Source organism: Semicossyphus pulcher, unplaced genomic scaffold (assembly GCF_022749685.1).
Source record: "Semicossyphus pulcher isolate SPU_LCO1_2020_fin unplaced genomic scaffold, fSemPul1.0.p SCAF_11, whole genome shotgun sequence".
Taxonomy (NCBI): domain Eukaryota; kingdom Metazoa; phylum Chordata; class Actinopteri; order Labriformes; family Labridae; genus Semicossyphus; species Semicossyphus pulcher.
The window spans coordinates 10,848,233-10,992,411 of NW_027211615.1; the positions used below are offsets into that span (position 1 = coordinate 10,848,233).

At 42.6% G+C, this 144,179-nt stretch overlaps 5 protein-coding genes across 6 annotated transcripts in view; 4 read left to right on the forward strand and 1 right to left on the reverse strand.

Moving 5' to 3' along the window:
• Nucleotides 1-217: 217 nt before the first annotated feature.
• On the forward strand, nucleotides 218-7,085 carry nr2e1 (nuclear receptor subfamily 2, group E, member 1). The gene is made up of 9 exons (XM_069657311.1): nucleotides 218-300; nucleotides 2,789-2,934; nucleotides 3,720-3,807; nucleotides 4,188-4,423; nucleotides 4,896-5,042; nucleotides 5,324-5,420; nucleotides 5,535-5,684; nucleotides 5,815-5,920; nucleotides 6,176-7,085. Exons 1-9 carry the CDS (start codon nucleotides 243-245, stop codon nucleotides 6,336-6,338), a joined length of 1,191 nt encoding a protein of 396 aa, XP_069513412.1. The 5' UTR covers nucleotides 218-242; the 3' UTR covers nucleotides 6,339-7,085.
• A 977-nt stretch (nucleotides 7,086-8,062) lies between these two features.
• On the reverse strand, nucleotides 8,063-22,672 carry snx3 (sorting nexin 3). The gene is made up of 4 exons (XM_069655741.1): nucleotides 22,498-22,672; nucleotides 12,084-12,179; nucleotides 11,631-11,755; nucleotides 8,063-8,987 (listed from the first exon to the last, which is right to left on the reverse strand). The coding sequence occupies exons 1-4, from the start codon at nucleotides 22,657-22,659 to the stop codon at nucleotides 8,882-8,884; spliced, it is 489 nt and encodes a 162-aa protein (XP_069511842.1). The 5' UTR covers nucleotides 22,660-22,672; the 3' UTR covers nucleotides 8,063-8,881.
• Nucleotides 22,673-24,005: 1,333 nt separating this feature from the next.
• On the forward strand, nucleotides 24,006-58,763 carry afg1lb (AFG1 like ATPase b). Its single transcript, XM_069657163.1, has 12 exons — nucleotides 24,006-24,178; nucleotides 27,492-27,552; nucleotides 27,958-28,059; nucleotides 28,316-28,443; nucleotides 32,602-32,701; nucleotides 37,008-37,066; nucleotides 52,071-52,153; nucleotides 52,869-52,939; nucleotides 54,729-54,829; nucleotides 55,493-55,633; nucleotides 56,980-57,087; nucleotides 57,552-58,763. The coding sequence occupies exons 1-12, from the start codon at nucleotides 24,083-24,085 to the stop codon at nucleotides 57,690-57,692; spliced, it is 1,191 nt and encodes a 396-aa protein (XP_069513264.1). The 5' UTR covers nucleotides 24,006-24,082; the 3' UTR covers nucleotides 57,693-58,763.
• A 3,418-nt stretch (nucleotides 58,764-62,181) lies between these two features.
• foxo3b (forkhead box O3b) lies at nucleotides 62,182-111,134 on the forward strand. Of its 2 annotated transcripts, none has more exons than XM_069685598.1 (4): nucleotides 62,182-62,340; nucleotides 62,680-63,388; nucleotides 105,581-107,054; nucleotides 107,792-111,134. In XM_069685598.1, exons 2-3 carry the CDS (start codon nucleotides 62,831-62,833, stop codon nucleotides 107,024-107,026), a joined length of 2,004 nt encoding a protein of 667 aa, XP_069541699.1. In that variant the 5' UTR covers nucleotides 62,182-62,340; nucleotides 62,680-62,830; the 3' UTR covers nucleotides 107,027-107,054; nucleotides 107,792-111,134. The 2 variants fall into 2 exon arrangements, with proteins under 2 accessions (XP_069541699.1, XP_069541700.1); XM_069685599.1 differs by having other exon boundaries at nucleotides 62,797-63,388.
• A 21,329-nt stretch (nucleotides 111,135-132,463) lies between these two features.
• armc2 (armadillo repeat containing 2) overlaps nucleotides 132,464-144,179 on the forward strand; it is a 19,116-nt gene continuing 7,400 nt past the window's right edge. The window contains exons 1-11 of the mRNA XM_069657200.1: nucleotides 132,464-132,672; nucleotides 132,776-132,848; nucleotides 133,121-133,286; nucleotides 133,807-133,933; nucleotides 137,244-137,311; nucleotides 137,934-138,041; nucleotides 139,005-139,189; nucleotides 139,306-139,408; nucleotides 139,750-139,964; nucleotides 141,251-141,396; nucleotides 143,492-143,591. Coding sequence (XP_069513301.1) covers nucleotides 132,464-132,672; nucleotides 132,776-132,848; nucleotides 133,121-133,286; nucleotides 133,807-133,933; nucleotides 137,244-137,311; nucleotides 137,934-138,041; nucleotides 139,005-139,189; nucleotides 139,306-139,408; nucleotides 139,750-139,964; nucleotides 141,251-141,396; nucleotides 143,492-143,591 — 1,500 coding nt within the window. The remainder of the gene's footprint in view (nucleotides 132,673-132,775; nucleotides 132,849-133,120; nucleotides 133,287-133,806; nucleotides 133,934-137,243; nucleotides 137,312-137,933; nucleotides 138,042-139,004; nucleotides 139,190-139,305; nucleotides 139,409-139,749; nucleotides 139,965-141,250; nucleotides 141,397-143,491; nucleotides 143,592-144,179) is intronic.

Consider the following 144,179-nt stretch of genomic DNA (forward strand, 5'->3'; position numbering starts at 1 on the left):
TGAAGACCGCCTGATACAATGTTCAATCATATGTCTTAATCTGGACTCGTCGATCAGGAATCTGTCAACTTTGGCAACTCAGGACTTTGACTCGCCGATCCTCTCGCTGCTCGCGAAGACTTTCAGGAAAGTGCTGCTTTTTCGCCGATTTATGCTTCTGTAAGCGAGAAAAGAAGAGAGAGAGAGAGAGAGAGAGGGCTTTTTTTCTCTTGAACTTTCTAAAAAGACCGAGAGTTTCCACGATGAGCAAACCCGCAGGCTCAACAAGTGGCTGTCTGGATATTCTGAACGTCAAATCAAGTAAGTGTGGCTCCTCTCTTTCCTCACGCGCCCTGCAGCTCGGTGCGCTAGAATACGTTTAGAGGCCTCGGTTACCAACTAGGTTATATTCACGACTTCATGTTTCTCATGTCATCATAGATTCACGACAAGAATTAAGCCCGTTTATTCCTCGTGGTTTGACTGAAATGTGAGCAGTGCTCCGTGGGGAGTAGCTGTCGTCCGGGTGCGTAAACTTGTGTCCAGGACTGATCGGTAGAGCGTCCTCGGCCTGATCGGAACGACTTTCTGCTAAAATCTATTTTTTGTCACATTGAGAGGTGGAGAAATTATTCTCTGTATTCATGCTCTTGCTTCCTAGTCGATGCCACTTGTTGCCTCTGATTTCACCACCAGCAAAAGAGTATAAATGTATAAACAGCGTGACCGATAAACGATAATAAGATTCTTATTTTGCTGTCCTGCGCTTTTACGCAAATTAATAAACAGCTCTAATCTTTGTGTGTCTGCATGCGCGCGTTTCTGTAGCACTATTAATATATTATATTTATAGATTTTTTTACTCTGAATGTATTCAGTGATTTAAAATTAAAGAGTTGCGTATTTTTCTTGTGCTATAGAAGAAAATCTCGTGGTTAGTTTTGGATCAAATATGTGTTTATTTTTCTTAACCTCTTAATTAGGCCTCACAGTGAATTCAAATTAAATCTGATTATAATAAAGGCCTAATGTGGGCCACTGTTCAGTGTCCAAACACAGGAGCATTTCTGCTAAAGTCACATTCGCCTGTGTGTAGATATGTGTCACACTGCTGTTTCTGTGTTTAATTCTAAAGTACCTAAATGTGTTCATATTGCTGCAGATGACAAATTAATTTAATTATAAACGATTTAAAAAAAGCACAGTAACATATTTAAAGTCCTGACAGCAGCTCCAGTCCCACATTATGGGTGGTCAGAGAATAATTTCCTGCTCTCTGTAAAACTTAATTTCACTTCTTTTAGCAGCTCTTCGCCCTGATGGTGATTACGTTAATGGAAGATGCCATATATCTCCAAGCAATTAGCGCACACAATGGGGACGAATTGGACCCCCACAGCGGGAAGTTAAATACATTTCCCCCCTTTCACAACAAAATTGTTGCATCATTTTATTTAATTGAAACTCGGAAGTGTGCAATTTAGTGTTTTTATTCTGAGGGTGGAAATTTGAGTTGCGTTCAAATATAAATTAAGGGCGGTTAAAACTTTTACTCTAAACGCGCGCAAATGAACTTGACTTGCTTTGATTTATTAAATGTCTGTTAATAAATAAGAGACTTAAATGAGTGAAGACATTATTTTAAGTATTAGTAAAAAAAAATGTAGAGTGTACATGTATAAAGAATTAACAATCAGGGTAAAATGTAGACCCCAGCAGCGGGTTGTTTTTTAAATTTCAGCAGGCCAACTGTTGCTGAAACTCTCAGCAGACACAAAAGCTGCATAAAAAGTGAGTCCTTCTCCATCCCGTGGTAATTACACGGCTGTGCCCAACAGTTAAAAAGCGAACACGGCCTTCTGATTCTTCATAATCTGCCAATTGAAGCCCTATAACTCTCTCCTGCAGTCATTGTTTTTGCTGCGCGCTGGTTATTCCCATGCTACCCTTTTTGACGGGTCACTGGCGAATCAATGAGCAGGTGGCAAAACGTCAGTGTAATTACATAGCCGGCGTTTCCCTCCAGAATAAAAAAAGACTCCCTCATATGCATACAAATATACTTCTATAGATTCACATACAGAATCTTCAGAGGGAAAAAAAATCATTTTTTTTCATCTTCACCGGGGTGCATTTACATGCACTTCATTTGAGTTGGAGAAACGAGTTGGTGCGCATTATTCTCATGGTGCAGTGTCACTCCCTAATCCCGGGGCCTATAGACCTGCGGGATAAAGCAGCTGTCGAGTCCCATTATGAAGGGGAGTTGGCAGCTTGTCGAGATCCAGGCAGTCAGACGAGGTTCAATGGGGGAAAATCATTAAGTTAACACTTTCCCCTAATGTCTCCATTGTGCGCCCCCGGGCTATTGTCTTAGAGAGCTCAGATATGACGCTTCCCACCGGACTTTATTCTGGAAATGTGCGCCGTGAATTCCCATGGTGGGACGAGGCGCGAGGGCGCTGTCCAGTGTGTGTGTGTGTGTGTGTGTGTGTGTGTGTGTGTGTGTGTGTGTGTGTGTTGTAGGTTTGGCGGACAAAAACAAGTGATTTGTAGGACGGTTTGTTGGTGTAAAACGCCTTAAACGATTTCATTTTTGGCTTTAACTGTACGCCCACAGTGACACTTTATACTCAATCCACTGGATTAGAGAACTGAACTGCAAAAAAAAGTCAGTAAAGCAACGGGTTTCTTAGGTTTTGAATCAACTTCTGGATTTATTAATGCGATTTAACCAGATCTTCACAGATTTGTTTCTATTTAATTCATATCTAAATCATCATGTGAACTAAATGTGGCCCTTTCTCAGGTCGGATACTGGACATCCCATGTAAAGTGTGCGGGGATCGCAGCTCGGGGAAACACTACGGTGTTTACGCCTGTGACGGCTGCTCGGGATTCTTCAAGAGGAGCATCCGCAGGAACAGAACCTACGTGTGTAAATCTGGCTCTCAGGTGAGGCCTTCTCGCGATTTCTTTTATAATCTTCATTTGCGACATGTGCTCAGTTTTATCTTCATTTTCACACAGGGGCCTGAACAGACTGTGGCAAAGGTGCACTGTCTATAAGTTAATATGTTTTTTGTCTGGGTCGTTTTTGCATTATTTTGTGGATAATCAAACAAGTTGTAGATTCAAAGACATGTAACCAGAGGCTAATCATCCCACAGTGGTTTAGGCCAATTTTCTGTCAAGCTCACCCCATAATACCTCACCAGAAATCTACAGTTAGGCCTTCTGCGCATGCCCCAAGGGATATTTGTGTTGTAATTGTCACTACAAAGAGGAATTAAGTGAAACAACGTCGCGGGTTGTCATTGAAAACCTATTTCCAGCTTTACGCACGGATGCGCATTTTACGCACAGATTGCCTCTCTCTCCTGGCGCTGCGTTAAGTCTCCCTTGATGAGCCTAATTGTGTCATGCCTCTACCATTAAGCATTGGGCTAAACACCGCGCTGCTGTAATAAACCAGGTGTAATCCAATCTAATGTGATCACTCGGAGCGAGGATTTAGGCGGCAGAGGGCGGGATGGAGTACTTATGCTCCGGGATGAGGCCGCGCTGGAGCTGCAGGGGAGCAGGTCGATAACTGCGCGATAATAGCGCGAGCTTTCACCTGGAGATTGGCCTCCCAGGAAGATAATGACAGGAAGCATTTTATTGTGAAAGCTGAGAGATATTCAGGCTGTAACTCACTCTGTGTGTGTGTGTGTGCGTGTGTGTGCGTGTGTGTGCAGGGTGGCTGTCCCGTGGACAAAACTCACAGAAACCAGTGCAGAGCGTGCCGTTTGAAGAAGTGTCTGGAAGTGAACATGAATAAAGACGGTAAATGGGTTTAATTGAATTATCACTTCGGCCACAGACACGCTATGTGGTGGTGTTTGGGTTCGAGGTGAGAGACTAGGAGGGAATAGAGTGTTAGGGTCGTTAATGGAGGCTGAAAAGAAGCAACAGGTTAATAATTACCTGGTTTTTATTTTGTATTATTCATATTTTATAATCTGTTGGAGCATGTGTAGATTATGTCTTATTACAGCTAATTATTTAATATTATACACAAACAAAATTGGACGTTTTAATCCTTAATTTTAGGGACATTTCTCACCTAAATAAAAAACAGAACATAACGTCTCTGGGGGGGAAATCATTAAACGAATATGACAAATTAACTCCTTCATTCCTTCACTCTCTGTCCCGTTTCACAGCCGTCCAGCACGAGAGGGGCCCCCGCACGTCCACCATCCGCAAACAGGTCGCCCTATATTTCCGGGGCCACAAAGAGGTGAACGGATCGTCGACCCATTTCCCGGGATCCTCTCTGCCCGGCCCTCCCTTCTTCACCACGGTCACGCAACTGGAGCCTCACAACCTGGAGATGAGCGCAGTAGCGACCACGCCGGAGAGGCAGGCCATCGTGGGTCTGGCTCAGCCCACACCGAAGGTATGTTGGACATTATTTTAATACGATTTTTTTTTTACATCAGGATTTAATGGAGTTCTTTAAGAGGTTTTTTTCTGCATGACTGATCGATATACTGCGATTTATTTTAAGCTTTTCAGACCATTTAAAGCATCTGATGTCCTTCTTAAAATTAAGAATTATTAACACATATGTTATTGAATATTTAGGGTATTCTGTGGACATTTGTATTGTTGCCTTCCCAAAAGTAATTATGGGATTACAGCTTTTTTTTCGCAAGGGTGAGAAGTTGAAATTCTTGTCCTGATTTAGCAGCCTGTGAGCCTCAAATCCTCCTATTAGATTTCTCACTGTAATCCTCCACAAGCAACACTAATAATTATAAAAACCAGGTGCTGGGGCTTGGAATTTGACCTTTTTTGTTCACGGTTCTCTGCGCCGCGTTTCATTCTAATAAGACAAACTGATCCATGATGCGCTTCTCCTCTTCTAGTATCCACATGAAGTCAGCGGCACCCCGATGTACCTCTACGAGGTGGCGACGGAGTCTGTGTGCGAGTCTGCGGCGCGCCTCCTTTTCATGAGCATCAAGTGGGCCAAAAGTGTCCCTGCATTCTCCACCCTGCCTTTATCCGACCAGGTACACTTTGGATTGAAGGGCTGAGGGAGACGCTGAGGGGTCTAGATATAATTCTGCAGGATACTGACCGTTTTTACTTGAAATAATTTCAGTTTAAAAGATGTGTTGTAATAAGCTGGGTCTTTCACAAGCTTCTCTATGCGCAATATGGATAAAAAAAATATCCATCCTGTTTTACGCACGAGTTACTATTGAATAGGTGGCAAATAAAGGCTTAACTACAGTTAATAATTGCTTCTTTGTAGTTCACAGTCTAACACTGAAACTCTCCCTCCTTGCAGCTGATTCTGTTGGAGGACGCATGGAGGGAATTGTTTGTTCTGGGCATTGCGCAGTGGGCCATTCCTGTGGACTCCACCACTCTCCTCGCTGTTTCTGGTATGCGCGAGACACGAGAGCTTTAGGGCCACTCACAGGCCTCACGAGCCGCAGACGTAAATGCTTTTGGAGTGTTAACCTATATAAAGACATTTTCCTTATATCTGGTTACAGGAATGAACACAGAAAACACAGAGTCTCAGCGGATGAATAAGATCATGTCTGAGATTCAAGCACTTCAGGAGGTGGTCACCAGATTCAGACAGATGCGCCTCGATGCCACAGAATTCGCCTGTTTGAAATGCATCGTGACATTCAAAGCAGGTCAGTAAACGCATCTCACATTGTATTTAACACTATACTCGAAACTGAACCTAACCGATTTTTTTTAACCGGAAATAGTTTTATTCTATGACTGTAATTGAATATTTGAATTCCTGCCTCTGTCTTACAGTTCCCACGCATGGCAGCACTGAGATTAGAAGTTTCCGCAACGCCAGCGCCATCGCAGCCCTACAGGACGAAGCGCAGCTCACTCTCAACAGTTACATACACACCAGGTAACATCCAACTCAATCAGTCAATCAGCCACATGCTAACGCATGTTTAACGCCCATTACTCAATGTTTATTATAAGTTAATGACGCAATAAGCCACTGCATCTCCTGTAATTGTGCTTACGTGCAACAGCTGAACCTCATTCTTAATTAGCAGCGATTTGTCACAGGTGTGCGTTAATTAGCTAGCCCGCGTCACACGGTCTACACACAGAGGGATGTAAAGGGATGTTTCTGACCCTCAGTCGTGTCTTTCAGGTACCCGACTCAGCCCTGCCGCTTCGGGAAGCTTCTCCTGCTCCTCCCGGCACTCCGCTCCGTCGGCCCGTCCACCATAGAGGAGGTGTTCTTCAAGAAGACCATCGGGAACGTGCCCATCACCAGGCTGCTCTCCGACATGTACAAGTCCAGCGATATATGAGCTCGCGCCGCCTGTCCAGATGCAGGCAAAAGACTTGAGCTGAAGGTTCCAGAGACACTCAGCAGAGGGCAGACTGTCAATCATAGCAGATGTGACCGTGGCCTTAAAGGCTCATATGAAACAAAGACTGCAACTCAGCCAGAATTCACCGAGTAGCCTGTTAACAGTCAGTGTAGTTGAGGATTAGCTTGTAACTTTCATTATAGAATGACTGAAGCTAAAAAAACTGCCATGTTTGTTCCGGGCACCGTCTTTAAATCTCGCCTAAAGACTCTGGAGAGCGCGTGCCAAGTACGACAAAGACATTTTATATATCAAGAAGTTTTTCGAGTCTCTGAGACCAATGAGCTTGACGACCAATCCAGTCTTTTATTGCTATGTTCAATCCCTATGGAGGAAACCAAATAAAGATGACGCATGCGTAATGAGGACGTGAATCGCTGTCCCCCGGATCTGGTGCTGAAACCAAACGCACGAAGAAGAAGAAGAAGAAATGCCAACTCTGAAGAATCAAGAAGAGAAGGACTTCTTTTTACGCTGGCTTTGCCTCCTGACTGTAAAACTACATTCATCTGGAGACGGTGTTTGTATTTATTGTCCTGTTTGTGTTGGTGTGTCCTGTTTGAGGAGCAGCATTCAAAATGTTTAGGTCGACTTTGTGAAGTTAGACACTAACACTGGATACAATTATATTCAGCACTTGGAAATGTTCTTTTGTGGCCTGTGATGTTTTTATTCTGTTGTAAATATTTGAAGTTATGACTATTTAGAGTTGTAACAAAGAGAATAAAAAGACACTGAATTAAACTGTTTTCAGATATTAGAGATTTAAAACTACCAGCTGCAGTTTGGAAACTTGTTTATACTCTACATGGTGAGGAAAGGGGTGATTTACTTTATAATAAGGGTACAAAACACATGCAGTGTTTTGTTGCCCAACACTGAGAAAGGATTGTGATCAATTTATCATTTGAAATGTGTTTATTTGCCACCAAAATAGCAGGAATCCAGTTAACATGCTTTAAAACAAGGCAATGCAGATCCATGATTGATCTCTGAAAGTGGTGCAGCACTTGGTTTCACTGACAGGAATATGAAGCTGATTTTTAATCAAACCGGAAGTGAGATGTGACGTGGCTGCGTGGCCCAACAGACCTAACTCATCTGACATTACAAGCTTTGAATAAATGACCATCGCGTTACAAAATAATGTGACAACTCTGAGTGTAAATAAGACGCATTAAGTGTTGCAGATACCTGTTTGACACGTGTCAAGTGAAGTCATGTTGTGATGCTTTTTGAATCTACTAAAAGTTAAATGCACGGGTCCAAAAACACCTTTTATTATTTGTTGAAGTTAATTTGGTGGCATTTAAATAAATGTATTTTGGATAAGCATTCATTGATGATCCACAAAGTGATACTCGATCAATATGAGAGCATAATTAATGCCTTAAATGAGGGACACATTAGTTTTGCACCCTTATTTAAAAGCACTTACCTGCAGAAAAAGCTCACTAAATAATAAATACAAACTCAGGACAGTCTTAATAAGCTCTCTGATTAGAGGTTTAAATCTTTTGTACCATGGATGATAGATAATGTATTTATTCAGCGTATCATAGCTGTAATGTTTGCGACAGCTTGCAGGGCGCAGTTCACTATCCACTGGGGAGTGTGAGACAGGTCAGCAGTCCAAATGAACAAATGTGATTATGCGTGGAGACATTTCACCTATTTTATTGGAAAATCTTCAAAATAAACAAAAATGGCACAGCAGTATACAAATCTCAAAATGCATATAGCCAGTAGAAATACTGCAGTTCCCTCTGTGTAAATTACGTCTTTCTTGCTAGAAAATCATCGTGATAACTGGGCAGGTGCTGGTTGATATACACACACACACGTGCTTCCTTTTCAAGACAGGATCAACTAAGTGTGATTCGAAAGTCAAGGCCCATCAAATACGTGTGTGTGTGTGTGTGTGTGTGTGTGTGTGTGTGTGTGTGTGTGCGCGTGTGTGTGAAGTTGCTAGTAATGGTGAGCAACATGCCAGTATTGGGATATATATATATATATATATATATATATGTTTATATATAAATGAGGGGAAATGCTTTGTGTCTTTACAAGAGCTTTGCTTACATAGAACACTCGTTCAATGTTACTATATAAATGAATATATTCAAGACATATAGCTAAATGATAAATACACAATATATCCATGTTAGTGGCATTTCCAGACATAAAGAGAAATTACTATAAATTACTTTCAACCACACTGATGTGTCGCACATTCTTGACTCCAATTAGAAGGTGAAAACAAACACCGATCAAGACCACTAATTCAACTAAAAGAGGCAGTGAACAATATTATTTTGGCGGGCGCAGGGAGAGGAAGTTGTCATTGAAATGTTTTTTTTTTTGTCTGAGAGAAACCTGGAGCAGTGAAGAGAGCTTTGGGTTGTCGGGGGCCGAGCTGGGCTGAGCAGGGCCGAGCCGGGCCGGGCCAAGCGGAGCCATCTTTTTTTATTTTTTATTTCTCAGGCTTGTCTGATTTTGGACGGGGTGTAGGCCTTATCCAATGACTCGTCCTGTAGAAACATGTGCAGGCATCGTTCGTTCTGAGCTAGAGGGTGACCCGCCACTCTGAAACACACAAGAGCAGAAGACACGTTTCAGACGTGGGTAACTTTTCACAGACACGATGACAGAGAGAGAAAACAGAGGTTAAATGTTCTTTTGGACACACGGACTGACAGACTGATGTTAAGGTAAGAAATCTGGTGTTAATATGTACAAACTTCCACCTGTAAGTAAGTAAGTAAGTAGTTGTTGACGCCTAAAATGGAAAGCAGTAAACAGAAGTGACATTCTACACTCATTTATCACATAAGTCTGTCAATCATCAATAATCCTTCAATGTTTTAATCCTTTATGACACCATGATAAACCTTAATATGCTACTCCAGTGCAGGTTCTGTATGAATGCCCAGTTTCATCCTGTCTTATAAAGCGAAAAACAAAAACAAGCCAATATACTCATATGTATTCAATAAGCCCCCAAGAGTGTATAGACCGAGTGTTCTATAATAACAGGAAGTGATATGATAGCTGTGTCTATCAAACCATAATGAAACTGCCAGTTCATGTTTTTTAATACTTATCTTTATTTTTTGAGGACTTCCTGGAGCCGTTTCATCCACAATTGATTTCCTCCTTTCCAGCATTGTGTGAGAATCGTGTGCGTAATCAACACACCTCAAAATAATGCGTTAGCATATCCTGTTAGCATGAGGCTTTAAAGCCTGGGCTACGATCCGCACGGGGACTTTGGTTGCATGTCACCTGTGCCCCTTCACTTCCTGTCATCTTACTACTGTCTCTGTGATTTACAGCTGTATTAGTATGGATGCTGGATTCTTTTAAGTACAGTTTTTTTTTTGTCAATTTTCCAGTTTGAGGACACTACACACTGAAAAAAGTGCTTAGAGATAGTGTACAGTGTGGGTTTGGGATGCAGCCATAGAAGGCAAATGTGGAGGGAAAGAGAGGCAGCTAAACAAAGTGCACAGAGACAAAATAATGTTTAATTAATACGCCATAACTAATTAAGGTGACAGATATAATCAGCATGATGGTCTGAGTGGTTGTGTTACTGACCATACACAGTGACCAGCAGTAGATTTCACATACAGCGATGACTCTCAACTATTTACATCAGCCGCTTTAATCACTGTGCATTTAATGTAACTTTTCCCCTCATTGGTTTATGCCTGTGTAGGCTATGTGTGTTTGATGTACTACTTGATAGCAGTGGAAATAGTTATTTATATTCTCTCTCCATCCAGCCTTAATGACTAAAGAGTATCGATTAGAACTTGTGGAGAGGAAAGAGCCAACAGCACAACCAAAAAGACACAAAAGATTTCTGTAGGAGCTTCAACCACCATTAAAATAGTAAATGTGACATGTCTCTCTTCCCTCTTAGACAGCACATCTCCATATCTAAACATGGAGCAGGTAGGAAAAGTTATGGAATGATATAACACACAAATTTATACTTTAAAACAGCTGTATGTAAACTACATCTCTAAAATGTTTGGGAGTTTGATTTCGTCTGTTTCAGTCACTTTGACATCAGACTTCCTGATTGTCCACTCAAATGACGCAAATGGGTTTAACGAGAAAAGGCCAGCGCACCTGAGACCCTACAAACATCTCCCCCTCTTTTTTAAGTGGTTCATTTCTCAGACCAGATCAACAAGAGACATCTTAACCTGTAACAGGAAATATGTTGGACAAATTAAGCCACGCTGGGGGAGGAAATCACTCTAACATTCAAGCTTGCCCCACAGGTAACCGGGTTGAAATAGGCTTGTGAAACGTTGACATTGAACACAATGTGCAGCAGAAGCATGTTAACATCTCAAGGCCTTCTTTTATCCGGTTTTAAGTCCTTCTGCTTTAAGTAAAGCATGAATTATGTTTAACTAAGCTTGTTATCTCCTCCCCCTCCTCCTCCTCCTCCTCACCTGTTTCACAGCAACAATCATGTTTACCAAACTAAAAGATGTCCCCTTCACAATGCTCTCAATCACAGATAAACAATGCTGCCAGCCACACGGGCCAGTATTAAGTCTGAACAATGATGCGATCAATTGCAGCGTTTCATTCGCAGGAAGCAAAGTAGGGGGGATCTTAATTACCAACACATTCTCATCTTTCTCAAGAAAAGCACAGTTATGGATTTTTAATTTCCTCAACTGTCTTTGCGCACTTAATATTCCAACAGGAAACATTGACGCATTTGCACATGAAACAAAGATAATGGCCAAGTCTGCAATCAAAGCAAATGATTACAATCACACTGTAACTTTTATTGTTCGGCAGCTGAGAACGGGGACACGCTGGATCAAAAATAAGCAGAGGTGCACACAGCATCGCACGGAACCACGCGCTGTAATTTGAGCCGCAATTATCATAAATTACACGTCAACAATAAAACAAATGTGGGAAAAATTAAGTTGTGGGGGTGCGCACTTGAGTCCTCTTTGCTTGTTCTTGTTCTTTGCGTGGTGATTATAAAAGAGAAGAAGAAGAAGAGTGAGGAAAAAGAACTGCCTGTGTGCGGGTTCAGTTTGTTAACATGGAGAGAAGTGAGAAAGTTGAATCCACGTATCGCACAAATTGTTGAGGCAGAGGCTGCAAATAGCTGCGACGATAAAGAAAAAAAGTGTAGAACAAATTGCTTTAACCTCTTGGAAAAGTAGAAGATGTGGAGAAGCTTACTTATTGAGAAACTGCTCCAGACCCTGCCTCCGCTCCTCGATGAAAGAGTCATCAAATATCCCGTCATCCCCTCGAAACGGAAGCTGCCGGATAAGAGCTTTTCCTGGGAGAGGAGGGACGACCACCTGAGATAAAATATTATTAATTAGGATTTCAGTGCTCGGTGTTCCCGGAGAAAAAACACAGCTCACATACCTTTGATTTTGTAGCGTTTACGTTCAAGTCAAAACATTTCTATTTGCCATTTCTGAGACCAAAACCAGAGAGTGTGTGCTCCTCATTAACAGCAGGACAAAGAGCTCATCTGCACAAACACACTGCAAAGGTTCAAAAGATCTTTCAACAACTTTCTCCCCACATACAAAAACATTGCAGATGTGCTTAATGCTGTGTGCTGATTTGATACGCCAAGCACTCAAGAGCCTTTGTGTGGAGTTCACCTCAATGGCTCACCTTGCTCTCCCTCTCCAGCTCCGCTCTGAGCCACTCAAAGTCGCTGTACCGCCTCCGTACACAGGACTCCTTCAGCTTGAAGATGGGTAGGTTGGTCTGTGGAGACACACACGCACACAAACATAAAGTAGTTACAGGTGTCACTTTTAAGGGTTGCCTTGATTTACTGAGGAATTTTCCTTAAAGCCTTGCAGCTGGATGCAGCTGTGCCCGACAGAAGAGCAATTCTTCATAAATGACGGATATTGTCTTTATTCATGTGAACCAACATTTAACAACTGTTTAATCCTGCTCATTTGTGTATATATGACGGCGACTAATTATCATATTCATTACTGTTTACTGAAGCTGACATTTTTTCTATTCAATGTTTTATCTCTAAAAATAAAGACATGTACAGAAAAATGCTCATCACAGATTCCATGAGGCCAAACTGACCTCTGTAAATTGCTAAGACGTGAAACATCTTCAACAACATCAACCAGTCCAGTTGCCTTTCGGATTAAGCTTTAAAGAAAGATTGTTTTGGGTGATTTATAAGGTTAGTTTCCCCTGAGACCTCCCTGATAATAATGCCTCAGTATCGTTGCCATGGTTATCTCTGGGTTAAAACCCCTTCACCTAGATTTACAATTCTGTTTACACGGTTTGTATGCAACTTCTGCCATTGGGGGGTCTCTTTATCAAAACAATATTAAATGAGTTCAATGATAGCGTGAAGTAGCGTGGCCTCATGGGAGTTGTTGTCCTCGTTGTTAAACCGACACCGACATGACCACAGACAAGGTAATGTATTAAAGATGCAAGTCATATTAATTCACGTTTTGCCATTCTATATTAAGTCAAACGCAGAGCAAGCTAACGTGAACAGTTTCCAGACTTCTTTCCTGACTCTCCAATGTATTATCAGTGCTTCCCTTGTTTTACCTTAAAGTAATAATCTCGAAGATTTTCATTTAAATAAATATCTGTTAAGTCTCTATCTATCGCCTAATGAGGTAACACAATGGTGATTGAGCCTACGGCCCATTGATGAAAGCCTTCGTATTTGTAGTGTTCTGGACTGGGTGTCTGTGGTGACATTTGTGGAAAAGAATCACAAGCAGCGCCCAGTTAGTGATGCGTTTTAGATCAGCCAGCAGTGGTTGGTCTGCCAGAGAGGGTAGGCGGAGCTAAGCGGCTGCTTTCCGCTCTCTGCAGGTGTTGCGAGTAAACAGTAATCTACTATGGCTGAACAAACAAAGAAAAGATGGATGACTACAGATACAACTTCAACAATAAGTGAAAATCCAAAGAAAAAGAAACAAATTTGACGCTCAGATGAAGGCAAACAGTCTAAAAGGAAAGCGACCGTCAGCGAGGAAAATCAAGAGTTACAACCGGAGCCAACTGTGGATGGTTCAATTGGGAAGTGTCCTCCCACAATTATTGTATATAGCCAGTAGGGGGCGCCCAAGAGAACGAAACTGAAATCTTTGAGATTGTCAATTTAAGTGTGAATAAAATGATTTGATTTCTCTCGGTTTCAATATTGTTGGATACTGTTAACACAAGCTCAGTAAAACATAGCTCTGGACTGTTTCACATTATGAAATTAAAAAAGGCCAAAACCGTTTTTTAGAAGCGCCAATATAGACTTTAATCAGACTAGTAAAAGCCTATCAGGGGTTTACTTCCTGTGGGAATGGTAAATACCATAAAATTATGGACAACTGTGCCAACCGCATGAAAAAAGACAGTGAATATTTTAATTGCGTTGGTTTTGAGCATAGCCTTGCGTTCTCTACTCTGACTTTAATAAAAGGAAAAAAGGAAGAGAAAGAACAAAAAAAACAAAGACTCCTTCAATTTGAACCGAACTGAATAGAAACATTGAAACTGGCCTCCAGGCGAAAAAAGAAAAGTTCACCTGTGTTTTGCTCACCAAGGTCTAATCACACTCAGAATGTTTTGCCATTTTTTTTCGTGTGTTCGTCGAGCCTATACGGATGCACGGATGTGTGCGTTGTATTAAGTTGCTGTTGACGAGCTCTTGAAAGTGAATTTCATATTAAAAAAGGGGACATGTTTCGACATTGACGGAGAACATTGAGCAAACAGCACATTACAGCACAATGCCAAACCTCTTCACCGGTCCTGACAGCACATGGCCATCTGATGACAATGTACAAACAAGGAGGGAGTGAATGAGCATTTCATTGGCGGGCAACATTCACAGAAGGTCAGAATTCATGGAAGGAGGAATCACAAGAGCAAAGCAATTGAGCAAGTAGGCGCAGCATGAATGCGGTGAGAGCGGCAGACTGATCGATGAGCAGACGACTGTGACTGAGCGCGGCAGAAGGGATGCAGAGTTAACTAGAAGGCTGAGTAAATGGCTGAACAAAGGAGGAGGAGGAGGGGGTGTGCGTGGTCATAAAGGAAGAGCAGACAAAGTGGAGAGGTTGGGAGCTTCATCTGGTCTGTGCAGGACTAATTGAGGAGGAGGGAGAGCAGGAGTGGCCTTTTTGCTCTCATGGTCTCTCCCTTTCAGTCTTTTCCCTCTTTATTTCCCCCTTGCTCTGCGATAATAAGTCAGATTTTCTGCCCTTGAGACTCCTCTTGTGGTGTTTCAATGGGGAAAACGCAGGCGCTCGTTTTCGTCCCTCTCCGCTCTGCCTTGTCGTCTCGTCTCAAAATTAGGGATGCTGCACAGATTAGGTGGAAAAAAGATAAACTTGTTAATAAAAATAATTGAAAGATAATTAATATGACTGTGGTGTCACATCTGACTGTAAAGATCACGATCTATGTCCGGATATACACCTTCCTAACACTACAGCGGTCTAATTTAAAAGTCCTGTACCTCCTTTATAATGTTATGAGAGCTTCAGTTATTGTTGAACCAGATTTAGACTGGCGTGGATTTAACAGCGTGATCATTTGGAAGGCGTTTCCAGCATTTTGTCCACCCCATTAGATAAATAAGGGGAAGGCTAAATAACAAAAACATCCGTCTCTCTCTCTCTCTCTCTCTCTCTGCGTGATGCAACAGTTCAACGGCACCAACAAGTCCATCATAAAAACAAACAATAAAGCCTTCATGAGGGTTTACTGCAGGACTGTGTTAAACTTCAGTAAGCTGTACCTTTTAAACGGTCATCTGAGCGTATGTTTTTTTTATACATTTTCTGTTTTATATTATAGGTTCCCTCTCAAATAGATAAAACAAGCTTTAAAACAGGATCAGGGACACATAAGTCATTCTAAAGCTTGTTTAATATTTGCATGATCTGAACCGAACATCGCCGCTTTATAAGCAAACAGAGCGACTGTTTAAAGTTCACAGGAACAGATAGTGCTGAACGGGGGGGGGATTCAAACACAAACACAGCAGGGGTACATAAATGATTGCTAGCTCGTAGATCCTGTGGGTCATGGTGGAGGGAGCTAAAGATTTAAAACAAGCATTTCATCAGATGCTAAATTAGTTTATGCTCTCAAGTTATTTCCAGGATGAGACAAAGTCTGAAATACCTTTAAGACAGTGACTGGTGTGCACGTGACAATATGTGCACACATATGTGATCGCAAAACTGTTTTGATTTGATGGTAACTTTAAAAGATTGTCTGCTGGAGAAAATATGTCCATAACTGCTTCGACAGGCCTGGAGATAGAAGGAAAAACTTTAATGTGATACTTAACTACATGAGTTTGTAAGATAGTACACTGTAAGTTTCAGAAGCCCTTTCTACATTAGGGTTCTGCCATGGTGCAGTAAGGAAGCTCCGTCAGGAAGCCGCCTTTGCCATTGGACCAAGCAACGTCGGCACAAAGCCGCTCCAGTGTGTGTTTTTACTGGGGGTGGGAATCGCAGGGTAACTCACGATACGATACGCAACCCACGATAACGATTATATCACGATACGGCGATTCTGCGATGATTGATATCTTGCAAGACAATCAAATAATGATACATCACGATATCTGATTAACTCTAGAATAAAAAAGGCCCCTATAAAAGTAAAATGCAGGATTCATGTATTTATACACTGCAACTGGGTGTCTGTTTCACAGATTGTGACACAAACTGAGATAAACAATGATGCACTGACTCAAATTGGCAGGGAGATCTGTTTAGAAAAAATTCAAATATTGATATTTGGCGCCAGCGATACAATAATTGTATCACACCAGTCGGGATGACGATATATTGCGATAGATTTTTTTACACAGCATTCTGGAGGCAAAATGTGCATTGTGGTGCAAACAAACAGCGAGTGCTTCACAAACACGCACATGTCTCTGTTTACACTGACGCTGTAACGACCTCCGATGCCGGCTCAGAGGCGGAACAACTTCGACCCGCCATTCCGCCTCCGTGCGTTTTACATAGAAGACGAGGCGTAACAATCCCAACTTGGCCTGGCAGTGTAAAAGGGGCGGGTTAAAGAGAGAGGTGTGTGTCAGAAAGAATCTTTCAGTAATTTAAAAAAACTGAAAAGAGGGCGCATAGTTTGATAATATCTGTGTTTACAGTTATTTTCTTCTCTTGGGTTTCGGGCAATAACTGATGTGTCATACCACTAAACACACTGTTAGATATTAAGGCCATATCTTCAGTGTTAGCTGTAAAAACTAAAGCTGTTTCACTTTCACTCCCTGAAACAAGTTTTGTCGTATCCACTTCTTTCTGCAACAGGTGGGGTGCATACATAGAAACAGAACGCAGGCAGAAAGCAGACGTTGCTGTTGACATGTTAAAAGATAATTAAGATTACTTTAGCTCCTTATAATAAGGTGATATTACCAGTGATTTAAAACTTAAGGCTGTTGGAAATACACATTTTCTTATTTTTGTTATAATCAAACAGGTGCCTGTAAACTCCCCGTCACTCCCTCTGTCCCTCTTCGTGTGTTTGTGCGACTCACCAGCCCTAAAAATCGTCCCTTTCCTCCCCATTTCAAGTTCTCTCCAGGTGAAGTTGTCAGTGAGCCCCTCTCTCCTCCTCCTTCCCAGGTCACAGGAGAAGTGGATTATCTTAGCTTTATCACCCCGGCGCTCGGGCATTAACTCCACTCTCCCCTCGCCGCGGTCCGTCCCCGCTGCGTCATGTTACCTCACAGCATGGAGCGCCGCAAAGTTAATCCCCACCACAACAGATCACAGTTACAGGTAATCTGCCACCGCCGTGACTCTAATCCCATCATGTGCGCACGGAAAACACTTAACCACGCGCAGGCTCGCACTGACGTACACGGAGTACGCTCGCACAGGTGTTAAGTACAGAGATTTGACCAGTCAGCAGTTAACAATGTAAATATAATACGAGGCTGTTTGTACACACACAGTCGAACACTCAACACAATGAAGCTAGCAGAGAGGGTGTAAGGAAAGAAAGTCACCTGGCCTTTCAATCCCCTCGCCCTCTCAAAGCCTGTGATTAAGAGATCGGCCTCTCGGGACAAGGGGAGGGACGAAAGCGACAGAACTGAAAAATGAGAGGTCTCACTCACAAATACACACAGAGAAAAAGAGGCGGTGCGTGAGAGCCCTGCGAGTCAAAGATCAGGTTTCCCCGGCCTCTGTTCTCCTTTTCACGGCTGGTTAGAGGTTAGGGCCGCGGGTGTCTCAACTTACTGGCCCCTGCAGTGATTGGGACATGGGACCGGCCCACACCCAGAAACTTCTTAGCATTTCAGTAATTGTTTAAAAAATAAAAAAAAAGAGGGCACACTTTGCCTCTCTCTCTTTCCAAACAATGAGAAGGAAATAGTAGAAAGGTGAAAGAAACGACAAAAGATGACAGTTAAATAAAGCAGAATCAACACACAAATAAGGAATGAACTGTATAAAAAGCAGCTTAAAGAGAGAAACTGCCGTATATTTAAAAGACGGAGCAGAAAGCTACAGGTAGTAGCTTCTTCAAAGTAGACCTCCTAGCTTCACTTTCCATTATGAGTGTGCAGGGCGCAATCTACGCTCCATAGGAAGAGCATGTGATTCATAATGTGTGGGACACAATACCTTAGGCTCATTGAAAACGGGTTGAAAAGAGGCAGTACCCTTAAAAACAGTGCGAAAGAGAAAAAAAGGGAGAGAGGGGACAAAGATCACTCGTCTGCGGAGAGAATAGTTCAAGGCCACCATGCATTAGCTTTTAGCAGGATGGATTAAGTCAAGTTTGAGAGTGCGCATCCTAAACCTCCCCCATGCCCCCTTCTTCCCCCTCCCGCGTGCTCTCCTTTCAGAATAATAGCATAAAAAATAGCAACATAATACCATCTCATTGCATCATATTCCAAAATGGGGGTGAAAAAAGGCTGGGAACAAAAGCGTCGGGGCTATAGGTCTTTTGCTCTCGCCTCTCCATGTACTCTCACACTGGTTCTCTCGCTCGCCGGCCCCTGCGGCCTGACAGCCTACCCTCTCTCCGACTCGCCTAGCTGGCAAAAAGCTGCTTTGTTGCCATAGTATCAACTCCCACTTTTGATACTGTCATTTCAAGTAGGATATGGTAGCCTTGATACAATATGTTCCCTATTTCCATTAAAATAGTTGTCGAAGAGGATGCTGTAGACTTTGGATTACACTTGACTGTGCCTGACAAGCGCCCCCCCCCTACTCCCCACACACACACACACACACACACACACACACACCATCTCTCCCCATTTTATTAATGACCAAAGGCCCCCGCCCCGATGCCCAAATGGAAAAGAGAAAGAAAGAGAGAGGGAGAAGCTCTGGGAGTAGAGAAGAGGAGGGGTAGAAGACCGAGTGAGAGTGAGCGACAGAGCTATAAGAGGCCTTTTATGTACTCCTATCCATAAACAAAGTGAGATCCCAAAGTTCGCTCCCCTCAATGTGCTCTCTGGATGAGATGGGAACCAACTAAAGACAAGAAATTTTGATAATACCCAACATCCCCTCCTCCCCCCCTCACCGCACACACAGATACAGCAGAACCCCCTGTTTGCTGAGGGTCCAAACAAACACACTGTGCTGCTGGAGGGGGTCCTCTCAAAGCAGCAACAACAGGAAAAAGCATTAAGGTGATATGACAGTACTCTCTGTCCATTAGGAACATGAAAAACAAGTGCAGGGGCAAAAAAAAAAGGAAAAATATCAAACTTCCTGTGGTCTATAAGCCATTCGAGGGGCGACACTTAAAGACGAAGGGATTCAGATGAGGCATTGTCTCATCACGACCCTGGACATTACAAGTCTGCTCAGGCAAAGTGAGATATCCGCCTCCTTTCAAAGTTTGAACGTAGCTTCCTCCTCCTGTAAAGACCTGGCTGAAAGAAGCGGATTGATCCCATTGATTTTCAACACAAAATGCAGGCCCGGTTGTCAACAAGTGACTGCGTAACCTGCCTCACAGCCACCGCAACCTTCTCCAACCACAATCCCATCTTTGTACCCATTTGTTTGGCCACTGAGATCATGAACATTCAGACGCTTCCAATGAGTCATTTAAACCGAGTCAAGCTATTTTGACGATCTCATGCCCTCGCTCTGGTGTTTGCACTATACAGGAAAGCATATATAGTTCACACAGGGACTTCATTAACCCCACGATGAACTAGGCGACTGACTGCACACAGCTGGGAGTGAGATGGGATAAGTGGCAATGGGGTGAAGGCTGTTGAGGGGGTGGCTTTCTGCCCTCCCATGGGTGGGGGGTAAGGATGGGGAATAAACGTTCCAGCTCCCCCACACCCTGGCCTGTTTCATTCTTCTCTTCTCTCAATGAGGGGATTAGGCAGACTCTCTCAGTGCGGCCACAAGGACTCTCTCCATTTCAGACGGATAGCGGGACAGCGATGAGAACAGGAGACAAGGGAACGAGCCATAAACACAAACTGTAAAGCATAATTAGAGCGCATTAAAGTACTTCTAAATATTATCAGTAAGATGGAGAGAAAAAGAGCAAAGCGTAGGTTATGCATTCCAGGCTGAGGCATTGTAGCTAACGCTCTTAGCATGCTGGAGACGGAGGAAAATGCCTCTAAAGAAAGCTGAAGAAAGGAGAAAGGAGAGAAGCAAAGCAAAGTTGACACCACGTTTGTTGAGAAGTGAGGGATGCGCCACTTATTCTGTGGTCTTATGCAAAGCAGGGTCACACGGGGCTATGAGGTGCACAATAATGCTGATTACACGCATATGCTAATTATTACACGCTAATCAAGTACAGTAGCCTTAGATTCAACGCTAATGCCTGGAGACGGCTTTTCTTCCCTCAGCCCGTTTCTTTAACGTAAAGGGAAACTATAAATACTACAGGGCTGCTCAACAATCTAACTGCTCCAGGCCACTAACTACAGGGGTGTCAGTCAACTGAGATGACAATTTAAAGATAAGAGATGAGGCAATTAGATGAGCTCAGTGACTGCCTGACAATTTCAGGCTCTCAAAACAGCCTGCACATTTAATACGCATACAAGACAGTAGAGGAATGGCTCAATCTGGGAGAATTGTATGTGGTGACAAAACATGATGGAAATTTAAACATGCAAATTTCTTTGGAAAAACTCTCACAACTTTTAAATTGCAAAAGTATAAAGACAAATACTTTCTTTAAAACAGCTGTATAACATGGTCTTCAACGCAGAGTTTGTTGGGTTGTCATTGACTGCAGATGTTATAAACACTTCTATGATTTCCCATCTATGCCGGCCAAGTTTGAATATTTTAGTCTCTTTTAAACTGAATGGTATGTCTTGGCTCGGTTAGGCTTGCTCAAAACTGTTCTGTCTTAGTTTTCCATTTGCAATAGTTGTGGACAGTATCGGGTACCTGGTTCTGTATTTTTATGTCACATCCATTGAGGTTCCAAGCATACTGAGCTGATACGAAAAGGTGAAGTCAACACACCACAGACCACTGATGCGTCAGAGATGAGCGTCATTAAAAGCATCACTTGCGCCACAAATCCTGCTTCAATTCCTTACATTTTCTCACATTTGAGATGATGTCACAAGCTAATCGAGGACTAAAAGCAAGTCGGGTTAAGACGTACCACGCGGTAAAAAATGGGCAATACTGTTTTATGACACCTGAGGAAAATCTATCTACAGCTGATACTGTTGGAGACTCCAGAACAAGTCTTTACAAATGACACTCATTTTACTAGCTGTACTTTGAAGTAGAGCACTTCTACTAGGGTTACTCATAATTATTTTTAAGCTGATTCAGCCTTTAATTTGAAGTTGTGTGTTCCTATGACAGTGAAAAAACACAGAGCACAGGATGTGCGTTTTGCAATAGCTAGGACTTTCTAACCGTCACTCTCTTCACAGATTGCTCAATAATGCCAAATAACTGGACAGCGTTAGCAAATAGTTTCACATGACAAGCATTTAGATAACAATCGTATGTTATTTTACACAACATTTTAGACCAAATATCAACTGTTTTACCAATGGATGACAGAATCTTCACTAAAAAGAAAAGCAATTGTTCTCCTCTTCAAGTTTGTCAGTGGAATAGGAGGAAGGAAATGGGTCAGTAGTTGGAGGGGGGTCTGGAGTGGACAAGGCAGCATGCTGCATCCTGTCTACACTTCCAGAGAAGCTGTCTTGCTGAGTTATGTTCCCCTTTGCCTCCATACTGGAGTATACTTCTTTGAATGGCTGTTGATGAGTAACCAGTCAAGGCAGAATAGTTAGTAACTAAAGCATTCTTAGTTTGATGTGTATATGTAAGAAGAGCGCTGAGCAACTGGTCATGCAGGCCTAGCATCATGTCAGGATGGTCATTGTCATTTAGTGTTACCAATGCTGTTATCTATTATTTGCAGCCAAAAAATGGGGTGTGGCTGGATTTAAACTCTTAAGTGTTCAGAAAGGCTTTAACGTAAGGATGTTAAATGGTTGTTTAGCTAACCATAGAGCTATTATGCCAACTTTTGGTAGACGAGGCTGAGAACTAGAAAAACAGTCTATCACATCACAGAGGGGAAAACACTTGGGGCTAATGTAAACAAATTGAGCGCTAACAGTTAACGGTTTCCACTAAAGCAAACATTGCCTCTAAGTTTCACTGCGGTTGTTATTATTTTGTCAAAATCTATCAATGATTTATTAACCAACGTATAGTAAAAACACTCAACAAAAACATCGGCAACTTGTAAACTCGTTAGTTTAATGCTAGATAGCTCACCAGGGTTAGCTTGTTTTGACGAGCGTTAACACTATTAGCCTAGTAGCTAGCGTCCGCAAACCTGTTTCTCAAATAATGTCTTTGCCTTCTTAGAAGGCCATTCAAAGATTAAAATATCAACTCATTGATGGTATGCGCTTCTTTTTGATTATGGCAATCCTGATGTCAAGGAGAGATAACTTTCTGTGACTACAGGAAAGACGTTTCTCAGCCTATGTAGCTAGCTTAAAAGCTAACGTCATTAGCATCAGTTACTGCAGGCTCACCTTCAGTCTGACTTCATACGTGGTATATCTGCCCCTGCCAACCCCAGTGGTCTCAGGGTTGCTCACATCAATCTCTAGAAAATTACTTGGAGGTCCATAAGCGTCATTTAGGTTCTGAGGCTTAGAGAAGAGCCTTCTCGTGTCAGCTATGGTATCAGCCATGTCTCTCCTGTCCTTCTAGCAGCTGTGATAGTGTGAAGTTAGCCAGAATACAAACATGAACGTTCCTTTGTTGACCTTCAAAATAATTTATTTGGTCAATCTTGTGTCCACGATACAAAAAAAGCGTTGAAAAGGACACAAAAAAGGGAAGTGTTTATATTAAACAATTAGATGAAGTTCTATTTTTTCTTTTTAATGGGACACTATCCTTTACACAACAAAAAAAGTCATCTTGTAACTTTTATTTTGAAGGCAAATTAAAACTACTTCCGGTAATGCTCTGTCTAGCACAATCGCTAGCTTGAGAGGTCAGCGCGCGGCACTTCCGATCAGCTGAGGTTCAGCTGACGCTGCTCGGCCACCTGCTGCTACGTTTGTTTACAACCGGTCCCCGGGCACAGTTTCCGTAGTCGAGTGTTTAGATGATGTCGGTGATATTCTTCTCATTAGTATTATTGGGATACACCGGAGCAATTGCACATCAAAATACAAAGTGATATCTGCTAAAATGAGGAACCACACCTGATCCTACCGACAATGTTCTATAAATGCACAGGATTAAATGCTCACAATAGGATTAAATATTAGAAAAAAATACTTTCCTTAAATGCCAAGCGGAAATTTTCATTTTAATAATATACACTGATCATATATAATCTTGTAAACAACAGAAACCTTTAATGTCCTTAAATTTACAGCAATGTGTGCATTGGATGGAAGATAAAATGTAATGAAATAATGAAGACATTTGTCGTATTTGCTTAAATCTATACAGGACCACCTTCAGTTAAAGCCTTTCCAGGCTTGTGTCATGCGGTTTATTGTGTGTGAATTGAATCTCAATAAAGTTTTCGCATTTTGAACATCATGGCGGCGCACACGGTACCTGCAGCTGTCAGATGCTCAATAAAATATTTACGAAACAACTCTGTTCTGATATCGAATAAAACATGCCGTCTGTCAGTCACTGGCTGTAGAAAAGGTAAGGTTCTTTCTGTCATTTTGTGACCAATGGTTCTCAGATTTTGCGAGATTAAGTGCATTAAAAACTGTCCTCATAGCTAAAACTTGTTTGGTAACTTGAGTGGCTTCACTCACAACCTCAGGTATACACTTGACTTTAGCACCTTCTTTTGCGAACCATAATATAATGAGTATATATTGTGTACGCATTGGGTTACGTTAAACACACTTCTCTTGTGCTGTAATGACACAAGGTTACACTACTTGGAGGACATGCAGTTCATCTTCATCATCCTGCTCCCCTGAGTCTCCAGCAGCAGATGCTAATGTCTCCAGCAAAACTATTGAACACTACGATCGCCTTGTTCAGAGTGGCTCTTTGAGGAAAGATGCTCAGCAGAGGGATGTGTTCAAGCAGCTGGCCCGGCTGCAGCATACTCTGAAAAACTACACGAACAGCATGTACCTGAACCAGCCTCCACCGAGGATAAACTCCAAAGATGACAACGAACTACAACTTCAAAAAGAAAACAAAGATGGTGGATCTTCTGTGAAGGTAAAGAAGCAATTATTCTGGAGTTTCACAGCATAATAATGCATGGTCTGATGATCTGTTCCTCAACACTACATAATATATATCATGCAGTAACACTGATACATGATCGCCACTTAAATACAATTACCATTGCTTTTTCCCCAAGGTTCTTGAGATCCCTGTATGATTCTTACTCATTTGAAGTTACTATATCAAAATATATAGCTACAATGTTTTATGTAGCTATTTTAAGAATTGCAGAGATTTATGATTATCCTCATCATTAAGTTTATTCCATAATGAATGATTGCAGTAGCATTTTTAACACCACAAAAGCATAAATTAACTAATTTCCTGATGTTTTCCGTTTGTTAAGCCAAATTGCATCACCATTAAGTAGAAGGATGAGACATGGATGAAAACTTGAACTCTATACTTCAGATCTTTTAAGGCAAATTTATCACGAAACATAACCATAGTTGGCTCAATAAGCTCTGACTGCTTTTACTCATCAGTCCATGTAAGAGATGGAGTATTTACCAGGCTTATGTAATTAAGATGATGGCTCTAAAAACAATCCAAACTCTTGGGTTACATCAGTGGGTGGAGTTTGGCTAATCTTCAAGGAGATGCATCTGTTGACATATGCCTTTATTTGCTGTTAATGTCCTGTTGATGATTTTATAGCCGCTACTGAACCTGTATGTCAACAGATCCATCTCTAAGCAAACTCAATTAAATGTTTTATATTCTCAAGCTCAACATTCAGTTCAAGAATTAAACTTCTTGCTGAATATGAGTGCAGAATTCTAAGTCATGTTCCAGTTCACTACTCTACACTAAATAAACACTCAACAGTGAATAGTCAGTTGAGATTTTGGACACTTCTAAATGATCGTTTGTGCACAAAAACTGACTGCTATAGTTTTGCAGTGTTTGGATTTGAAACAGAAGTATTGGCCCTGCTGCAGAGGCTAAAAATATTCATACATTTAAGAGAATTCTGACACTAAAAATATGTTGTAAAGTACAAAATAATGCATAAAAATAGCGCCTGATTGTTTACCGTTTACACGGCAGCATGGCTTTGTTTACCGCCTCTCACAGTGCGGCATCTGGACCCTCATTCTGCTATAAATCTCCATTGACATCCAACATATGGAGGGACTTTGGAGTCCACTGCACTGTACTCCAGTTGTATCTCTCCTGGTGGCCATTAGGCCTCAGGTCAAAGGGAGGGTAGGGGTCTGGGAAGCGTATTGTGCATGTGAGTTTTGGAACGGCGTAATGTAGGGGGCTGTTGTTGTTTTTAGGTCAGGGGAGCTGACTGTCTACTATTTGGTGGTGGGAGTTTTTTTGTGCATGTTGGCTGGCACAGACACACAGAGTTAGGCAGAGATTTTGGAAGGCAGCAGGGCAGACCTCCCGCTGGGCTCGTCCCGGCACCCCTCTCACTCTCTCACCGTCCCCATGCAGTAATGAGGGGATCCCCATTGTCTGCTCCATTCTTGTCCTTTTTGCTTTTGATTCGGGACTCTGACAAATACTTTGGTGTTAGGCTATCAACACCACCGCCCCCCCCCTCCTCTCCTTTTTGCACCTTATTTCTTGCTCTGTCTCTCACACACACATACACACTGACTGGAGTACTTATGCAATTATTCTGATTTGAATCAGGTCATACCACTGTCCTTTCGGTGTCTGTTCTCTCTGTGAAAGTGCCGCCATTGTCCTCGCTAACTGACCAAGTCTGTGAGGAGAGTACACTTGACTTAATATTGACCCAATGTGGCGTGGTTTTGCGGATGGTCGGCTAACAATGGGCCATTGTTTAGCTGGAGCCATCCTCTTCAAGTCAGACCTGATCCGAGTCCTCCTGTACATTGTACGTCTCGATTAGGACAGTTGCACCAGATAGATCTAACTTAGCGTCTCACAATCACTCCATTAACCTTGCTCGTGCGAGACACGACACCTTTAGCTGTAGATAAACATGTCCAAAAACAGGGTTAAAGTGACCCTGTCCTGCATGTGAACTTTCCACTCATGTGCCAGTCTACATCCTCCAACCGGGAGGGGAGACGAGGCCACAGAGCCCAGCGAGACAGAGCGGCTGAGGGACGCCCTTGTGCTTCTCCACTCTGCCGTGGCAGAATGGCTTCCAGCCACCACTGACAATTACCCCGCCGTGCCAGAGGGCAGCCTGGGAAGTCAGGGAGAAGTCACACACTGTTATGCCAGAGCAGACAGGAAAGGCTTGTTGCTCTTCCAGTGTTTCACTCCAGCTCAGGATGGGACGGGACGGGCGGGGATGGAGGGATGAAGGGGGAGGAGAGGGAGGGAGAGGATGAGTAACAAGTTTGTTTTTTCATTTAGTTTTCAATTGGCCATTGTGTGCGTTTAGCAGAGTCAAGTGCTCCTTCTGCGGTGGACACCAAGTGCAGGGGACACGGAGTACGGGCTGCATTAAATCGCTGCTAAATTGAATTTTAAGAGGACAAACTGTTTTCTATTTAGTGCTGAGTTCATTCCAAAGCCATTTGGCATTGCCTGGTTACAGAGATGGACCATCCTGAAAAACACTGCTGTTAAACCCTCCATAAAAACATCCTTAAAATTACGTCGTGTTTACAAAGATGCGCCCAGTTATCGTTCACATCTCATGATTAAACTGATGACATGTGCGTTTTCATGCTTCGGGCCCTCCTTTGAGATATTTGGCTTTACTCGATATTTCTCAGCCCGGTCACACAGAAGACTTTTTTTTTTGAAGCAAGGACCTTTTGATGATAGGAGGCAGGCAGCACAATGACTTCCAGCAGCACCTCAATGAAACAGTACCGTATCACAATTAGCAGCGCTAAACAGGCTGCACAGACAAGTCCACTCCATCTCGTATGGAGCCTCATCCAGTCCTCTCCGTTTTGTCTGACAAATCCCCCCATTGTTCCTCTGATGATGCTTTTCTTTCGTGGGAACCCCGGCTTGTCTTGTTGATTAGATCCCCTTTGTCTTCCTCCCCTGCAGCGGGCCAGTCTGGAGAATGTGAAACCTCACACTGTAGTGGTGGCTTAATGCCTCAGCATACTGTGTTTATTAAACCATGATTCAGTCTTATATGGTAATGAATATAACGGAGTTTATATAGGTCACCAGTTATGTTGTTTTGTTATTGTAATAAGGAATTAATCTATGCATTAATTCAAATAACCCTGTTGATTGATAGGTAACTGTTGTGCTTTGCTGTTTATTATGACAAGCAGCTGTTTAAAGGTTTATTATGAAACAAACATAAAACAGTCACTTCCTCAATTTTCCCTCTTTTCCTATGAAGGAGGAACCTGCTCCACCTCCACCACCTCCACCCAGAGGCTTCTACATCTATGGGGATGTTGGTAAGTTTACATGTATAAAACATATCACTATTGCCTTCTTTATGGGGCTAAATCTCTATGACAGTGTTTCCCAAAGTGAGGGTCACGGGCCCTTTAAGTTACCACAGGTGGGCCATGAGAAGGTTTTATTTTTCAATTTTACATTGAACTTTTTGCACTTATTTTGTTGCTTAAATTTTTTTTGCACTTATTGCCCTTGGCCATTTTTTTACATATATTTTTTTTGTTAATGAAATAAAGATATGCCGAGAAATACTTAGTTTTAGGTGTTGATCAGAGTTTGCTTGAAGCAAGGAATATTCTTCAATTCAGCATTCTAACTAGGGAATGGCTGCTCCCCAAGTTGTCTGAGATCAGCACAGAAGTAAGAATCATTGTCCGTCTGTAATCTCCTCTCCCTCTCAGGCACAGGGAAGACCATGCTCATGGACATGTTTTACTCCCGTGTAGAAAACACTCGTAAAAAGAGAGTCCACTTCAACGGCTTCATGTTGGACATCCACAAAAGTTAGTATCGTCCTCCCACTCCGCAGCACAAACTGCTGAAGGTTGGTTCTCCTGACTTTTCTGGAAGTTTCCTGACTCCTCGTGCGCAGGAGATCCTATATTTATCTCTGTGTTTGTCCTGCAGCGCTGCTGCTAATTGTCTAGCATTATGCAAACAGGTGAAATTACAGCTTTCCTCAGTTTTTTTGTCGCTGGGTTTGGGGCTGTGATGCAGGTGTGCTTTAGGATGTGTCTGACGTTTGTGTTCTGCTTAAAGGGATCCATCGCAGGAAACAAAGCCTGCCAAAACGAAGGCTCGGGAAAATGTTCACCTATGACCCCATATCGCCGGTTGCCATGGAGATCAGCAGTGAAACCTGCCTGCTGTGTTTTGACGAGTTTCAGGTGAGCAAGTGTGTTACAGACTCTGTGTGTGTGTATGTGTGTATTTTAACAGCTTGAAACATTATCTACAAGCAGTTAACTAGACATAAAGAATTCTAAATGCTGTGTTTTGATGCTCCATAGATACAACAACTGCAGATATGTGCTGACAGTGGCAGCCTGCACCGACACTTGTGCTAAATAATGGGTTAAAGTGATAAATATGCCGCTACTCCAGCTCTATACAATATTGGCATGCTGATGCTTAGGTATGAGGATTAAATCAATACGGATAAAGTCCTTAAAATATGCGTCTTTCAGTGCTTCATGAGTACATAGTGTAAATAATGTCAGTGTACATTTTACAGTGTAGGTTTTTTAAAGGAAAAGCACGTCTGTTAGGGTAAAAAATACTAAATCTCCAGCTGCTGTAAAAAAAAAACAGTCAATCTACTAATAATGTCATGTTTCTGTTTCAGTACAAGCTTAAATCATCAGTTGTGAAAAAAATACATTTCTTTTCTATAATTTTCATTTCAATTTTAATTTTTAGCAAACAGTAACTCATAAGTTATGGTGCTTTTAATTTGAAAGGTCAAAAAAATAGTTTTTTTGGTCTTTGGCTTCAGCTGCTTTATGGTTTACCCCGCTTTCTTGTTAGTGGGAGAAAAGATGTTACATATTCTGAGTTATTCTGAGTGTTAGATCTGTGATCACTATTAGTGTTCAATCACACTTGATGCCTTTCCTCTCTGAACAACTGGATGCTTCTGATCCTGATTTCCTCACTAAAACAGGACTGGGGACACCTAGTGGCCGTTTTGAATATTGCAGAATTGTAAAATAACTTCCAGTCGCAGTGATGAAGTATCTCTCCTTTAGTATGTTAAAGAAGGAGTAGTATAGTAATAGTTAACACATATTATACGTATTATTACACGTGTTAAGGTTTCAGAGTTTACTGTCATTACCTTTAAAACTACAGTTGAGTCAGTGATCTGTTCTTGTTGCTGGTTTATGCACACAAACAGTTTGCTCATAAGCAAGCCATGCATAGTTTTTGTTCACTATATTTACACAACTAAAAGGCACCTTCAGCCATTAGTGCTGCCGAACGTCTCATTATTTTACCCTTTGGTGTCAAAGGAGCGAGCCACTTCTGCAGCTCTGTGTAAGGCAGTCAGTCATTCAGTGCAGCAGAGAAAGACGTTCATCATCAGCCAGCCAAACACATCTGTGAGCAGCACAATGATACCCCTCTTACTGATATCATTACAGTTAATGCCAGCAGGTCAAAGGTCACAGAAGGTGCGCTTGCTCTCTCTAATCACTCTCTATGCATCTGCGAGGATCAAGAGCTGCTCCTTTCATCCGCTCCGTCTTTCACGTTGGAAACTGCCACGCTGTTTGTGCGTTCTCATTGATTTGTTTTGTTTGCCGTCGCCCGCTTTGCTGTTTTCGCTTGTCGACTGTTGCTACCGGTGAATGGAGGGGAAACAAGCAGACATGTGCGCGTTGTTTGTGATGCATAAACAAGAGGTTGCGAAGGTTGGGGGAGTTGGGTGTGTGTGTGTGTGTGTGTGTGTGTGTGTGTGAGGAGGGGGTCTATACCAATCAGCATCCTCCTCCACTCAGCCATGCAAATGAGGCTCTGGGTATCAGTCGCACTCTCCTGCTTCCTTAAGTGAGTGGAGCTAGAAAGCGACTGGCGGCGGCGGCGGGTCAGATGGATCTTATCCTCTTAAATGCTAATGACATTTCTCCATTCTCTTCATTAGCGCCGTGCCATTATCAGTAATTTGTAGCCCCCCTCCCTCCTTTTACGCCCCCCCCCCACGGCTCCCTTAATGAATACTCGCCATTGAGAGGTCCGAGATGGAAAGATGGGGAAGAGAGCGAGGAAGGAAGACGAAGAAGAGTGAGAAGAAAACGCTCGAGCGTCATTGTCTCAGCGCCTCAGTCACCGTGCGGCCTCTGAAATTGCTCATAGGTTGTGTACATAAAGAGGTGTAACATCAAAAGAGGTTTAATTTGGCACCCGTGGGCCTCGCCGCAAACTGACAGCCGCTTGAGTAATTGGATGCTCATTTAAATATCGGCATTGGCCGACGGAGATTGCGCCATTATTTTTGTGTTCCACAAGTGCTACATCAGTCCCCTCCACCTTTCTCATTCTGTGGGTACCCATTCTCTCTCCCTTTACCCCTTTCTCATTCAGCAATCAATATTGCCCCTCATACTATGCCCGTGTTGAGGGCACATGAATAAACAAATCCAGGTTGTATAAAAGGTCATTTTTAAATGATTCTTTTGAAATGAAAATAAAAAATCCTGCGGTCGGAGGAAATGGGGGCCCCTTCAGAGAGACACAGAGCCTTGGCTTTCTGTTGATTCTCATTACGCACACACACAATCACTCACACACACACACACACTAATTTGATGCCCCTAGCCACCTCTCCTTAGCGAAATCAAGGCTTTAACACAAATGTTAATCAAGTATTGGCAAGGGCAGTGGGGCTAATATGCAAAAGCAGAAGACTCTCCAGAGTATGAAAGGAGGCATATGCTGTGGGTATGGCCATCACAAGTGCCTGTTATATACAGCAAAGGAGGTAAGAGGAGAGGGCGGGACAGAAGAAAGCCTCCTTCTTAGACTGGTTTCATTCCTAAATGTGACACGTTACTGTCTTTAAGATGAGAGCAGAATGATACCAAATGTATCCCGAAATGTTCTTTAAAGTAATCATCTCGAAGATTTCATTTAAAGAAATGTCTGTTAAGTCACTATCTATCAACGAATGACGCAACACAAAGGTGATTGAGCCTATGGCCCACTGATGAAAGCCTTTGCATTTGCAGTGTTCTGGACTGGCTGTCAGTGGCGACTTTCACAGAAAAAATCACAAGCGGCGCCCAGTTAGTGACGCGTTTTCCATCGCCCAGCAATGGTTGGTCTGCCAGAGAGGGTAGGCGGAGCTAAGCGGCTGTTTTTCCGCTCTCTGCAAGTGTTGCGAGTAAACAGTAATCTACTACGGCTGAACAAACAAAGAAAAGATCGATGACTACAGATACAACTTCAAAAATAAGTGAAAATCCAAAGAAAAAGAAACAAATTCGACGCTCAGATGAAGCAAACAGTCTAAAGAGGACAGCGACCGTCAGCAATGAAAATCAAGAGTTACAACCGGAGCCGACCGTGGACGTCACACATGCAACACTGTCTGGATATCTGGGAAGTGTGCTCTCGCAATTACCGTTTATCGCCATAGGTGGTGACCAAGAGAACGAAACTGAGATCTTCGATATTACCACTTTAAATATACTTGTTGCACTTACATACTTGCTGAACTAGAAATAGTTCATCAACAGCAAAAATTCACATTTGCAACATCACAGCTTTAAGCAACATTGGAAGCCTCAAAAAAATAATCTTTCTTTCACAGCAAACCCGTCTCGGATCAGTTAGTCACCGTGTTTAATCAGACGTGTTCCATACATGCTGCTTTGTCCCTGTCAGCAGAGGTGAAAGAGGGAGAGATGAGAGACTAAGAACAAAAGCGAGCGCGCTGAAATAGAAAGGTCAGAGCACTTCATCGCTAGCTTCAGTGTTGTCATCGACCTTTGTTTCTGTCGAAATGATGGAGATGAAAAAGGCAGCGGGCAGTTGAATTGGATTTATGTATTGTAACCTCTTAGCCTTGCGTTTGGATCATACAACACACATTTGCACACCTTTACGAGCCTTTTTGTGGCCGTTGTGACCCCGGTCTGCATCCACATTGCTGTGTTTTTTTATTATTCTTTTCTTCCTCTTGTTGTCTCGCCTGCGTTCAGTCATCCTCGCGGCGGCTCTGTTGATTAGCTCGGGCCCGCTGCCTTGCTTCAGCTACTTGTCCTCAGCAGAAAGCCGCTTCGTGACCATTTGCAGTCAGTTCAAGTGCTGTAGGTGCGTGCGTGTGTGCATGTGGATGATGTGTGAATGGCCATGACCAGACACAAAGGATTGAATGAGCACACCTGAATGACACTAATCAACATGGAGTGTTGATGGCATGGTTTGACCTCGGACGCACACACATACACATACACATACACACACATGTAGGGTGGTGAGAGAAGGTAAATTATACAGGACCTGAATGTTTCTCTTCTTCTTCTGTGGTTCTGTTCTGTCAGGTGACCGACGTTGCTGATGCCATGATCCTGAAGCAGCTGTTTGAGACGCTGTTCAAGACCGGAGTGGTGGTGGTGGCCACCTCCAACAGACCCCCTGATGGTACGACGAACACTTAACATTTACCTATTGCATTGTTTTTTACGTGTTGCTTCTAATATCGATCATTGTTTCTAGACACACAGTTCAGTAAATGGATTAGTGTTTAGTGACAGTTTAAGGCCACCTGAGTAACAGTGGTCGTTTCTCCTTTTCCTGGTGTCTGGCATTTTCCACTACGCCCTAAGCCTGTTACAGATTACACATCCGTTATTCTTATATCTTGTTCAAAACAGTTTATTAACATTGTTTATTTATCTATTTGGCTTTTTGCCTTCACAGGAAATGTGGGGAGTAGACAGTGGGGCATGACATGCACCAAATGATCAGCAGACAGGGAGTTGCGTTCGAGGACTGTCGCCTCTGTACATGGGGTACCAACTGATTTTAACACACTTTTTAACTCGACTGGAAACAACAGCATAAACATATGTAGGGGGCGCTGGTTTAGCTCAGTCGGTAGAGCAGGCGCCCCATTTACAGAGGCCACAGTCCTCGAACGCAGCGTTTGCAGGTTCGACTTGTCCCTTTACTGCCTGTCATCCCCACTCTCTCCTCCAATATGTCCCGTCTACTTTCAGCTGTCCTCTCAACAAAGGTGAAAATATGTAATATAAAGAGCGTCTTTAAAACATTCTTTCTACCACAACACGATTAATGCAGGAACTTTTAATACTTTTACTTAATTGTGCATCATTTGGATTAGTTACATCTCCACATATATCCAAATACAGGACTTACAAACACATATAACAAGGACATATAAAAACACTACTTCAACACATGTCGCTTAGAAAAGAGAACTTTTTCCAACATTAACTCTACTTTAATGATAACTTTAAAGCTCTCTTTAGCCATGATTTCACATCATAATTAATACATTTTTTTTTTTTTACCTTTGTACAAAAGAGAATACCAGAACTGATTTCAGTGTTGGGCTGCACGATGGTGCAGTGGTTAGCGCTGTTGCCGCACAGCTAGAAGGTTCCTAGTTTAAGTCCCAGTTCAGACGTAGGGGGCGTTTCTGTGTGGAGTTTGCATGTTCTCCCCGTGCATGTTTGGGTTCCCTCTGGGTACAACCGCTTCCTCCCACGGACATGCTCGATAGGTTCATTGTTAACTCTGAAATTGCCCGTAGGTGTGAATGTGGGCTTGAAAGTCTCTATGTGTCAGCCCTGTGATTGACTGGCGATCGGTCCATGGTTTACCCCGCCTCTTGCCCAATGACAGCTGGGATTGGCTCCAGCCCCTCCGTGACCCTGAACCGGATAAGAGGTGTAGATAATGAATGGATGGACTTAATGGCTCCCCAAAATAGCGTATTATTTTCACCAAATACTTTTGAATATCTAACCTTAATCCTGTGGGTATCAGAAGTTTCTCCACATTAGTTAATTATATGACTTATAAATCATAGCAATTATGTAGGTGTTAGGGGAATTTACCATGTTATGTTGTTTGTGAAGGGGTTTGCAGCACACTTAATTCTGCTGAATGTTTTAGCCGAAGCTTCCAGTGGTCTGCACCTGGCTTTGAGTGCATGATCAAAATGTGTAACCAGTAACTGCAGAGAATTTGTTGCTTTAACTTCTTATTGCAAGAATTCGAGGAAGGCTAGCTTTTAAAGAATGTTCAGTTCAAAAGGAAAGAGAAGGCAAAAGGCTAACAGTAAAATGCTGTCAAACAAGGCCTTACCCCTGAAGCTCTATTAAACTATTCAGCTAACAGAAGACCATCAGCCTGCAGATAATATTCCTGGAACATTAGTGTTTGCTTCTCCTCCTCTTCAACCTGCATGTTTCTTAGTGTCTTTACATAAATCTACATTATTCAATTAATGCTTCATCTGAAAGTGCTCGGCTTCAGCAACAATCAATTGAGCTTTACAAGACCACACCTTAACAGCAATTAACTCAGCTCTCAGTGGCATGATACAGGCTTTACTCAGGCTTTGATGTTGCATTTACTGCCAGCGGAGCAGGGTTGTAAAAAGAATGAGCAGGACGGTGATCAGGTTGGAGATAAATGCATGATGCGGTCTGACATCTTTATCTCTTGGAGAAGATGTTGATGTCTCAAAGTGTGGAGTGGGTACGAAGTGGATGGCAGCAAGATGGCTCTCTTAGACAAAAACGCACGTCTCTGATATTTACTAGCAATTAAGAACAAAGCGTCAAACCGTGCAAACTTAAGAGAGCGCCTACTTGGTATTAATTACATGCTTAATGGAACACTGAAAGCCATAAGAGACAACTGGACATGAAAGGCATACATTTTCCATCTTTATTGATGTGGAGATGCTGGTAACAAAAAGCCCTAGATGTGCTCTGAGGAGGGATTTAGAGAGAGGTTTTTCTGCTAGAACGGCTAAAGTAGCGTTTTGTTGTTTTTTAAACACTGATGGAGTGTAATGAGTTTGAGGAGGGCTAGGGGGGCGTCTTATTTTGAAGTGGAACACCCTCAGTGCGCCAGATCTTAAATGCAGTTTACATTAATGGACTAAAGCCTGTGTTAGCTTGTTTTTTTAACTCAATTAAATAAGTCCCAGTTTGTTTGACAGCAGCATCAGTCGGATCTGCCTGTAGAAATTAATAGTAAACTGTCATGGGAAATAGTATAGCTAATAAGGACAAAAAGATGGCTCCTGGTCCGATTTAGCACACGTCTAAACATACATGACACCCCATGCTGTCTTACAGGAATAGTGTTACATTTATTTGTGAGAAAGTGAGCACATCAATACCACTAATCTGTATCTGAACACTAAATGTGAAGCTGCCATTAGCAGCCGGTTAGCTTAGCCTAACATAAAGACTGGAAAGAGGAAAACCGCTAGCTTTGTCCACTAAAGCTCGCATATTAGCATGTTACATCTTGTTAGTTTAATCCGTACAAACCTGAGTGTAAAAAACAAGACAATGTGGTTTTATTGGAGGTTACAGAAGAACCTTTACCAGAAATAATCTGGACACAACCTTGCAAAACCAAAACAAGTTGTGTTTTAGCCTAGCTTAACACAAAGACTGGTAAGAGGGAAACAGCTAGCTTTGTCCACTAAAGCTAACTTATTAGCATGTTATATCTTGTTAGTTTAATCCATACAAACCTGAGTGTTAAAAGGACACAATGTGGTTTTCTAGAAGGTTACAGAAGAACTTGTACCAGATATTATCCGGACACTACCCCTTGTAAAACCAAAACATGTCGTACTAGCTTAGCTTAACACAAAAACTGGTAAGAGGGAAATTGCTAGCTTGGCACACGGGTAGCAACTCCACCCATAGATACTCGTGAATCTAACTTATTAGCATGTTTTCTCTTGTCTGTACAAACCTGAGAGTAAGTGACACAATGTGGTTTTATAGAAGGTTACAGGAGAAGCTGTATTTCAGCCTAGCTTAACATAAAGACTGGTAAGAGGGAATCCGCTAGCTTGGCACACAGGTAACAAATCCACCTCTTATATCTTATATCTTCTTCTATCTAAAAATGACACAATGTGGTTTAACAGTTTTTTCCGGATGTCACTGCTTCCGGGCATGTCCGGACACAACCCCAGAAAAACAACAACATGTTGATTTTACGCTTCAACTTTTTTATGGATAAGACACACATGATGAGTTTCTATAGGGACTGGTAGGCTTTTTAACCTTTGGACAGATCCAGGCCAGCTATTTGTAAGTTTTGCTAAGCTAAGCTAACTGGCCCTTGTTTCCTGCTTTATCTTCACTGTCCAGACAAAAGAAAAGTGTCTGTTTCTGTCTTAAAGAGTCATGTCTGATATACAGCAAAGTCCATTACTGTATAGGAGTTTAAAGTGTTATTTGCGTGTCAGGTGCTACTGTAGTTAGCTTGAGCCCAAACATCAACAACGACTACTTGTTTGCGTTCGCAGCTGGAGAGAGCTTAAGCCTCTATGTGTGTCTGTGCGTGTGTGTCTTTGTCTATGTTTGTGTGTCGTCCCTATCTGTTTTATCTGTCTATCACGGATGCTACTTCAGATGTAATTTGTTCCAGCCGAGCTAATTGAAACCTCTATTCAGCGAGCTGCTGTGGACATTGTCCGCGCTGAAAAGGCGACAGTCCTTTCTCTCGCCACCATTGTTTGGGAATGTAATGAATTTTATGTTGCTGCCGCTGCCGGTAGAGAAATCCATTTTTCTCTCCTGGTCCCGGTCCTTTTGTCGTGCCTCCCCACCCATCCTTCAGTTCATCAATAGCCACTTTATCTGCCAATCTGCGGCGGGGGAATGACATTATTAGGAGGCTAAACAGCACCTCTAATACAGGCCCTCCCCTCCTCTTTCAGATCTGTACAAAAACGGACTTCAGAGGGACACCTTCCTACCTTTCATCGACGTGCTGAAGGTAGAGACAAAGTCATCCCTCTCTCTTGTCTTGTTAATTTATTCATTTGTTTTTCGCACACACACATAAACACACATACACACATTTGCATGCGCGCCTCTGTCCCTCTGTGTGTGTCTTTTTTTTGCGAGTTGCTCTTTAGTGGTTTGATGTTCTGTGCTTCCTGGATGCCTCACGCAGTGTCACAAAGCTGTCTTTGATCATACCAGGGCACGCTGAAAGACTCACAGAGAGAGCGAGAGAAAGGTAGAGGGAGAGATGGAAAGAGCGCGAGCGAGCACAGGTAATGTGAATGAGAGACGGGCGGACGAGCTGAGTGACTGACCCGGACTGCTTGCATTTCAAAAGTAAAAGGGAGGAGGCGAGGGAGCGAGGAGACTAGAGGAGAGGAGAGGAGCGATGTGGTGGTTAGCATTTCCAGTGAAAAATCTACTTTGCAATTTAAGCAGGTAGCATCATTATCCTGCCTGCATCCCAGATGATCACTGATGTGTTTGGAGTGAGCATGATCATAAATAATTGCATCATAATTTGTTGTCATGCATTTTGCAACAGAGGAGGGCAGCATTCTTGCATCTTTTATTGGTATTTAGTCTCAGTAGTAAAGCCAAGCAGTAACTAGCTGCAGTGTAACGGAGCACAAACTCACTTTTCATTCTTCTTTATTTGCTTAATGCTCAGAGATGATAAAAACCAACCAACAGAAACGAGTTTAATTTTCCACCCAGAACCACTCACTTTGTACTCCTAAACATATAAACCCACACACAGTCAATATACGTGGATATGAAATACAGTAACCAATAGGTGATATCTAATCATGTTTCTGCTACTTGTAGTAATAATAATAATAATGTAGATGATATGTGACAATTATTTTTCGACCTGGCAGCATCTCGTTGCACTTTGGACATAACTTTATCTTGAAATCACAACTTCCCAAAAGCACGAGTGATTCCCAAATGTTAACAGGATTCACTCATTGGAGCGCATGGAAAGAGACTACTTTGGTTTTACTATGCGACATATTTATAGTTTTATTACATAGAGACATAATAATGTTTTCAGGAAAGCTGATCTCAGTTATACTCAAAGCAAATAATCATGTTGCAGATAAAGACTCCTTTGTGGCTGAAATTCAATCTCCTGTGAGGAGTTTTTTGCTGGTTATGAAACAGACTGAAATTAATTCTGATGTCTCTATATGACCTACAAAAGCAAACCAGACCATCAGCGGCAACATTGATTATTTCTATATAGTTATTTATAAGGCCTGAAACTGCTGGGGGGGGGGTAGGTGTCAGATGAAGCGATTAACTGCACGCTGCCTTTGTTTAGGTTTTTCAGGGCAAAAATGTAAAGTGAGTGATACATATGACTGTTAAAGAAAGCAGGATGAGATTTTTTGTTAAAAACCACCACTTAAGCATGTAGAGGACAAAATCAGCAGAGATAAGAGGTACGGCTTTGTCCACAGGGGGCGCCAAAATCAACACACACTGAAAATTCCTCACAGGGGCTTTAATGAAGGAAGCCTCTTTTAAATCAGCCTTTATGATGGACAATAAAGCAGTATAATACATAATGATTAGATCCACAGCAGCATATCTTGATATATTGGCATTGGTTTTCCAAAAATAAATGAACACTTTTATATATTGGTACTTTCAATGCACTATATCGGTTAATATGTTCAAAAAGAAAGTATAAAATTCCCACTTGATTGTTGGCAGTAATTAGTGTGTAAATTGCCCTTCCCTCACATCAGATCTGAGCAGACATCTGTGAAGGATAAGGTCAAGTATGATATATTTCATCTATAAAACCATTCTGCCACTGTACATATCTTTGTCATAGCACTTTGTGACCCAGATTTAAGTTTAGGTTCTGTGGCTAATATGCGCTTATTTCACTATTCCAAACTTCACCACGGGTAAGGCACTAGATATGAAAATGTGTATGTTATTGCAAGATCATTATGACCTAATTACACAAACCTGTTACCTGTTACATCACAAACCTCTATATGAGTACCATTACGTACGAAATAATCAAAATATAGCAGGAGATCTCTACACAGGTGCATTAGAAGAGCTTTGTGGTTTCTGTAAACTGGCCACAGCAAGTCTCAGGGTCATCAGAGCAGCACTGTATCTTCAAACACACAGACACAGAGCCAAGCGCACACACACGCACCCACACACACACACACACAAATGTAACCGCACTACAACTGGGGAGGCCTTGGAGTCACCCTGCTCCCCACCCACTCTCCCAGCAGCACCCTTGCCCTCTCTAATCCACCCTCATCAGGGTCCTGAATGCCTGTTGTCCCTCTCTGCCCCGCACTGCCTCCGCTCTTTCAGGGTCCCATGTTCCCCTTTGTGAGGCCATCTGGTTTTCGGGGTCGGGGGTTTTTTGGGGGTGCTCGGCCCTCTCTCTGTAGCGGCCCTTCTCTGTAAAGTTAAAGTGTGTTTTAGCGGGGTCACGCTGCTAACTAGCTGACCCTTAATAGATTGAATTAATGCTGGCAGGGAGCAGCGGCGCGGGTCCTCCTCCCTGATGCAGATCGCTCCTGCATGTGCGTGCCTGAGTGTGTTTCCATAGCGAGTGAGGGTGTGAATAAGGGCGTTAAAAAGTAAGAAGTAGCCCCTGACCTCCCCTCCCTATCACCTGAGCCGGAGTGGAAGAGGTTAATCCTCCGCCTCTGTCCGCCTGGGTTGACGTCTTTATTCAACGATTGACTTCTGATTAGTTGGGACCCCCTTTTTCCTCAGCACCCCTTCCCCCAAAAACCATCTAGTCTCCTAATCTTAGAGGTTTTGTGCACTGATTTTCAACCTTACCTCTATCTATCCAAGTTTGGATATAGTCTAAAAAACACCCGCAGTCATTGCAGATTTTCCTCACCCCTGCGCCTTCTTGTGACGTAGATGGAGGTCAAGAAAAACTACAGCATATTTAGGTATTCATTGCCTGAATCTGCTTCCACTTGTGTTGCAAACTAGCTGCAAAGCTACGCTACAAATGGCAAAAATGGCACCCCAAAATATGAGAACCAAAAATGTTGTATACATATTAAAGCAGGCCAATTCAGTCACTCAGTTTGACTCTTCTTAAATCCCTAATTTCTTTTCCAAACAACAGACGGAACCAATGAATGGGAATATTAGCCTTAGAATGTAGGCAGGTCCTTATATTCCTTTACACTTATTTCTTGTCTTTGTTTCAGTTTATGCAGTTATTTGCTCATTTATGGCTGCATCAATCTCTGAACCCATCGGCTATCATCTGACGACGATATAGCCTCTCGGAGTAACGGCGAACATTTGGGGCATTCTGGTTTAGCCAGCGGTTAGCGATAAACAACTTTCAGCCAAGACTTCCTTTTCCGATTGCTGCATTGTTCACGGTCCAGTTAGCAACTTGAGAAGCAACCGTGTGAAAATGTGAAAAAGCTAAGTGAAATTCTTCCGCAAAATAAACTGCGTCATTTCTTGGTTACATCCCCCGTTCATCTGTTTGTGGTGAGTCTCAGTTTCACTGTAAATAGTAAGTTACACAGAGGCTGCACTCTGGCTAGCTACCTTGGTATGAACCTGAAAAATTATACGTTTTTCTTGTGATTTACTTTAATTAATGGGTCTTAAGTTTGCCGAAATCACAACATCATGATGCAAATTCTTAAAGAGTAAAAATGAAGCTTTGTCAGGTCTGTCCTCAAGAGGAGAAGAAAGGTACTTTTAAAATGCTCGTTTGTTGAACGGTGGTCGGATCGATCATTTCTGATGCATTCGAGGAAGTCGGGAAATGTAAGCACTGAATGGTATTGGCGACAGCGTCAAGGGAATATGTCTCAATTTAAAATGTTTGATTTAGAATGGATTGTTAGCTGAACTTACATGCAGATATCTGTTTATATATACAATTTTAACAAGACAAATTGGGGTAGTCAAAGGGCCGCATTCAGTCCACTGTCTGCCAGTTAAATATGTCTGCTTTACACTGTTTTGACTGACTCATATATTTAGCAGTATTTATTCAAGCCAGTGTATACAGCTGAAGAAATGCAGCCAAGTAAGGCCAAGTCTGATCCAGTTAATACATCCTCCTTCAATGGACTACATTCCCCATCAACACTGGACATCCTGATGAATTCCCTTTTTAAATAAGAAAAATCGAGCACAAAATTTGAGGCAGACATCTTTCCAGACACAAAAAGCACAGAAAGACCTAAAAGTCCCTGACTGCTTTTAAATATTCACTTTGTTTACTATGTTCATTCACACAGTCATTTGTAGTTTCTTGTCCTTTTTAGCGTCTCTTTGGGCTCCATCAGGGACTCTATTCAGTTGTTCAGGCTCCTTTTTCTTTGTAGCCATGGCAAAGCTCAGAGTTCTGTAAAATACAGGGTTTAAGGGCTTTTTTTAATGGACACTGCCAGTATTGTAACTAAGATTCTCTTTCTCCCTCACAAACCGTCCTCCCTCTCCACTCCACTTTTCATCGCCCATCCTCTCTCTCCCTCTCCATCCGCGCTCTTTATTCTATTACCATCCTGTTCTGCTCGCTGGCTTTACTCACCCAAGGTCAGGTCTCTGTATTTTGGTAGCAGAATAGTGACTTTATTTTCCCTGCGCTTGTTCGATTGCAGTTGCGCACAATGCTGCCGAGGGGGGGAAACATGACAACAACCCTGAGGCAACTTTGAGTATCTGTGGGTTTCAAGCTGTTAACCCTTCTTTTGATCCGCTCTCCGTCTCTCTTTTTGTGTGTGTCATTGTTAATAATTTGCTTTCCGCTGTGCAGTTGGTGATGAGAAGAAAAGAAATAAAAACAGGATGATGGAGGAGGAAAAAATGAGAAATGAGCGGGATGCGGTCCTCCAGCTGAGACCTTGGTGAGAAGGACAGACAGGCGGTTCAAATCAAATGGATGTTGATGTTTGATGACCGTCAATATTCTTCCCAAATTTAACGGCAGGGCAGCGGCGCTCGCAGTGAGCCTCAGGGACTCTTTCATATCAGTGTCTCGCTCGGAACAATTAAAAAAGCGCAAATCGATTCTGCTCCTTTTGAGTTCTGCCTCTGTATTTATCGCCTAATTCATAATTGATCCGCTCACCTTGGCTTGTTATTTCTCGCTGTCTAACTGATGTTTCCCACTTTTTTATTATCAGCGTGTGCACGTGTCAGACGTGTTTGATCAGGCATGCATGCATGAAGGCGCACAGGTGCATTTTACTGTACTGAATGTATTCATTTGTAAAGCCACCTGCAAACTGAAGGCAACACCTGATTCACCTCGCTAACATTTAGATATGAAGCTTTTTCTCTATGATTGTCGTTCAGCTGATCAGCCCACTCCTCTCGTGATGTTCTGGCCAGTTTTCACATTTGTAACACGGCTGGTTATTGGACGCTATGAATTAAAATAGATTCTCATGTAGTCTTCATGAAGACATGAGAGGATACTGACTTGTTTACCTGAGCACAGTCACGCATGCTGATGCTGTGGCTGTTCACATAAGACAAGGCAACTCCATGTGGAAAAAATCTAAGTGCTTCACATAAACCATCAAGCTTAACATGAAACAGTCAAGCAAAATGGGAGTCTAATAATAATGTAGATCTTGAATGTTTCTGGTCCTTGATGTATTTACCTGTTTCGGGCTTTCAGCAAATCTGGATTGGGTCTGATACAAAGTAATATCAGGGTGATGTCGATACACTTCATTATTATAACCAGCTAATGTATCGTGTTTTATGGGGACACATTTTGAATGTCAGTAAGTGGTTTGCCAGAAATGCGGCACTCTTTTTTTCCTATCCACCATTAGTTACTTAAATACACAAGACATTTTCTTATGTTCAAAAAAAGAGGGGGGTGAATTCAGTGAACTAACAGGAGATAACTGCTCACATTTACTCAACAATAGCAGCAGAGAAGTTGAGATAAGCCCTAAACATGATCTAATTAAAGGTTGGTGTTTATTTTGGTTTTGATCCAGTTGACGCGAGTAACAACACTAAAAGAAAAAGTGTCCAATCTAGTAGTATTGATTCTGAAGGTACGCTTCCGCCAATCATAGTCTATTTCCTGACATTGTGGGGTACTGATACATATGTACAAATAGTTCTGTTAAGTATTTTGTGGCTCCTACCTGAATGCCCCATGTGATGACTTGAGTCTGAAGACTACAAGAATAAAAGTAAAAAACTATCTGGGGATGCAGAGCTTAAAAGAAGTGAGCTTACCAGACCCCTGTAGGCCGCTCCTCATCTCTGCATGAAGAAAGCAACTTGAGGCTACATTAGCCGCTAATGCTACTATTTTTACTGTCCATGCAAAGTCTGCCAATGTTATATGAGTGTAGGACTGTAACCGTCTGATAATTTTGTCAGTGTAATCTGATGCTTCGCTCCACATCAAACTCCTACATGTTTTTCCTGGAAGATACACATATACCAGAGTTTCTCTGGATGTCAGACGGAAACTAAAACATTTTGAGCTGACTACTTTCGTGCTATTTTAAGTCACATCAATGTCATTTTTATTATATAATTTGACTGGATGATTTTTAATGAGCTATTGCGCTAAAGTTAGCGGCAGCACAGCTAGCAGTCCCCGAAGCCCTGCTTAAAAGAGACAGTGTTGTCGGAGAGGCGCTGATTTTCAACGTAAAACTGCTTTTTTGAGTTTTTACAGGTTTGATTTGTTTTTGAGACTTGTGCAGATAACTTCTCTCCCTTGAGGATTCCTAACTTAAATACAGCACGTTCAAAGAAGCTAGCATTAGGTATGCTTGCGTCTCTTGACTCCTGTGTCAGCTGAAGAACCATGTGAAAGATGACAACTGAAGACTAATTAAAACACTATATCGAATCTAAACCATTTGGTGATTTATAACCAGTGCAGAGTTTTACTGAGATGATGTGATCAGCTGCATGGAGTCCATTTCTGTGCTGCTAGCAACACATGGAGCCTCTGTTGGCCAGGTGCAGGTAGCACAAACTCCACCGGGTCCTGGAGCGGTCCGGATTTGGGTCCTCGACAGAGCTCGAGAGGGGTTGAGGGTGGGGGGTCCAGTGGGGTCCTGGATCACGAAAGGTGGGGCCTCCGACTCAAAAGATGTTTCCCCAAGAGGAGCAGCCGAGGCAGGGGGAGGTTGTGAGAACGACCTCTCGGAACAAACCGCGGCTGGCCCAAGGCGGTCACACTTTAAGGGAATAGATCATTAGGTGTAATTAGGGTGTTCACATTGTCACGTACCCCCCCGACTGCCCAAGAATGAATAAAATCACCAGATACACCCCCCACTCACACACTCACACACACACACAGCAGCTCCCCAGTTAGTGAAAACACTTTGATGTCAGAAGAGTCGTCCAGAACTTGCCAGCATAAAGGCAGTGTTTTAAGCTTTCTCTCTTTTCTCCCCCGTCTCTCTCTCTCTCTCTCGACCCCTCTGTCCTCCCCCCTCCCCTCTTTTCTTCTGTCCCTCCACACAAGGCTGTAAGACACACATGCTTGAATGAACGACAACCTCTCCCCCTCTCCCTCTCTCTCTCTCCCCCCTTCGTCTCTTTTTCAGCCTTCCCACCCCGCGTTTCTTTGAGGCCTGGTCAATTCTCCGGGCCCAGACAAAAAAAGCATCAAATGTTTTCTGCTGCCGAGTAATGAGGGAGTGGACCTCATCAGGGCCCAATAGTCAGCTATCCTTGGCTTTTGTTGCAGCTCAATGGCACCGCGCTCTTTGAAAAGCTCAAAAGCAACTTTTTGAGGAGTGAAGGATAGAGGGAGATATGGCATCAGGAAAAAAGCCACTCTGTTTTCATGCTAAACGGCCGTCCAGAGGGAGCAGTGGACAGCTCGGACAATGACATGATTGGAGCTACATGTGTTTGGATGACTTTCTTCTAAAGAGACTCTGATTCTCATGTCTGTCATCACTCTCCTCTGTCCTCCCCCCTCCTTTCTCGGGGTCTGTGAGCTTGTCAATGCATCTGTGCGAGTAGTGAAACTCTTAATTTGCAAGGGAGCTGCTTAGATGTTCCTGTGAGTCAGATGCAAATAAGAGCAATTAACAGTTTTTACACCACTGCTACATTTAGCAAATATTCATGCCCATGATGTTAGAAACTAGTGCTGCTGCAACAAATGATTGTCTCTAGAGTGCACAGCCCCACATTGTGTCGGTCTGCTCTGTCAGGTTGTTCACTGATTAAAGTTAAGACTTTAATATGTTGCAACTTCGTGACAAAAGCCCAAAGGGACGTATTCAGATTACTTGATTTGTCCAACCAACTGTTCAAAACTTAAAGACATAATCTCGAAGTTCTCCATTTTATTCTATTTGGCAGGACCTAGTGGCGATAAAAAGGAATTACAGGTATATATATTTAACCAGACGTCTGCCGTTGGCTCCATTAGCGAGGAAAATCAAGAGTCACAACCATGACTGACGGTCACTTTCCTTTTTAGTTTACCTTCATCTGAATGTCGAATTTGTTTCTCTTTCACTTATTACGCCTCGGCGCGGGCGACAGTCGTCGCCAGAGGCATAATAAGTCAGATACTGAATTAGTGACACTAATATTTTGTGCCCACCTTGAAACTGGGGTGATTGTATAGATCTTCTGTGCTGATGGGTTGAAGATGTGTGTGAAGCCTCCACGTTTTGCCAAGAAATATACGTAATACCCTTTATTAAATTCCTTCAAAGTCCCATACTTGACTTGACTGGTTGGCGGAGGCATACAACCATGAAGCGGTAATTCTAGTTTCTGAAGTTGTATCTGTAGTCATCGATCTTTTCTTTGTTTGTTCAGCCATAGTAGATTACTGTTTACTCGCAACACTTACGGAGACCGCAAAAGCAGCCGCTTAGCTCCGCCTACCCTCTCTGGCAGACCAACCACTGCTGGGTGATGGAAAACGTGTCACTAACTGGGCGCCGCTTGTGATTTTTCTGCAAAAGTCGCCACAGACACCCAGTCTGTAATAATACTGTATACTGCAAATACAAAGGCTTTCATCAGTGGGCCATTGGCTCAATCACCATTGTGTTACCTCATTCGGCGATAGTGACTTAACAGACATTTATTTACATGAAAATCTACGAGATTATCACTTTACACGCATTAAGTTTACAACCCTGTTAAACAGAGACAAGAAGCTAATTCACTGACACCGGACAGAGTCAATGAATAGTACCGCTAGCTGCATGGCTAAATTTGATGCATAGCTAACAGAAGCAACACTCTTGCTCTAAGCTGTTACACTGAGCGACCTTACAGGCCTGGAGCACTTACGTCGTGTTGAGTGGATTGGCAGAACGAGCATGCGCATTGGACAGTTTAGCTTCCTCAGATTGGATGGTCAGTGGACAACGTGAAGGCAAGCTGATTAGCTGTTCAGTTTTATATTAAAGTTGCTTGCTTGCAGTTTGATGCCATTAGCGAGATAGATGGAACACAGGTTTATTAAACACCAATGTTATATAATGTTTGTTTATAACAAATAGACTTACACCAGGCTATGTTACAGGTATATGTATAACAGGTGTCTCAAACTCAAGGCCCATGGGCCGCATCCGACCGCGAGATAATATCCTACGCACAACGTTGATACTACATATCCCAGAATGCACTGCAACCGAGTGCGCACAAATCAAGACCTGCGAGCACCAGCTGGCGTACCTATGAGACGTAACGAAGCATCTTACTCCACTAAACCTTGAGCTTCAGGGACGGGACCATGTGATCATCACAGACGTGTATAATGCAGTGAGAGCTTAACAAGCCAAGCTGCTCCTGTGGGAGACTCAGATGCAGGAAGGAAACTGGTCACTTCTCATGTTGCCAGAGAATGACAAACCACATCTCCAGCGCTGTGTTCCCAACTGCGTGTTTAGCTGATAAACTGAGCAGACCTGGCTGAGTTCACTCGTCTATTTTCCGACTTAGGAGCCCAGAAATTTCAATTTGAACTGCTCGGTAATCTGTTTGTAGTTGACGTGGAAAGAGCACATGTGAACATCCAAACGGAGCTGATAGAACTCTGAAACGATGCCCCAACTCCGCCTACAAGCTGCTCGAATGCTCTGCATGTTTGGAAGCGCATACCTGTGTAAGCAACTGATGCACACCTTCACTCCATCCTGAGTGTCCACAGCTCAGAACCTGACCCCAAACATGAATGAACTTGCAGCCAAGAAAAGATGCCAAGCATTTGGCTGGGGCAAATGGGCAAAAGAGCGGAGTGCACTTACATATATATATTTACTTTTTGCACCTTCCTGTAATCACAGGTAGACTGCTTATGGAGGGAATATTTGCACATTTCCACCAGATTGATCACATTTAAAATGTTCTTATTTTGCTGTGTTGTGATAAAAAAACAAAAAACAATATTTCAGATTTATTTCATAATACCTCTGATAAAAAACGTGGTTTATTTTAGTCTGTTCTTAAAATGTTGACCCCGTTCGGCCCTTGTCTTAGACCCAGTTTTTTATTTCGGCCCCCTCTCTGATTGAGTGTGAGACCCCTGCTTTAAAAGGTCTGAAAATGCCAATGTTTTTTGTAGTAGCCCAAGGTGATGAATTTGAATTGCCTGTTTTGTTGAAAAATTGTGCAAAACCAGAATATTTCTTTTAATCAACAACAAAATAAAACCAAAAAAGCACAGCAACAAATTTAACCTCAAATTTAATCATCTAAACACATGATTTTTTCAGCAGTACACCTGACAATGCTGATGGTAGATATTTAAAGTATATGTGTTTTAATGCTGTTGTGCAGTTGTTCAAGATAAACTAAAGGCACACTTGGAGATGAGACTGTAAGTAGACAGACTAAGATCAGAGTCTGTGAGAGGAGCGTGATGGTGGAGGGGGGGTTGGCTGAGGGGGGGGAGACAAGACCACAATGTGTAGGCGGATGAAATCTTGGAGGAGTGAGAACTTGACAATCCTCTCAAGATAGATAATCAAGTAATGACCCGCGAGGCCTCAGCCTCATCTGATTATAAATAACCAATGGAATCATCACCGCTGATTGTGTTTCCATTCCTCCTTCTCTCCCCTCTCTCTTATTTGTACCTCGCTCCTCCGTCAGGAGACGCAGCAGCTGTCTTTACACCGCAGGTAGAGACGCTTCTGAGAGGGAGGGAGAGGAAGAAAGACAAACTGAGATTCTAATGATGTGGCCGCCAAAGTGACAAGTTTTTTTTCCCGTTTTGCAGGGACTATTTACCCGATGGAGGGGTCACAGTAGGTTGATGAAATGACACCTCCCTTTTGTGCGTGGGGGAGGGCGAGTTTGTCAGGTTGTTATTAAGCCTGATTCAGCCAATTGGCTCAGAGTGGGAACCCCGTTTGTGTGAGCGGACACGGAGATAAAAAGTTGACAGCGGAGAAGAATAGAGTATTTCCGTCCCCTTGCTTTGTGATGATTACTAATTATCCTGCAGCTTAAGAGGGCCAGTGGCAGAAATTCACTGATTTCATAATTTCCTGGAGCTGTCGGCGAATACTCAGTCAGCCTGGATGGAATGATATGCAATTCCTTTCTTTTCTTTGATAGAATGGTGGAGATGATGATTATAGTTTGTGCTGCGCTCTCTGACATGAATCCTGTTGACGTTTTACACTGTGAGGAAAAGTTTGAACTCTGCGTCACAAGTTCACCCCGGCTGTGACACACTTGAATAGCAGCAGGAACAATGGATCGGCTCAATAAACCACGAGGAAGTGACACAAAATGTCAGGGGAGATAAAGACCTCGCTGCTGGTCTGTTCTGCTCTTTTTAAGTTTGTTCACCTTTCTATTATTTGCTCTATCTTCAAAACTATGAAGGAATCAGGAAGCTCTTATTGTCCACTTTTCACATGAAAAAGAGCAATAGTAACTATTTTGAAATTACTGAAATTAAACAGGAATGCAAACCTACGGAAGCCCTAAGCAGACATGCATCCAGACATTTTATGTACTCCGTTTTCCTGTGATAACGAGTATTTCCCGGTTATTTTCTCAAGATCTTGACTTCTTCTTCTACTTCTTCTTCTTCATCTTCATTATCTCGAGATAACGCTGCACCACTATAACATCACGTGATCCTAACTCATATCCCCCGAGATTTAAAAGCACAAAACAAACAAAGAAACAGGTTTAAATGACCTCATTAGTCTGGGCGATGGCAGCATGGCATGTCCTGGTCTGTAACGTCACTGTGACCAGCCCGTTGTTTTGTTTTCTAGATCTCCAGAAAATTATCCCGTTACCACAAGAAAACCAGCTTTGTTATCACGACATAATGACATTAATGAATCCGTTATAATGGGAAACTCAGCTTTGTTATCTTGGGATAATGAGATAAATTAATCCGATTTTAAAATTTTAAACCAAATTTGACGCCAAACTGCTGTGGAATAATATGCTACCTAAAGGACAAAAGGACGTATTGCATATTTTTCTATCATGAACTGAACCCATGAAAAGACCATAATAATGAATTGATCCAACGAACAAGTATCGTCTCTGTACCAAAGCCTGATATAGCTTTATCCTCTGTTTTAGGGATGCACGATATTGTCGGCACGTTATCAGTATCTGCAGATTATGGCTTGAAAATCACATCGGCATCGGCAGATATGTCATTTTTCCGCTGATAAAACAACGCTTTAATTCTGCCTAAATGCTCGATGATTACATAAAAAAGCTTGACGTAATGCTCCGACATTAACTCGCCGCAGGTGTGTGCGTGTGCACTGCCTGCGCAAAGTTATCAACAATATACAAATAAAGCCAATGAATAGTTAAAGTTAAAGAACTTTCACAACTCTTAAATAGCTAACAGTTATCTCACATCGTCATCTTATCGGACTTAACAACATTAAACATGCCGAAAATACACTCACGGCCAAAGCCGACACTAAGATAAGTGTAACTTAAACATCAGTGCAAAACTAACTTACATATTCATTGCGCACACACGATAAAAAGAGTCCGTCAGCGATCACTTATGTCTCTGTAGTAGGTGCAGTAAACAAGTCCGGGCGTGGCTCCCTCACTGCCGTGTTTTAGGTGGATGCTGCATTCAGGTGCGCCCAGAAACGTGAGTGATCAGACACGTGACCTTTTGTACAATGCCTCTTCCATCAAGCGTGAAGAAGGGTGCAAGTATGTCAGTTTTTGGCCACTACAGTTAGAGTAGGCATGATATAAATTCCACATGTGCCTAATATATTGGTACTGAAATTGGCAATCGGCAAAAAGGGTTGGAAAATATCAGCATATCTAAATCCAATATCGTGCATCCCTATCTGTGACATAGAGCTGCATTGTTGTACAAAAACTTGGTAACATTACTTTTTAAATGCATGTTCAAGCTTTGTTGCAAAGCTATTATCCACTGACCGACTACTGTGAATACACGCTAGCAACATAAATTCACAGCTGAAAATAGTCCTCAATTAAGGGACTATTTACAACCATGACCCACTGTTATAGTAAATTATTCAGCCTCTTTGTGATTCAACCTTTATTTATTTTTGGAGAATTATCTGACATTGAGAGTACAATTAAAACAGAATAAACGAAAACACAAAAAAACAACGTCAAAGAATGAAATAATTTGTAAGTAACAGGAAATTAAACAAGCAGAGAAGCTGAGTTACGTTCATGAGCGGAGTAGTTTGTAATTATGTTCCTAAATTGACCTAAGGTACAAATGTGTGTTGAGTTTTAATGTGTGTTTTCCAGGTTTGTGCCGCACAAAAGGTTTTCCCAATCCTTGTGTTTGCTCGTGGAATTTCGAGCATTAGCCAATAGGGGGTGGGACAAAATATTGATACCGCAGTAAATCGTCATCCTGACTCTGGCAATACAATTATGGATAAACTGGCGCCAAATATCAATATTTTAATTTACATGCTCTAAACAGATTTCCCTTCAATTTTGACTCACCGCGTCACTACTTCATGACTCCTCGCGGTGACGCCTGTGACGTGACTGAGGATAACGTGCAGGGAAATTAACTGGCCAAAGGAGTGAATCAGATATTGTGATGCATCATTAAATGATTTTCTTGCAGTATATCAATTATCGCTGTATCGTGATAATATCGTTATTGTGGGCCAAGCGTCGCATATCGTATTGTATCTATTTGACCAGTTTAATGAAGGAGTGATGCGTGATGGTAAATATCCAGATCAAGCTTTATAAATAGATATGCCTGTCACGTCTAAGTGTTAATAATGGCTGGCCAGCTTTATCATAGAGGATGTAGTGATGAATGGAATAGCTGTCACTGGTGATGAATCTCTAGTGAGTGTAGTGGAGGCAGAGGCGTGTCTATAGAATACGTCTCCGTAGTCAGACAAGAAGATGGCTTTAAGATGGCTTGTGATGAGAATATATATTCTCCACTTGTTTTTAAGATGCATATCTTCTGTAAGACAGAAGGAACAGGTTAAGTTCCACAGACAGGATAGTGAAGATATAAAGCATTAAGAGACAGATTAAAGCATTGTTACATTCGGTCTTTTAATGGGATTTGTTGACTTGATGGTAAATGTATTTCCAGCTCTGTATTAATATATGTATCTCTTTTGTATTGCTTCATTTGTAATTTAAAGTACATCATGGTTTGATAGCATAAATACTGAAATTAATGATGATTGGAAACTTACAAGTTACAGTTTTCCACTGTTTTGCTGGTTGTTCCACAGTCCACCATTTTTGATAGCGTGAATGGTGCCCTTTCTCCAGGAGCTACACCCAGTGGTAGACAGAATTGCACAGTGAAAGCAAGGCTTAAAGAGAACCAATCAAAATACAGATGCCTATAGCCATTACACTTTGCAAACAACATTTAAGTCATCACAATAACATCTTTTCTATCACAGATTTCCCATACTAATACAGACCCACTTCTAATATTTGCCCTTGGACTGACTTTTTATTTGTCCCTCTGTATGTTTGTGTTTGTGTGTGTGCAGGAGCACTGCCACGCCGTCTGCCTGGACTCTGGGATCGACTACAGGAGGCTGGACAATGCTGAAGCAGGGAAACTCTACTACCTGTAAGACACAACACAATAGTGGTCGGATTTAGTCATCTGCTAATAGACAACTCATCTTTGGGGTCTGGTATACAGTGAAAAATGAACTTGCATCCAGAATATACACACAAGCATTCACATCCGTACACACACGCGGGAAATGTTTGTGCACATGATGAAGGACAGATGGAGAAGGCAAACAGATGGATAAATGGGGAGAGGCAGACTTGGAGATTTATAAAGACCTACATTACCTTGAGAGATCCATGAAAAGCAAGAAAGAGGAATCAATAGAATATGAGAAAATGGCAGAGCTTGAAAAGCTAGTTTCCTATTTTTGCTCATTACATATACTCCGTTATGAACACACAGGCGGACAAACAAGGTATGAATGACACTGCTGTTGCTCATCGCTGGATTGGACCTTTCAAGTGCTTTCGTCTTTTCACTGTATGTAAATAGACACATCACACCCTTTTACCCAGAGTTAAAACACAAGCACACACACAGGGACACAAACACACACACTTCACAATGTCATTTTGCGTGTATTCACAAGCTAATGCTCGTGTTTAGAGCCCAGCATCCTGTTTTTTACTGATGGAGTGAAAAGCTAAGTACCCCCCTCCTGTGCACTCCTCACTGCCACCGTTTGATGTGGCCACTTCAACATTATTAATTTCATATCCTATTTTGTCATTCCTGTTTGTCGCCTGTGTGTGTGTGTCTTGTTCAGCACAGGGGAGCCGGGCGCTGAGGCCTTCTTGGATGTGCTGTTCAAGGAGCTGGCTTTAACACAAAAGAGTGGTGAGGAAGTTAAAGAAAACATCTACTCTTGTGGATATATGCCCATTGTTCCACTTGCTCCATTATTTAAAGAGACATCAACATTATCGTAACGTATGCTCCTAGAGAATCATTTAATCTGATGCAGCATAATATTACTTTTAGCATTTGGAGTTGCAGTATATTAATAGCATAATTCTGCAAAGTATCAAAACATTAGCTGTCTTTCATGGTGGCCATTTTTCTCTGATCACATGCTAAAGTTGGGAAGTTCAAATGCTGTTATAATGTTGTACAACTGCACAGTAAACATAGGGAATCCTTATCACTTCACCACTTCTCTTTTGATAACCAAACAAAAATGAATTTGATAGTATAAATCTGGAGGGACATTGGGTCATGTTTCAAGATAAAACAACATATATTCTAACTTGTTAGGTGTCAACAGCTATCTTCCAACAAGTTCCAAGCTAACATTGTCGTAAGCTAGCTAAAATTAACGTTAGCTAGAGATTTAAACCTTTTAAAATCGTATCAGGTAACACTATAAAACTGTAATGTTAGCAAGGAAGGGGTTGAATGCTAACGTTAGCTGTTTTCTAGCTAATGACTCATCAAATATGTAGTTTTATCTTGAAATCTGGCCCTGTATCCCTCTGTATTTTCACAACATGTTGTCTTTTCAGTTGCTGATCAATCAGGAATCAGTGAAATTATTTAGCTTAGTAAGATCCTTTTTTTATATATATATATACAAGATTGTTATCCACATTTATCTACATTAGATGATAAGGCTGTCGGTATGCATAACTTTTGTTCAGAAATCTACTAAGGAGGCCAAATCTTTCAAGGTGTATGTCAAATGCCCTTACCCTGGCTAATACCCAATCCCATTCATTCATATGGGTGACATAATTTTTTATCAATATATAGTTTCATTTCAAGAAATTATGTACAAATGTTGTGCAAATGTTTTAGCTTTGAGCTTGTGATGACTCTCCAAAGTTCCAATGATTAAACATTAGTCACTTGCATCGGTGTATGAGAAGGTCTTTGACGTGTATCCAATAAGAAATGTCCAGAATAAAAATGACTTGGTGATATTCCCGTTTATTGCAAAAAATGCTAAAACAGACGAGATGAGATGAAAGATGCTAACTGTAAGAACTGTTTGTTCCCTCCACCTATGCCCAACTAACTTCCTATTTCTTGTGACCCATTACCACAACACAATACACACCCTAGTGGTCACAGTAAATCACTCTAACAATATATACACCAAACTATTTACAACATAAGACAACAATAACACACATGCTAAAATGGCTCCTACTGAGCTAAACTAGCTAATCTAAAGATTTTTTTTGGGCCATTTGCCTTTTGTGAATAGGACAATGGTTCCTGGTTCAAATCCTGGACAAAGTGGGTCTTTCTGTGTGGAGTTTGCATGTTCTCCCTGTGCATGCGCGAGTTCCCTCCGTGTACTCCGGCTTCCTCCCACAGTCCAAAGACATAATGGTTAGGTTCATTGGTGACTCTAAAATTGCCCATAGGTGTGAGTGTGGAAAGTTGTCTGTCTCTATGTGTCAGCCCTGTGATTGACTGGCGATCAGTCCAGGGTGTACGACGCCTCTCTTTAACTGCTGAGCTAAACTGGCGCCCTGGATAAAAAATTTAATTCAGCTGTAGATTATTGAATTATTTTAACTCCTTTGTAGATTTGTATTTAACGTAATGATTCAACTATAAATGTGATGGTAAAAACTATCATATCAGGATATGTTATACTGTTGGGTGTGTGTTTCCATAGCAACAGGCCCTCGGTTGCTCACAGTGCTGGGCAGAGACGTGACTCTGGAGAAGACCTGTGGCTCCATCGCTGACTGTACTTTTGAAGAGCTGTGTGGCAGAGTGAGTTTCACATTAACACATATTCTGAACATCTTACTTATTGCTGTGAATGATCACAATCTTGGAAACACATGGAAGGACGTCCTGCTGCTTAAACCAAAGATACCCCAGTTACACAGCATGCATCTAAGACTACCTGAGCATGCGAACGCCCCCAAAATCCACTCATCACTAATCAAAACTGCTCAAATTCAAAGCCCTTCTCTCTCCTCTTTATTGCCTCTGTGTTCTGTCTCTTCCCTCCTCTGTGTATTTATTGTCCCGGCCTTTGCTCTCAAACTGAATCACCTTCCCTCCATCGCAGCCCTATTTTCCGCTCAATGTCAAAAAGCAAGTCTATTGACAATTTTGTGAATAGTTGAGCCCGTTGTGCCTCAAATAAAGCAGTGCGGTATAGTAATCTGCTGCAAAGTCTGAAGCCTGACGGACAGCGGTGAGCTTTTGCAGGCATCCGAGCTTCAAGGCTTTTTCTTCCAGTCTGACATATGTTGGCACGTCCACATTAATTTTGAGAGCAATCATCCTGAATGGCAAAGAACCAAGGACAGGGACTAAAATGACAGCCTGAGCCAAACATACAGACTGCAGCATCCATACTGTGCGCCTGTGTGTGTTTAGGGCTGTTGATTAGAAACTCATCTCTAACTGCAACTTGTTTTCCAGCCTCTGGGTGCCAGTGACTACCTGGAAATGGCTCGGCTCTTTGACACCGTATTCATCCGCCATGTTCCTCAGCTGACACTGACCCTGAAGGACCAGGCCAGGCGCTTTACCACCCTCATAGACAACTTCTACGACAACAAGGTACTCCAGCTTTTGTACTAGCTACAGTGGGGCATGCATGCAATGGCGAGCATTGCTACCAAGACTTCCTTTTCCGTACGCTGCCTTGTTTACAGTCCAATAAGCAACTTGAGAAGCGAGCGTGTGTTCAGATCAAAAAGCAAACCAAAATTCATGTCAGCAAAATAAACAGCATAAATTCATGGTTCATTAAATCCCCCGGAGGAGCGCCCGTTCATCATTTCCTGGTGGGTCTCAGTTTGACTGTAAATAGTAAGTTACACAGAGGCTGCGCTCAGGCTCACGTCAGCGGTATGAACCCGAAAGATTTTCTTGTAAATTTAGTCGCAACTAACGGGTCTCGAGTTCGGCGAAATTACAACATCATGATGCAGATTAGTAAAAAGTAGAAATTCAAGCTTTGTCAGGTCTGTCCTCAAGAGGAGAAGAAAACAACTCTTAAAATGCTTGTTTGTGGAATGGAGGTCGGATCGCTCATTTCTGATGCTTTCAGAAATTATTATGAACACCTCTGCACTTAATGATATTGAAGCTATTGATGATGACATTGAGGATGTTGTTGATGTTGATTAGGATATTCATGATGATGATGATGACTATATTGACCTTGTTGATGTTGTTTATGATTATTAACAAAACAAAAAAAGCCCTGTGCACTGCCTGTTGGCACCTGTGTCCGATCGCAGTTGAGGCTGTTTGTAGGAACCTACTGACATCGTTCCCTGCTGTCTTGGTCGATGCTTGTGTTGTTTTAACTCTCAGATGTACGTTGCTTTGGACTAAAGCGTCTGCTAAATTAAAGTGAATTTGATTACTGTAAATAGAGATTTTTAAAGCACCAACCATTACCCAAAGGTTTGCATTCAACTCGGGGCTTTTGTTGCCCCTCAGTCATCATCTCTTTCTTTACTGTTATATAATACTGTATAAAAATATATTATAAATTCATAAAGTGCCCAAAAAATAAAGCCTACAGTGCTTGATGATAGAAGTGGCTATGGGCAAATCACTACACTATTTCCTCTTGCAAAAAATAATATTACTGTAGTATATAACCACTGCATTCTGTAAGCCACAGTAGAGTAGCAACCTTGTATTCATTTATTAAATTAATCATTTACAGCATCAAAGAGGAAATTTGATTCAGAAAAAAAAAATGTATATGCACTTAAATCTTCTCAAGGATGCAATAAAAACATCTTTAAGTGACAGCCTTTAAAGGACACAATGAATGAATAGTTTACTGCCCTCGTTTTGTGTTGATCACAGGAAACAGGCACTTAATCTTTAATATATCGCAAATAAACTGGACATTCCCGTGTGTCATCTTCCCTCTTCTGTCCCAGGTGAGGGTGGTGCTGCTGGCGGCCGCTCCTGTAGACCGCCTGTTTGTCCACAGCGGAGGGGAAGATGAGAGGGATCGACAGCTGCTGGATGACCTCGGCCTCGCCGGGGTAAAATCACATCTACCACAACAGAATACGACGAGTTATAACAGCTGTCTTAACTATAATGTCCCCAAGGGGAATTTGTCTTACAGCCAGGTAGAAGCAAAGGACATAGGACATAAAACATAAGATGCAGGTATAAAAAGCACAGCAAGATGCACTTCAGTTCAGATCAAAGTGTTGTATATTGGTGTGTGTATTACAAACTTATTAAAGGGCAGTAATACAATAAAAGTGCAACAAGTCAGAAGCATATGGGGTTAATATTTGATGTAAATTACTCAAATTTTTAACTAAGCTTACTAATTAGAGTATGAATCTGTCTGCTTTTAAAACTGTCAGGAAAGTTTCACCGAGCACTCACATAGATAAACACTGACTCATCCTGCAGGTCTGGAGATCAACAGGCACCTTTCTTTCAGTTTCAGTGTATCAGCCGCTAACAAAGCTACGTGTGCTCCTTCTTTCAGGCTGCAGCCGAGCATCTGGCTCTGTTCACAGCCGAGGAGGAGATCTTTGCCTTCCAGAGGACCGTCTCCAGACTCACAGAGATGCAAACAGAGTCGTACTGGATGGAGGCCGACCGCAGACACAGCAAGAAACACACCTAACATCCTCTACTGACTGCCATCCTTTCTACCTCCCGTCAACACAGTACCTCATTAACTACTGACACTGCATACGAGAAGATAACATTTAGCACAAATTGAAAAGATATAATCTATTTTAGGAATAAGCATCAGGTTACTCCGTACCACATCCAAGAAACACTTGTTATCAACCTAAATGTGCAACATGATACCTGTTCTGGATTGGGATCTGACTTCCCTTCATCTTATGCATGTGTAGTGTTTTTCTGTTCTCTCTGAGGTGTGCTCTCTCCCCCTTGTGGACTATTTCATTTAAGAAAGTGTAAACCTGCAGCATGGGTATAACAGAAGGCAAACAGGTGTCTACTTTAGGGAGAGGAAGCGGGAGAGTGTCCCTCAGAGTAGTCAGCTACCGCCCTCTAGTGGGTGAATGTGAAAGGGGTGAAATATTCTCAGTCTGGGCGTCTATAAATCTGTGTGGTTTTTAATAAAACCTCAACTGTAGAAGCATACATGTATATGTTATAAGTACTGTACAATTGATGTATTTCAGTGTTTGTTAGATTAGTATTTCTTTATTCCAGGTCTGACGGTTGCTATTTTAACACTGTACCTATGTTACTATCAGAAGGGGAGATTTGCATTGCATTTATTCAAACAGCAAACTTCAAGTGTTAATGTTAATAAATAGATAATTAACACAGACGCTTGAGAAGGGGATTTGGACTCTTTAATCCAGACATTTCTAAAAGTCAAATGTTGTGTTGTGTAACTAGAGTAAACCGTCATACATTTTACCCGCCTCTCGCCCAATGACAGCTGGGATTATGTCCAGCCCCACGGCGATCCTGAACAGAACACGCGGTATAGATAATGGATGGATGGATGGATAACAGAGGCACACAAACATTCGAGGCCCTTTAAATAAGAAAATAATTTTCCTATTTTACATGCAAGCAGTGACAAACAATTGTTTACTTATTCGTCATATTTTCATTTACATTCTGCCAGTTTTTGCACATCAAATGAATTTATTCTTTTTGCATCTGAAGAGCCTCTTTTACTTTCTTTGTCTATGTACAGACATTTTCTTTAATTACAGGGAACAGAAATTAAAAGAATGAACATCTGAGCTGAAGAACTACTTTGTTTTTTATGACTCACATCTCTACCACAACATTAAACCTGTGATATATTTAAAAGGACAAACTTTAAACATCTTTCTTGCTCTTCATTTATATTATAGTTACAATTTAAGGGAAATAGCATTCTTTCTGTAGTGCAGTGTTTTGTAACTTCCTCCTTTAAGCCTGTAGGTGGCAGCAGAGGGCAACCAATTGCAAAAAGCTTGTTATTGCGTCCATGTAAGGATGAGGTCATCCTAGTGCACCACTCTGTCTTGGACCAAACCCGCCCTGACAGCTACAGTCAGAACAGTGAGCAGCAGCTACAGTCGGCAAATCACGAGCCGAGTGTAAAATAATATGTGTACCAAGTGTTCAAGCAGCCAGTATCGTTGCGTTGAAACAATAACACAGGACTGGATATATAATCTAATAAGACTGAAGCAACAATATGTGACTCAGTGTCCAGTCTGTGTGTGCAGGTGTGTGGGTGTGTGCACAGATGCATGTGCATGACGTGTACCATAAAAAAGCGCTTCAGTCTGGAGAAAGGCCCTGAGTCTGTGCCACCATAACTCCCAATTAAAGAAAAATCAATCACGCCCTACTCCGAGGCCCCTAATCCAATCAGAGCATTATGCTGTTTGGGGGAAACATCAAGCACAAACAAAGATGGCCGCTGTGCTTTGTGGTTGTCTTAATTGGATGATTCACGCTGGCTTAGAGGGGTGGTCCTAGTCTCCATCCTCTCTGGGCCACATTCTTGATACCCCCTGCTGACAGAGGAAAGGTGGGAACAGTTACACTTTGTCTCTTTCTTGCCCCTCTTTATATCTGTTGGCTTTTCAGGTGCCTTCAGATAGACCCCAATATGTCCTAAAAGGTACATTTCATTTAAATATAAGATTATAAGCCTTAAATGTGAGAAGGCCAAGAAACATGAATGGAATCAAGTTTTGAGGTGACATTACCTGTAGAAGAGGTTATGAAGTGTTAGCTTAAATGTGTCCTATGCAAGAAGAAAGAGTAAGAATACAGTTGTTACAGGGATTACATGTGCCCTTGCCTGTGTGCATGAATGTGCACTTCTGCAATGCTATATTGGTCCTCAAAGGGGCATTTAGGGTGAAGCTGGCTTATCTTGGTGCAGAGAAATTGGCCATACGCCAGAGATACTGCAGCAGGGTACTTAAAGGACAGGTCTGACACTTATTTTGTTCCACCTCACATAGATAAACACATGTGAAATAAAAGCTACCAGAACAGTTTGTACAAAAACACACACTTATTCAAAACACACAGGTGCAAATCTGTACCCTGATAAACTAGCTCATTGGGTAAGTCTTAGGTTGAATGTGTGGTCTTGAAGAAAAGTGGTGAAACTTATGGAAGTGCAATGCACAGAGGCATTAGCAGTGATTCTTTTTTTCAAAGCTGTTATTAGTTACATGGAGTTGTCATTAGATCATTTCAGCCTAGGTCTTCTAATCATGCTTGAAAATGGCATGCAAATACACACAAGAAAAATCACACTTTGAATTCTCTTCAAATTTACTGGAGATATGCTCAGTTCTGATATTGTAATGGTCCAGGATGTTATAAAGTAATAAGAAACCAATTTCAGTCTAACACAGTTGGCTGCGTACAATATTTCTGCTCACACACAATCACACACTCGACACCCTGACTTCCCTCTGCACATCCAGTGAGCAGTTAACTCCATAGTTCTCTGCAGGAGCCAAACTGCTGCACTGGGTATTCTCTTTGATGTGAAGGGAACAAAAAGAATCGCACAATGTGTGTACGTGTAAACCGACTATCTGCTGTAATCCTGTACAGTACAGACTCCAGACTGCTGCCGTAAATGAGCGTGTGTGTGCTGCACCATTCTGTCTGGTTAAATGTGTGTCAATGAACACAGCTAAACAATGGCTTCCAACCTGTTCAGAGTGCATGTCTGTCTGCTGGCTGATTGTGATGCTGTGATGAAGATCCTCTTATAAAACATATAAACCAGGGCGATATAGTGTTAATATAGAGAGCACTGAATAGACTATACTGCAGGAAATGTACCAAAAATAAACAATATGATATTCTCAAATAATAATAAAATATAATTGATGAAGAATATACATTTTAGCACCATGGTTTAATGCTTTTATTTTGAAGTGTTGTTTTGGTCAGCTGTGGACGCGCATTCCTGCACACAAAGCGCGAGCACGTGCAGCTGGACGAGCACCTTGCACATCATTCAGTCCTCCGTGAAACAAAGAAGATGTGAACGAGGCTGTTTTGATCCAGTCAAGGTGGAGGAGGAGGTGGAGGGAGAACCAGAGCATCACTTACAGGACGGAGGACCAGCTAGGATTTCTCCCCCCACCACCCTTATCTCCTTGGCAATAATAAACGGGTTGACGTCATCCTGAGCGAGGTAGATCGGGCTCCTAAGGAGAAGGGGGCGTGGCCTGAGCGCCGTGACAGCCGAGATTGACAACCTGGTTCGCTGCACAATCAGTCCCTAAAATGAAGCCATTAGAGGAGATGATGTGAAAAGGATAATATCAGAGCACATGATACGCTGTTTTAGATGCTTTTAATGTGAAGTAACATTTCCGTTACATAATAATGTCAGAGTTTAACGCTTCCTACTGGACAAAGCAACATGTGCTAAATACAATAAGGAATACAAAATAAAGTACAAATATAAAACGATTGACGTAAAAAATATGCAATATTTTTGATACTTTCCGTGAATTATTGTAGTCATTTTAAGCAAAAATGTGATTTGCCTTTCAAATGTGAGTTATTGCTCATTTTCTTTGTTTTATACAATATTAATTTAATTATCTTAGATTTTGGGGAATGTTGATCGTACAAAATAAGCTATTTCAATATGTCAAACACCTTTTTAAAAAAAACAACAACTGCAAAATAAATGGCTTCCAACAAAGTATAAACCTGTAGCGCACCTTTAGGCTTTATGCTAGTAACAGGAAGATGTAACCCTCCAAAGTAAAGTGGGTCAAATAAACACTCTGTAAACAGCACAAATTGGCTTTAACGCTAGAAATCTTTCTAAAATTAATACATTTATTGTGTCTATGTTGTTTCCTTCTATTTCTGTGCCTGTCAGTAACATGTCAGGACGTGTCCCAGCCTCCACCTGAGCGCGGACAGCTCAGTCCTGTTGGGCTGCAGTGTCTCTTTAAAAGGCGATCCCATGCTCGGGATCTAGGGGGCTGGCCCTTGATCGACTTGCTTGCGCGTGTCTGCGCGTGTGTGTCTGTGTACGTCAGTGTGTGTGTGTATGTGTGTGGAGAGCAAATCGAGATACAGTAGTAACCCAGAGTGAGGTGGCAGTCTTATTCCACATCGACACTGACTTGCCCTGCATACATCCTATCTGTCTCTGTATCGCGAGCGCACTTAGAGGAGTGAAAGGAGGAGAGAGTCAAGATGGCATCTGGAAGCGACCGAGGACAATCCGGGATCTAGTCTTCTGTTTTTATTTGATTCCACGGAGCGCAAGTGCTTGACCGTGCAAGGTATTTCATTTAAAGTGTCCAGAGCGGATTTATTTCCCACAGAGATGAGGTCTGACCACTTTCTCCTCTGCCATTGATCTTCAATGGGTGGATTTAGACTCTTGCACCAGGACGGGATTTTGTGTAGAGCTACTATTCACGAGCGAGTTGTGTTTTACATTGAAGTAAAGCAAATATCTTCATTTAAATATGTGTGTAATCTGTACATTACAGCTTAATTGACAGAAATAGGTTAAACCGACTTAGCCGCTGTATTGTACATTATCGTCCAGGCTGTATTTTAACACGGCTGTAAGTGAATGTGTTGGGTTCATTTTTCTCTCTTTCTGTCCTCAACAGGCGTTAATAACTAAGTTGCTCCTTGTTGGAATAGCAACAAAGGACAGGCGCGCGCATTCATGGGACGCGACTTTGACAGCTCTTCGTTTCTTCTCTTGTAACTTTATTACCTGGCAGCTGGGGGTGAGATCGTGACCGGAGGAGGTAGACCATGGCTGAGGCTCAGCTCCCCGACCCACTCCCGGACTTGGACGTGGCCATCGATCCGGACTTCGAGCCCCAGAAGCGGCCCAGGTCTTGCACCTGGCCGCTGCCTCGACCTGACTCTAACGCGGTGAAACCTGGGAGTCATGACACAGATATTATCCCCGAGGAAGAGGACGATGAGGAGGACAGTGCAACACCTACGGCCATTAGCATCAACGGCTCTGGAGTGGCTACGGAGGACCAGAGCAGCAGGAGCCCCGTGCCCGACGGAGCGCTTTCATCCCCCGGGCAGGAGAGCGGAGGCTCCCCGCTGTCCTCGCACTCCCCGTCGGCCACCTCAGGAGCGCTGACCTCCAGCGGCTTGGCCGCCCAGCAGACCCCGAGGAAGGCATCATCTCGCCGTAACGCCTGGGGGAATCTCTCCTACGCCGACCTGATAACCAAAGCCATTGAGAGCTCTCCGGACAAGAGACTGACACTGTCCCAAATTTACGACTGGATGGTGAGATCCATCCCTTACTTCAAAGACAAAGGCGACAGCAACAGCTCTGCAGGATGGAAGGTAAGAGTCCCACTCACCCACCCTGCCCCCCTCCTTCCTCCATCAAAACAAAAACAAAAAGCATGTGGCTTGTAAACCCACTGACGTACACACAGACAGACACACGCACACTATTATACCAGCCTGTTTTTACGAGCGTCTATTTGGGAAGTCTGGCTCTCATTATTCCTCTCATTATCATTCTAATGGCAATTACAGAAAACGTCGTGCAAATGGGAAAAAATCACATCAGGGAGGCATTAAAGATCATTAATCTCTTAAATCAGCGTGGGGTTAGGTGACCTGCACGTAATGATCTTTTAGATCAACCAAAACATGAGACTTATTCCCAGACACTGACACTGCATCAGATGCCTTTGTCTTTTTTATGTGACGTTTGTGATGTGCATAGCATCCCTCTGAGGCCACAGCCGCTATCACATGGCTGGAATTAGAGCAAACAGAGACGTTGTAACCGGTTTGTCTGGAAACACAGTAGCCTATTTTGAGTGACGCAACCCCGGTTTAAGGCTGAGAGAATGATACAATTACATAAGACAGTTTACTGAACAGCAGCTAATCCATTCATAGGACGAGGAGTTGGATGTAAACAAAACGATTTGACATTAATGCTGCCTGGAAGTGTGAATCCTGAGAGGACCTCTACACTGTAAAAAATCAATGCGTTACACTTACTTTCATTGAGTGTATTTGAGGTTATGAATAGTGATATTGTATAACTTAGTGTTTTTATATTTAAAGGCTAAATTTCCGTCATGCTACTGTAACACTGTTTGCTGTTTGTTATGTAAACCTTGGCAGGGATCTGTCAGTCTCTTGGGTCAGGTAGACAACTGCCAAGGTTGCTGGTTCTGCCATGGGGGAATTACATAACCACTGGGTTGCCGTGAGTTTGGGTGAACTGTTAGATGATCTGCATGATCTGCCCCCCAACCCCCACCCCCCCCAAAAAGACACATGGGACCCGCGGAAAAAAAAAAGAAGCAGGAAAGGAGGGAGGGGGTGCATAAGGTCAGAGAGCAGAGATTAACACCCATCAGGGGCTGGAGGAGCAGTCCCATGGGGCGGGGAGCCTATGGGCCATATTTTGTCAGGCTTCTCAAGTTTTTGGTATGTGATATGCTTCAGTGAAGAGCAAAGAGGGAGGCCGTGTGTGTGTGTGTGCGTGTGTGTGTGTGTTTGTATCCCCACCAAGTCAAGGCCGGGTTCACCGTCACCGTGCAGGGCTGCTACTCCTGGAATTTCGGGCATGAGGGCCAGCCTGTCGGTGGTTTAGTGTTACGCAGGGTCTGTCAATAAATCTCACCTCACAGCCTTTTTTAGTTTTCTCATAAAAGACTCTTTTCATAACAGACTATAGCTGACTCTTTTTTTAAAAGAGCGTTAGCAACAAATTGTGTCATAAAAGAATACAGTTTAGGATGATCTGTGCTAGAGATGATCCGATACCATTTTTTCCCTACAGATACCGATTCTCATACCTAGACGTGAGTGTTGGCCGAGTAACCCTCACATGCTAGTGCGATTAAAAAATATACACTTTAATTGTGGAAAACACTGATTGCTGATATTAAGCTAGCTTATGCCCCTAAAATGACCACGTTGACTTGGGTTTTTCAGACTCGGGAAGACCCGCTTATAGATGCCGATTGTCTCTTTTCCCATTGCCAGTGGAGTATACTGCTTTCGGTATTTATCAAACTTGGCGCCGTCAAATTTGGAACGATGTTTGAGCGCTGCTCGGACGGAGACGGGCGGAATTTGTAGCTGAGATGACAAGGAGTCGCAGAAGTTACCGACGGAGCATAGCATCGCGCCAGAGAGGTGGCGGAGATTAACGTGTCGACCCAGGTTTTGTGTTCCCATCAATGCCGGAGCCGAGGTGATAATTACCTGGGTCTACTGCAGAGTCATTTGACCCAGGTCTGAATGCTGATTGTAACCTTTCCCACTAAACAAAAAAGCCGGGTGTTAGCGGGAGTTAGCGGGTTTTTTGACCAGTGGTAAAGAGGCTTTAGACTAACATTACGCTCTCTGCTAGCGCCACACTGTTGTTGTTGTTTCTTATTGTCCCACGGTAATTAACCCTAAACCAGTTGATTTTAGACGATAATTGGATCGGATGGGTGCATTGACGAGCATACTACCGCATTCAAGGCTGTTACCGATAACAACACTCCTACCTCTAACAAGGTTGCTCAGTTTAAAGGCCTGAGCGTGCCACAAACTGCACTTTGCTTTAAGTAAAAAGCCCATGAAACCAAAGACGTCCCGCAGAGCCAGGTGTTCAGAGGTTTACCTCCATACAGGGACTTTTTCACAGCACCTTCCCTCTCCAATTCACTCTGAGACACTCTTGGGTTTCACTTCCACACAGAGCCGGGGTTGAACACCTACAGTTTCATGCAGTCAGGGCACCTTTGTTGAGGAGATTTGCTCAGCAAATCCGAGTAATCCCCCTGGGTTTTTCTCCCAGGTTCCCAATTACGTCATGCTGTTTCATATCTTTGTCAGTTAACCATTAGCCCTCGTGAAAGCAGGTTAGGACGGCCAAGCATGACATAAAGAACATTTTTTTTAAGGGTTTCTAGGTTTTGAACGTCAGTACTGTCAAGTTGTATCAAACGCTCGCTACATTGACTTATACTTTGATCAGAAAAATGTTTATCAGTTTTAGACAACTAAGGTAAAAGTTCTTGTTCTTAAGTTTGAGTTTAACTGAATTTGAACATTTGAGAATTTTGGCTTCTTCTGATGAATGAAAGAAAATATGTTTTGTCATGTTGGAGCCTCTTTTTTATACCTCACATGTCTGTGTTTGAGTTTAACAGCAGGATTTTTTTCATAGGAGAGCAGGTCTGGTTCGGAGCTGCTGAAATGTGTGCTAAGAGAAGCTTTGGCATGGCGGGGGAGTGACTGGCTGCATCTTAAAATAGCACCTGTAAACACGCCTGCAAGTGTGTGTGTGTGTGTGTGTGTCTTTCACCTGTGTGTCTTTGCATAATCGAGAGATTAGATGCACCTGTGTGTATTTGTGTGAAAGTACACAGGCGGGCCCGTACATCCGTGCGCGTGTGTGCAAGTATTCCTGGCTGCAGTGAACCTTGTGCTCTAGTGTTACTTAACCCTGCTGTAACACGCTCCCTATTCCCAGCAGCTGCCCATCACAGGCCAAGACCCAGTTATGTCACAGTGACACTCAACACAAACACACACACATGTCTGATATTCTCATTAAAGGTTGTGAGGTTTTAACAGCCACACACACATTCACAGTACATACAGTTCTTTCTAACACAGATATGGATGACAGAGTTGTCATGTGTGTTTTTAAACCGGCTACACATTCCCACACACAAACATGTTCAGACACACAGCGAGCAGTTGTCTGGTCATGTTCAGGCTTATCACCCTGTGAGTGGCTGCTGCAGGTCTTAATTCATACACCGGTCTGAAATTAGTTTGACTCATTAGAATTCATTCATGAGATGACTTTAATCTTAAAGAGCCTGAGGGTTTCGACGAGGAGTGATTACTGTAAACATGGGGTTGCTTTTTAACACGTGCGTTAGACTTAATGTGCATGTTTAATTGTACATCATGTTCAGCTCAAACCATGAAGCAGTGAGTCATGACCACAAGTGTCAAACACACTTTTTCACTTTCAATCTGTCACTTTACAAATAGATCAAAAAGCAGATTCGCAGAGCACTAACTACTCTCCACACATTCCCCCGCCTGACTTTGTCCGGAGGCGTATGGAAAACAGACCCTCCATAAGCCCGCCAGCCATGTTGATTATCATTTTAATGGCCTAGCACGCTGAAAGTGTTGATTCTTCGGGGCTGAAATTATTTATTGTTCCTATCAGAGCAGGACGGGGTTGACAAAAGGGAAGCTGGCAAGAAAAAAAGAAAACAACATTTTCAGTCCTTTCATTGGCTGTCCATCAAAGTAGGGGGAGCTTTATGTTGGCGATAAGATCCCAGAGACAGCCATGAATATTCCTGTGAGACGTGGCGACTAGTGGCTGGAATTTAAACGTATAAGCATCTTCTGAGGTCTGTGCAGCTTTAAGAGAAATTCTTATGATACTGAAACAAACTATTAAGAAGATGAGCTGGGGGAAAAGGGCAGTATGTGTGAATGTGTATATGTGTGCGCTCAGGTACTTAGAAAACAATCTAGAGGCCTCTCAGATGGACTTGGCACTGTGCCAAGCTGAAGGAACTGAAGCAAAAAAGTCAATAAAAAAAAAAAGGGGAGTGGAGGTGGGGGGGTCAGGGAGGGGGTGTGAAGACAGTAGAAGGAGGAGAAGGGAGGGGGAGCGCAGGGAGTGAATTAACAAGCTTTGCGCTAAATTGGGGTATTACAACTGCCCTCTGGCTGTGATTCCCAATGGAAGGGTTTGTTGGTGTGTGAAGCTAAAGGGGGCGATGGGTTATGGGAACCCACCAGCTCCAGACGCCCCTCCAGGTCTAAATAGTGTCACACTGAACAGTCGAACTCTGTGTGGAGGAAAACCCCCAGGCTCTGTTCTAGTTCCATTTCCAATCAATGGACACATTTTTTTTTAAAGGCCCAAGGAGTTCCCTGTATCAAGCTTCTGAATCTGAAAATTACCCTATGTGGCAAAAAAATATGGAGACTTATGCTGAATGCTGATCCTCTAATTCCTAAACCATTTACGCTACTCCGCAGCTTGAGTCGCCTCCAGGCTTCTTTGAAGATTTTCCACGAAATTTTGAGAACCGGGCTCAAGGGTTTTGCTCCCATTCAGCCACAAGAGCATTAATGAGGTCGGCCACAGATGTTGGGTGATTTTTTTTTTTTGGCTTGCAGGGTTCTCGTTAGTCCCAAAGGTGTTAGATTGGGTTCAGGTGAGGTCGCGGCCCTGTGCAGTTCAGTCAAGTTCTCCACACAATGCAGGAACCCATTCCTGCATGAACCTCTCTTTGTGCATAAGAGCCTAAGAGTTATGTCGAAACTGAAATCACGCTGTCGTCACACTTTGGTTGTGTACTGTAGCATTAAAATTTCCCTGAAAGGAATAGAGACATTTTGGTTATCTCTTGGAAAAAAAGGAAATAATTGCTATCAGAGATAAAAGAGAAAGACTAATCTTGTGTCTGTACAGTAAATCTTAAGCTAACACCATTTAGCTTAGCTTAGCACAAAGGAAGAAAACAAGGGGAAACAGCTAGCCTAGCTCTCTGTGAAGATAAAATATCTGCATCTCAGAGCTCACTAATTTTATTCTTGATCACATTTATTTTATCTGCACAATAACAGACATTTAGAAAGGACACACTGCGGTTTACAGGGGCTCAGACTTAGAGTTTGTGGATGGCGTTAGCTTTATATTTTCGATAGACGTTAGTGGTATCAATCGTCTCCTCACATTTTTTCATATTTTGTTACATTTTTACAATGCAGCGAATGTATAGGCATTCACACTGTTTAACATTAGTTTTTCGGTCCAGCCTTTAACACTTTCAGACATTGTATTTGACAAATCCATTTTGAACTCTCCTGGGTGCTTGTGTTTGTATTTAAGAAAGAAATATAATTTTTGTTTCACCCATCATTTTCCCCCACACTCACCATACCAACCCTGTCACACTCCGCTCGATCTGCTCTCCTCAAAGACACTTCTCAATTATTCAATGCGCTCGGGATGAATTCAGATCACTGTATTAATTTTTAAGAGCCTGTTCTTGGCTAAAGGCTAACCCTCTTTCACAGTTTCTGACTCTCTTCCACTGCTCTTACTCCTCTTTTTTCACTCTACTTTCTCTCACACACACCATCCCTCATTATTTTCCTGCCAGCTCCCTCATTTGTCTGGATGTAAAACACTGTGGTGAGCAAAAACAAGCTGTCCCCCTGTAGCTCTCTGCTGCTCCTCTGAAGCACAACTCTTGAAATCTGTTGCGGGCTCTAATGAATGGAGATAAATCTTGGGCCTCATGCTCCCTACTCCCTTGACTCCTTTTTGTCTTTTTGTGGCCATCATAGTTACACTTAAGTATTTCTTGAGACACTTGAGACATTATGGCCCCATGTTGTTGTTGTTGCTGTTAACATATGTACATTGTAAAAGAAATGAATAGTCTTAAAGCCTCAATGTGGCCCATCTTGGTTGAGCTGTTTCCAGAAATCCATACTTTGATATGCTCCACATGATAGCTAAGGTCAGACAGGTCACGGGATTGTGTGTTTTGTGTGTGTCTGAATGTGTTGAACAGACACACAGGCACACGCAGCAAAAAACAAAGCATCTGCCTGCACATGCCAAGTCTGTGATAGCATCTAAAATACAAACACTCATTAGCCTACATGCTAACGGCCTCATGTACAGCAAGTGTACATTATTCCAGGACATTAAGTAACTAAAAGTAGTAGTTAGAAATTTTGGTTAATAAAAGAAAGTCGAATTTCGTACGGTTGAAATATGCTTCAGTTAGCAGGTGTTAACTTAGCTAATCCCAAAGACTGGAAACAGGCAGAAACAGTTCTATTCAAAGGTAGAAGCCCTCTTTAAACAACACTGTGTTGATTTTTACTCTTTAATTCCTGTACAGAATTAAACAATCTAAACACAGCGTGCTCATGTTTGAGTTTAACAGCTGCTGCTTTGAAGAGAGTCAAGCTAGCAGTTTTCTTGTCTGTCCAGTCTTTTTGCTAATCGAAGCTAATCAGCTGCAAGTCGTAGCTTCAGATTTTCTTGGTATGACATGTTGATATCAATCTTCTCTTGTAGCTTTAATTTTCCTACTATTTTCCTTAAATATACTCTGTTTTTATTTACTTGCATTTTTTAAGGCAGAAGTAGGGAGGTAGCCTATATTAGATTATTTATTAGCCACTATGCTTCAGTCCAAATCCTGTGTTGGTAAGCAAATAAATCTGCAAGAAAAACATCACGTTGTAATATTTGGTTTATTAGTAATAGTGAGCCTGACAAGATAAACTTATACTGGGATTTTTTTTGTATAGTGACCAATAATAGGATATACTTCCTCATTACAGTATAAAACGAGAGCTAGAAGAACTAGAAAGCTTCGGTATCTTCTCAGGGCATTTTGAATCACCAACATTTCTGATCCTGCTATCAAAGCACCCTCACACTGCAAAACTAATCGCTCAGCAGTTTGCACAAAATCAGATTACACTGATCTTTTCCAACTGTTGGTGGGGTGAAAACTAGTGTTCCAGCCAGATAACCCCTTCAAAGCAAACACTGCTGATGTTGCAAGAATTCACCAAGAACTGGGGAATGGAAACACTGATAGAAATGCCTTGTGATCACAGAAACTCCTTAGAAACACAAAGAAGAACAAGACAGCGTTACATCTTAACATACCAGCTCAGTATGGTGGAAAAGAGGACTGTAGTGGTTTGGTTCGTGGTTAGAAACTAGTCTTTAACTGGAGCACCAGGGTCAAACCTCTGCCTCTTAAAAACAAGTTATTGAGTTCCTCCCAGCTCGAGACTTTCTGTTCTGTAGTTAGCCCTGACCTTTGACCTCTCTGGGGAAGGGTTAAGCAAAGACCAATTCTCTCTAGCATAAATTATAAGGAACAGAAAAGTTTTAGTTATTTCAGAGAGAATACGGGAACACCAGTCTGACAGGAAAATCGTGCTATGTAGATGCTGGTCTGAGACAAACCGTCTGTCTGCTGACGGAAAAATAAACAAAATGTGTAGGAAGCCAGCAATTACACGTTCCTCTCAGCCCTGTTTGCTCTATCTAAATAAGATATCTCTGAAAATACACATACGCTGAACAAAAGTGCTGATGGGAAAAAAAAAAAAAACACAACTCTGTTCCACTTCTGCACACAGCGTGCAGAAGTGCACACAGCGTGTGCAGAAGTATATTTTTGTCTGAGGTCTCAATCAGCTGTGCCAAAAGAAGGCACTCATATTTATTAAGGAGGCATCTTTGGCCACCTTTCACATGCTTACAGAGATATTAAAGTGACAGGATTTTGCTGAGTATTAAATTTGATTCATTCTGGTTTTATGAGTTAAAAGCAGCTTTAACTTTGAGGGAGCAAAAGGGTGGCCAATATTGTGCCTAAAGTGTGAAGTGTTCATGTATAGTAAGTGTAAAAATGTAGATCTTTAAGAGATGAAAAGGTAAATACAACTCTAACTTGAAGTAAAAAAAATGTGTCTGGGGCCAACAGTCGGTTATCCTAGCTTAGCATAAATACTAGAATCAGCAGTAAACAGTAAACCTTGGCCCAAAGATGAAAAAGTAACCTACCAAGCAAAAAAGAAAGCAGCTGCCTGCACATGCCAAGTCTGTGATAGCATCTGACATACAAACAGTGATTACATGCTCACAGCTGGGCTGGATTTAAACTGAAATGTTGCCTCATGTACAGCAAGCGTACGTTCTTCCAGGACATAAAGTAACTATAAGTAGTAGTTAGAAATTGTATTTACACGAATAAGAAGATGAATTTTGTATGGTCAACATGGATATGCTTCAAATAGCAGGCGTTAGCTTAGCTAAACTCAAAGACTGGAAAGAGGCAGAGACAGTTCTATTCAAAGGTGGTAGCTTAGCATACATACTTGAATCAGCAGGAAACAGTTAGCAAAGCTCTGTCCGAAGATGAAAAAGTCACCTAGCATAACCTCTAAAGCTAACTAACTAGCATGTTAGTTATTGTTTTTACAATCCACACTTAAAGGGATGTATATGTAAATGAGAAAGTTGTGCTACTAGAGGACTATTTTCTCGCCCATTAACCAGTCGAGAGCAGAGAAAGTTACTGGTCTGAGAATCCCACTGGCATGTAAATATTTTTCTGACAGTCCAATTGCCATGTCCAGTCTTTGTGCTAAGCTAACAAGCTGCTGTCTCTAGATTAATACTTAACATAGAGACGTGAGGCTGGTGTCACCTCATCAACTGTTCCCACATTTTCCTTCTCTTCTTCATCCCTTCCTTCTCTACCAGTTGTTTTCCAAGCCATGTACGTATTAAAACAGCAAACAAAACAGAGGGCTCAAATACAATGGAGAAAATATTTTGTTTATTTCAAACAGGAAGTGGGCAGTGGAAAACAGGAAGTCGCTTTGGCAGAAAAAGACTGTCTTTAAGAGAATATAGTTATGACTACAAAAATGACCATCCTCTCAGCTACCATATGTATGTGTGTGTGTGTGTGTGTGTGTGTGCGTGTGTGTTCAAACTGTGTGTATACATAAAAGCATGCACAGTTATGTGGCCAGGAGAAGGAGAGGGGGGTTACTAGTTTGTGTCCATAGCAACTGATTACATGTCAAGCAGTTGGGGGGGATTTGCAGTTTGGGTGACAGCTGATAACAGAGTGACCCACTGAATACATCTCCCCTCCCCCTGTACTTACACACACACACGCACACACACACACACACACACACATATATTTAAACACACACACAGACTCAGACTGCACATACCTTCTATTCTGGCCTTGCTTCTCAGTTTCTCCGATAACCACATTGCTGAAGTGGGCCCCTTGCTTCTCGGCCACCTCCTCCACTGTAATCTACTCCCACCACCACACACACACACACACACACACACACACACACACACCATCATACCTACACACATTCTCTGTGTCTGTTGCTCAAGCGCATACCTCATTAATAGTGCGTTTATTTTTAAGGCATGTGTTAAAATTAAGAGTGAAGTATATTTTTGGGGATGGTGAAGCAGGTGAATCTCCCTCCCCGCTCCCTCGTCTTCATCTGAACTCTGTCGACAGTCATCTGCGTGTGGCTGATTTGAAGTGATCATCTCTGAATTTGGCTCTCGGAGTCGACTCTCGGCTTTTAAACTTTAATTTGTTTTCTTCTGAGCCTGTCTCTTTCAATTACACCACTCCACCTATCCGGCATTGCAGAGTCTGCTAAGGCTGGGCTGAGCTACTGTTCCTGATTAACATTTAATTGACTACAATAAAGCTTTTTGTGTCGGAGGAGGCAGAAGAAGAAGAAGAAGAAGTAGAGGGAAGGTGGGGTGAAAGTGATGTGCTGTTGACATATCATGGAGGAAAAATCCCTTCATCTTTCGGTGTTGCTCTCGTTCAGGTCTTAAAACCAACCTTACCTGCTTTCCTTACACTTTTAACCCCCGTCTGTGTAAGCCACTGATAGCTGTGTTTTCAAAACAGTTTTTTATAATCACTTGGACGAGGTCAGTTACTTACCTTTCAAAGGCCACCAAGTTTATTGTGCATGTAGGGAACACAGGCACTATATATATATTTATTTATAACCAGAGTGAAGTAACCAATATAACCAAGAGAAAATCAAGTTTTTTTTCTTTGTCAGAAGTTTAGATAAAGACAGGAGTGTTTTAACCCCTAGTCCATCAGGACAGCCCCAAAGCTTTAAAAGTTAAGGAGCAGTTTGCCCCTGGAAAAAGCCACAGTCAGTCAAAGCTGTAATCGATAGAAGCAATAATATTTGAAATTGGTGCCATAGCTGTGGAGAAAGTTGTACACCCATCTCCCATTCTACATTCCTACAACACCCAGCATGCATTGCGCCCCTCCCTCTGAAAGGAACGGCCCAGCGAGAGACGCTGGAGTCAAATACTACCGTTTTCCAGTCAAGGACATTGATCGCTGCAGGCAATGGCTCAGAGCGGTACAGTATCTGAAATACGACGAGAATATACCGGTGGATCGTCTAAAAAATCTGCAGTCTGCATTTCAAACCTGACGATTTTGAACGAGACATGACATCGGAGGCGGGCGTCCTAGATTGAGGAAGTGTAGCTTAGCGAGCTCCCTGGCCTCTGCCAGATGATACTTTTTGCGTAGTCTGGCGGAGGTTTTCCAGGGCCCATTGGAGAAGTGGATATCGTCCTCCAAAGGCACAGAGAGAAATTGAATTTTTTTTCTACCATTATGGCATTAGCTCCCCATAATGGCATGATAGGACTGAGGTTGAAAATCGGCGAACTGGCCCTTTAAAGGACCAAAACTCCTTTTGTCAGATTTGTTTTCACATTTCAACATTCCTGCACCACACAGGAAGTGGTGGTCAGAAACAGGACTGTGTTTGGGAATCGTGGTTGTGAACAAGAGAGGTGATGGCCCTGATGGCAGAAAGAAAAGGGAACCACGTGTGTCTCACAGAAATGCTTCTTGATTGACTTGAAACATACAATCATTTGCATTATTTAGTCCATCTTTGGTTATGAACCATTAGCTGTTTATCAAAGCTTTTGCAGGAGTTTATCACTTCTTGAGAAATCAACAAGTGCTCATTGATTTTTAACCCGATTCCCACAGTGTATTGTGTTATGAGTAGTCAGTGTGCAGGTTTACGCTCCCTGTCAGAGCTACGACTGGAAGCTCCCCAACCACAGAGACGGCACTCCCAGATTTGATAAGCAAAGATTGAGAGTGCCATCGAGCAGCCTGCCTGCCAGCCACCTTTTCAACCCACAGCTTTCTGTGTGGACACACAGGATTCTCTTGTCTCTGTGAAATCCTATAGGTCAGAGTCACACATGCAGCGGGTGTCGGTTTCTGGTATGAATTACACAGCTCGAGATGTGTTGCTGTACACACGCTGGGCTCCAATGTTCCACATCCTGCATGCATCATTAAAACAAGGGAATGATGTTTTTCAGCTCGTTCTGGGCTCACAATTATAGTTCCCATGTTTGTGTGTGTGTGTGTGTGTGTGTGTGTGTGTGTGTGTGCTCCAACCTACTCAGTTGTTTGCATGTAGCCGGGGTTTTGCACTCCATTGTGTTTGTCGGCCTCAAGGTCCCACACACACCATCCTCTTAGCACTAATCCCACTCCTCATGAAGTCACTACTATGGCCCTGAACTTCAGAGATTATGTGTGTGTTGGTGTGTGTGTGTGTGTGTGTGTGTGTGTGTGTGGAGGCAAAGTACTGTTGGATGAAGGAAAGCCATTGTTGATCCTGCTGTAGCTGCTGAGAACTGAAACAGAGAGACGAGGCTGACGGCAGCAGCTGAAGTTACATCAAAGCACGTATGTGTTCATCTCTGTTCATGTGTGCAGCCGAACATGTTGAAAGCTTACACATAAACACAAAAGAGAAAAACCCCTCGTGTTTGTCTTGTGTGAGTTATGTTTTCCATATGTTTCACACGTGACAATAGTTTTCAATTCTTCAAGACTTTGCAAGAGTTCAGAGAAAGCATGCAAAGGATAGAGTTACAAGTGGACAATTTGTCTTTATCCAGTCACTCTTTAAAAGCTGGAATCCATCTGCTCCACAATCCTGGAAGTTGAAACTGGATTTGGTATCTGTTGCACTCGCCATCTGTCAACTTTTGGTTCAGTCCTGCCGTACACTTTTCTAGGTTTTTCTCTTATCCATCTAGGAACTTATCCGTCCTGGACCATTAATTCCCAGATTTTTCCTCTGGCTGTTGACGTGAATTTGGGACTCACGATCATGTTCCCTACAGGATAAATCTTAATGACTCCATAACTCCACTTCTGCTTGCTAAACGGCAAATAATGAGGGCGCAATGCACATTTTATGACCATGGGTGCAAAGATGAGGGCGAGTACATCTGGTGCTTAAACCAACTGGGTGCTGGGTGTAAAAATGACAACTGTGTTGGTAGAATCTAGCAATCACCGTTGTCCATTGTGTGGTTTGTAAATCAGGTGGCATTAGCCCCTTTCACAAATTTCCTGACATTGTCCGGGTGGGCTGCATGTGTGAACACAAACGGACACATTTTTCACCGCGACTTTAAGCAGACTTTTTCATGCCAGCCTCCTGGTAGAATATCAGCAAGAAGTCGGAGCGAGCAGCGAGCGAGTGGGCGGAGTGATGACGTTTATATCATGCGACTGGTGTGGGACCAGTGTAAACCATGCGAACCATGCAAAACCAGAAGAGCAGCCTATAATAGGATGATTTAAAACATCTGAGGTTGAGGAAGAAGGATCCTTTACAAGACGACAATAGCAAATATGTCTGCAAATTGGAGAGCTGAAGAGATACGGGAGGAGATTCTGGCTGTGAAGGCAGATGCCAAAATCGTTGCGGGGACTGCAGCTTACTTGTTATGTCATATCCAGTAATAAAGGACATGTGTGAAAGGGCAACTCTGGAAAATGTCAGGGGCAGACTGTCTTGAAATTTTCTGGAAACTGTCACGAGTGCATGTGTGAAAAGGGCTTTAGTTGATTTAGAGTAGATTCTCAGTAATCCAGTCTGTGACCTTCTGATTACAAAGTACATATCTGATGATAGTCACCTCGTTAAACTGATAAGGTTCCCGTAACCTTAATCATATCTTAAACTTACAATTTTAGGAGATGAGGCAACAAATGACTTCTTTCTGAGAACTTCTAGATTTTAGTCCTCTAGACATCTTGGGATACAAAAACTAGGTCAAGTCATAACCCAGATAAGGAGGTCAGTGTGGACCTGAGGAGCTGGGCCTCCTTGCTTTGCATTTCTCCCCTCCTCTTGTCTTATCTGTTATCATTTATGAGGCCTAGGTAAACCTTTGTGTTTGCACACCTGGGTTTTATAAGAGAGAGTGGGGGAGGGGGGGGTTGATAAGGGTCAGCAGATACGCCTGCAGAACACAGCAGCAGCACATGCGGGTCGATCTAACAAGCATGCCCTTATGTGTTTGCTGACAGTGCACAAACTGACTTGACCTTTAGCCAAATTATTTGCGTACAAGTTTGTTTTATTGGGAAAAGACTCGAGAGCTGAAGAGCTGACAGAAGAGTCTTGCAAATGAATTCAGCTCCCTTAAGGCCGAGGAAGAAACTGTGGAGTTAGTGAAACCTGAGTTGGGGGGTCGTGGGCAGGAGATATCTACCTTAAGCTGACGAAGGGAAAGGTCGGAACTTGACTGCCGGATGAGTAACCAAGAGAGAGACGGGTTTCTGTAGGACCTCTCACCCACAAATTACAACCCTCAGTTTGACTTTGGGCAGCTGCTGGGCTGATAGCAATGAACCTCATCTAACCTTCTCCGGCATATTCTGCTCTCTTGAAATTCAACATGTGAGTGTAATATTTGAAGTCCAGGTCTAAAACATAGATGGTACACTGGGGATATGCCACCAAGGTCACCAGGTCAAATCCTTGGACCAGGTAGGCTTGCGTGAGAAAAACTGGACAACTCAACAGCTACTGTGGAAATATCCGTTAGTAAGACACTGAACTGTGCAAAGTCTGTCTTTATGTTTTTTGAGAGCTGGGTTAAGTAAGGAACCATTACTGTTATTTGAAAAATTAGACTCTCAGCATTCGAGGCAGTCAAGAGGGTCAAGTTAATGGACTGCACTTATACAGCGCTTTTCTTGCGTTCAGACCACTCAAAGTGCTTTTACACTACATGACACATTCACCCTTTCACACATGCTGATGGCAAAGGCTACAGTACCATATTCCAATGGACAATCTCCAGTCAGGATCTATGCATGTTCATTCTATCTATGAACTTCGGTTGGCCGTGTAACCTAAAAACTTGTGTGCACTTTGACATAGACAGTCGCAGTCAGGTATCGAACCGCCAACCTTACAACTGAGGGACGACCAGCTCTACCACTGAGCCTACAAACTTGTGTGCACTTTGTGGTGTACGTATGTGTATGTCCATGTCCATATTTATACTATATTTATCCCTTAAGACACATGCTGACTTAACAAATAAGCTTGACCTAACCCAGCAGAACCTCCAGAGTAGAGTTGTTCCAATGCCAGTAAGCATTATTGGTATTGGTCTCCAATACTGCCTAAAATGGGGCGGCTGTGGCTCAGTGGTAGAGTCTCTCAATTGGAAGGTTGGTGGTTAGATCCCTGACTGCTACAGTTACATGTCAAAGTGTCCTTGGGCAAGACACTGAACCCCGAATTGCTCTCTAAGGCATAGCCATTGGGTATGAATGGGCATAGATCTGATTGGAGATTAGGCCTTTGCCATCAGTGTGTGAATGGGTGAATGTGACATGTAGTGTAAAAGTGCTTTAAGTGGTTGGAAGACTAGAGAAGTGCTATGTAAGTGCAGTCCTTTAACTATATTTAGCCCTTAAGACATCAGCTTCAGAAATTAGCTTGACTTGAACGCAGCAGAACCTCCAGAGTAGAGTTCCAATGCCAGTATCGGTATCTGTACCAGTTTTGGTATTGGCCTCCAATACTGCCTAAAATGCACAGGTATTGGTAAGTATGCCAGTAAATAAACCAACCCAATACCATAACCAGTAAGCCAGACAGCCACGTGAGACAGAGAGTGTGATGTTAGTCAAATCTAGCAAAATCGTAGCAATCAGCGTTTTTCCAACAACATTATGTATATTACTTGAATCCCACTGGTATCAGAGGGGCGCTCGGTATCTAACAACTCTCTAGTCTAGGTTTCAGAATTGGTGTCAGAAAAAATGTTATTGGAACATCTCCACTCAAGAGAGACCAGCAGCTTCCTGCATATGCGATGTTGCACTTACACATGGTGCACGGGGTTTAATAACGGAGCTTGTGCACGCTTTTTTTTGCAAAAGGATGAAAAGGTATAAACTGCTTTCTCAGAAATTTTTATCCAGGACTTTTGAAGTTGACCCAGAAAAGCTGAATAAGCACTCTTTAGACGATAACATTGAAAGGAAAAAAGGCTGTGTGAATAGTTAGAGCACTCTGCTGCAGCCATTAGTGAATGTATGTTGTCACAGATTTCTCTCTTTGCTTATCTTTGTTCTTCTGTCCCTCTCTGTCGCCCACCACGTGCCATGCTGTTTTCATCTGATGCGGGTAGCTGGGCAGAGAGAATGCCCGGCAGTGTGTGTGTGTGTGTGTGTGTGTGTGTGTGTCTGGGTCTGTGCGTTTCATTGCTTATGGGGGCATGAAATCGCTCCAAAGCCCCAAGGCACATTGGGCACCGCTCTACCCAGACACACAGCCTTCCTCTCCTCACTTCTACACTCTCTTCCTCATCGGCCCTTCATCCTTCATCTTCACCCCATGTGTTTGTGTGTTCGTGGGCATTATTGGTGCACGCATGTGTGATTCCTCTAGACTTGTAGCTCATCCCTTTGTTCCCAAGGCGACCTTCATTCCAACCAGCGAGCCATCTGTCAATCAATCATTTAGTCCCTCTGTGCTGCTGAGGAGAGTAACCGATACCCAGAGACACTGACCTCAAGACCTGAAGGGTCTCAAAATGGCTTCACGGCAAGGGCAGAATACCAAATACACACGTAAACACACATGCAGTTTGGAGGGAAACTAGCATGCACAATTATACACACTTGGGGAAGGGAAATGTACCATTAGATGGTTGTTATAGCTATAACAATCCACTTACTGTACATTAACCTTAATATTACACAGCTACTTACTCAACAAATATATAATTTGACACAAAATTCTGAATTGGAACTGATTTTATTGATTTAAAAATCAGTTCTTCTCCCCAAAAACACAGTCCCCCACCTGTAGGAACTGCTAACATGGCTATAGATTAATAGCAGACCTTAGTCTGCCGTAACTGACCAATCAGAATCGAGTATTAAACACAGCTGTGTAATACACAACTGGTCAGGGAGACGTTCTCTACTGCACATTTCTTATGTCTCTGCTCCGCTCCAGGCATTTGAATATGGAGGGGCCCTGACATAGAGAGGGCTTTGTGTTCACTATGAATATATAGGCACGTGTGTGTAGTACTATACGCAGAGGGGGCTGGGCTAATGCAGGGAAAAGCCCTAGCCTCAGCTGTTGTTGTACATTTTTCCCTCCAGAGAGATCCTCACTTTCCCTGCTCCGCCAACTTTCTCTCCTGCTTCCCTCTGAGGAGGAAGCCTTCAGGTTTCCCGTGACAAGTCAGGACTTAAAGCAACACAGTGGAAGAAAAGAAAGTGGGGGCCCCTCGCCTTCGAAGTTCTCCTCCTCTTCCTGTAAATCCCTCCGTTTCTTCTGTCATTCCCTCGGCATATTGGTAGGATGGGGGATGGGTTCGTACATTGTTGGAGCTCATGTGATCTGGCTGGAGAGAGCACACAGTGTGTGCACACCCACACTGTTATTCTGTTATTATGTATGTAAAAGACTCTACACAGTGCTGTCTTATCTTTAGTTGTATGTCTGACATTCAGAGGGGCGTCCATCATAGAAGAAGCAAAGATACTGATTCTTCCAACGAGCCAGGATACATGTATCCTTCTGAGCAAAGGTCGCTTTCTCTCTGCTCTTTTTTGTTTATCACTGTCAACATCACAGTAACATCTACATACATGGAAGTTCAGGCTTGTCAAAGTGCATTATGGGAAGTGTAGGAAGTACTGTAAAATCTGGAATATAAGTGGCACCCTAATATAAGACACAGTCTGTTTTGGGGGTATGCCAGAGGGTTTTCTACAGCTATTTATTAATAAAAACGTGTATACAAGTTATTTCAACACTATCTCAATTTATTTTCATTTAAAACACATTCAAAACACACACAAATTATAGCCTGGTTTCACCATGTCGAGTCTGCAATCCTGCTAGCTACCGGTGCTGTAGTTAGCTGTAGCTGTAAATAGCGGTAGCTCTAGCTAGCGGTTGAGACGAAGCGTTAGCTAGCTTATAGTGCCATCGTAGCATAAAAAATACCATGACAAAATAACATACCTCTCTCTGCATTTGATAGTGGTGTATTGGTCGCACCGGTATATGGGACATAGCCCACTTTTTAGAGGAAAAAAACTAATAAAAGTGCGTCGTATACACCAAATTTTATGGTAACAAACTGAAACTAAAGTACATATAGCCGGTGGAGAACCAAAACAAAGCAACAACAAGGCAAAAACCTGATGGATAGAACCTGAGCGGCAAAATACGCCTTGAACAAACTTTTCTAAAGTGAAGCTAACCTTTAAGTTAGGAGTACATTAGCACCCAACTAGTCCAACTCGCAGGCATAAAAGCCTGCCATTGGGCACTAATTTTGGATCGTCCGCTATCTCTTTTTTGACTGTTTCGAATCCCCCTCGCTACGTGAGAGAGTATCCTTGTTAGCTAACTACCTGCTTTGGATTGGATAATAGCCTTGTGTCTTCTAGCATCACATCATTTTCATCTGTTCTATTAAACTGGTTTGTAACAAGTCTCGTCTGAACAAGCGTTTATAAGTGTAGGAGAAAAGTGTGTTAGAGGGCTGGGACAAACTCTCCGTAAACACTGTAACATGCCTCCGTATGGCCCCACCCTCATGTTACACCGTGACAGCGTTCTGTAATGCTGCAGCGCTCAGACTGGAGGGTCACACCGGCCCTCCACCCCTCTCGCTTTAACAACACAGTATAATTATCCCGGACACCTCCGTCTGGAGAGACATAAGCGGGTTGAGTGCTGCTCGTTTTTTTTTTTTAAGTAGACGGGTCAATATTGGTCAGGAATCCATTTTCATATGAGCACTTGAGTCAATGTGTGCATTACTCATTCATGAAGAGCCATCACCTCTGATTGGCTCAGCTGTCCACTGAAGAGGGGGGGAGGGGAGGGGGCGCCATGTTTGGACCACCAGTGTGAGACAGACCTGTGCTGACCGCCGTACCCTGAGGGATGGATTATTACTGTGCAATGACATCACCGTGTGGTTGAAAAGCTTTTAGTCTGATTAATGTACAGCGTGTGTTTGCGTGTGTGCACACACGGACGAGCGAGCCAGATACAGATCTGGAGGGTGAGAGTGGTTTTTTTGCATGTGAATGTATGTAACCGCATATATGTGGTGGTGCAAAGCATACATGTGCATTTTAAATGTGTTGCTCTCCGCACACACAGTGATTCGAATCCCAGCTCGGCCGTGGGCACCATATTATAGCTTTTTATCTTCGCCTTTTTTCCCATAATCCATCATTTCCAGTGCTCTGTTATGGAAGCTCTATAAGCCTCCGTCTCTTTAAATATAGGTTAGTGTGCCTCGCGCTGCCTTGCAACACCTCCTCGCTGCCCCCTCTCCTTCCTACAGTTTGCCTTCCTTAGCTTTTTTATTGTCTTGCGTTTCACATTCTTTCTTCCCTTTTTGCCATCGCAGCAAAACAACCCCACGTAGAATCCAATAGAATAGAATAGCAATGCAATATCTCTGCTGGACGTAAATAAAAACGCTTATGTAAGGTTTTCTCTTGGAGCCCGCAGTGAGTTGGCTGCAGGTTGAACTTTCCGTTTCGCTCAGTGCCAGGGATGCCCTCATCCTCTCTGTGGTAGCATCATGCTGTCAAAGGTGTGTGTGTGTGTTTGTGTGTGTAGAAATGGCACACTGTGTGCATTTTGGTGTGTGTGTTTGTGGGCGATAGTTATCTCAGTGTCTCTGTCTTCAGGCTGTGTTTAGATGAGCTCAGTGTTTCTGTTCTGTCGCAAACATTGATAGTAAATCTTGTACACTTTTATTTATTTTGACGTCCATTTTTCTCTACTCAACACAGATAATAGGGAAAAGGTGTGGGTTGTCTTTGAAAGAACTGATTATTGTTATTCCTTTTTTAATAGCAGTTATTTAGCATTTGTTCTTTCACTTGATTTTGTATTCTTCAGATTTCAGTGATTTATTGTAACTGTAACAAAGCAGTAACAGCTCCTGTCATTGTAATGGGATTTGAAGGGGTTAGTAGCTACTGTATGAGTAGTCACAAGGTGGATAAGGGCTAAAAAAGGACAACACAGCTCATTTATCGATGTTGAATGGAAACCGCAAAGCCCCAGAAGGTCAGCTATTATAGGAATTACATCATTTTACTGTTGAATCACAGGTTTTGGCTGACTTGCATACAAGTCAAGGAGTCATAAAAGCAAGTTCAAGTTCAACCAAGAATCAGCGGCAGTAAATACTGCCATTTTTTAGTGTCTCTTAATGACGGTGAGGGACTATTTTATGGCGAGGAGGTGGAGCGCTGCCTCGTCAGGCTAATAAAAGGCTAGCCTAGGCCTCGGGCTGGTAAATGAGCAAGGACAAATATGGGCCACTAATCCACTCTTTAACATTAGCCAGTATTAGCCTTCATCTGTCTGCAGTCATAGCGCCAGAAGACACTGAGGCCGCGAGCAAACGAGGAAGGAACAGCCATTTATTTTTGTCCGTCTGAGCCACATTTTGCCTCCGCGCTTCGCGTTTCTATTTTCTCCCTCTCCGCCTCACCCCCTTCTGTCTCTTTCTTTCGCTCATTTCTCAGCGACTCTCATCTGTCGAGCTCGCCCTTTCTCTCTCTGTCTCTCTCATTCTCTCTGCCCCTGTATGATTACTGAAAACTGTATGGAGACAGTGCAAGAGCTCCGTGGAGAGCGGACGACGCCATTGGATGGCTGGCACTCCACCCCCACTCGTGATTGGCCGCAGGCCTCAACGTAACATTCAATCAGCTGGGTGGAAGTGTATGTAGGTCAGTGTGTAGAGATGTGAGCCTCATCTCTCTCTCGCTCTCTCTCTCTCTCTCTGTTCCCCTCCTCCACCACCTCGGTTTTTTGGTGAACCGGCTGTTGTGTTAATTGGCCGCGTTCCAACTTTCAAACCCCAGAGAGACTCGAGGCAAGAGAGGAAAAGGGGGAAGAAGGCAGGGAGGTGAAAAGAGGAAGGGAAGTTGAAGAGGCGAGGGGGGGAGGAGGAGAAGGAAGAGGGAAGAGGAGCGTAGGTGGGGGGAGGGAGGGATTTAACATGGGGTGCCCTGTTGCACTCAGAAGTGCAATAGTACAGTGTGTTAGTCAGTCAAACACACACACTATGCAAACAGACAACTCCTGGCGAATATAGCAGCGCTGGGTGTTTATTTTCTCTCTGTTTGAATGTGGGAAGAGCTGAAGGAGGGAGGGGATGGGGGAGATAGAGCATTATGAATAAAGGATGGCATGAAAGAAGAAAACAGACGAGGACGTTAGCTTGATTTTTTACTATTTCAATCCCTTCTGTGCGGTTCTCAGCTGCTGGTCACAGGGTTGTGGGGCCTTAAAATGACTTAGATAAAGGATGGTTTTGGTTATCTAATCTGCGGGGTTGTGACTTTGTAGACACAGATAACCCATTGATACAAACAGAAATCCTACTGCAGCTCCTATTCCAGCAAGTGAGTGTGCCGCCCGAGGAGAAGCCAGCCCGCCGCCGCTGTACGCGGCTACACCAGTGAATAATTCACGCTAACCCAAATTCTTCTACAGCGCTTACTCTACCCCTAAGTGCTCCCACATAGACAGAAACACACACACACACACACACTCCAGCACACCCCCTCCCGTAAGTGGTGGTCCCTAGGCGTCGCCCATAGTAGTCTAACCCAGACAAGCAGACTGTGAAAAGCAGACAAAATAAAGTCTTGTACACTTCACTTTACTACTCCCTCTGCAGCCGTGTCTGTCTGCATCCTTCACATTAAAAGCACCCCGCAGCAGTTTGTGTTCTCTGCTGCCCTCCCTTTCCATGTCTGTCCATCTCTCTACACATATCTCACCCCGCTTCACCCGCCTGAATGTTCTTTTATTAGGAACCCGTCATTTGGTACAGTAGCACTCTTTGCATGTTACATGCAGCCCTGCCCCACATGAGGTGCAGCACATTCCTGGACGTCTGCTTTGCTTGATTTCCTTTTTTGAAAACCTCGTCTCTGTCGGTCTTCGTACCCTGCCCCGGCTTTGAACTTATTACGCTGGATGAAGGCGACTCTTCCCCACCCACCCACAATCTTCCTCACACACACACACACTCGCACTGGGTGACTTTAGCCTGACTTTACCCTCTTACTCAGCCAGCCACTGACCCACTTAGTGTGGAATAGAGCACCAGACGGACAGCAGGCTTTTTACTCCGGGGCACTCTGGGAAAACTAAGCTAAAAACAACAAGAGATGCACATGCATACACACACAAACAGACACACATACAGTGGATGGGCTTACTCAGAGTCTGATCATGCAGACGGTGGAGCGCGCCGTCTGGTTTGGTGCCATCAAGTTGTCCCCTACTTGTCTGTCCAGTGATGTCACCACTTTACACTTACGCATACCTGGGAATGTAGATGTAGATGTCACATGTCAGATGTCAGTTTAAGTATCTTAAAACCAAAATGAAAAAATAACATACAAAACAACACAATAACATTTTAACACAACAGTCAAACACGACAGTGGCATCAATCTTCTCTCTGCAAGAAAGCAAACAAAAGTATAGAGGACATAGTTCAGTGTCTAGCAACAGCCATAGAAACAAACAAACCGCACAAAGCATGTTGTATATATAGACTGTAACCACACCTTGAAACTTAAACACACACTGTGATCTTTATGCAACACGCTGAGGACACGGCAGCACACATGAACGCGCAAGAAGTTTTGTTCGATTTCAGCGAGAAAATACGGAAGGCATTTAACTTTGTGTTGGCACACACGTGCGCGGCTACAGCTCTGTCTTCCACCTCGATCTCGTGACCAGACGAGCAAGCGTCAGACCAGCCGAGTAATGAAACACCACCACTTCCCTTTTCCTTTGGTTATTTCAGTCAGTTTGAGGCCGGCGGCTGCTGACTGCTCTTGGCACACTTTAGAGACCGAGGCAAGGCCGGCATGTGAGTTCAGAGGGGGGAATTTGGATGCACTTTTCTGATGTGTTGCTTAATCCTCACTGTCACCTTTTTTACCCTCTTTCTTCGTTTCACTTCCTCGTAGACTCGCAAGCAATGTGAACTTGTTGCGTGACAAGCATTCATGAGCAAGCCTTTCATTACTGTGTGTGTGTTTGGGTCAAAGTGCTGTCAATCAGCTTTGAGGTGAATGTCTTCTGAAGAGTCCTCCGCGACACATTCACACACTCTCAGGTCAGTGTGGTGTGTGAGCATATGTGTGCGTTTTGATTAGCATGTGGACGCGATGGCGTTGACAATCAGCAAGAGGCCCGTTTTTTTTCTCCTTTCTTCTTTCCCTTTTTTTCCCTCCCTCTCCGGTTTACAAGGCCTTCGCACACAACCTCCAAAGGATTACCAGACACACCCCTTTCAGAAGCACTGAGCCCTACAGCTCCTCAGTCACCTCACAGTGTCCATGTGTGTGTGTGTGTGCGTGAAAGCATACGTTTGAGCAAGAGCATTCGAGATCTCACACTTTCTACCCACTCTGCTGCCTCGGAGAGAAAAACGAAGTGGAGGAGGGAAGACAAAAAGAGAGGTGGAAAGAGGAGAGGAGGAGGAGAGGCAGATTGAGTGATTGCTGCTCACCAACACAGAGAGGGAGAGCCAGAGAGCAGCAGAGCTTTGGCACACAGCCAACTAGTGCCACCATACAGCTTTTGTGCCGGGAGTTGACTTAGAAAGGACCTTTCAGAGAAGGAGAGAAAAGAGTCGGGGATGACAGGAAAATACAGAATCAGACAATGAGCGAGAACGTCAGAGCAAGAGGAGAAGGGGCAAACGGGGAGAGAGGATGATCACAAAAGGGAGCTGGGAGGGAGAGGACAGAGGAATAAAAAGAAAGGAGAAAAATGAGGAGTGGGAGGAGGGTTTAAACCAGATGATAGAGACTCATTCATGAGCCTGTACAGTATATAACAGAGATCAGGCCACAGCTACACCCTTCAGCCCTTCTATTCCTCCCTCTTGTCGTCCTTTACCCTCCCCCAAAAGTTACGTTTGACTTCTAAAAAGTAAAAATGTTACGCTTCAATTTGTCAAACTGCAGGAGGCTTGGCCAGTTTATTCCTGATTTGACCCTCCAGACAATCGGGGGAGGAATCTGGTTTGGGCCCTTGCTCGGTTCGACTGTTCCACCAATATTACACATGCCAAACAGCTTGCAGACTCATCTGAGCTTCAAGCAGTGAAATCAAACATTTTTGATACTTATGAATTGAAATCTGGATGATCATGTGAGTACTTTCTGAGCCACATCGGAAAAAAAGCTTATGAGAGAGAGAAGCAGAGAAAGCGGCGAAGCCATTGTTTTCAAGCAACAGTAAACAGTCTAGCCCGTAGGCTAACATTAGCTAGCATGCTACTGAAAGCCAACAAGTACAATCTCACCTCCAGTTCTTCTTAACAATATACAACCTTTGTTTACTGAGTCTCCCCAAACTCTAGCACACGTGATAATCTTAGTAATATCTGGAGTAGCTTGTAGCTTGTGCTGTAGTCGTAGCCTCAGGCACACTCACACTGTTTTTTCCCAGGTGAGGTCATGGGAAGTGCACTAATGTCACCGTGTCACTAGCTGGTAATTATGGTTAACGTCGTTAGCCGCAGCTTAGATGAAGCGATTACCTGCTTCTGTGAGACGGTTGTTTCCTTTCATGCCAACACTTGCGCATGCATCACCAAATAAGGAACTTTCAAAATAAAACGAAAACATAGCATGGGCTTAAAAAAGAAACTGTAACTTTTTGTGGCCACATATAAAAAAAAAAAACTACACACAGGACACAGACAGACGGGGTAGCTGTGCGGTTGCCAGTGGTCTATTAATAGCGGGGTAATATAAATACAAAGTGCTGCGTGTGGGGAAAAGAGCTCGACTGTAGTGAGGGAGGGGACGTGACAGGGTTGGGAGGGGAAGGGATTCAATAGAGGCCACTGTTCACCTGCCTGTGTGCGTGTGTGTGTGTGCTCTTGCGTACCTATCTAACACTGGACTTTGCCGTTGTTACACATTCGACAACGGGGGACTACAGACCAAACAGGGGACATATTTGAGGTCCACTTATTGTTAATGCTTTACATCATGTTAAAGTCATATCCAAACCTGTCGGATGAATATTATGTTTGTGTGTTTATGTGTGTGTTTTCTTGTGTACTTATCTAACAGTGGACTTCAGCAATGTTACATATTCAACAACTGGGGACCACCGAGCAAACAGGGGTCATTTTTTTAGGTTTCCTGTTGATAATACTTTAAATCATGTTAAAATCATGTCCAGACCTGAAGGATGAACTTTATGTTTGTGTGTGTGTGTGTTTTCTTGCGTACCTGTCTAACACTGGACTTCAGCATCGTTACACATTCACCATCAGGGGACTACTGATCCAACAGGGGACATTTTTGAGGTCCCGTGTTCGTCATGTTTTAATTTATTGTTAAAATAATGTCCAAACACCTCTAGTGAATTTTATGCGAGTGTGTGTGTGTGTGTCTCCTCATGGATGAGTACGACATGAGTGTAAGGAAATACCAGCCCGACCTGTGAACAGTAGTAAGCATGTTTGTGTATGTGCATGTGTGCGTGTGTTTATATGTGTGCGTATTGTCATGTATGAGCACTAAGCTGTGAGCGCCTGATAGAGCGGAGACAAAGAGGAGGATGAAGGAAGGCGTAGGTGGGCCTCTTGTGTCCTCGGTGAACCCTCCATGCTTGGGGTAAACTGGGGCCCAGATGCCCATGCTTGTACCCCTAAATAACCCCCTGTAGCATGGGGGTATTAAAGTTCATGCAGCTCTGAGGCTCAAAATAAATACAGGGACCTGATAACAATATACAGTGTGCTCTGCTAATGAAATTCCACCACAGTCGCCATGGTGTTCAAGTTCAGTTCAAGCAGCGACGACAGACGGGAGGTGTGGGGAGTTTGAGGCATGAAGAAAATAAAGTAAATGAACATTATGGAGTTTAATTAGCTCCAATGCATGAAAAGAAACAGCTTGGCTTGTAATGAAAATATCATTGGCTGTACATTCTGCCTAGTGCAAAACAGAAAGCTAAAGAGTGGGCGAGTGAGAAATTAGAAGAAGGAGTGGTGGGTCCCTTTGGACAGAGACGCATATTTGAAAATTCATCGCAATCTGGCTCATAACCTTTCCAGCATGTCATCTCTCTCTCCCCCAGACTTCCTGCCACTCTCCTTTGTGTGCTTTTTCATAACAAACAAAATCCCACAAAAGAGTAACATAACTGAGAGGAGCGAAGTATCCTGGCAACACAGTTGGCACAAGAAGTGGCACCACCTTCATGCTTTGTCTCTTTCGGCAGTAAATCATCTGAATAGGAAACAAGTAAAACAAAGAGAGTCTTAATGAGGTGCAAACGATTGAAAACAACAAAAGGAACAGACAGTGTGCAGTGCGACTCCCGCTGTGGTTTTTATCTCATGTGTCAACACCCATATGCATGGGTGATATCAGTGTTTAGTTTAAAGGCCTTGCAGAAATTTGAGATTCAACACTGTGAAAGTTTTTAAGATTTTCCTGTAAAACTTGTCAAAGCTGTGAAAGAACAATGTGAATTGCAGCTTTGATTTACATTAAAAGGGAACTGATTGTGAACAAGGTAAGAAATTGTTAACAGGCACCATGCAAACATACAGACATACACAACAATGGCTGAATTAATGCGAGGAAGGCGTGCAGATTTGAGCTGACGCAGCAGCGCGTAGTTTGGCACCCCGGCTACGTAATCATCATCCCCTTTGGTAATGATTAATAAGCTTAAGAGAAAACGTGCCGTATAAACAAAAGCAAGAGCGCTCACACAAATACACACACATACAGGCTCCGATGGTGCACACGTGTAATCAGGCATAATTATATCGACACACACACACACGCTCGCACAGAGGCCGGTGAAGTGGGTTACGCGGTCATGAAACAATAGCTTTGCTCTAGAAACTGGGATTTCAAAGGATCCTCTGAGGTCAGGAACACAGGAAGCGATTGAATAATAGGAGAAGAGATGGGGGGTCCGAACAATAAGCTGTTTTTTATGTATATATTTCACACATGATGTTCAGTCGCTCTGTCTGCAAATGAAATCCCACCAGTCCTGAAGACGTTGCAGAAGTGTTCAAACCAGGTCAGCATAAGAGAAAAATACCAGAGAGCTGCTGGCCTTCCTTTTCGTCTCAAAGCAGGAAGTCATGTGACTCCTTAAAGGGCGGAGCCAAGAGCGCACTAAGGAGGAGGCTTTCTGTTGCTGGGAGAAAACTCCCCAAAGGTGTGTGTTTGTCTCTGTTTTCACAGACAGTGCGCGTGTTTGTATGTGCGACAGCCTTTGGGTATTTGCCATGCAAAGGTTAGGATCTCGCCCCTGTGCTTAAACACACTCGTAAAAACACACAGCGAGGACGCAGACACACCGTGTGAGCGTACGTGTGTCGAACACCTCCGACGGCACCTCCTCTCCCTTTCTCCTGCTGCTCAGCTGATGTGTAGGAGGAAGGCCTGGTCGTGCTGACATCAGCAGAGACTGAGGCACACATGCACACACCACAGACACATGAGGTCAAACAGACACGCTCTCAGGGTCAGGAGAGTTAAACTGACCTATAGATTGTGCGCCAGAGAGGAAACAAAGTGCTGTTTTATAACAATTTAATCTTGGAGGCTTTTGTTTTGGCTACTTTTTCCAACAGTTTTAATAATATTTAACACACCATATTACTGAGAACGTGAAATACGCTCACTTTGCTGCTATAATGTGAGCTGGACCGACAGCATAGAAGCAGATAACAGAAACAAAACAGATGGGACAGGAGAAGCCAGAAGCTTATGTAACTGAACTCCCCCCAACTCCACCCAAGAGAAAGAGAGAGAGAGAACACATGAAATATTACTAAACTAATAATAAACTACATAATATAGCATGACACCAAGATAGAAGACAAAGTTGAGATTATGTTGGCTACATTAGGATGTAAAACAGAGCACCAGCACAGTGGGTGGAGTTGGAAGTCTTTCTGTGCACTGAGATGGATGTCTAGAGGGGGCCTTCATTTCCTCTTCACAAAAAACAGTTTGGTTAACCTGAAAGTTTGCTGGCTGATTTTGTTTCCTGTCTTGTTAGACAACTTTTTTAGGAATTTCAGATCTCAGAAATTAACTTGGTTATTCCAACGCCGCTATTACAGCAAAGGAACGCCAGCCAAAACTAAGAGAGTCAAGCTCAAGTTGTAATAAAAAGGAATTATCTTAAGTGTGGTACAACATACGGTAAGAATCAGTGGCCTGTGGTCTGTTGTGTAAGCATGTGTGTGTGTGTGTGTCAGAGTGTGCACTGTATCTGTTTTTAGCACCATTAGAGCAAAGAGCCCCATGAACACCAGCGAGGCCCCGTCGCTAATCCGCACCAGATGTGAGCTCCACCGCTGCACCAAAACTCACACATCACACACACGCACGCACGAACGAACACACACATGACAAACAAGAAACAGCACGTCGTCAGCGGGCCCAAACAATGGAGCTCAAACTAGATTTGTGGCCTACTGTTTAGCAAGCCAACATGATTATGCGTAATGCTATTATCGCCATAATCTGTCTTGATGAGATCATAGCTCACCTTCAGCGGAGTTAATTGGAGGTTTGAGAGGTCACGAAACGGCGCGCGTCAACAGATAGAACATGAGTCGACCCCTGTCCATCCAAACCCGGTCCCGTGGGTGTGACCTGGATAGAGCGGCGAGGGTTTAAGCGCCGCCGTGTTGTGGAAACACACGGTCAAAGAAACAACACACATCAGTGTCACAACGGTTGATGAAGGGGACATGTGTGATGATGAACGACATGTGGACACACTGGAATGCAGGGAGGGAAAGTCAGAGGGAAAGGTGTTGGTGGACATATTTTGGAGTCTTTGAGAGTGCGCACTCAGCAACTGAATACAGACAGAAAATATACAGTATAATAGTGAATGGCTTGAGTTTAATCCTGACATCATACGAGGTCAGACATGTCATTTTTCTGCTGATATTTTCCGCCGATAAAACAACACTTTAATTCTGCCAAAATGCTCGATGATTCCCTAAAAAAGCTTGACGTAATGCTACAACATTAACTCAAGCGCAGGCAGCGCAAAGTTATCAACAATATACAAATAAAGACTAAAAAGTCACAGAAATCCGGGCCAAGTTAAAACACCTTTCACAGCTCTTAACTAGCTAACAGTTAGCTCACATTGTCATCATATCGGACTTAACAACATCAAACATGCCAAAAATACACTCGCGGCCACAGCCGACGCTAGCAGAGTGTGACATAAACATCAGTGCAAAACTAATTTACATATTCATGGACGCACACACGATAAAAAGAGTCCGTCAGCAAGCACTGATGCCTCAGTAGTAGGTGCAGTGAACAAGTCCGGGCATGTCTCCCTCACTGCCGTGTTTTGGGGGATGCTGCATTCAGGTGCGCTCAGAAACGTGAGTGATCAGACATGTGACCTTTTGTACAACGCCTCTTCCGTCAAGCGGGAAGAAGAGTGCGAGATGTCTGCGGTATGTCAGTTTTTGGCCACTACAATAAGAGTAGGCATGATATCAATTCCACTACAGGGGAGATTTGATGTTCTCTGCAATAAGGTGGGAAAAAAACATGTGCCTAATATATCCGTACTAAAATCGTCAAAAAGGGTTGGAAAATATCGGTATATTGGATATCGGCAAAAAATCTAATATCATGCATCCCTACTGCAATTGCATAAATAGTCTTACAGGTATGAAATTTGGCAGGGAGTATCCTGCAATTTATGGGAATGTAACAAAAGAAGATTGAGGGGCTTGCTGCCATTGTAGTTTGAAATATTACCCACAACAACAAAAACGTTTTTCACACTTAAGTTACATAAATTCTTCCTCTTAACTTTAAAAAAGCAAAGATATGTCAGAAAATCAGTGGAGCAGACAGCTCTCTCTAACCAAGGAGATAACAGTCAGGAAGACAAAGATTTGTCATTTCCTGTGTGTGCAGGGAACTCACAGCCACTGACTTGATACCAGAAATTCATCTGGGTTACTAAGAAGTCCTCAGTTACAGAGGGGTGACAGTTTGGCTTCTACCTGTTATACTGCAGGCAAATCAGAGGTCGGACACATCGTCCATAAATCTTTCGTATCTTCTCAGTGCGATCCATAACCCCGTCCATTTTGTTCTGTGCTGAACCCAGGCTGGTCCTCAGTGGAAATGAAAGTATGCACACAGGGCAGAGGGGTGTTAAGGACGGCAATAAACCTCAGTCAACCCCTCACCCCCCCGTAAGCACATAAAAACAGCATGTCGTCCTCCCCTCCCTCACTTCCTCCCTCTGTCCCTGCACTGCTCCTTCCCTTGAGCCTCCCTCCTTATCCTGCCTCTCCTACAACTGAAAATCACATTAGTCCAGTTTTGGTTATATTGTGTTGGTTTTGTTTCGGGCATCAGTTTATGGCTGGACAATTGTACTGCAGTACCCATGAGCCTTCTATTCATCTTAAGTTGATCCAGAAGTAAATCAACAAATATATTTAAACATTCAAATAGTCCTGACTGAGCTCATTGGTGGATAATTCTGCCAGTTGAACAAATCAAATTTTTACAGGCCTGAGTACGACTGGAGATCTATTCTTCCCACATAGCTAGCAAGGCAGTAAGTCACCATGCAAAACCATGACTCTTAAAGGGCCGGTGCGTAGAATTAAGTGGCATCTAATTTGATTGCAGATTGGAACCAATAGATAAACCACTCACTGTACAGCTTCAATCAAATTGTGTAGGAGAACATATGAGGGCCGCGAAACTCATGAAAAATGCGAAAGGCTCTCACGTAAGCTTAAGTGTGTTTTGTCCATTTTGTGCTACTGTAGGAGCATTGCTGTGCACCATGGCAGACTTTGAAGAGAAACTATTTTAAGGGGATTTTACACACATGAAAGCATACTTTTTAAATTTGGGTGTCAATTGAGCTCAACGGTTAAATTTTGGGTGCCATATACAGAGGCTACAGTCCTCGATGCGGCGACCCCAGGCTCTACTCCCACCCCCGGCTCCTTGCTGCGTGTCATGCCCATGCTCTCTTCCCCTGTTTTCGACACATCATCCAATCACTGTCCACTCTATCTTAATAAAAGCATAAAAGGACAACAAATAAATAAGAATATTATGTTTCTCTTCTGCCAGTAGGTCCCCCCAATCCGACACACTGGCCTTTAAGTGACATCATTTTTTAAAGGCTTGTTGACTGGCTGTTTCTTTTATGTTTCTGTTTGGCTTTGAGTAACTAAAGTTTTTAAATCGTAGTTTTATGTCGATGCTTTTTGGCTGACCGCCGGGGTCAGCCCTACATATGGGTCTGTATGTGACTCACTGAGTAACTGACTAACTGAGTGACTGAGTGATTGACGGTACTTTCAGAGCCGTGGAGAGAGAGAGTTCCGACATCGCAATGGCGGATCATGGAGCACATTGGACCTCCACTGACGCAACTCTCTGTCTATACGGCTCTGGATACTTTGTTTGAGGAGGGCCTGCTCCTCAGCTGCTCATCTGCTGTCCTCACCTACACTCGCACCTGCTTTCAAACACGTGCCTCATAAGGACAGTCCTTGTAACACATTGCCCACAAAAGCGCACATTGACCTGATGCGGTCAGCCACATACTCGGTTTTGACCTAGTCTTGTTTTTGTATCATGAGTTCTTTCCAGTCTAACAGGAGATGATTTGGCCCACTGCAGTCTAAAGAAATTTTCTCCTGACATTGTCCGTGCAGATAAAACGAACAAGACTTTTACTTTCCAATCCTGAATTCAAAAATAAATCCTCCCACTTCTCCACTTCTCTTTTGCCCTTGAAGTAGGTCTGTGGGTTGAGGTGTAGATGGTTCCGCTCATTCCCCGAACGTATCCCACATCACCGGCTCCGTATCTCCCGCAGGAATAGCCACACTCTCCTTCCTGATAACTGTGAATGATTCCGCCCTCCCCCGCTCCTCCCTCTCTCCATCCCTCCTCTCGTCGTATCGCACAGATGTAATTAATCATGTAGGCACCCTGCTGGTCTTAATACTAAGGGTGCCCTCCTTCTCTCTATCGCTCTTCTTCTCCTACACTCTTTATCTGTCGCTCTCAATTCCTCTCAATCTCTCTCTCTCACACACAGTTTGAAGGTCTCATTAATCACCTGCTCACATAGAAAAAGCTCTGTAATGTACACCAGGCTGTTCCTCTACCCTCATCTCCACATACTCACTGTGCTCTCATTCTGAGTGTTTTTTTTTGTGTGCGTCTGTCATCAGCTGGCGCATACGGCCGGATAAAGTACGGTAATCGCCGCTAGCAGACTTACCCTCTGGTCCCCCGTCTATTTTTAGACGTCAGATGTTGAAATAGTTCAAGTTCTTAAAAAGGGCAGGCTGCGAATCATCGCGGCATCTTCATAAGGATAGGGCACAGAATATGTAGACCAAACCCAAATAAGACTCATTTCACTCTGAAAATACATCATTTTTAAATCCACTGGAAGTTTATTACCAAATAAACAAACAGGCAGGATCCCTCTGACTGGCAGATGGCTTATAGTCCCTCAGTGATGCCTCGAGAGTATTTTTAACTCTCATAAAACATCAAAATTATGCAAGATGCACAAGGAAGTTTGGAGATAATGATGATATTTTCAGTGCCATGAAACGCACTAGATTTGTCTTCCAGTAAATGTTGCATTAACCAAGAAATATAACCTTTAATATCTCTGCTTCTACCATAAAGACACATTTTAATTGTGGGAGAAAGCTCCTTTATTCCAGTGTAAGTCATATTTACAGGATTTTATAGGATCAGTGTGACAAAGCAGCTTATTTTGCAAAAAAAATCCCATTTGGTTAAAGAACATTTGAATTCATCTCGCCCACCCTAATGTGTTTGTACAGTATGAAAAAATAGTGTTTGCAGACATTCAGTTGCTGCAGCAGGCCCGTCTCTCCTTCTGTCTGAATAAGTCGTCTTTGTCTTCGCTGAGATGTTTCTGTTGTCAGTGTACTCGCCCATGTGTGTGTGTGTGTGTGTGTGTGTGTGTGTGTGTGTGTGTGTGTGTGTGTGTGTGTGTGTGTGTTTTCTTGGCAGCCACAGTTGCTCCGTAGCTTGAGGACGCCGTGTCCTAGAACTCGGGTTGATAAAGCCCAGCAGGGATGTCCTGTGTTGTCCCAAAGCAAAGCGTACACGTCCCGTTCTGAGCTGAAATGAACAGTGTGTTTGTGAACGCACCCTGATAAACTTGTATGCTTTTTTTTTTTGCATGCATGACAGATTTGTCTTTCTTGTTTTTGCAGGATCCAAACCATAAAATATCTAGTTGATTTTCTGTTCTGCTTTTTGCTTTTCATATGTACATTTCTAGTGTGTGTGTGTGTGTGTGTGTGTGTGTGTGTGTGTGTGTGTGTGTGTGTGCGGGTGTGTGTGTACTTAACCTTTCACTGTGACCGTGAGCCACTGCCCATGTAGCAACTGAGCTGACCCCCTAGCACTGATCAAAACAAACTGACCTAATGAAGCTCTTACTAGAGTAACGTGACTGGCCGTGCCTCTGCGTCGGCCCGCTCTGATTGGCTGTTTGAGGTGGGATGGGCCCAAAAACTCTCCCACCTCAGGCTAACTGATTGGACTAAATCTGAGAGTAAACAAGTAGTTCTTTGAGCATGTGGCCTTACACAACTCGAGACACACTCCATGCAGACGAAGAAGAAGAGAGAATAGAGGAGGGGGGAGGCAGATGGGAGAGATAGAGAGGTTGACATTGCAGTAGTAAAGTTTTGGCAATGACAAGAGCAGATTTTTTGTGATTTAACTCTTGGAAAGCGGCGTGTGTGTGCATAATGTGTGTGTGTTTTCACTTTAACTCTAATTTTATCATGAGAGAAACTTGATATTGCTGCTCAGACCATAATAATGGATTTGTCGGCCTCAATTAGGTGTCATAGATTGGTTACTGACTCTTTTCGAGACAAAAAAATGAAGACCTATTTGCTGAATTGATTTCACGTTTCAAGTGTGTATCCCTGTGTGTGCCTGTGTTCCCATGCAAACCTCCTATTCAATTTATTCACAAAAATCGAGGAGCTAAAGAGGAGTAAGAGCCGGAATATAAGCAGAATGAGGTGTAACAGGATTCCCTCTGCCAAGCTCCAGATCCCCGTCCAGTGCACGCACGCACACACGCGCACACACACACACAAATACAGCTTAAACACACACAGGCAGAGAGAGAGAGAAAGAGAGAGAGAGAGAGAGAGACACCCAGCCGCTGGCCGGGAAACGCACATATGATTGAAGAGAATGGAATGTTCTGTCTGCAGTCCAGAGCTCAGGGCAGCTGGAACCTGCATCCAGTGTGTGTGTGTGTGTGTGTGTGTGTGTGTGTTAGTGTAGGGTCACAGTATAAATAACCGTCCTCTCTCAGCAGTGTTAGCGCAGACCAGGCCGCCTGTTTATTTATAAACGAGCTCATACGTGTCAAAAGACGTGCATGTCGTCTCAAACTCTCACTACCTCGCGACACTTTCACTGCTCTTATTGTGCAACATGACGCTGGGATCTGTCATTTCTAAATACGTTTGTCAAATCCAGTGAATACCTCCGCAGTAGTAGTTTTTTTTTTTTAAAGCTAGCTCTTGATTAATGGGAAATAAGCAAAGTGCAAGAGGTAGCGTTCGTCCTCTCCCGCTATAGAACTCACTTAGCCTACGATAGCGCTAATAATAGCTTCCCGTTCTTGAGACTAACTCACACATGACTAAACGATGCTCCAGATTTGGCCATGTTGCTTGTTGTCAGCTAGTTTCTGAACTTGTTTTTCTGGGCTTGAGGGGTGGGGCCTATGTTGCAGCACTTAAAAGGGGGGGGGGGGGGGGGGGGTGCGGTATTCTGCTAATTTCAAGCGTCATATTTCACTCTGTGATACCTGTGGAGTAGCTTCGCATAATTTACAGTTAAAAAAAAACAACATTTTTCTCACACTGGTGCTCTGTGGGGGCTGCACGGTGGTGCAGGGGTTAGCACTGTTGCCTCACAGCTACAAGGTCACCGGTTCTCCGGCTTCCTCCCACAGTCCAAAGACATGCTTGTAAGGTTAATTGGTGACTCTAAATTGCCCATAGGTGTGGGTGTGAGTGCGAAAGGTTGTCTGTCTCTATGTGTCAGCCCTGTGATTGACTGGCGACCAGTCCAGGGTGTACCCTGCACTTTGTGATGTCACAAACGCAGCATGTAGAAACAACTGTGTGTAACCTGGCGTTCACAGCAGCCTGCAGACTGAGCTGAGAAGCCTGGGGATTACTCCAACATACTTTTACCTACAGATTTGAAACTTGACCCACGTTTAGTCTGAACATCCAACATTGTAACATATATATGTCTTAAATTGTGAAACCGAATAATACCCCCTCTTTAAGTTAGGGGTCTTTTTGTTCAAGTCTGTAAACAAATATATATGTCGTACATGAGAATTGATCATGTTGTCAAGTGTTTTGTGTAACAGTAGGCAACAACTGACCCCTCACATCGTCCTATAACAAAAAGATTGGTCAGAGATCAGCATGTAGTTTGTCATATGTCTTGGTCAAGTCTCTTTTATCATCCTCTCTGACATCATCTTTGCAGGCAAAAAGTCGGGAAGCCTGCAGAAAGACAATTCTTGTGGTTACAAGGGTCGGCATCAAGCTCATTTCACTGCTGACCCCTCATGTCCACCTGCAACCCCAAAATTTGTGACCACACGAAATGTATCTCCTCATTCCCCTTCCTTGGTCCTTTACTTTCATACCTTTATACCTTAATATTTTCATGTTGTTCAGCCAAATACTTCACTCTTTCTCTTGCACTTGTCTGTGAACACATAGCCCATGTTATATTATGTTTAGACGTGCATCCATCCATCCAGGAGTGTGATGAAGCTTAACACAGATGCAGTTAGTGTCTGCATACATGCATTTAAGCATGTTTTTATATATAAACACAACCTTAAAACATCATGTGCTCTCTGCAAGTTTCCCCATAACTCTACCAAGAAGAGCCCATCCTCAAACTAAACTGCAGAAGATGATTTTTTTCGAGCACAGCAGAGTTACACGTTTTTGATTAAAATGTATTTAGAGACTGCATGAGATTTAGCTCTATGAACAGTGGGCTCTTGTTCGTGTCCATCTTTGCTTATTGATATATGAACATTTTCTCATTAAAAAAACAAAGAGCTTCTTGTCTATTTTTGCTTTTATAACATTTTATAGTCGTCATATTTCTGTCATTCATTCACTCGGGCGCTACCTGTCGCCTGTTTGCACAAACGTAATCTTGTTTGCAATCTCTGAAGACAGAACACTTCAGGGCAAAGACAGGCATTATTCAAACCACAGCCTTTTGTCCGTCCCTTGTCTTAAATGTTCACTTATGTTGCACAATTGTCCGCTTGACCCAGCAGTGGTCACTGTTGACATTAGACTCAGATTAGTGCTGGTTTACATAATGGCTGATAAAGTGTGCTTATGTTTGGCCTGGACTCACACACACACACACACACACACACACACACACACACACACACACACTGGGGTGGTTAAGTGCAGCAGAGGTGTGAGGCTCAGGTCACAGAGTTGGTCCAATCACAGCAGTGGGAGCAGGGTCGAAGGGGGCGGAGCTAACGTGTATGAGGCAAGTTCGTCCTCAAAGCATTTTGACCTTTGACCCAGTGCTGTCTCCAGGCTCCATGACACTGTAACCCTCTGACCCAGCGCTTTCCTGCGGCACAACACGAGCAGAGCTGTGAGTGTGTATCAGTGCGTGTTTAGGGTTTTGTTTTTTTTCTCTGAATTTGCAGCAGGGGAGGTTGTGTCTGGGCTGGACTGACCATTAAAATGTTTCTCTCCGGCACACAGAGTACAAAAAAGTGAAAATGACCCAGTTCATACATTTGAGTTCAGTTTGGTGCTGTAGCTGGGTGATGAAACACACTTGCAATACCATGCAGACCCTCCCTTTTCTGTACTGCCTGGCTACGCAAACCAATTTCCCTCCACCAATCAGCGCTGCTGGAGCCAGGACGGCTACAGCCAATCAGAAAACACTCTTAGAATCCTCTGGGCCAATCAGAAGACGATGCCTTCATGGTAACATCACAGGCCTAAGGGTTTTAATTTCTATACCTATATTAAATGCTTCTGTGCGATTAAATTGACTTAAAATCTTCTTAAATTGCCCCTCCTTCTTCATTCACATTTACATAAATGCAAATATGCGAGTTCCCACCTACGCACCTTAAAAAATGTGAATAATGAGAGAAAGGAGAGTGAGATTCCTAGCGTGGTTGCTGACAGTGATTAATTGTTCCCACATGTTGCTGACGGACAAAAAGGCCTCTGTATTCCTGAGCTCTGGCTGCAGCTGGTGGACACACACACACACACACGCACACATACACAGCTGGAGCCTGTCCATGAAGAGAGTTCAGCTTCGTTCAGCTATCTTTGAAAAATGTCACACAGTTGAACCTGGATAACCGGTCTCATGAACAGTTGACTCTGTTGACCCAGTGTTTCCAGGCGAGCTAAGGTGCAGTTTGTATTTTGAATTGTAGAAAATACCAATAGAAAAAGCACCTAATTTGATAAATCACAAAATATGGATCATTAAATTGTGTCAATAAACATGTTCCAATCTTTTTATTCAAACAATGTGGCACCTGAGTCTGGAAACAAGTCCCAACATGTTTCCTTGGGTTAGCAGGGCTAGCTTAACTGTACCGGTTGCTCTTTGATGTCACATGTGATATATTTGGACAAGAGACATAAAACAATACATTTCATGTTATAATATAATGTTTAAATCTATATGTTGTAGCATTGGAGTATCACATATCAACTGAAGATAAAAGCCACTTAGCAGAAAAACTACTACTAATCTGGGGAAACAATTACCCAGCTTTGTCTGACGGTGTTCCTGTGACCTCCTGGATTCTTACCGTAAGTTTGCCAGGCTACCAGTTTCCCCCTGTTTCCACTCTTTATGCTATGCTAAGCTAAGTGGCGTCAACCTTCTCATTTAACTCTCAGCAAGGAAGCATATAAGAGAATATTCCAAAATAAAGTGCTGTTCTCTAAAAGTTAAGACATTTTAATCCATAGTAAGCTCAATAACACACTTGTCCACCTTTGTCAGAGAGTGGTTTGCCAGGCTACCAGTTTCCCCCTGTTTCCGGTCGTTATGTTAAGCTAAGAAAACGCTCTGCTGGCTGGAGCTTTTCATGTAACCGAAAGATGCAATTCTCTCAAAGTTCAGATATATCTTAAACCATAGTTATTTAAATAACCCACTTGTCTACATTTATCAGAGAGTCCAGGTGTGATAATTTGGATATCTGAGATAAACACTCGAATGAAGGAGGGCAAAAAACAGAGAATGATGGGAATAATTTCTTAGAGAGATAAGGAGCCGTCTAAAATAAGCCGGGCAGCATCATCATCCCGTGGATGGTGGTTGCTGCGAGCTATGTTAGTGTTTGTGCGTTGTTTACTTCTTGTGACTGCATAGTAGGAGTTATGAATCAGTGCTGCTGTCTCAGTGAGCTGTTTTTATTAATGGACTTTGGGAATACCCCAGAGGAGATACAGTAGTAAGCAGACAGTATCTCGCACTCACACAGCGATGTGCCATGCACGCAAAGAAACACACACACACTCAAACCCATGGAGCGCATACATCCTGCAGATTATAAAACATAAAATAGTCATGGTTATTCAATCACACTTCAAGCGATGCCCCGAAGAGCTTACGGATTCCAAGAAAGAGCTGTAAATGCTTTATTGATTCCGGCTATTACATTTATTTCAGTTATAAAGAGACAGGTTAATGGTGTGATTCAAAATAAAGATACTGGACTTGCACAAAAGAAATCTTTGTGTATCTTTTCTTAATATTTTGTACACACAGTGTTTTTTTTCACATCTCTCCTTAGAGTTTTGTGATGTTATGAAAGTATAAAGGCTGTTATAAATCCAGGCGTGATTTAAGTGTAGTTAAATTAACTCTTGGGTTAATGAATATGAACGGTAGTGTCATTAAACGCAGTATGAATCATGGCGGCCACAAAGGTGATCTGCAGGAGAGTGAAGGAAAGAACAAATTGTTAACCATATTGTACGAGCCAACTACACTTAAAATATGTTTAACAATTTACAACTACATTTAAAAAAATAGTCTTCCTAGAAAGTATATCCTGGAAACCGTATCCAGCACCAGGATAATCAGTACCGGGTTCATGAAGAAGACTGTTTATGTACCCATACATTAAAGCTAATCCTGATACATAGCAGGCACATTCTTCTTTCTTTCATCCGGCAATCATCATCTTCTCACCCTCTTTCTCACCATCACTCACACATTTTTCACTTGGCACCCAGTCCCCCCCCTCCTCCTCCTTTTATCGCTGTCCGTGCTTCGGTTGCAGATGTCCCATTTCCTTTTATTGCGGCTCCATCACATTGAGTTAGAAATATTTCGCCTGACATTTGAAGGATACGAGCAGTGGCACGGAAAAGAGAAACATTAAACAAGAGGCTGGGTTAGAGGAGGGAGAGAGGAGGGAGGAGTGGGGATGAAGGTGGCGTAGGATGGAGCGAGGGAGAGGGATTGATGAAGTGTCAGGTGCTGGCAGGTAAATGTTTACAGCAGCGGGAGAAGGAGACTCACATTCCATTCATTCTGCGCTCATTCATCCCTCCTGAAGTTCTCCTTTTCTTTGACAAAGTCGGTTCTTCTGCCATCATTTACATCTCCCGTACAGCTGGAAACATTTAGCGTGTGTGTGTGTGTTTTTAAAATGTTCTGTAATAAAGCAGCATTACGTCATGCCTCCAGAGATGCTGGCAGAGGATAAACACTGGTCTCCCTGGTATCTCTTCTCCTCTTACCTCATTGCACAAAACACACACACTTAGGAAACATGCATTCATATACACACGCCATTCATGATTAAATGCAACTTTTTTATGGATTTGTTCATGTACAGCAGTGGTCACAAGAAACAATACGTCCTGCAGAAAAATCTTAAGAGCATGCAAATGCAAAGCTGGACATTGTCGTAAAACTACCACAAACACACACACATGCTGAAAAACACACACTCTCTAAAAGGGTCATAGGTTCAGTTTGGCCCCAGAGATCTTTTGCTCTGCCAACGTAGCATTGGGAACGGTAACTTAAGCCTGCTCTTTCTCCTCTCTGATTGAACTGCCTTTGACCAGAAAAACAATCCAGACCAAATTGTCTATAAACTGTTGCCCAGGCAGGACGGGTCTGCTTCGTGGAAAACAATATTGTGATTCCCACAAAAACTCCAAAATTCTGGCCCTCTGAGTTTTTGGAACCCAGAAATCTGTTCTGTTTTAGGGAGTAAAAATATACACAGGGAGGAAAACAGAGAGGGAAAAATGCATGCATGTTGTGGATGGCGGTTGGGTTGTTTATATGGGAGGACATAGCATAGCCCCGGAGTCCCTCAGGGCCCATAAGAGCTACGTGTTTGTGAAACAACAGAAACTGCGGAAGAGGAAGGGGGTATGGAAAGAGAAGGAGACTGAGGCAAAATAATGAATTCAGCAAGGACTTCAGTCGGTTGTGAGCCATAAAAAGAAGTAAGTGTAGTAAGACAAAAAAGTCACAATAAAACTTTATGTTAAGGAAATTATCCTGTTCATATTTGACAATGTTAGTGATTTGCGTGCACGTTTGTTTGAACATTTGTGCATCACCATTATGCTGTCATATTAGAACCATGAAATTAAGTTTTCTTGAGACACCAGATGGCTGAAAGTGTGTCTATGTATGAAGGGGGGGGGGGGGGGGGGGGGGGTTGTCCGGATGCAATTTACGGATCAAGTAAAGTTGGATTTTTGAGTCTCAGATAACTGTAATACAATCCTTTTGTTTATTCTGCACGAGCCAATTACTGAGGGGGACTTGTGATCGAGTAGGAATGACATCTCTGCAGTGTACATGGGAGCCCATAATGACACACAACAGAAGTTCCCTCCCTTGTCATGTTTTAATGATGTAGTTGAAAGTTGTCATGAAATAGTACCATTGCTTCCTGGCCTTTGTCTCTTATCATGTGGTTTAAATATATCTCAACCTTGTAACACAAATGTACTAAAGTTTTATTTGTGATGTTTAATTTGTATTTGTAAAATTGCCTTCTAGAAAATTCTAGGCTTAACAGCCTCACAGGTTTACTCCCACACTAGCTGCGAGGCTGTACTCTAAGCTAAATGCTAACTTCACCAAGCTAGCATGCTCACAATGATAATGCTAACATTTTTAACTTCAGCAGATATTCACCATCGTAGTTTTGAGCGTTATCCATGCTAACATTTGCTTATTAACACTTAACATTGTATACAATTTCAGCTTCATATGAAAGCAAGGCAAACAGAGCAGCAACAAGCGCTTGAACACGAGTGTTATCATAGTCGTTACTTGTGCACTCACATCGCTGTGTTAAATAAAACTCTATTTTACATATTAAACTCAACAACTGTCCACAGCCACGCTAGCAGCTCTGTCAGGCAGTATGTAGGCATAGCAGGGCTTTGAGCTGAAAGCTAACTTGCTCACATGCTAACATGCTCATGCGTAACAGTTATCATAATATTCACCATCTTACTGGTAGTTTAGTGTGTGAGTGAACTAACGCTTGCTCATTAGCACACATAGTAAATGTAAGTGAGTACCAACGCTAAAAAAATCAATGAAAAAATAGAAAAGAATGTCTGTCTGACGTAAAACAAAGCCAGTGCTGCAGCAACAAGTGATTCAACAAGGGCGTTATATCATAGTTGGGGCGTTTAATGTGTACTTACATCACTGGGTTGTGAATAAAACTCTTGATCATTAGCAGGGGCTGTCATGTGCAACGGTTCCCCCACAATGAACCTCTGAGGCTTGCACAAGGAAGGATCTCAGAGTTGATCCATAAACAACAACCAACGCTCACACACAAGAACGCACAAACACACATGATCTGACACAGAATGCGCTCCTCAAGCAGCACAGGGGCTCTTTGTATGTGTCATTCATAATCGAGGAGACGCTTGATTATAGACCACTGTCTCTCTTTGCTCTTTTATACCCACCACACAAAAGCTACAGTGGTAACAATGCAGACATCAATGCTAAGTGCTGCTGCACTAATGTGTTCTTGTCTATATTTAGTGAATGAACAATTGAAACAAGAAGATTTGCTTTGTTTCTGTGTTTAGTCACCAAGAGCAACTGTTTACATTGCTGCAGAATCAGTAGAAGTGGGTGTGTATGGATCAGTGTTGTTGGACTTAATGAGAGGTATTCATTGAATGTTGTATTGGTAAAAGGAAAGGAAGAATAGAACAAATCAATTCTGATGACAGTCTTTGTGAGGATAATTGTTTCAAACGGATTTTACCCAAATCACTAAACACAGTGTCTTCTCTTTCTTTTGTTTGTGTTACAGAACTCCATCCGGCACAACCTGTCCCTACACAGTCGTTTCATCCGAGTCCAGAACGAAGGAACAGGGAAGAGTTCCTGGTGGATGATCAACCCAGAGGGAGGGAAGGGTGGAAAGGCTCCTCGACGCCGTGCAGTCTCTATGGACAACAGCAACAAGTACACCAAGTCTGCACGGGGCCGTGCTGCCAAGAAGAAGGCAGCCCTGCAGGCTGCAGCTGCTGCAGCTGGCGAAGGCGGTGGAGACAGCCCCTCAGGTCTCTCCAAGTGGCCTGGAAGCCCAACATCACGCAGTAGCGAGGAGCTCGATGCCTGGACAGACTTCCGCTCCAGAACTAATTCCAATGCCAGCACACTGAGCGGTCGCCTCTCGCCCATTCTGGCTAACCCAGAGCTGGACGAGGTGCCAGATGACGAGCCTCCGCTCTCGCCAATGCTCTACTCCAGCCCTGGCAGAGCGCTGTCTCCCAGCAATGGCACACCAAATGGAAAGGCTATTCCGGCTGAGCTGCCCCGTCTGGCAGACCTGGCAGGTACAATGAACCTGAATGACGGACTCACAGATGATCTGATGGATGAGTTGTTGGATAACATCAACCTGGTGCCAACCCTTTCAGGACAGACTGCTCCAAATGGTTCCTCAGGGTTCAATTTTGGGTCCAAACCCAATGGGCTTAGCTCACCTTCCCCCACCTCCTCTCCATCCCCCAACTCTTCTTCAAATGGTGGAAGCAATGGTTACAGTAACTCCATCTTTGGCCCTCACACGGCTGGCTCCACTCTGCGTCCGTCCCCAATGCAGACCATCCAGGAGAACAAGCAGACCTCCTTCTCCAGCATTAGCTTGTCTCGCTTTGGCAGCCAGACTCTTCAAGACTTGCTAAACTCTGACAGCCACAGCCACAGTGATGTCATGATGACGCAGTCCGACCCGCTGATGTCACAGGCCAGTGCCGCTGCCGTCATTTCCCAGAACTCCCGCCGTGGCCTCATGCTCCGTAATGATCCCGTCATGACCTTTGGGACCACTGGAGGACTTCAGGGCAGCCAAGGGGAGATGATTCAAAGTAACAACCACAACCAGAGCTCTCTGAGGGTGCTAAACGGAGGACTGAACCTTGCCAACGAGGCTAATCTTGCGAATGCCAAGCAGCAGCTCTTGCTCTCACCCTTGGGAGGAAACGGTTCCTCGTCCATGCAGATTGACACGTCCATCTTCTTAAATGGAACTGTTAGCAGCAACGGAGGGATCTGCCAGGACCGTTTCCCCACAGATCTGGATCTGGACATGTTCAACAGCAGTCTGGAGTGTGATATGGACTCCATCATCAGAAACGAGCTGATGGATGCAGATGGCCTGGACTTTAACTTTGACTCTTTGGCCAACATGAACGGAGTTGGCAACTTTACAAACACCAAGCAGACCTCTCAGAGCTGGGTACCTGGCTGAGAGGGTCAGGCCAGAAGGAGCAGAGCAGGTGTGTATGTCTGTCGGTGTAAATCATGTGGCATGTGAGAAATGGTGCACATATTAAGAAGAATTTTTTTCTATCTATTCCTATTTCTATTTGTATTCTGGCTACTTGCTTCCCTTCTGGGGATCAATAAAGTACGATCTTATCTTTATCTTAAATGGGATGGAAACAGATGATCCAACCTTTGACCTCGAAAGCAATTCTGATACCTAAAATCGGGGTACAGCTGATTCCAATTTTAGTGTAACAACTAAACTTCCTTACTATAGGTTGAAATGTTCATGTACCATCATGCTCCCAGTAAAAATATAAACTGTATCATGTGAAAAATACTGTGTTGCTTTGGAATTACTGGTGTTGTTAGCTAGCGTTGGCGTTTTCCCAAACCAAAACCGACCTGCAAAAAAAGCTTCTCCAGTGTTTGTTTCTAACTCCACAAGTTTTAGTAAGATCATTCCTGGTTTCTTTGACCATTCTCATTCACCAACATATAACAGGCCGTTTTGCACTAATGGAAAGTTTAAAAACCATGGCTTCAGAGAACTCTTTATCTCCTGTTCGTGGAGTTAATCTTCATAAATTTTAAGTTTCACGGTAAAAGCCTACCACTGCCTTCAGATCAAAGTGCACTTATTATGAAAGACATGTAGGAAGTACCAGGGCTGTAGCTTTAAGCACATTTGCCTTCTGTTGCAAGAAAAAACAAAGACATAATGATCTCATGTCCTTTATCTCTTCAGGTCTGAAGTACAAGAGAAGATCAGACACACAACATCCTTTTTGCCAAACCTGCCATCAGCACAACGTAAAAAATACAAACCCTGTGTTTACAGAAGAAGACTTCCTCTCGAGAGCTTTACCTTCGCTCCCTCACTGGTGCACCACGAACGATCTGACAGACACTAGAGACGCTGCACATCAGCCCTCGAAGCCTCCTGTGAAACAACAACACAAAGACAGCTATGTCAAACTCACAAATCTTAAATTATGCAATTTTTCCTTTCACACCTGGTCTGTTGATATCAAAGAGACACTGCTCATCAGAAGGGGTTTCAGGTAGAATACAAGGACTAAATTTCAAGCAAAGACTGAAGGAGTGCACGGCGCAGTTGTTCCAGCTGAAGACAAATATAAAAACGAAAGTGTAAAGAGAAAAAATCCAGAAGTGACGGTGGTGTAAATCTGATCTAGTTGTTTCCGCGGATGTGTTATGTTGAAAAAAAATTCCCCTCTGTTGTCACTTAGTGATTTTAAGTGTTAAGTGTTGTTTTTGGATATTCTGTTTTATCATACTTGTTTCTGCAGATGTCTGTACAAAGAGAACTGGTGTATCGTTGGAAGGAAATAATGGAAGGCAGAGTGGCCATGCAAACACACAGACAGACAAACAGACAGACCCACACTTTGTTCCAGTTTGCAAAACTATAGAACCCTTAGAGGTTGAAATGTCTCCTCTTAATGCCATGCACTTCCTGTTTTGTTTTTCTGATTTGCTTGAATTAAACTAAATGCAGCATACTGAGAGGGTTATATTATAATTAGCTGAATATTACAAACATATTTGTTATCTTTTGTGTATATCTAACTGAAAACATGGAAAAAGACTAGAGGAAGAGGAGTCATTTGTACAGTGCAGGGCAGTGTTTAAGTTCAAGAAGAAGCGGGAAAGAGCTTGTCTGTCTTTTCATAGATTTCTTAACTTCCTGTGAGTTCTGTCGAGGTTGTTATCACTGCATATGATGTAGCCAAAATAAATACCTGTGTCCTAGAGTTGTGAACATTTCCACACCATAACAGGTGCTATGTAAACAGTGTTGAATCCCGCCCCGAGAGCAAGCCGTGCATTTTAGTGTTTGTTTTGTTTCCGTTGTTACCCACTACCTGCAGAAGCCCTTGTAGCACGGCGAAGGTTGAACCTGTAAGACGGCAGGTTGGGGGGTCAGGGAGGCGGGGTTTTTAGGCTCATTCCTCTAGAAGCCATTTGTTTCTCGAGTAACACAATAAGCTATCTCTGTATATTGCCAAATTACTTGAAACAGACAGTAGGATATGCTGGCAGCCAAATCACAGCACACACACACACTCGCACACACACATATATGACATAGATAGAAAAAAATAATACCAGGGATCTGTGTTAAGCTCTGCTGTGTTCTTGTCATGAGCTTGTGGGGCTTGTTATGCATATATAGAATCACTCAGGGGGGGGGGAGGGGGGAGGCTTCCTGTTAACGTAATATCAAGTCACATTCTAATGGTATTTTAACATTTCTTGATAAAAACAGTAATGCTTTGTGTTTGTGAACTTGTAACCTGTGAACTTTCGGGCCGTCAAGAAGAAGAAGAGGAGGAGGAAGGAAGATTAACGTCAGGATTAAGACTTCACACGGTCTCTTATTTTTGGTTTTGCTGTCATAGCGTTTTTTCCCCCCCTCTTTGTCGGACTCGTGACACGCATACACACACACACACGCATATCCCCTCATGGACACGCCTGGTGCTCCTGCAGGTGACTTCCTGTATCTACACGTTAATGTGTGTGTTTATCTGTGGAGTTTATTTCTGTTGGATTAATCTCACAAGGACGTGTAATCCCCTCACTCTCCCTCATGGTGCATACAGCACAGCCGACTGTATGCATGTATGTATTTATGCATTATGAATTGTGTGAAATGCATATATACTCGCTGTGTATGTCCTTATATACTCATGTAGTACTTGACCCTTGGATTTTGTGATACCTCTGAAGGTAAAGTTGAAGAAATAATGAACAAGGTTACACGCCGAATGGAGGGAACACTGTTACCAGCGATTTAATTGTTGAACCAGAGTTTGAAAATGGTGGGAAACACTATTATTGTAGCATCTGGAGACCCTGGTATCCCTTCTCTGTCTGGGGGAGTATATGGAAGTGTACGCCCCACTGTGTATAATAGTGTACAGATGTGTGTATATCACTTTGAGGCCAAGGCAGAGGAGTGTGTGTGCATGGTTGGCTAGAATGATCTACTGTGCTATCTGAGGTTTAGTGCATGACCTAGCTGTCCCCCCCCCCCGCCCCCCTCGACCCTTCTAATGGTGCCGTCCTGCAATGAAAATTGTAAAAGCGAGGAGGACCCCTGTGTCTTTAGCACTAAAACACACACTTTGTATGTTTCTTTTTAAATCAGGGCTTACAGAGCATCACTTGCACCATCCTCCCGTATTAATGGGTTTATTGTTGTTATTAAAAGTGTGTGTACATTGACGCAGGCGCAGGGAAAAGCCTCCTTAACGGACGTTCCTCAGCTTCACACTTGTTTTATTCCACGTGAAGTAAAGTAGAATCACGTCCTGGTGCTCTAAGTTAGCATTTGGCGATAACTCTGACGTTCTTAAAGCGCCATCTGACTGGAATTTCTTACACTTTGTCACGTCTAAAAATTCCATCATACTATCACGTCATTTGACAGGAGGAATCCTGAGCCATCACCCGAACTGCGTAACATTTGAAATCATCCACACTGACTGTGCTGAATATAAGGAGCCCTGACAAGGTGAATCCAGGGGTTATTGATCCTTGATAAACTGCTCATTTCAAATCAAAGAAGGGCGTTCCTTATGTTTAATATATTCAGTGTTAAATGTTTCGGCTACTCGGGGAGTTAGTTTACACCTAGTCAAAGTGGAGCAGGCCTTCCACACAACCACTCAGTGCTACGGCTTCATTCAGGCACAGATTATCTCCTCCTGTGCCCAACACACACACTCACACACACACCTGCAGCACAACTCGTGCAACTTTAAAGCAAAGAGAAGCAAAAAAAAAAAAAAGTGACATACCACTAGATACCTTAATCACCTCTTGGACGTTTCCTTTCATTATCTTATCTCGAATCTTTTCCATCCTTGTTCAGACAACCCAGCCAGCTCCCCTCCATACACCCTCTGAACTTTGACCTCTGACCTTTGCCCTTTATTAATCTTGCTTCTTCTCGACTTGATGTTAGTGGGTATTTTTCCTGTGTATTCCATTTTGAATTGTAATCTAGTTTGTATAAGAAATGGTGCGCATGTAAATAAAGCTTGGTGAGGCTCCACACACTTCCTTTGTCTGTGTTTTCACTTTTTTTTCTTTTTGCAGTTAAAATAAAAAGAACATCAATTTAACCCAGGAAGCAAAAGGCCGCTGTTAACAGCTCATACTGCCTTGAGAGGAATTTTCAGCCCAGCGAGGAAAATGTTAGAGCTTTCGCCTGCCTCACATGTGATGTTAATTCACAAGTTCACTTGCCAACTGTTTTCCAAAACTGTGTGCGCGTCTGTGTGTGTTTGAACACTTGTGCATGAACAAATTTAACCTCACACTCCCTCCAGAAGATAAATCTCTTTCTCATGTCAGTCTGGAGGGAGCAGCAAAACAACTCCATGTTCCTCTCAAGTTCCTGGAAGTACTCTTGCACAATATTTGTTCTGTGTACGGCTGTTTTAAACGAGAGCAGACGTACAGCAAGTCTCTGATACCTCAGGGCGGGGCGCTTTCCTCGATTGTTGCGAAACATTAAGGGAGTAAGGAGAGGGGGAACAGTCAGGGATGAAGGTCACTTGTGTTTCTGTAATTTCCCCCAGGCTCCAACTGTTAACACAGAGCCCCACCAGGCTGTTCTGCTGATACTGTCATGTTCGTCTTGCCTCCGCCCTGCTAAGAGGCCAATAGGTCGCTTTCCCTTCCTGCTGGAGGTCAAGCCCACTATCGTAAAAAGATTATTTCAGATTATCCTGGAAATATAAGAGTGCCTTTTTTGTGTGTGGATACGTTTGTCTACAAATTAACCTGGAAAAAACTTGACAAGTAGCAAATGTTTTAAACATATCTTCTCTGTTTGACATTTACGATGCAAATGCTGGCCCGTACTTAATGTAGTCCCATTATAAAATTTTAGCCACCATAAATGGATCAGATTTCTGTGGTGTAACAGTTTAATATGGGCAAGAAGTAGGAAACTGTAATGGAAACACTTAAGGTGTCAACAATAATAATGCATCACCAAGGCTCCTTTTTCATTTATCTTTAAATAATGCTTCACACAACTTGCTGACATTCAGAGCTCTGATATAATGATGTTTCATGGTTTCTGGGGATTTTGACAACCCAATAAGGAGTTTCCAGAATGTCCTTTACCTACAGTCCAATACGTAGTGACAATATCTTTAAATGTGACCCCAAAACAAGTTGTACTAATGATTTCAGTGTACTTGGCTAATCAAATCTTTCTACCTGATCATTATTACCTCTGCCAATGAGATTATATTCTCCATGGTTATAGAAAACCTACCGGCCCCGATGTACAGGAATAATGCGAAAAGGATGTAGAACGGGTGAAGGAAGACGAACCAGCATAACAACAGAGGGTGTGCTGGCAAATTTGCCTGGACTATAGGTCTTCGTGTCTGCGCTCTCTGAGTGTCCTTCTAGCCACTACTGTTTTTTCAACCAGAGCCTCTTCCAATGTTGGCCCAGTGTACAATTAAAACTTTAAATGTTCAAAGTACTGACTTTCCACCATATAGCTTTCAGTCTTTGTCAGAGTAAAAACCAGTCTGAATAATTTGTGAAACCCAAGCAGGGTTGTCATATACAGTCAAAACCGCGCTGTTTGTCATTGCTGCCAAACCCTGGACACGCATCAGGTAAAGTAGGTCTACCAATGTGGCCCTTTCCTTTGTACTCAAATATACAAAAAAACCCTCAAACAAATAAAGTCCTCTCTGTTTGTTTGGTATCTCAAACCCTCTCTCATGAACAGGGGACATTTTAGAAGGGATAAAAGAATCAGGGGGCAAAAATCCACTCATGTTCATCCAAACAGCCACTGCAATGCTCAGGCCCGACTGCAAACTCCAACATACTCAAACATGCTTAATGACAGTGTGGGCAGGCTCGCCACAACTACAAATACACAACCCACATTTCCATAGCAGTTCCAAGTCAGCTGGTCACCTGACCCACAAAATGTCTGGCCTGGCTGCAGTCACATCAGTCTGCTTAAGGTCACTGGGGTTACTGTGTGGCTGGAAACTCCTCTGAAAATGCCAGTTTTTTCATGTTTTCTTTACTTATTTTAGAACAAATACAACTAGATTCAATTTTAAGCTTTAAAATGAATACTATTGTATAGTTTAAGCATTCCTTAGCTGTTATTTTATACCCAGAAAAAATGCGCCAATCTGTTGTTTGTTTCCTGTTTCTGCTTGTTGTCTCGCTCGCTAGTTTCACATCATGTCATAACTTAATTACCGTGTCTGTTTGTTTGGCTGCTGTCTTCATCTCCACCCACATTTCGCCTTGTTTCATGTCCTGGGCTTTTATTTTGTAAATGTCATCTTTGTTACAATACAGGAAGCAGTTAACCTACGTGTTCGCAGCTGATTGCACTGTACGGCACCTGAAATCAACAGAGCAGATTTCATCATGTTTACAAGCGACCTGGATCTGGGTGTGTATGAATTGTGGTTTACATTATTTATCACACATATCCTCATATCTCCACACCAATTCTTACCTGACAAAAACAGGTTGTATGTGTGCACTCCGTAACAGGTGTTTTCATGTGGCTTGTATTTACCTGTCACTCTGCAGATCAGGACGACGATCGTCTCCGAGACATGGGCGTTAATCGAGTAATGAGCCATGTCATTTTTTTCACACACACACACACACACACACACACACACACACACACACACACACACACACACGTGTGTCTTTGTGTTTATTTATTGTTCATCGCGTGCAGTTTGTCTGGTCGTGACTCAGCGCCCTGCAGCTGCTTCACAATAAAAGCCTTTACTGAATCCACAAAGCAAGGAGACGAGCAGGCTAAACTTTTGTTGGCTATAAATACATAGAAGTGCTGTGTTTGCCAAACACTTAATTTAGATGTAATTATAAATAAATGGAGATTATTATTTGACGTAATACATGCCGGCATACGAAACTAAACAACTGGCTAACACACTTTCTGTTCATGTTAACCAATTTATTGCTAAAAGGGGGATATTTTGTTAAATTAAGCTCTAACCTGAGAGTGACATATTCATCCGGCTAACGTCATTTTCAGTTGGCACAGGAGAAGCAGTGGTTTCCAGGAGCACTCAATTTGGTGGTGTTGTCTCTATCCATCTTTATTTTGCTTTAATAGTTGTCATTTCTGGAACACAATTTACAACTCTGTCTACAGCTGTGTCAATGTTATCCACAGAAGACGCCAGATATCTGTCACTACCTCAATGAGTTAAGCTGTTTAAGACGATGATGTCTAAATAATTAAGCAACTTGGAAAACACCCTGCCTAATTGACTCTGAGATGCTGGCAATGATTCAGAGGTCTGGATTCAGGTACACAATGTCCTGAGTTACGGCTCGACAGGTAGTGTATTATACAATGTAAAAGCTTGTGAGTCATAGTTTCATCCATTATGACAGCGACACGAGTAAATAGAAGCTGTGCTATCACCTGACAACAAGTCCAAGTATATGCCAGTCAATGTTTTTGACAGTGCTTGTTCCATCAATCAATCAATTTCTATAGAATTTAAGAAGTTTGTTTATGTTAGAATTAAACGATGAAAAGAAAAGATATTTGTCAGGTGCTGTACAGTGTAACAGGTAAAAACCCTGAATAATTGATAATGGTGTCAGCCTCCAGTACTTATCAATAAGGCTTTAGTTGACACGTGGCATTGGCCTGTTTGGGACTATTTTTTTTGGCTTGAAAGATTAAAGACACCCTCCAGTGAAAATCCAGTGTTTAACCTTGTAAACATCTCCATGTATTGTTCTTCATGTGCTTAAAGATATATATCAGGGACAACATCAGCAGTCATCTCCATGGCTGGGCCTGTCTGCTTTTAAACTGAAGTGTACCAAGGACAGGCTGAACAACACGTTTTCAGATTGGCAGGTTTGAGACATCACAAACCTAAGGAGCCAATCCCGGGGATAATGGACGGGGTGATGCTATGCATATCATTATGTGTAACCTATGGCAACCACTTTGTAATGTTTGCAAACTCACTACTGACAACTAACGTGAACATTATGACTTTATACCTATTACTGCATTTCAAGCTAGCTAAGTTTCAATAAATTGCCACTAAACGATGGCAGAGACGAGTTTTGTTTTCGCGACGGAGAGAGCGGTTTGATTTGCAGATTCAGGAATTTTTAGCGAGGGAGAAGGAGGAGATGCCTTGGGAGGATTTTTACAAGGTAATTAAACATATTTTGCAGAAAAAACATCAGACAGAGTTTATTATTGCAACAGCATTTTATGTCTTGACTGGAGCTTGTCTTTAAAGTTGTTTTAATGTGTGCACCTGCCTGCAACTTTCTGTCAACAAAATTCTTGCAGTAAAACTGCTGCTTTAGGGTATTCAGAATGTTACACATTTTCAGAGGCAGCCATCTTTTTTGTTTACAAAAATGCCTCAACGTTGCTCCTCTCCATGTCATATTGAACCAGCCACATAAAAAGATAAACAGTTTTGATTGGCCTGACTGGGACCAGGTAAATTCAAAGTGTCTGCGGATGGAAGAGGGGGCAGACACAACTGCCAGGAAAGATAAAACACAAGCTTGCAGATTTGCTTGGTTCACAGGCTTGAATACAAGCATATTAATCATCATAATATCTTGTAAAATGTCACCCTCTAATCCTCTCACAAACCTCATTACACATGACGTTATTCTGTCTTCTAATCCCAGTTCACTCACGGATGGATGGTTTCTTGCCCCACCTTTGTGTTTAGCCATTTACAATAGGCCAACCTGTGTGAACGACTGACCTCACTGTTTGATACGGTCGGACAGCAGATCCAACAAACTTTGTTTGAACCATAACAAAAGGCCTGATGACTAATTGCTCTGCAAATTTGAAGAAGCAAAAACAAAGACGGCTGCAGAGCCAGACTGGAGGCTGAGGAGTCACTGTGGCTTATAGTGATATTAGTCATAATGACAGGTTGGGCGACAAGTTGGTCCTGGCAAGAAGACATAACAGCTAAATACAGTGTGTGTGTGTGTGTCTATCTATCTATCGCTATCAGCTAGCTAGTGAGTTAACTATTATGTTGTTAAATAGCTAGCAAGAAACCTTAAATTACTTCCTTAAATGAATACTATATTAACCCTACAACTAACCAACGTTACATCTATCTATCTTTTTTTCCCCTCTCCACTCAAACAAATGGAGACACACGATCCCGCGCTCAAATGCACTGACTGGCTAATGAGGAGTGAGTCATCAATATGTGGTGTGTGGTGATCAAAGTGTAAACAAGATGGAGACGTGATGGATCTGTTGAGATATGGCCATTAGTGGGCTGCCCATCCCCCCCAACACTGACACTGACCCATTGATGGATGTGGTAGGGCTTCTCTTAATCTCCATACCTCGCCATTTACCTCATCTCTATACCTTATCCGAACTCTTGCACACCAACATGCAGAAACGCACGTGCTAATTGCTTCTGGTCACATAAGGACGTATCGGAGACCTGAGAACGGAGCCAATTGATACTTCTGTGTGTTGAGTGTGTGAGTGTGTGCATGCGCGCGCTAAGTGCTGCAGTGGAATGATGTCATCTCTGTAATGGCACACCGGCACAGAGCGGTTGAGCATTGTCCCGCTGCACCTCCATTCACAGGCTGTGATCGGCGTCATCAGGGCAGATTAAAGCTCACACTCACAGCCTGCGGTGGGACGACATCACGCTGCACAGACCTTTTTTGTAATTACAGATTTACACACACTGAACATGTACCAACAGACAAAAAAAACTATCATTATCATGCTGGATTTTCACATATTGCTCGCTGTAATGTGGGAAGAATTTGCACCTACATAATCACAGGCCTTTTTATTCTGTCTCTGTCGCTTCCTCTGAGATTTAACAGTGTGTGAGGACCCATATGTGCGCATCACAAGTAAGGACGTGTGAGGATGTGATGCACAGTATCGGTGTGAAAAATGATAGGCAGAGGTGAGGTGCTATGAAATGACAGAAATAGAGATAGGAGAGGAGGTGAGAAGAAATGGTTGGGTGAGTTGAAAGAGAGAGAGGGTGATATGTGGAAGAGTGTTGAAACTGGAATAGGCCTATTTTGAAATGATCAAATCTACAGTATTACAAGTTCCTAGGTATAACAGCTGAGCCTTGTGTGAAGTGTCTGTCCTTGTGTCCGAACTTTGGATTGGTATGGATTCAAGCCAGGGTCTGAACGTACCCTTTGGTACTCGCATCGGGTACTCTATCCATTGAGCTATCTCATTTCAGTTGTCATAATTGTATTGTTAAATGATTGTGTCGAAATTGGAAATGGATGTGTCGCCACAGGTTGGATTCGAATCAGGGTCTGCAGTACCCTTTGATGCACGGGTCGGGTACTCTATCCACAGAGCTATCCGATTGCCCTGCCTCAAGGGGTTCATTTGAAGTTTTGAAATCATTTTGGTTGGTCGTAATTGTATTGCTCAGAGCTAACTCAATGCGTGTCCTTGAGGGGATCGTTCAGTGATTTGGAGAGATTACAGTTTTGCACGACGGCTGATTGTTAAAAGACTGTGGCAGATGTGTCATCAGAGGTTGGATTCAAACCAGGGTCTAACCATACCCTTTGATGAACGGGTCGGGTACTCTATCCGCTGAGCGATCTCATTGCCCTGCCTTAAGGGCTTCATTTGGAGTTTTGAAATCATTTCAGTTGTGCATAATTGTATTGTTAAAAGACTGTGGAGGAATTGGAAATTGATGTGTCGTCAGAGGTCAGATTCGAACCAGGGTCTGAATGTAATCTTTGATTCAGGGGTCGGGTACTGCATCCTTTGAGCTAGCTGACCTCCCTGACTTATGGGGTTCATTTGGAGTTATTATTTTGGTTGTGCATAATTGTATTGCTCAGAGCTAACTCAATGCCTTTCCTTAAGGGGATCCTTTGTCGTTTGAAGAGATTACAGTTTTGCACGACTTCTTGCACGACTTCTTGCACGAGAATTACTGTTCTGCAAAGGGAAACATGATAAATGGTCTGGCAGAGGTGGGAATCGAACCTGTGTGTGAATGCACACTTTGATAAAAGGGGGCTGGTGCCTTACCTAATGACCTAATTCGATGCCCTGTCTTAGTGTGACCATAGAGTGGTTTGAACTGATTATAGCTTTGCACAATGTCAATGTTGATCAGACTGTTGATGGTTGGGCGGAGGTGGGAATCAAACCAGTGTGCGAATGTACTCTTCCATTCACGACAGGGGTGCTTTATCTTATGCATTGAGGTTAGCAGATGCCCTTCTTTACTTGGTTTGTTTAGGGTTTTCTATAATGGTACATAATTTTAATGTTAAATGACTGCACTGCGATTGTGAATATGATTGAAGCTCTGGCAGAGGACCAAGTTACAACCAACAGACGCACAGGATGATTCAGTTATCAAAATTACAGGAGCAAAGGAATTGCTAAATGACTGCACTTATATTGCACTTTAAGTCATTTAGTCACCCATTTCACACACACAATTGAATTAACTTTACTTTTTTAAATTAGTTTTAAAAAGGCAGCCTTATTTTAGATGTAGGTGTTTCTTATGTCTCACTATGGAACTTAACATCAAATAGAGAAGATTCTTTAAGCCTGTGTAAGTAGATAATGTCTCCATTGAAACACAATCCACTCCTCTCCTCATGTTTCATCTTTTCTTTATCTTGTTTTGTGAATGCTGATGTCTCTGTAGTTTCCCACTCCCACAGATGTTCAGGGAAAACTCACATGTGGACACTACTCGACGTGAAGAGAAAAAGAAGTGTGACTGAAACCCCAGAGGATGTGGATGAGGAAAAGGGTATAAGAAGAGGGTGATGGATGTTCCCGCTCTTTCTTGTTATCCACCGTGGTGAAGCATCGTCATGGATTCGAAATGATTTCGCTCTTTCTGTCTCAATCAATGGGGGCTTGACCGTCGATGGGGTTGAACTGTATGACCTCACGCACCAGCAGAGCCGGAGTGAACTGTTCCAAGAGGGGAAATCATTGTTTTGATTTATTTGTTTTGTATTTGTGAGAGGTTGGAGCATGTGATGTAATCTCCGCTTACAATATGAATCTATTTACTTTTATTGTGCTTCTTGATTTATACTGTCATATAATCACATTCAAAATAAAAGCATGTATTTTACACAATAAAATCTGCTAACATCTCCTCTCCCTCACAGTCATTTCCGCAGCTTCTGCTCCCCCCCCTGCTCTTTTTTCTCACCTTCCCGTCATTCGTTCTCACACCTCTTTTCTGTTTTTTTCTCAGTTTATTTTTTCCTCTCATTTCTCCTCTGTTAACCCCACTTTTCCTCAAAAACAGCCCCACGCAGAGAAGAAGAGAGAGAGAGATGAGGTGGAATAATCAGGCAGGAAGCAGAAAAGCTGCCCGTCAGACCCTCGCCTCCTTTTCCTTTAAATCGGACCAGAAGATGTAGAGTTAATCACGCTCACACATGCACACATACATGTTGACTGTTATTACCCCATGTGAGGGGGCATCATGCTCTGCTCTGTTGTATAAGCCCACTAACCCCCATCATGTTCCCATCCCCCACCCCCCTCTGGGTTGAGAGCATTACCTTCCACTGTAGCACATGGCTGCATGTGACTGTATAACATGTGTGTGCTCTGGGTCATAGGTCGCAATAAGCTAAACTGTACTGTATCAAGCTGCCCTTTGATAGTGGAAGATTCTTGATGAGAAGTAATTTAATGTGTGTGTGTGTGTGTGTGTGTGTGTGTCAAACTGTTGTGGTGTGTTAACATGTTTTGCATTATCCACCAATGGCTTACATGGAACTATGTTATCTTGCAGAGAGTGTGTTCATTAGTCTAGATTAATAACAAACACATGATGTTCTGGTGAGTGTGTGTTTGGCAGAAATTTTACACATTACCTGGTTCGCCTCCATCCGTCGACTACAATGCCAGAACTGTTGTTTACCTTATTAACATGAGCCGGCTCCATGATTTTTTGCAACCTATACAGAGAAAATGATATGTATTTAGCTATAGACAGAGGCAGATCTGTGTGTTTAGCTTCATTAGGAGTTGACCTCAGATTCATATAGTAGACACAGGGCACATGGAAAGGTTGTTGTGGCAATGCTGTCCTTAAAGTCATTTCAGGAGTTTCTATCTTTTATATTTTGAAGTATTTTCGAGTGAAACAGGAAAGGCAGGTGAGACATGAGGTGGGGAGGAATTTGATGTCGATGTTTAAAAGTGGACCTGTGAAAACAAAAAGAACCACAGTAAATCAGAACATCCATACATCAGAGAAAGAGGCTAAATATGCTGGATGAAGCGGCTGAAGTAGTCCAGTGTAAAATGACTGCACATAATGTGGAGCTGTCACAAATACCACTTTACTTTAAAGGGATAGTTCAGAATTTTGGACACCAAGTGGAATGAAATACTTGCCAGTAGTGAAGTGGATGCAAAGCTATTAGCTTACTCACCGAGTCCCCCGGTCGGAATTCTGGCAGCTTCCGAACGTAGAATAAGTGGTTCCGGTGAGATTCCAGGGTCAAAAAGTTTTACCCTACAAAAACAACACGCAGGCAATGGTGATCCATTTTCAACACAAAATCATCGCCCTAGGATTTCATATACTGCACCTTCTTTTTGGACACTATCTTCTCTCAACAAATCCAGTATCACTACGCCTGTGGCAGGCCAGTTTTCAGGTGACGCGATCCATCAGCTGTTTCTGAGAGAACACGCTGGAATTGGTAACTTGTGAGATGTTTTGCCTGCGTGTTGTCTTTGTAGGGTAAAACATTTTAGTTTCATGACCCTGGCATCTTGCTGGAACTACTTATTCTACGTTCGGAACCAGCCAGAACTCCGACCGCGGGACTTGGTGAGTAAGCTAATAGCTTTACATCCACTAAACCCATAGCAAGAATTTCATGGTATTCTAAAATCCGAACTATCCCTTTAAGTGAATACATTCTAACCAGCAGGCCTGTAACAAAAATATATCACAGGAAACGGAACAAGTTTAGAAGGGACCACCATGAGCGGACATGCTGAAGTACCATGCTATTGCAAGCTAGCTTACGAAACTTACACAAAGAAGTGCTTGGTCTTTAGAGCCAGTTTGACAGAAAAAAGTTAAAAATGAGAACCAAAAATTTACCCACCATGTGTCAACATGGCAGTGACACAATGACAACCCAACAGAGGGGTTGTTTTCATACAGTAACACGAAACTAATGTTAAGAATAACACCAACACTGGCTCAAAACACCACTTTGTATTTGGTCAAGATAACCCAGTTTTTTGTTGGTGCTATATTGACCTGCTCTGTCAGTTTTAAACCAGGTGATTTTTAGTGGGTTACTTAAAAGTTTCACTTCAAAATTGTTGTTAATTTGCACCACTAAAATACAATCACAACTTGGTCTTGCATAATCATGTAATCTTGTGCTCCCGAGTTTCCTTTGTCAAAAACTACAATCTGAACTACTTTTAAATTGGACAAAACCTTGGGGCACTGGTTGTTCATTGGATCAAAATATAACTGATCTACCCTCTATGTTGTGCTGTGTGCACCGTACTTGACAGGAACTTAGCTGCAATAAGTGCACAATAAAAGTTTTGCCAAGGGCTCCAAAACAGGTTGATCCAGCCATGTACACATGTTCAGGCTGTAATGTTTATTGACAATGAAGCATGTTGAGCTGAACTGAATGTAGCGTACTGAAGTGATTTGGTTCATTCTGTATTTAACAACCCTAAACGTTGTAGTGACAAATTACTTTTAATTCTAGTAACACCTACCATAAAAAACAAAATTTATCAAATAAATATCCAATTTTACAGTAATATTTTAAATATCAATTCAATATATTCTCAGTAATAAAGCTATGTGGCAGACATGTTACTTTATACATTTAATATTCTATCATAATGGTTGATTTATTTTGAAAATCAATGTACTGGTCTTCCATTATAATGATGCATAGCTGGCCGGATTAGTGCATAGTCAGTGCAGTGCAGACCACCACCCACCCCCTTCCCACACACACACACACACACACACACACACACACACACACACACACAGAATGTCAAGGTCACAGTGCTCCACACATCCATATATCTTCTCTGCAGCAGCCTAAATGGAGCCTGGGACACACACAAAGACACAAAGAGAGAGTCAAAAGTATTGCTTTGGGCATCTGTGCGTGTGCGATTGTGCATTCATATGTGCCTGCGTGCGTGTGCATTAGAGTGAATTATGGCCTGCTCTCACCATTAAATCCACCAGGGAAGGCGCATACATAGCTTCATTACTCCCTTTCTCCATCTTTCTCTCCCTTCCTCCCTCTTTTGGTCCGTCCGTCCCCTGTGTTCTCCACACGTTAAGTAATAAAGGTGATGGTGTGTTGGCTGGCGAGACAAAGAGGAGGTAATCTACCATTAAGAATGAGCAGAGGTGAAGTCAGCGTCCAATCAGACATAAATCTAACACTGTAGAGTCTTTCTTCTCTTTAATGTTGATCAGAATCATCTCCAAAGTGTCCAAATGTTTTAAGAAGCAACACTCCTACATGAGAAGAATCTGCGCTAACATGGCTAATGCTAACATTCCAGATGTGACAGACGCTGCCTGGATTTAATCAGTCTGTTCAAATGTGAAATAATAAAATATCTAATTACTTTAATTTACATCCTATGTCTCTTCTAATGTGTGGCTTGTGTCCCGCAATTACCTATATCATACGTGTGACAGCATACAGACGTGTTCACGTGCGCATGTTTATGTGTTTATGCTTGCGCGACAGTGAAATGTTTCCCCACCCTCCTCTTGAAGGCCCCTCTCTCATCTGTGTTACATATGTGTTTATGAGTGTCTGCTCTGGCTTGTGACATGTACATCTGTGTGTTTATATGCTTGTGTGTGCATGCATGTACAGTAAAACTTGTGGCTTTGCCCTCTGAGTGTGTTTATTAAGACTGGGGAGCCCCTCGCACGAGAGCAAAGTATTCAGACCTGCACATGCACGGAGAATGATCAGTTCCACCTTTGTGCTTTGTTGTTACTGAGTGAGAGAGTATTTGAACACTGCTGTAGTGTTTTTCATTACGAGATCTTAACTGATTAAATGTTTGGTTCAAATATGGTGTTTTTGTTTGTGTTTGTGTGCATGTGCATGCGAGATTCAAGCGAGTCCAGACATGGAAAAGTCCATCACCATTAATCACGCTGAGACAGGAACCAAGCATAGGAGGAAAAACAGCGAGAATGAAAGAGAGGGGGAGAAGGAAAGACGGTTTTATTGTTACACTAGATAAAGGCCAGCTATGATAAGGTGGTCATTCACTGCAGATATCACCCAAGAGGGATGTGTGATGATCCTAACAGTGGAACAAAGGACATCGGCTCTGGGGGAGGGGAGACAGCAGGACGAGGAGACCTTACAGATGACGGTGATATAGAGCGTGTGTGGCAGTTAATATAATGCAGGTTACTATAGAGCTCCATAAAAAGCTCTGCAGAATGTCCTGCTATACAGAGGAGGTTATTGTGGGGCATGTGTCTCTTTGTGTCTATCAGATTAAAATATTCTTTTGCTTTAAGAATATTTAGTTTGTTTACTTTTGGCAAACAAAATGCGGTTTTGGCTCGACACATGTGGTCAGGATGGAAATGCTTAGTGTCTTGTTTTGTGTTCCACTTGGCTCGTCTTTTCAGTGTGTATCTGCCCGGGGTCAAAGGGGATGTTTTCCCATGATGATGAGCAGAGGAACGATGTGACACACTCACATGTCAGCATGTACCAGTAAACTCTGAAAGACAACTCTATATTGCCGTTTGTTGCCCTGAGGCTTGCATGCACCGATTTACCCTTTAATGTTTTTCCACTACATTCCAGCAACAGTGACCAGGCGTGCAAGCTGCAGCTCACGGAGCAATTTCCAGAACATTGTGTAACCACAACAGTTGCTTTTCTTGTTTATCTAAGTGGATGTTGCTCCTTGAATGCATACTTTCCCAATTGCAAAACTTTTTAAACTGTGTGTTTTTTTAAAGAAGCAAGAGGCTTAAGTGTGTAGGCGACTGCACAAATGTCTTCTGTATTAATATTGTGTTGTTTATATTTGCCTAACTTCCTCATTGGTTAAGGTTCCATATACCCTTACGTTGTATAAGGAACAATAATTGCGAAATCAAACTTTTTTCCCCCTTGAAATCTATTTGTTTCCTTTTCTTTTGACCTTATTAAAAATTTATTTAAAGCTGCTGTGAGGAGTTTATATCTGTTTTATCTGAAACAGACTGAAATTAATTCTGATGACTCTATTTGACCTACAAAAGCGAACCAGACCATCAGCAACAAGATTGATTATTTTTTAGTGAGAGTTATTTTTAATGCCTGCTGGCGGGGGGGGTAGGTGTCAGACGAAGCGATTAACTGCACGCTGCCTTTGTTTACATTTTCCAGGGCAAAAATTTAAAGTGAGTGATGCATATGACTGTTAAAGAATACAGCCTCTGCCTGAAACGACTCAGTCATCTCTGTCCCTTTAAGAAACCCCGCCCCTACAAGCCCACTTTCTTCTGATTGGCCAGCTCTGTGAAGCCCGCTGATGCTGCACTTTGTGACATCACAAAGTGCAGCATGTAGAAAAAACTGTGTGAAACCTGGCAGCCTGCAGACTGAGCTGAGAAGCCTGGGGATTACTCCAACATACTTTTACCTACAGATTTGAAACGTGTAGTTTGGACATCTTACATTGTAACATTATGTATGTCAAAGAAAAATGTACCATTTCAGATCATAAACATTTGTCATACAATGTGAGGATTGGTCATGGGATTATAAAAGCCAGCAACAACACTTATTATTTTCTATACACCTTTGGTGTCCACTGCTCAGCCTGTCAGTGCCAACTGTCCTGTCAGTGTGTTTCCTCCTCCCTTAGTGACAATGAAATCACAGAGACCATCTTCCTCCTCCCATTTGTTTAGCAAAAGACACTTAAGTAGAAGGAGATGGGGGTTTTTTTCGTCATGCGTACACAAAAAGACACACAAATGCACTCAGATAAATATGACCCTGATTAACTCACCAAAGCCTGAAAAAGAACAGGATCTGTTAAAGAGTGAAGCAGGCAGCAACGGCCTTCACCAGCCCCCGTGTGCACTTGTTGAGAAAGCCTATTGTGAGAGCTCCGCACACAGACCTTGATGCTCACTTCATAGACTGAATGTTATTTTTTTCCAGGCCTAACAACACGGGATGGGAGAAAATCTGTGGAGCAGCACAGAACACACTCCATTAACATTTTAACATGTGCAAATGCTTCACAAATAGATAGATACTGCAAAAAAGGACTGTGATAAAAGAGTGCATCAGGGGAATTTTTGTGTTTGAGGGAGTTTTTGTGTTGTCAGATGGCCTTGATGAAAAGTGCTGGCAGGAATCATGCAGGGGAGGGACACAGTGAAACACACAGACGGGTCAGCACCTAAACCAGATTATCTATTCATAGAAACAGACAGATGCTCCATCAAGATATGGCTGAGTCGCCTGAATTTTGATTAGCATACGAAATGAGGTGGACATGCCTCACTGGGATCTGTCGGGGTGACGGCAATCTCTGGGGAAACAAAAACCAGTTCCTCTCTGAGCCTATGTTAAATATTGCTTCTCAATAAGATAGCTTTAATGTATATCTTAAAGAAATAACAATTTCTTTATGGAAGTACACTTATTTGCTTTACTGTCAAGTGGATGAGAAGATTATTACAACTCCCCAACATTTAGGATAAGCATAAAACTACAGCTAGCTGTTACTTAGCTTGGTTAAGAATTCAGACTGGAAAGCAGCTAGCCTAATTCTGTCCAAAATATTTAAAAATTCACGCTTCAGATATTGTAAGGATTTAACAAACGAGATTTAACACTAATTAGTGAGCTGTAGACACAGAGGCAGATGGATTTTATCTCACTCGGCTGGAAGTTTCCACCACTTTCCAGACTTTAACACCAAGCTAAGTGAAGCTAAATGGCGGCTAGCTGTAGCCTTTACCTGCGAAAAACATTTACTGTTTTGATGTTGACACATTTTATTGAAAAAATGATCATGGATTAATCAATATTATACTTGTGAAGAGGCGATAGAGTACTTAGGATAATCTTGAAGTTGTTACAGAGTACTGACTTTATATTCTATCTTTAACTTATGATGTACTGCATGCCTGCATGCCCGTATCTCCAGGTGTTTGAGTCCTCTTCATGCCTCAGCGAGGCTCTTAAAAAGGACGTCTGTGCGTAATATGAGTGTGTTCGTGTGAGATATTATATTTTCCATGCACACAAAGAGCGATGAGCGATAAGACGGCGACTGTCTGCCCGGCGTGTCTGCTTTATTTGAATGTCTGTGTTCAGCGTCAGTTCTCTCACAGACAGCAGGAGAAGTCTGGCGTTCTGCCCAGCTGCACCTCTGACTGACAGTGTGGAAAGATGATATAAATGTGGACGCTCTGACATTTACAATAAAAACTGCAAGGGAAAATTATTGCATAGATAAAATGTACCGACTGTACAGCATTTCCTTCTCTAATAAAACTGACACCAGGACTTATCAAGTCAAAAAAGTGCTTGGTGCTAAGAAAGAAGTTACTGTAGCATCTTTTTATCTCCACAAATATGCAGAATACACACTGTGCTGTCCCGTCCTTCCTGTATGAGACAGCTAACTTCCCTTACAAGAACCTAATTCATCATAAACTTTCTGACTAAGAACAAAAGCTGAATATGTAATCTTGTACAAGCTGAGAACGTTTTTCTGAGTCAGAGCACACATCACATCCGTCAGAAACAAGTAAACTGCTGCTGACTAAGTACAAAAACCCAAAACGACAGCTAATTTCTGTCATGTTCTAATGTCGACTTGCTGACTTATAAAAACATTACTGATGCAGTTATTAATATCACAACTAGAAAGGCTGACTAATAAGTTCGAAAAATGCTACAAAGTAAGAAGAGACAGTTAACAGAACAACCTGTGTGTGTTACGGCCTCATGAGTCAACCGACAAAACAGGAACCACAAATATCATTGAAAAGAAATTTAAGTTAGATACCAGGAAAAACTACCCATATTGAATTCCACTGATTGAAAAATATAAAAATATTTTGCGACACTGTTATAATTATGCTCAATATCAAATGCTATAAAAGGACGAATAATCTTTATCATATTTTTGGGACAAAAACCTTGAATTATAATATTTCTGTCATTATTTATTCAGTTTAATCAGGGATAGAGCCTATAAATAAACATTACTGTAAATATGCCACAATTAACCAGAAGGATAGTTTTTATCCACGAACCAGAGACAAGTGTGAAGCTGGTGGCCTTAAATCTATTTTAAATCAACAAACACAATCAAGGACAGACGTGAGACAGGAAATCCTTCTTGAGATAGAACAGGTTCAAAGGAACTTTTAAATGCAGGATATGAAATAAATAATGGGTAAATAATGGGTCTTCAGCTTGTGTAAAACGCTGCCGCACATCTGCTAACTGAGAGGAAAAAGCGTCCATTCTGTCCTCCCTTCACTGGCTCCCTGTCTGTTTCATTAATGATTTTAAACATTTTGTTGACTGTTTTTAAGTTTTTAAATGCTTTCTTATCTTGTCGATCTCCTTCAATACTACACACCAGTTAGAGCACGTAGGTCAACCAACTATTTGCCCTTAGAAGTCTCAAGATCAAGGCTCAAAAACAGAGGGGATCATGCCTTTGCGGTAGCTGCTCCTAAGCTATGAAACAGCCTACCTATCCACATACTGCCCAGTGGCTGGAAATCTTTAAGACGCTGCTAAAGACCCATCTTTTCTCTATGGCCTTCAATTCCAGTTAAGCTCGACTCTTCCTATTTTATCTTATACCGTCCAGCAATTCTTTTATATTTATTTTATCTCTGCTCTTGTCTGTTCCATTCTTCAATTTTATTTATTTTAGTATTTGTGTTATATCATGTGTGGGGATTCTCTTGGTTGTACAGCACTGAGGTCAACATGAGTTGTTTTTAAATGTGCTCTATAAATAAACTGACGTGACTAATTATAAAGTGTAATTATATTTAATACCTAAAGAAGTAGAGATGTTTAAGGAAGCAGTGTTTTAAGTCCTGGGAAAGCAGGAATCACAATTAAAGTTTTGGATTTAAAAAATATTTTGGGCTTTTTTAAATTGTGATTTTCTGACATTTTGTGGACCGAACATTTAATAAACTAATAAAGAAATAATCACTGAAAATAATCAATTGCATCATAGTAGGATCAGTAAGCTGAAGTGGTTTTGGGGAGGGATGAAGGACAGAAAAGTACAACACTGGAGCAAAAACTGTTCCAAGGACAGGAAGAAAACAGAAAGAGCGATGGAGAGAAGAAGAGGTACGGCTCTTCAGGGGTCAAACCAGGACTGAATGGTGAAGTGGAGTGAAAGACGCCCCTGTGCTGCGATCTCATCGCTCTCAGCCTGTCTAAGCTTCTGGTCAGAGACGGAGCCGGCTGCCAAGAAAACACACCACCTTCAAGCAGGACGACGGCTCTCACAAATCGAGCCGTTCATTCCTGTGACGTGAGCAGCGGCGGTATCAGTGACGTGTGCGTCTACACTACGAGTGTGTGTGACAGTGAAGCTCCTGGTGAGAGGAGTCTGATTATAATGGAGTCCACTGCTCAGCCTGTCAGTGCCAACTGTCCTGTCAGTGTGTTTCCTCCTCCCTTAGTGACAATGAAATCACAGAGACCATCTTCCTCCTCCCATTGGCTGCTGAGCTCCACGGTGCTGCCCTCTGATTGGGCCTGCCTGGCATGCACTCTTGGCCAATCAGGTTCACTGTATCCAAGAGACTGGAGCATGTAAGGCTATTTAAATCCAACCAGAGACTCACAAGATTGTTCAGATGTATATTTCAGAGTGTGGAAAATAAAAAGCAGGGGGGAAAAGGTTTATGAGTGGACGAATGTGAAAATCCACTCAGACCTGATTGGTGTTCAGAGTGGTCGGCCCATGTAGTCGGGTTAAGCGTGTGTTGAATGAATGAACTTCTGCGTCATGCACTCATTCTGAACCCTTAGTTGATCTGTGAATCGCTCATATTCAACTTCTTCTCAGCATTAGTGCTCGAGTTGCTTGTTACATGACGCTCGGACGGCACGGTCAAATCAAACGGATGGCGGAAGTTAAACCTGGAGGTTTCTTTTTTTTACATCTACGTATGTGTGTCAGGGGGGGCAGAGAGCCGTTGGTCTTTCATGGTGCATCCGGAGCGGGAATGTTGCATCAAAGAGCAACTTGCAGGGGAACGCAACTAGAGAGTGAAACGCACTCTGACGAACACAGCGTAAGTCTGCGGCCATTTTGTGTCCACTCATTTTTTGAAACGTCACACTATGTACAAAATGGTGGACTAATGCGAAAGTCGGGCTCGCAACACGGATAACTTAAAATTAAATGATTTTGCTGAAAGTGAAGATTTTACTTTTGTGATATTGTGGCAGTTTTTCAGTTCATGTTTATGGCTAATAAGAGACAGTGTCGTATGTTTTCTTCTATCATTTGTTGTATTACAGTTTTGTCAGAATTTGTCTTGTAACTTTAAATAAAACTGAAATGAAGGATACTTGTTCTTTACACGCTTTATTATTTCTTATTTAGCTCACTCGTCTTTTTCCACACACGTCCATCTGTGTCGTAGAACACGGAAATGTATGTAATTAGAGCAAGTTATCTGGCTTACAGGATTATAGAGGATGACCTGTGTGCCTTTAACATGACGGACAGCAGAGGTGAAAGTAGGCTACAGCGCTGACCGCTGCTCCCAGCTACAGAACCTCGCCAACTGAAACTAGAAGAATATTGATGTTTTTAGTGAACTTAATAAACTTTTAAGTGTAGGTTTGTGGAAGTATTTGCTTGATCTTATTTAATTTCTATTCCTTGATGTGTGAGTAACACAGATGGCACATAACTTTAGCACTTGGTTTTAGGATGCTACTGAATACTCTTACTTCTTGCTGTAATGCATAACTGACATTTTTAGCAAATTATAATTTATTGAATGATTATCCCAGATTTTATTTTTATGAGAAATTACATCTTGTTGTTTTGTATGTAATTTTTTAATGCAATGTAACTGAATAATTTACTAGACTACTGTATGTCAGTACAATTTTAAAGCCTACTTTCAATATATATTCTCACTTTATTTTGCTTTATACTATAGTTCACTACATGTCAGAGGCAAATACACCTTTTAATTCACTACATTAATTTCAAATGTTTAGTTACCAGCTACATAATACACAATATACATCAGTAAATAAATAACAATTTAGATTGAGCTTCATAAAGAGATTCCCAACAGAATACAAATTAATTAATAAGAGGCCTTACTTTGATTAATGGAACATTACAGTGGTGTATAGGCCTACATGAAAGCTTTACAAATGTAATGCAGTAATATAATATATAGGTTAAGGTTATTTTACTGTCTCCCATAGTAGAAACTACGATAAAGGGAATTGTTGCACCAAAACATCCCAATACAAAACATTAAAAAAGAACACGTGGCCACACATTAGCACAATATAAAACAACCAAGCTAATTAGTCTGAAAGTCATTCACTCTGTTAAAATGGGTCATCCTGTATAATGAGAGATTATGCTAAATTACGATATAGCCTGTTCTAGGTTAAGCTAGTCCAACAGAAGTAGCTTCATCTTTTGCAGCTGCAATATTAAGGTGATGGTGCAAATTTATGTGCTAAAACTACATATTATTGCTTGTATTTTTGTGTTTTCTTTAGCAATATTTTGAATGCAAGACAGATTAACTTAACCTATCATTACTACTTTAAGGCTTACATGTGTAACTTTCAGTTGTATCTTCCTCTTATCCTGTTTATTGGCCTCACATGTATCAGGACAACTGGGGAAAACTCTAAAATAAACACATTTGTTGTAAATTAACTCTTTATTACTTACGTTTATCCGCGCGAAGCTTGAAGTTTTCATCCAACATTTGCCTCCTCAACTGTTTGTCGCGCGTCCCCGTCTGGCGCGAGACAGCCCCTCAGTGAAGCTCGTGCACGTGTCTTCCTCTGGCTAGCTTGTTGCATGCAAGCAGCAAAACTTGACAGTTACAAACAAATTGTAGGTGCCATGGTCGTTTTGCGTTGTCTGTGGATGCTGGTGTTAAGATTTGGAGTGAAAGCTGACAGGACTATGACCCAGGGAGCATTTCACCGGGGTTAACGGTAAGTTTTGTTGGGTTTTCTTAACCATTCGTTCAGTTGTTTTCAACACGTTACCCCGTGTTTTGCGTACACTTCCTGTTTCTCTCCACCTGTTCGTCTGGTCATGTAAAAGTTTTGTACATTTACTCAGCAACGTACGTTTTCAAATGCGCTTAAAGGTTTAATAAAACTGTTTAGCTCGCTTTATTTTATGCTAGCTAGGTTATCTTGTTTCTTGGGTTTGTTGCTCAAGTTACCACAGCGGCATTTGGTCACCATGGAGACTGAGCGTGAACGCGCAGAGGGACTTCTCATTCATTCACACGAGAAGGCGTCAAATTCACCAAATACTACCGTTAGAGGCTGAATGATTAGATTTCTTATTAAGGTTATTAAATTCAAAACATTTTTATGTTCATTTGTTACCACAAAAACGCCAATGATCAGCCATATGCTTCAACGGGCCCATAAAATAAGATGCATTGTTGTATAATGAACTACCCAACAGACTAGTTGAAATACGCTCCATCTATATTAGTTTATAGCCTACATTAAAATGCTCTTTATACGTTTATGCCTCAATAATAATCAGCTGAAAGAATTAGTCAATTAATTGATTACTTGACCGAAAATTCATCGACAACCATTTTGATAAATGAGTTACCATTATTTTGTTTTGGCAAAAATCACAGATTTCACATGTTCCAGCTTGTCAAATTTTATTGACTGCTTTTTTCCCATTTAGATTTAGAAAATCAAAATTTCGGAGTGTTGGTTCTAACTTAAAAGAAAATTTTAATATATACATTTGCACTTTGGGAAATATCAATGGGTGTAAATTTGGTGGGATTAATTGGTAATATAAATTAACTTCAGTAACAGCTCAAAATGCATGATGTTTTCCATTATACTAATATGTAAGATTGAATGCACTACGCATTACCACTATGCATTATCCTATTTTCCATACTGTTTCTCTACAGTGAGACATCCTTGCATAATGAAATCACACCTCTGAAGTTACTTGCAGACTGTCCTAGCAAATGTGACGTAGGCCTAAAAGGACTCTATGGAGAGAAAACATGAGATTTGCAGCCCGTTCATTCCACGGCGTAATGCTTTGAGGAAAACAAGTGCAGAAATTGTGAGTGAAGCCCGGCAGTCCCTGCGAGTCCAGTCCACCCAGCGACCGTTTACTCCCAGAGATGGACACAGGCAACTTTTTGGACAGAGCTCTGCTCGTGTGGATCGTGACAACAGGCCTCCATCGACCTTTAGGTCCGTAACAAACTTCACTTAAATGTCCTTTATGTTGTAAAGTTCTAATCATCTGTGCATCACCTGTAACATGTAGAAGTAAACATCTTTTTTTACTTTGCAGTCTTCATGCTCAAAATTTTGATGCTCCTGACTCCAGGCCGGGTTCAGGGATTCGCCTCTCTCCTCTGGACCATGTAAGATCCCTCACACACACACAAACAATTACATTGGTACTAAAAATAGTATTTAGGGCTCAAACATATTTGCAGCTTTAAACGTTATACCATAAAAACTCAAAAAAGTGATGTTCACACCTCTGTACGCCAGCATGAAAGCATATCTGTTTTTAAAAAACAGGATTATAATGTTAATGTGTTGAAAGTAACCACAATCATTCATTCATGCATTCAAGTTTGCCTCATTGTTCACACCCTCGTATGGCATGAATTTGTTTGTGTGCTACCAGAAGCCAAAGCTGCCAGTCCCCTGTGATGCTGAGGACCCATTCAAGGCCTTTCCCAAACCCCCCACTGACCCACTGGAAACAAAGAGGGGGTTGGCAGGGGCGCGGGCACGCCTTCTGCGGGCTGGATCTCTCACTACGTTGCCTCCTGTAGAGGGACACACAGATGGTAAGGAAGAGAAACATACTGTTGAAAATCTGGATCAAGAGGCAAAACATGGTAGGTTAATAAAGTTTTTAGTTTCTGAATGTGTGACACATAGTATTAAGTAATCAGCCATGTTGTACTTCAGATAAAATGCAAATAACAGGAGGAGTGTTGCCTTAAAAGGTAAAAAATGACAGATGTGCAAGCACTGGTGCAGGAGCAGTTGTTCACAAAAAGGAAATGAATGGAGTCATTCACATTCTGACACACCTGATTTACATTCTCTGTGGTGGGCTGGATGGAAAAAAAAGTGATTTATTGCTGTTGTTTTTAGTCGAAAGTAAGATGTGACTCTCAAATCTTCGCTGGTGAAATGAGCGTGTTCATAAACATCGCCTCATTTCAAAGATCTTTGGCTCTAATAAATGTATGTATTTTGTGACACTACAAATTGACACGTTATGAAAGAAGCAGAAAGGTTACTGCAAAACACAGCGGAAAACAGTAAATCACTTCTTGCCACATCTTTCTGTGTGTTTAGTGAAAGAAAGATTGAATCAAGGCCCGGGACAAAAGCAGCCTTCAGCTAAACGACTCCCCGGCACAGACCACACCGAGGTCCGCGGCGCTCCCCACAAACCTGGCCCACGCAGAGCTGCGAGTGAAAGGTGCGCTTTCTATCCGTCTGTTTGACTTGCAAGATCTGTTCTTCTCCCTCGCCTGCCCCCCACACCCTCTGCTTTCACCCTCTTTTTGAGCGAAGTGACAGTACAACAATGAGTTAAAGATTTATAGGCACACAAAGGTTGCAGTGGTAGACGTTACTAGATGGAGTTGATTGTTCCTCCTCCTGTTTTTGCCTTTCATAAAATCCTACAGCGCCTCCTCCTTGCTTTTTTTGCGTCTGTTTTTGCCATTGCCCATGTATGTCAAATTAAGTTTATAATGCATATTTGTGTTCCTGCTTTGCTTTATAACTCAACCAGACTACTAGGAAGAGAAAAGTAAAACAGGAAATGACTTAGTAAGGCTGATATCATAAGAACTGTTGTCTTTTGTGCTTAGATGTCTAACCCATAAGACGTGTCTAACCCAAAATTATAACACAGGCCTGGGATCGGCTAACACTCTCAAAAAGATTAGCATGTGTTTTTTATACACAGGATCTAACATTAGAAAAATCTAGGGTAAGTTGTTAGGGTTATATTTGTAAACACAGCATTTAAATAGTTTAACTACAAAACAAAATGCTTATTTTCCATTTAGGACTTAAAGATATAATCTTGTAGATCTCAGTTTTGTTCTCTTTGGCGCCAACCCCTGACGATAAACAGTAAATGCGGGAGTACACTTCCTACATATCCAGATGTCCACGGTTGGCTCCGGTTGTATCTCTAGATTTTCCTCTCTGACGGTCGCTTTCCTTTTTAGACTGTTTGCTTCATCTGAGCGTCGAATTTGTTTCTTTTTCTTTGGATTTTCACTTATTGTTGAAGTTGTATCTGTAGTCATCGATCTTTTCTTTGTTTGTTCAGCCATAGTAGATTACTGTTTACTCACAACACTTGCAGAGATCGGAAAAGCAGCCGCTTAGCTCCGCCGACCCTCTCTGGCAGACCAACCACTGCTGGCTGATGGAAAACGTGTCACTAACTGGGCGCCGCTTGTGATTTTTTATGGCAAAGTCACACCCGACACCCAGTCTGTAATACTGCAATACTCACCATTGTGTTACCTCATTCGGTAATTATCACTTTAAATAATGTAAAAAAGATGTTAATAAGGCTGTAATGTACATGGTCTTTAATTGACACCATATTTTCCTTAGCAGAAGGTTTTTAAAGCAATAATTTACTTGATCCGGAGCCAAAACCTACATGAATTCAGTGAGACTAGCAGTGGTGTCAGCAACCAATACAACAAATTCAACAACATTTTATCCTTTACTGTACACTCTGTCTTGGTCGTAGTAAATCCAGTTTCTTGGAAAGCTCCATCCCAATGAAACTGCCTCTATCTGTCATTACAATCACGTGTCAGCTTTTACACCTTCACAGCGCGGAGAGGATACAAGCTCTGCTCCATTCTGCCGACCTCATCAGCTGCGTGTCAGCACGAGGGGCATAATTCTGGGCGTTAGGTCGGGGGGGGCAGTCGTTACAATCCATCCGCCTATCGATCGGGTGGGGCTGCGGAGGGGGACAGACCATAAAACACTTTTACAGGAAATCTGGGCCATCGCCCGCAGCCTAGCCTCCTCACCTCCTTCCTCGCGAGCCAAGTTAACACGCAATGTTTAGTGTAACTTGTTGCTGACGACGATAAGTCCCCAGAATTTCTGATTTAAGAAGATAAGACTTCCTCTTCTTGATTAGTGTTCCGTCTGACTTTTAGAAGTAGTGGCTCAAAAAAGGGAGACAAAAAGAGGAAAAGTGCCAGAGATAGTCGAGCCAGGAGTACACTAAATGCAAGTGGAAATAGACAGCACGACAGATTAATGTGATGAGTTGGATGAGATATAAAGATAGGGGAGATTAGACATCCACTAGGTTCTTTTTCTCCAATAAGCCTGAGCTTTATAGCTCCAAATGGCTCTCTATTAGATTTGGGTGCCCATCTGGGCAAGGCTGGCAGCAGCGTGTGTTGTGACTGCAGTGCACTGGCCAGGCCTAAGACAGGGATGAGGTCATGTCTCGGAGAATGCAGTATCACACAAAGAGGCCTTATTATCAGGCTCTTAACCCTATCATACAGAGCCAATGCCCCCCGTCTGACATGCACTGCAACATGCCTCGGCCAGCAGTCCATGCTGCATCTGTCCCGTGTGCCAGCTTCTATACCAATAACAAAATCTCTTTTTTAAAAGTGAAAGGACACTCGCACCAACATATTGTACATTTACACTAATGTCTTCAAGCATTGCCTTCTGGTGATGCTCCAGCAGAAGGGAAAGGAGGATTTTCTACAGTACAAAACCATGTTCTGTCTCATAGCTGTCAGACACCCTGAAATACATTCAAGTCACTTGGGTGTAAAAGCTAAAAAGAAACTCAATTCTGAAAGTTTTCTATGCAAAAGTCACCACATAAGATTTCAGACAGCCCTGATGACATAATCTTCGTCTTTGACAAGAGTGTTTACACCTTATTCTTTACTTTCCAAAGTCGACTCACTCTTTTGTGGGAGACTTGCAAACTAAATCTCACACTTAAAGAGGTGAGATTAAGATGACTCAACCCGCTGCTCGTGTTTATCTCTATTTGTTAATAATACTTTTCTCAGCTGCTCCTGTAGTAATAAGTCATAACACACTACCTGTCATGTTTCGCAGAATTTTATTGCCGCAATGAGTCACTGTCTTTGAGTGGAAAAGTGCAGACTTTGACAGTGACAGGCACGAGAGAGATAGTGAGATGCAACGGTGACATGCAGAGGGCAAGCCACAACACATAGCTTAGCACGACATGGGCGTGTTTTTGGAGCACTTTACTGTTACTGAAAGGAGGCGGTGAGAATGTGGAGACAGCTCACAGTGACAAAGCATGAACAGCTTTAACCAGGCTGCCCACAAAGTTAGAGCTGAGTTCCTGTCTGTTGGGAAGCGCAGTTTGTGATGCGCACACACCGAGATTGACTCTGCCGCAAAGACTTATAGATATACACACACTGTCACACAGCGCAAATGTTCTAACACGGACACACACTTCTTAGATAAGAGCACCTGCACAAGTCCCGACCTCTGCTGCAACAGGGACACCTAGTGGCCTTTAATGAAAATACGCCTGGACACATGTTGACATTGTGCGTGTAGTGTAGTCTTTGACATCATCATATGTTGTGTGTTTTAAAGTTTACGTTTCATTTACTGTTAGTTTATTGGCCAAATGAGCAAAAATAAGGCACAAAAATTAGTAATCACACGCCTCCGAAGTGTGATGTAACCAGACTCCGTGTGTTTGTGTTTCTTTGTTCCAACAGCAGAATAAAACAGCCTGGTGATGACTCAGGAGTCAGACCCACAGAGAGCAGAGCAGGACGGGGAACAGGTTTGTCCACATATACTAAATCAAACTCACTTATACACACTGAACATAATATTCCATTTTGTGCAGCATAAGTAGTTAACTTTCTAATATGTCTGAAGAATAACAGCCCAATAAGCTTTAATATAAAAAGACTCAAGGCCAGAAATGTTGCTTCACCAACAGCATAGCCACACCTCCCTCCAAACTGAAAAACACTTCCACAAGTGTCAAACTTTGATTGGGGTGTTGTTGCTAAGGGTTAGAGAGGCAGACAGCCAATAGCTGAAAGAGCTGTTGGTTCGGGCAACCACAGTTTCCTGCATCACACCAAGCAAGGGGGTATGCAAATGTTGAGCAAAATAAAGGTGCACAATGTGCATGAGAGACTGCAGACATTTGCGTGCACAAACATATGCCCACGTGTTTTCATCACACACGCACACACTCCCATGCCCATGAGCACAGAAGTAAGATATCAGAGGAAGTGTAGCTGTGGATGGTGACCTTTCATTGTGGCATCAAACTTCCTGCTGTTTTATTTTCAGACGGTGAACTTGTGAACCGCGTTCGCACATGTTCACCGTCTGGGTTTTTTGGAGGTGGTAATTGGCTAACTTGCAGTTCCCTGTGTCCCACGTTTCAGAGCTGGGGACTGGAGACAACACCACGAACACAGAGGAGGATGCAGAGGCAGTAGTGTGGAATAATGTGATTGCTCCTCTTCTGCGACAGCTAGAGACTGTGGCTGCAGGTAGTGTGAAAAATGCATTAAGGAAATCACCCAACAAAAATGCAAATGTGTGACATACAGTGGTCTTGACCAGATCCTCTCACTTATTCCACTCAAAATATCACTTTTTACTGTTAAATTCATCCTTTTTTGTAAGTTTAGAATGTAATGTGGTTCTTATTTGAGCCCCATTCTTCTGTTTTGTTTTAACCAACCAGGCCAAGAAATTTAGCACTGGCAGATAGTCGTGCATGCAGTCTCACAAAATGAAAAACACTGTCATCTCAACCTCTGAAGAAAGGCAAACCAAATACTGTTATGTTTGGCATCCATACAGAGCTGTCCCAGCCTGAAACTGCAGTCTGGCAGCCATGAAATGAAATCTACGGCCGTAAATATTTTAACACTCTACAAATTTAATGGAAAATTCATTTGAAAGATAAATGTTAAATATTTATTATACCAAATGCCTTCTGGCTCATGCATAAAACACCTTTCGGATTCAGTGGGAAATTGCAGTGAGAGTGTTCAGTGTGAGACTGCAGCCAAGCTTTTTTAGAAAAGGACAAACCCAGTTAGTCATGCAGGGAAAACATTTATTTTAACTTAAAAAACAAGGAAAAGACTCCACCCTTTCTCTTCCTCTGCGTCAGGATTGTACTCGCCTGTTGCGGAATTGTTCCCCTTTATTTGACCATAGAAACTTAAGAGGCTCTTCTTAAAAAAGGAAGGAAATGCTCTTTTACTGCTGACCAACGTATTATTAATGTTGAGGATTTAACCTCAAGTTCATCATGCAAATGATAAACGTACACCATGCAATGGAGCTCAAGTTTATCGCACAAACATACCGAAAACATCACTCATCTGTATTTATATGGATGCACACTTGCCAAATAACACAAGTGGTTGTTTTCATGGTTTGTTTGCTTTCTCTGTGGATGTTTCCCCTGAACTTCACCATTTCTTTTTTTTCTGTGCCAGGCAGCTCTGCAGACTCGGTGGACCGTCTGTGTGATTTATGCGACGGCCTCCACGGCACCTTGGCGGAAGCGGACATGCTCGGCCGACGCTGTAAGAGGAGGTCAGGGATACTGCGAACACTGTTCCGCCTCATCGACCTCAACTCTGCCCGGCTCAACCTGCACATCGCCAAGCTCTGCCTCGCCGTGAGTCGCCCGTGTCTCTGCGGTGGTGTGGGTTTCAAGCGTGTCTGCCGCTCAGTCTCCATCACAAGGGCATCCACAGCACATATAAAAGTTTCTTGCTATTTCTTCTGTTCCAGCTGTGTGTCAGTGGAAACAACCTGCTCAACATCTGTAAGCTCATCTTCCAGATCAGCCGCAGTGACAGCAACGACATCCTCTTCCAGAACAACTCTATCATAGGTGAAGGAACATTATTTTAAGCTACAGCTTAGGGTTCTTATTCTGTACCAAGTCCTGAGTTCCTATGTGAGTAAAAAACATGTTATTCAATCAGTTTAAAGGAACACAATGTTAAACACTCTTCTTTATGTGTTTGCTGGCTAGATTTTTCCACTGTTAACCAAAAATGTTCTTTTTACATCTGGCTGCCTCAAGAGCATAATGTTCTCTGCTGGCCCGGGGTGAATTTTATTTGTCTGTATTTTCACTGTCTGGGTTCTATTTTTGGAACCCCCTTTCTAACTTCCTCACAGATGTTGTGCACCATATGGATGCTAACATTCGATTTTCTCTGTGTCTAGACTCGCTTCTGGGCATTTTGAGCAGCGAGGATGTGTCTGCATCTGGAGAAGCTTTGCTGTACTGTGTCGGGACTCTGAAATTTCTCTCAGGAAACGGTGCAATCCTCAGACTCCTGCTGGACAAGAACTGCGTTGGCATTGCTCAAACACTCATCCAGAGGCTCTGCACAGCAGGGGAGAATAACTTCACTATAGCAGGACACATCCTTGTACAGGTGTGTCACGATCTTAAAGGGCCAGTTCGCCGATTTTCAACCTCAGTCATATCATGCTATTATGGGGAGCTAATGCCATTATGATAGGAAAAAATGCAATTTGGCTCTGTGCCTTTGGAGGACGCTATCTGCTTCTCCAATGGGCCCTGAAAAACCTCCGCCAGACGCGCCATCTGGCGAAGGCCAAGGAGCTCGCTAAACTACATCTCTTTAGTTTAAAATCGTCAGGTTGGAAATGTAGACTGCAGACCTGAAGATTTTTTAGATGATCCACCGGCATATTCTCGTCATATTTCGGATTCTGTACCGCTCTGAGACATTGCCTGCAGCGAAACAGTAGTATTTCACTCCAGTGTCTCTCGCTGGGCCGTTCCTTTCAGAGGGAGGGGCGCTATGCATGCTGGGTGTTGTAGGAATGTAGACTGGCCGAAACCACGAGCTGTTTGTACAACTTTCTCCACAGCTATGGCGCCAATATGAAATATTATGGCTTCTATTGATTACAGAGAACACCAGCTTTGACTGACAGTGGCTTTTTCCAGGGGCGAACTGCTCCTTTAACACTGCTGGGTTAAAGGATATTTTAAAATGTTTGGACTACATCGTTAGATGTACAAAAATCTTTTAAATTGTAGTTTTCACAGCACATTTCTTTCTCATAGTAAGGCAATAGTAAGTGTAAAAACAGTTATGCTGGGTCAATATAACAGAACACCTTGTTAAATATTCCACAATATGTGTTTTTTGGCTGATGAACGTTTCCCTGCTATTATTGAAAAATGTTTTTGTTTGTGTCTGCTTTAGAAGCTGCTCCAAGGACTAAATGTTCTGTACTGGCCCAGCCACTCCAGTCTAAAACACACCCAGCTTCAGTCTCCCGAAAATGATTGCTGCTAACCGCATAAGTTGGCCTAAGCAAACATCATGAGCCAGTATTTCATTTGATATTTAACACAACTCATTAAGCTGTTAAAGCAGGGGAATAAGCAGACCATGACTTTTCCAGAATTTTCATTGCTGCCGTGCGCTGGAAATGAGCGTTTTCCTCCTGTGATAGAATGATTTATGTCCACGCTCAATAGTTTCCGGTCGCTCTGCTGTGTGGCGTCCTGCGCAGGCCGGCAGCCAGCCTTAATGAGCACATGGCGGACATTGTGTTCAAGCCACAATATCACAACAATGACAGAATACTGGCTTATATATATAAACGCTATGAACATATTTATACATTTCTTCTCGCTTTCTAACTCCGCTCTTGCTCTCTGTCTGACCTTTGACCCCTGTAGCTGACAGCAACCCTGAGGAACCTCGCAGATCACCCTGACTCCCGTCCACTCTTCGTCTCCCTGTCTATACTATCAGAGCTCTGTGTGGTGCTGCGTCATCACTGCAAAGACCAGGACATCTGTACCAACATTTCCAGAATATACAGGTATCACACAGGCATCATTTCTACCTGTAGACTGCTCTGTTTCCGCTAACTCCAGCAATCTCCTCTCCTTTTAAACCCCCTGCTTTCTTTTCCTCTCCTACATGTTGTCGTTGTTTGTAGTTAGGTGTCACAAAATAAGAGTCTGCAGAGAAACAGACATTTATCAGACAGGATGTGGTTATACACTGTTACAAAAACATGCACGCTAGTGACACAGCTCATTTGTATTTTGCCATTTGCAATATTAAGTAGTTTTGAACTCTGATTGTGCAGAAGAGTTCAAATGCTTTACCTACACGCAGATGCACCTTTCATCTGTTTAAAAGTCGGGTATGATTATGGGATAAAAGCAACAACTAACTAAACTAAACATAAACCATATCTGAACTAGCAAACAAAACGAATAAAACACAGTTCAGTGTGTGAACATGCTCACACAAATCCTGCAACTCAAAGACTCAGACACTATACAAACACTGTCTTTAGGCCAGTAAGGGGCTCTGAAGCAAAGCAAGCTCCCAGCAGATAAAAAGGCCACAGTGCCGACAGTTAACAAAGAAACTTTTACAGTGAAAGACAACTCGAGCATCACACTAAATCTGTGGCTTATTTGAGTTCACATGAAACAACTTGGACAAAGACATCACACAAGAGTACAAGAGACAGGATAACAGTAGTGAAGAAGCAAAGGTAAACAGCCTTGGTAATGTCTGTTAGCTTTATTAACTATAGCCCTTTTTACACTGTGTTATGCCTCAGCAGCGTAACAAAACTCCGTCCTCATGCCACCTTCTTCATTTTACACTGGACCAAACAACGCCGACATTGAGCCGCCCCAGTGTGTGTTTTTAGACAGCGATCCGGCGTTGCAGAAGCAAAACATGCGCAAGGTGTAAACAAACAGCACGTACTTCAAATACACACACGGCGCTGTTCTGCACACCGGCTCTGCAGTTTACACAGACGCCGTTTCGCCTCTGTTGCTACCTCCGATGCCGGCTCAGGGGCGGAACAACTTCGCCTCACCACTCCATCTCCGAGCATTCTACATAGAGGATGGAACATAACAGAGGCGTAATAATGTAAAAAGGGCTGTTGGCTAACATTAGCCACTATAAGCTACTTGTCATACCTGATCAAGTAGCAGCCGTACTGATGCTAGCAGCCCAATTTTCTATTAGATTTCTTCCTTCACAAGTTACAAAGTCCCACTTAAAGCTTTTTCTGACAAAATATTAAACACTATATTTGAAGAGCTGTAACAAACACTTAGCACAGTGCGCTTTAAGTTGTAATCTCAAAGATTACAACTTCGTTCTCAATTTCGTTCTCTTTGGTGGCACCTATGGTGATAAACGGTAATTGCGGGAGCACACTTCCCAGATATCCAGACAGTTGCATGTGTGACGTCCAAGGTTGGCTCCGGTTCTAACTCTTGATTTTCCTCGCTGACGGTCACTTTCCTTTTCAGACTGTTTGCTTCATCTGAGCGTCGAATTTGTTTCTTTTTCTTTTGTATTTTCACTTATGTTTGAAGTTGTATCTGTAGTCATCGATCTTTTCTTTGTTTGTTCAGCCATAGTAGATTACTGTTTACTCGAAACACTTGCAGAGACTGGAAAAGCAGCCGCTTAGCTCCGCCTACTCTCTCTGGCAGACAAACCACTGCTGGGTGATGGACAACGCGTCACTAACTTAACTTTAAACACACTCTGACAGCAGCAAACTGATCTCAACCAAACAAAGTGCAAAAACACAAATCATGCATTAAATGAGTACCTATCTTCAGTTTCTTGCTCCAGATCTCAGCCTCCTTCTTTGGCAAAGTACCTAATATATGTGTGAAGAATTAAATACAACTATTAGCTCTTTCTTTCAAATGTGTGTTTCCAAAACAAAAGGCTTTTTCAAGACGTTGAAGTGCTGATGTAACTAACACTGTGTAAAAACTTGAGTCCGAGATAATGATAGCATCAAGGCCGAGCCTTCTGATCCATTAGCACTGTTGATTTAATATCTCCATATTTAGTCTGCAGTGCGGAGCAGCGGGTGGGCGGAATGATCAGAGGTATTTGTTGTCCTCTCTCTCCCTCAGTAAACTCTCCTCTTACTCTGAGTGCCGCCTCGCTCTGGCCCAGACCCCCGACTGCTACCAACTATTTTTAGAACTGCTGAGCAAACATCACCAAAAACAGGTGAGTCCCCGAGCCTCCTCTTGTTTATGTGTGCGCGTGTGTTTGTGTGTGTGTGTGTGCGTGCGTAAGTCTGTGTGTATAAGAGAGAAAAGCTTATCAAGTGGTTATAAAGTAACTCCACTCAGCATGTTTTTCCGTAGAGCAAGTTTGTTTATGTACCTCAAGTCCGAGCACATCTACGGGACATTGTGTCCCTCTGCACGTATCTTCCCTTCTTTCTCTGCTCCAGTGTGTGTGTGTGCGTGCGTGCGTGTGTGTGTGTGTGCGTGTGTGTGTTTTGACATTTAATCATCCCAGGAGGGGCTGAGTAAGTCAAGGAAAGAGGGGGGGGAGAGAGAGGGAGGAGGAAAAGGGAAAAAATAAAGGAGGTGAGCTTTAGTAGAGGTGAGACAGAGGTGAAGGGGAGGAGGGAGAGACAAGAGGAGTAGGAGGAGAAGAAAAGGGGCGGGACTTTGGCATTAGACTTGACTGACATGTGTTCTTAATCTTATATGAAGTAAACACATGCCCACGCCTTCTAATAAACACACACACACACACACACACACACACACACACTGGACAGTAAGATATGTAATGACTCCTGGG

What these genes read in the sequence shown, in the direction of transcription:
- nr2e1 (XM_069657311.1), top strand. Translation starts at nt 243, where the DNA reads ATGAGCAAACCCGCAGGCTCAACAAGTGGCTGTCTGGATATTCTGAAC. An exon ending in CCCTGCCTTTATCCGACCAG is followed by an intron (nt 5,043 to 5,323) that starts GTACACTTTGGA and finishes CCCTCCTTGCAG; the next exon opens with CTGATTCTGTTGGAGGACGC. An exon ending in AACAGTTACATACACACCAG is followed by an intron (nt 5,921 to 6,175) that starts GTAACATCCAAC and finishes CGTGTCTTTCAG; the next exon opens with GTACCCGACTCAGCCCTGCC.
- snx3 (XM_069655741.1), bottom strand. Translation starts at nt 22,659, where the DNA reads ATGGCTGATACCATAGCTGACACGAGAAGGCTCTTCTCTAAGCCTCAG. An exon ending in CGTATGAAGTCAGACTGAAG is followed by an intron (nt 12,180 to 22,497) that starts GTGAGCCTGCAG and finishes GTGTCTCCACAG; the next exon opens with ACCAACCTACCCATCTTCAA. An exon ending in AGCTGGAGAGGGAGAGCAAG is followed by an intron (nt 11,756 to 12,083) that starts GTGAGCCATTGA and finishes ATTTTATCTCAG; the next exon opens with GTGGTCGTCCCTCCTCTCCC.
- afg1lb (XM_069657163.1), top strand. Translation starts at nt 24,083, where the DNA reads ATGTACCTGAACCAGCCTCCACCGAGGATAAACTCCAAAGATGACAAC. An exon ending in ATGGTGGATCTTCTGTGAAG is followed by an intron (nt 24,179 to 27,491) that starts GTAAAGAAGCAA and finishes TTTCCTATGAAG; the next exon opens with GAGGAACCTGCTCCACCTCC. An exon ending in CATGTTGGACATCCACAAAA is followed by an intron (nt 28,060 to 28,315) that starts GTTAGTATCGTC and finishes TTCTGCTTAAAG; the next exon opens with GGATCCATCGCAGGAAACAA.
- foxo3b (XM_069685598.1), top strand. Translation starts at nt 62,831, where the DNA reads ATGGCTGAGGCTCAGCTCCCCGACCCACTCCCGGACTTGGACGTGGCC. An exon ending in ACAGCTCTGCAGGATGGAAG is followed by an intron (nt 63,389 to 105,580) that starts GTAAGAGTCCCA and finishes TTTGTGTTACAG; the next exon opens with AACTCCATCCGGCACAACCT.